Source organism: Macadamia integrifolia, unplaced genomic scaffold, assembly GCF_013358625.1.
Source record: "Macadamia integrifolia cultivar HAES 741 unplaced genomic scaffold, SCU_Mint_v3 scaffold2118, whole genome shotgun sequence".
Lineage (NCBI taxonomy): Eukaryota > Viridiplantae > Streptophyta > Magnoliopsida > Proteales > Proteaceae > Macadamia > Macadamia integrifolia.
The window spans coordinates 37,843-174,753 of record NW_024868522.1 but is presented as its reverse complement, the minus strand read 5'-3'; the positions used below and the strand labels follow the sequence as shown (position 1 = coordinate 174,753).

General features: G+C 38.1%; 6 protein-coding genes, 1 long non-coding RNA gene, 2 other non-coding genes and 3 pseudogenes across 10 annotated transcripts; 7 read left to right on the top strand and 5 right to left on the bottom strand.

Moving 5' to 3' along the window:
- Positions 1-6,200: 6,200 nt before the first annotated feature.
- LOC122065771 lies at positions 6,201-6,845 on the top strand (annotated as a pseudogene).
- Positions 6,846-8,860: 2,015 nt separating this feature from the next.
- On the top strand, positions 8,861-12,327 carry LOC122065777. The gene is made up of 3 exons (XR_006136102.1): positions 8,861-9,017; positions 10,396-11,715; positions 12,042-12,327. It is a non-coding gene; the product is annotated as an uncharacterized LOC122065777 (long non-coding RNA).
- Positions 12,328-15,479: 3,152 nt separating this feature from the next.
- LOC122065776 (transcription factor MYB1R1-like) lies at positions 15,480-16,438 on the bottom strand. Its single transcript, XM_042629629.1, has 3 exons — positions 15,957-16,438; positions 15,808-15,860; positions 15,480-15,722 (listed from the first exon to the last, which is right to left on the bottom strand). The coding sequence occupies exons 1-3, from the start codon at positions 16,087-16,089 to the stop codon at positions 15,684-15,686; spliced, it is 225 nt and encodes a 74-aa protein (XP_042485563.1). The 5' UTR covers positions 16,090-16,438; the 3' UTR covers positions 15,480-15,683.
- A 750-nt stretch (positions 16,439-17,188) lies between these two features.
- Positions 17,189-19,034, top strand: LOC122065770 (annotated as a pseudogene).
- Positions 19,035-31,875: 12,841 nt separating this feature from the next.
- Positions 31,876-31,982, top strand: LOC122065781. The gene has a single exon (XR_006136103.1). It is a non-coding gene; the product is annotated as a small nucleolar RNA R71 (small nucleolar RNA).
- A 6,095-nt stretch (positions 31,983-38,077) lies between these two features.
- Positions 38,078-39,244, top strand: LOC122065775 (annotated as a pseudogene).
- A 71-nt stretch (positions 39,245-39,315) lies between these two features.
- On the bottom strand, positions 39,316-41,003 carry LOC122065774 (glycine cleavage system H protein, mitochondrial-like). The gene is made up of 4 exons (XM_042629628.1): positions 40,804-41,003; positions 40,475-40,563; positions 39,804-39,974; positions 39,316-39,716 (listed from the first exon to the last, which is right to left on the bottom strand). The coding sequence occupies exons 1-4, from the start codon at positions 40,910-40,912 to the stop codon at positions 39,588-39,590; spliced, it is 498 nt and encodes a 165-aa protein (XP_042485562.1). The 5' UTR covers positions 40,913-41,003; the 3' UTR covers positions 39,316-39,587.
- Positions 41,004-42,858: 1,855 nt separating this feature from the next.
- On the bottom strand, positions 42,859-59,080 carry LOC122065772 (probable galacturonosyltransferase 10). 2 transcript variants are annotated; one of them, XM_042629627.1, is made up of 3 exons: positions 58,865-59,080; positions 58,412-58,611; positions 42,859-44,432 (listed from the first exon to the last, which is right to left on the bottom strand). In XM_042629627.1, the coding sequence occupies exons 2-3, from the start codon at positions 58,559-58,561 to the stop codon at positions 42,981-42,983; spliced, it is 1,602 nt and encodes a 533-aa protein (XP_042485561.1). In that variant the 5' UTR covers positions 58,562-58,611; positions 58,865-59,080; the 3' UTR covers positions 42,859-42,980. The 2 variants fall into 2 exon arrangements, with proteins under 2 accessions (XP_042485561.1, XP_042485560.1); XM_042629626.1 differs by having other exon boundaries at positions 58,412-59,080.
- A 3,240-nt stretch (positions 59,081-62,320) lies between these two features.
- On the top strand, positions 62,321-81,283 carry LOC122065778. Its single transcript, XM_042629630.1, has 7 exons — positions 62,321-62,602; positions 65,939-66,071; positions 79,088-79,173; positions 79,267-79,345; positions 79,436-79,545; positions 79,678-79,742; positions 81,148-81,283. Exons 1-7 carry the CDS (start codon positions 62,501-62,503, stop codon positions 81,239-81,241), a joined length of 669 nt encoding a protein of 222 aa, XP_042485564.1. The 5' UTR covers positions 62,321-62,500; the 3' UTR covers positions 81,242-81,283.
- Positions 81,284-102,671: 21,388 nt separating this feature from the next.
- LOC122065779 (protein phosphatase 2C 29-like) lies at positions 102,672-113,370 on the top strand. Its single transcript, XM_042629631.1, has 4 exons — positions 102,672-104,567; positions 110,627-110,740; positions 111,329-111,593; positions 112,906-113,370. The coding sequence occupies exons 1-4, from the start codon at positions 102,795-102,797 to the stop codon at positions 113,028-113,030; spliced, it is 2,277 nt and encodes a 758-aa protein (XP_042485565.1). The 5' UTR covers positions 102,672-102,794; the 3' UTR covers positions 113,031-113,370.
- Positions 113,371-116,678: 3,308 nt separating this feature from the next.
- Positions 116,679-118,983, bottom strand: LOC122065780 (pentatricopeptide repeat-containing protein At5g46580, chloroplastic). The gene has a single exon (XM_042629632.1). It carries the CDS (start codon positions 118,921-118,923, stop codon positions 116,773-116,775), a length of 2,151 nt encoding a protein of 716 aa, XP_042485566.1. The 5' UTR covers positions 118,924-118,983; the 3' UTR covers positions 116,679-116,772.
- A 57-nt stretch (positions 118,984-119,040) lies between these two features.
- TRNAE-UUC lies at positions 119,041-119,112 on the bottom strand. Its single transcript has one exon. It is a non-coding gene; the product is annotated as a tRNA-Glu (tRNA).
- Between the last annotated feature and the right edge of the window lie 17,799 nt (positions 119,113-136,911).

The following is a 136,911-nucleotide window of genomic DNA, read 5'->3' as shown; positions in this document are numbered from 1 at the left end:
CTACAATTATCACTTAGGCATTTTATCAAACATCTTGCCTACAATGATTTATAATAATGGAAATTTGGCAAAATTGAGGTTACCTTGGCAAGGAGTAACCGTCGGAGATGCAATAATGTCAATCTCCACTTGATGCGGACCACAACCACGTTGTCTCGGTGCCGCCAATGCTTCAACCCCGGTTGGCACTTGGGTTTCTTGAAGCAACTCACAAGAACCAAATTCTAGGTTCTTCTTCTTTCTTTTCTCCTTGTCTTTACTTTCATGGAGTAACAATGGCATTCACATTCACATTCACACACACACAAAGAGAGGAAACAACTTCTTCTCTATTTCCCTCTTCTTCTCTTCTCTTCTATTTTCTTTTCTTTTCTCTTGGCAACAACCAATAGAACTTGCTACCTTGGTTTCCAGCAGCTTCCTAAGCCTCTAATGGTGGCTATGAATGAAGTGCAAGAGGATGGAAGTCTTTCATTCAAACCTTTAGCCTTCCACGAGCTTCAACTCGTTTTTCCGACCACCTCAGCAAGCCCTCTGCCTGATTTCTTCCCTCTGATGTGTAGAGCTCGGAGAGATGAAGAATACCCAACTTGAATCACTCAAATCCGACTTAAAATGAGGAAGATATGACCTTTTGAAGTTGGAGCAATGAGATAGCCTGAAATGGAATCTTCGTACGGGTGGCGTAGGCTACACCGGCGGCGCGCGCAACAGGGGCGAAATCTGACCGTAGATCTCATATAAGAGATCTTATAATCCAAACCGTCCGATTAAACCAACGGACAACAGATCCAAACCGTTAGATTTGAATCTCGATGACGTCATCATGACGTAGGCGCTGACATCGTCAGAAGTGTTGTCGATCTATGATTGGTTGCTTTTCCAGATTTTAAGGGAGCTTGTCTCCCACTCACAAAAGTGAAAATGCATATTGACCGTTGGATCCGAATCTTCCATGATGGCTTTAATCAGATTTCATGAGATCATTAAGATCGGAATCCTTTTTATACCTTCTGTACACGCGCGAAACACAATAACATACCTTGATATAGTGTAGCGCCAGTGCATCAAGAATTATGCATCGTACCAATAAAATCCCACGCGCAAGCATCTATCTCGTACATATCACACCAAAAGCCCTTCGAATTTCAAAAATAAATTCCGAAAAACCCACCCAACACCGAGAGCAACTGATGGATTTTCGGTTTGGATTTTCGAACCGACTTTACGGAAACGCTTATAACTTTTTCATACGATATCCGATCGATATGAAACGAAGTGCGTTGGAATCGTAACTGGATGCTCTACGACTTTTCAGAAGACTCAATCATCTGAATCATCCATGTAAAAAGACCAAAATGCCCCTACACATTTCCAATGACGTATCTTTCTCATACGCAATCGGAATGCGATGAAATCAGAACCGTTGGAAAGATTGTATTTTTGTCGTATTGTTACATGTAGAACACTTCCTTTAAAAAAATCATCTTCAATGCCGAAACTGCCCTCGACTGCCATAAATGCCGTAACTTCTTCATAAGGTATCGGAATGTGACGAAATCAAATGCACTGGACTAGGAAAATTACAATCTATCTTTTTCATGAAGAACCGATCTTCCAAAAATGTCATTTTCATTTTCGAAAATGCCCTCGATCGTAAATAGGCCAATTTTACCAGTTTTGACCCAGAAACCCGCACCACCTATTAATGATGTATTAAACCACTCCATGCATACCAAGCTGCTCTGTTATCTCATCGGTGACACTGGATACTGCCATGTCATCATTTTCATCCACGTCACCCAAACTGGCCACGTCATCACCGCCACGTGGCCGAGTTGTCAACAAGGACAACCATAAAACAACATACTCAGGGTACAATCAGATCAAGATATCTGAGGGTGATGTCCCGAAGACATCCTTCATGATCGAGGGGGGCTTGTACTGCTATGAAGTCATGCCCTTCAGGCTAAAAAACTCACGGGCCACCTATCAAAGGTTGATGAATAAAATCTTCAAGGGGATGATCGGAAAAACCATGGAGGTATACGTGGACGATATGTCTGTAAAAAGCCTGAAGGTGGAACAACACATTCAAGACTTAGAAAAGGCGTTCCAGGTGCTGAGGCAGTACAACATGAAGCTGAACCCGACAAAGTGCACATTCGGAGTAGTCTCGGGAAAGTTCCTCGGCTTTCTTGTCTCAGAGAGGGGAATTAAAGCTAATCCGGTGAAAATACAAGCCATTCGAGATATGAGGTCACCCCAGAATGTGAAGTAAGTCCAGGAGCTAACAGGCAGAGTTGCCGCCCTAGGGTGATTCTTGTCTCGGTTGGCTGACAGATGCCTCCCCTTCTTCAAAGCCTTGAAGGGATCCAAAAAGTTCGAATGGACGGAGGAATGTGAAAAGTCCTTTGAACAACTGAAGGAGTACTGGCCGCACCCCCACTGCTGACAAAGCCAAACGTCGGGGATACCTTGCAGTTGTACCTTGCTTTATCAACAGTAGCGGTGAGCGCAGTACTGACAAAGGAAGAAGGAAGGCAACAACGGCCAATATACTACGTCAACCGAACACTGCTAGATGCCGAAACAAGATACAGAAAGACGGAGAAAGTGGCATACACCCTGGTAACAGCGGCAAGAAATCTGAGGCCCTATTTTCAATCACATACAGTATGCATATTCACAGACCAGCCCCTAAAGAAGATACTGCAGTGGCCAGATATGTCCGGTCACCTGGTAATCTAGATCATAGAGTTGGGAGAATTCGACATCCAATACAAACAGAGAACCGCAATAAAAGCACAGGCCCTCGCAGACTTTATAGCTGAGATGACGCTCCCTGATGATCCCTAGGAGCTTTCCGAGGATTGAGGAGAAAAGGCTTGGGCATTGTACGTGGATGGTGCTTCCAACAGCGTAGGAAACGGCGCAAGGATCATATTGGTCAGCCCCGGAGGTTTCAAGATTGAGTACGCCCTACGGTTCGACTTCGATGCCTCCAACAATGAAGCAGAGTACGAAGCATTAATGGCCAGAATTAATCTGGCACGGGCTTTGATGGTATAGGAGCTGGTGGTGTATAGTGATTCATAGCTCGTAGTACGACAGGTGAATGGAGACTACGAAGCCAAAGAACAAAGGATGGCTGGGTACTTGAAGACAGTGCGAGAAAGAATAACAGCCTTCAAGGAATTCGAGGTGAGACAGGTGCCACAAGAAGAGAATGCTAATGCAAACGCACTGTCGCAGTTGGTCACCTCCGACTTCATAGACCTTAGACGATCGGTGTATTTTGAAGTGCTACCACAGCCAAGTACCGAAAGAGCCCAAGAGGTATTACCCGTAGGCGAACATGGCTATAGCTGGATGGATGCCATAACCGAATACCTAAAGGAAGGAACACTCCCTGAGAATAGGGACGAGGCAAGGAAAGTACGAATGAGGTCAGCACGCTTCCTTTTGAAGGATGAGACACTTTACAAAATAGGGTTCACCGTGCTGTACCTCAAGTGCCTGAACCCCACCGATGGAGAATACGCGTTCCGAGAAGTGCATGAAGGAATATGCGGCCAACACCTGGGAGCCCGGGCCTTGGCACATAAAGTGCTGAGGCAGGGCCTGTTCTGGCTGACAATGAGGAAGGATGCAGAATCATTAGTCAGGAAGTGCGTCAAGTGCCCAATGTTCGCCCCCGTCCCCAGGCAGCACTCTACCGAGCACTCATCCCTATCAAGCCCAATACCATTCTCCATGTGGGGAACAGACATCCTGGGCCCATTCCCCTTGGCCACGATGCAAAGGAAGTTTGTGGTGGTGGCGGTAGACTACTTCACGAAATGGGCAGAGGCCGAAGCACTGGAGACGATATCCGAAAAGAATGTAAGGAACTTCTTCCAGAGGGCGGTAGTCTATCGATTTGGAATCCCTCGGGTGGTGGTAACGGACAATGAAACTCAGTTCACCAATCTAACTTTTGGCTTGTTTTGTGATGCCCTCGGCATTGACCACAGGAAAACGTCTGTCGGTTATCCATCGACCAACGGGCTGACAGAGGTAACCAACCGTACCCTGCTCCAAGGAATAAAGAAGAGACTGGATGATGCCAAAGGGCTATGGGCAGATGAGTTATACAACATCCTCTGGGCATGCCGCACAACTGAGAGATCGACCACCGGAGAAACACCCTTCATTTTAACTTATGGCACCGAAGCTGTACTTTCGGTGGAGGTAGGGGCCGTAATCCACCGGATTCAGTACTACAATGAAGAAGAAAATGATAAAAGAGCCCTCGGTCGGAGCTGAAGGGAAACACCACTTGGTGAAAATCCTACTTGTTTAGGTGGGAACCCTGGCTAAGGCCGAGCTGACCTGACCGAAGGTCACCACCTCGGTTGGGAGCTCAGACCAAGGCCGAGCGGACCTGACCGAAGGTCACCACCTCGGCTGGGAACTCTGGCTAAGGCCGAGCTGACCTTACCGAAGGTCACTACCTCGGCTGGGACCTCAGGCAAAGGCCGAGCAGACCTGATCGAAGGTCCTTACCTTGGTCGGGAGTTCAGGCAGAGGGTAAGTGGACCTGACCGAAGGTCCTTACCTCGGTTGGGGGCTCTGGCTAAGGCGGAGCTGACCTGACCAAAGGTCACAACCTTGGCAGGGGGCTCCGGCAAAAGCCGAGTAGACCTAACCGAAGGTCCTTACCTCGATTGGGAGCTCAGGAAAAGGCCGAGCAGACCTGACCAAAGGTCCCACCTTGGTTGGGTGCTCTGGCTAAGGTCGATTTGACCTGACCAAATGTCACAACCTATATAGGGAGCTTCGGTAAAAGCCGAGCGAAACTAACTGAAGGTCCTTACCTAGGTTAGGAGCTCAGGCAAAGGCCAAGCAGACCTGACCAAAGGTCACCACTTCGGTTGGGTGCTCTGGCTAAGGCCGAGCTGACCTGACCGAAGGTCACAACCTCAGTAGGGAGCTCTGGTAAAATTTGAGCGGACCTAACCGGAGGTCCTTACCTCGGTTGGGAGCTCAGGCAAAGGCCTAGCGGACCTGATCGAAGGTCCTTACCTCGGTTGGGAGATCAGGCAGAGGTCAAGCGGACCTGATCGAAGGTCCTTACCTTGGTTGGGGGCTCTGGATAAGGCCGAGCGGACCTGATCGAAGGTCCTTACCTTGGTTGGGAGCTCGGGCAAAGGCCGAGCGGACCTGACCGAAGGTCCTTAGTCCCTACCTCGGTTGGGAGTTCAGGTAGAGGCCGAGCAGACCTAACCGAAGGTCCTTACCTCGGTTAGGAGCTCGAGCAAAGGCCGAGCGGACCTGATCGAAGGTCCTTAGTCCTTACCTCGGTTGGGAGTTCAGGCAGAGGCCGAGCGGATCTGACCGAAGGTCCTTACCTCAATTGGGGGCTTTGGCTAAGGCTGAGCTGACCAGACTGAACATCACAACCTCGATAGGGGCTCCGGTAAAAGCTGAGCTGACCTAACCGAAGGTCCTTACCTCGGTTGGGAGCTCAGGCAAAGGCCAAGTGGACCTTACCGAACGTCCTTACCTCGGTTGGGAGTTCAGGCAGAGGCCGAGCGGACCTGACTGAAGGTCCTTACCTTGGTTGGGGGCTCTGGCTAAGGCCGAGCTGTCCTGACCGAAGGTCACAACCTCGGTAGGGGGCTCCAGTAAAAGCCGAGCAGACCTAACCGAAGGTCCTTATCTTGGTTGGGAGCTTAGGCAAAGGCCGAGCGGACCTGACCGAAGGTCCTTACCTCGATTGGGAGCTCAAGCAAAGGCCGAGCAGACCTGAACGAAGGTCACAACCTCGGTAGGGAGCTCCGACAAAAGCCGAGCGGACCTAACTGAAGGTCCTTACCTCAGTTGGGAGCTCAGGCAAAGACCAAGCTGACCTGACCGAAGGTCACAATCTCGGTTGGGAGCTCAGGCAAAGGCTGAGCGGACCTGACCGAAGGTCCTTTCCTTGATTGGGGGGCTCAGGCCAAGGCCGAGCAGATCTGACCGAAGGTCACCACCTCTATTGTGGGCTCATGCAAAGGCCGAGCTGGCCTGATCGAGGGTCCCGATTGCAAGCAAAACTAAAGTCGGAGTCGAAGGAATAAGGCCTAAGGGATGCATGAATGAGAGAAAATGATGAAAAACTTGATTAGTCCCACAGGAAGAGCCTCCTGGTGAGAGTTCATCCAAGCCACCACTAGGTCGATAACGACCATGACCACGTAACCTCAGGGGATTGCTTTGGTTCTTTGTCCAAAATCATCGATTTTGTAAGAGAATCCGATGATAACCGCAAGTTCCTTGTCGAGACAGATGGTATCGTTTCGACCATAGTTGGCATTCTGGGTAATGACGCCGATACGAAGATCTTCGAACAGTCCATTTGGGTTTTGGACCTAATTCTCATGGATTACAAAGATGAGTAGCTCATGAGATTTATCCTAAAGGGCGACCGTGTTTTCATGTCTTCCATTCTTTTGGTCCTTCGGAAGGGAAGCTTGGATTTCAAAATCGCATCAATCTGGTTTTGGAAGCCATAGCCGTGGACCCAGAATCTAAACTTCTGATCGCCAAGAAGGAAGGCGTCTTACTCGAACTGATGCGTTTGTTGAGCCCTGTGACAGATGATTTGACGGCCACGACAATTGAAGTTGGATTATCTTGCTTGATTTCGGTATCTATGCAGTGGCAGATCAGATTATAGATCGTGAGACCTGGGGTAGTCCAAAGTGTTGGGGAAATTGCTCCAACGACCTGATTTTGGAGCCTCTATGGTTGAGAAGGTTTTGAAATTACTAAAGATGGTGTAAACCTGCACGGAAGGTCGCACTTTTGGGTTCACTTAGATGAAACATTGATTTGCTTTTATGTAAAGCAAGGGTGGTGATCCACATCCCCTGTAAAAGATTTAAAAAAATTGATTTTACACCTTTTCATGGATTTTTATTGTAATCTTTGCACATTTTTCATTGTACAGATGAAAGAACGAAGTTGGAATTGGTCCACCAAATTCAGGAACCTCCGGTCAGTATTGGAATACGTCGATGCTCCTCCCGAAGCCTTCCTCGGTTCTAAACGTCGGTGGGATTAATCAAAGTTTGCGACGCCGTGAGTGGTGGAGAGATGGAAACGCAGCGATGAAGAAAGGAAAAAGGCCAATCGCGATGAAGATCTTCAGTTTAGCCTTTTTAGAACTTAAGGCTTAATTCATATAGGAAGGGTAGTTTCAACAAAAAATTACATGTTTAAATGATGATGTCATTACTTAATAAGGCTATCTAACGGAAGGGGTGCGATTGAAAGCATCTTCAAACTACAGGGGAGGGTGTTGATATATGTGAAAATATGTGGGGGAACTTGATATTAAGCCATAGTTCAAGGAGAGGACTGCAATTTCCTTTATTAAAAAAAAAATCATTCATATTAATGCTCCTGCAGGTCCCATAAGCTGGTGTGAGACAACTTAGGATTTAGATCCTCTCCAGAAGGTGGCCCGAGAGTAGGGATGTTAATTCTGAGTCCACATCAATAGATCCAACTGAGCTTGGCATGTTTATGGCCCGATCTGGACTGGCCCGATTAATAAATGTGGCAGGCTTAAACGGGTATTCACGGTGCAGGTAGCTAGCCCGTCGGGTGCTCGATCGAACCGACCGACTGTAGGCCCAACCTGAACTGACTCATTGTATAGCCCAACCTTGACCCCCTTTATTAAAAAAACAACAATAATCTCATATCATTTCTCTTATTTATTAAAGATTTGGGTCACCTTCTACTATGATTATTTTTGCATAAAATTATAGTGATTTAATGTTCAAATTGAACAATTATGGTCTCCAATCCACTTAAGAAAAGAATTTTAAGGTAGACACATTTAGAGTCCATTTAGACTTAAATAGGTCTGTAGCCCGATTAAGGTCCGGTTATGACCCGTTTAAGACAGCCCGAATAATGCCCAACTCTGAGCGGCCCGATTATAAACCGTGCCATGTCCCCTAAAGGTAGGCCCTTTTACTTAAACGGACGTTCACAGTCTAAGGTTTTCAAATGGTCAAGCCCGGCTAGGCCTAACCGAGACCAACCCAACCCGAACGATTGACAGCCCTACCCGAGAGAGACCATGTTTCTCTCTCCTATTTGTATCTTGATGATCTCTCTCCAGCCAAAGGATCTAAATTGGTCATGTGACTAAATAGCGATCACTTGCCTATTTATTATGGAGAAAAGAATTCATTGGTTACGTCCTCTACACCCAAACACAGCTAGGTGTGAAAAGACAACATTGTCCCCTAACCCGTGTCCTACAATGTCTATACCTATCCTTCCATTGGCCTGCATGCTGGCATAATAGCCATGCGACTAGGGATTGTTCAATTGCCCATTCATTATGTGAGAGAAAAGACTTTTTTCAAGATTGTAGGGTTGCATTATATTGATGCTTTTACGTGCGTTTCCATTGAAAAAATATTCTCTAATTAATTTGGGGTCTATTAGTGATCTAAGAGCTGAAAGGACCTAAACACATATCCCTAGGTCCTCCCAACTCCATCTCACTAATAAGATACCCATTTAATTAGAGAAGGGCCAAATCCGCTTCCATTGGCCCTACACTACTGGAAGGCCACACTTCTGTGCTGAAAAGACCTGAACACATATCGCTAGGTCCTCCTAGATATCACTAATAAGATACCCAATTAATTAGAGATGAGCCAAATCCACTTCCGCTGGCCCTACGCTACTGCAATACCACACTTCTGTACTGAAATGACCTGATCACATATCACTAGGTCCCCATCCCGATATCACTAATAAGATACCCAATTACTTACAGAAGAGCCAAATCCGCTTCCGTTGGCCCTACGCTATTGCAAGGCCACACTTCCCGACAGAGAAATTCGACAAAACGTGTACGCCATCGGTTTATACAGCGAATCTGCTGCGACGCTTTAAAAGCGGGAGGGCAAGATTTTCGGAGGCTCTCAGTTAAAGCCAATTTTCTCGCTCGCAAGTCACACAAGGTTCGATCCATTCAACTATTCTCTCTCTCTCTCTCTCTCTCTCTCTCCCTCTCTCCCTTTTTTTCTTCTCTTCTTCTCTTCTTCTCTTCTTACTTCTCTTGAAGCAGATTTCTTCCATGTTTTGATTTGTCGGAAGTGATCGGTTCTTGTTTTCGATCTGTTATTAGTATTACTATTTCAGATTTTTTTCCAATATTTTTTGTTTAGGGTTTTTGTGGTTTAGTTCTTGTGTTTTTACTTGATTCCGATCTTAAAATCTCCTTTCTCTGTTTCTACTTCTTTCTGTGTTCATCTATTTATTTGCGTATTTAGTTTATATATGTATTGAATATGTGTATATGTTGGTGAAACCGGTAGAAATTTTAGCTAAATTGGACATATTTGGATCAAACAAAGATGGAAAAAAAAAGTTTTATAAGAATCAACCGATTTGGTTCCTGTTTCTGTGACGTCTGAAATTTAAACTAAAGAACATTATCTCTATCATGTATCGAGTTTTTAGTATACGCTTGATGTGAAAGAAGAGAAATATGTTTTTTGGGAAATCTCCTAGAAGAATAATGCAATGGGAATTAAGTAGTTATTTACGATTTCAAGTTGTAGTTATTGTTGTTAATGGAATTTGGGCATACTCGAATCACTGTTGTTATGTTAATAACATTTGATGTAGATGGCAATAACATGGTTGGGCTTTGACTTCCCCCTGTCAAGACAAACAGCTCGATTGTTATCTCAAGAACATGTTTAATAGGCCCAGTGCATATTCATTTAGGGTCTGTGTTACTTAATGCTTATATTCCAAATATGATCATGTAGAAAAAGAACCCTAAAACAATGCAGAAAACGAATGAAAATGGAAAACAACAATCACACAGTGAACACAACATTTAAAGCTTGGAAATGGGAAACGAATGAAAGGATCTTGTTTGGAAACCTGAAATTCGAAACTGAAACGTGACTTCAAAGAGGTAGTCACAATGAGGAAACCAAAGTTTTCAAGATTCCATTTCCCTGTTCTTTTGAAGTCTCAATATTGCAAATTGAATGTTCCACAGTGTGTTGGTACTTTTTTGAATGTCAATTGTTGTTCTTGAGATGAGTTGAATGACCTAAATGATATTTCCATTGCCTCCACTATTAAATAACGGAAATTCTGCATTTGTCCGTTATCAAATTAACTTTGTTATGATTCCAGATATGCATTTGCATGGCACATCACATTCGCATTCACCGGATTGTTTTCATGACTGGTTCTGCTGCCATCTCACTATCTCAGACGTGTGTATGTCATGCGTGTGTTTTTAACATAAATGCGTGGTGCCATGTCTCTATGTTTTAACTAATTATCAAAGGGAATAATGGGGTTTGAAATTTGAAGGAGGAAAACGTCAAAATTTTATGGACACCAAAGTACCTGACAAGGGGGTTTCTCAGGAGCTGACTCGTGAGTCGCTTATTGCTATCTCACAGTGCATGCCGGATACAGTTCTTGCTTCGAAGCACCCATCTGAATCAAACGGCACAAATGCAGTTGAGTTGAAAGAGAGTGACGCAGCTGAGAAGTATAGGTCTAAGCTGATCTCTATTTCCTACACAGATACCGAAAACTCTCCAGCTGCATTGGGAAACCTTGAGGTTTAGTTGGGATTATGGTTCTCTTTTGATGGGAACTACTTGTAATATTAAACTTGTATGGTTTGTTGTTTTCTAGAACTACTTGTGTCAAGTGGATGGTGCTACCATCAATGTCTGGTTGATGCTCTGTATACTTCTTCTGATGTCAGCATAAACAGAGAAATAAAAGTTTGTTAATCTAATATAGTGATGGATGTTGTGTTTACACTGATAAAGCTTTCTTGTGGCCAATGAATGAATTAGATCTCAATTTTTGTTTGCTATCTAATTCCTGTTTCCTTAATTTACGTGGTTGTTGTTGAATTTGATCTGGCTTATATATGCTAGACTCTGAAAGCAATACTTCAGTAGCGTTTCCTTACATGTTTAGTTTCATTTTCCCCCTTTCAACTACCAATATCTTTGTCTGTTATTTATTTGATATGCTGACTTTGTGTGTGCTGTCTTCTTGAAATGTTCATGTGAGCACAACACATTAATTGCAGTAATAAGGCTTTCCAAATATGAATTTTGGTGGGGGTAGGGAGAATCTAGGCTTATGACTACTGTTGTGTTTATGGTCAGCTCTATGATGCAAGAAAAATTCTTGGTGGTCTTTCCATGATAAAGTTTGGCTCTTTTGATTGAAAGGTATCCAACTAACTAGAGACAAATGTTTTCAAATATCAATCCCATTTTGGTCTGTTCCAATGGTAGAATTGAGGACACTTCCATACCCTTCTGGTTTGCAAAATAATTATAAATTCCTAAATAATTCCTGAAATGCTTGGTTTCATTCTGGCTTTGAACGTGATGAAGAACACAGCTCAAAACTAGTAATTTTATAAATTGTCAGTGACAGAAAACTGGACCTTTTGGTTGTGTCTAGTCTATACTACTGTCATTCCAAATCTTTTGTTAACCAGAAGCACTGATTATTTGTTGGATTAATGCATCTGTGAAGTGCAATAGTATCATCAGCTCTATGATTAGTTTCCTTTCTTTTGGACTTCTCATATTTTGCAGGGGCAATTTGAAACAATTACACTTCTCTGTGTTCAGAATCCTGTGTCGAACACTCAGTGTATGTTTGAATGCCAACTATTGAAGCTTATAAGCCTGTGTAATTTTAATATCAGATGCTATGCTGGATGCTGGCATCCATATCCATCTCTTTGTTACTAGTGTGAGATGTAGATGGAGTCTTGTGTCTGTCATTCTCAGCCATCATATGTGATATCGTTCCTTGTTGATCTGGATTAGTGTCTATGCTAGAGAATTTGTCCAAGTCGCTCACTTGATCTGCAACACGTTGCCAGATACATGAAGCCACAATACAAGGATTGAAAATTATTTCCATATTTTGTCTGTCCATAGAGAATTCTAATGATCCTGAAAAAATCCTTTCAGATTTTGGTGTAGGAGCTGAAGTGAAGGAGGGACCTTTTGCATTGAGCGGGATGAAATGATTTGCTATCAATGATATTAATGCCCCACCTTTATTTTAGTTGTTGAGGTATAATCAAAGTTAGAACTAAAAAGAGACAGTTGGGTACTGTGAGTTGGTCTTGAAGAGCATATGAAATAGACTCAAATTTTTTTTCCTTTATACTGCTACATAAACTCAAATAATAGTTGTTTTCTAAGTTGTATTTGCAGAAGAATTATGAATTTTAAATACCAAATCTTGTAGGCATATAGCATTACTATTAAAATGCTAATAAAAAATTTCTAATCCAAATTTTTTACTTGTATAAGTTACCTCTCAAACAGTATGGGACAGACAATTGGGGGGGAGGGGGGGGGGAACTGCCAAGGCATTTTTGCAAACGGAGTAGTGCAGGATAGAAAACATGGAGAGGGGGTCGTTACTGGGGTGGGTTTGTTACATTTTTTGAGCTGCTAAAGAATGTAAATATGTGGTTATATGAATCCAAATTGGGTGAGGAAAGGTTTAACCTCCCTCCAGGCGATCTGGGTTGGCCTTTGATTGGAAATATGTGGACTTCCCTCAGAGCTTTCAAGTCCAATGATCCTAATTCCTTCTTCTCCACCTATTTCCAGAGGTCAGTAATTTATCTCTATTTTCTTCTTCTTCTTCTTGATTTGGGTTCTGTTAATGGTTATGGAATTCTAGGAAGACGTCAGGGAGAAGCAGAGTCAGTTCTGTCATTTTCAGTTGCCGGCCATTTCTCTCTCTCTCTCTCTCTCCTTCCCTTTTTTTTTTTTTGTTTTTTGAAAACAAAAAACTAAGAGAAACTAAAAGTTCATACAAACCATATCTGACATATTGGTTTTGGTTTTTTTCCATAGCCTCTTTGGCTATGTTAAAGCACCCCTAAAAATCTATTGTTAGATTTAATTACAAAAGTGGGGTAGAAAGAGTAATTGTCCATCTCTAAACGTAGAGATATTAAAGTACTATGGTTATATATTATAGGTTACTGATTTTCTTTTGGTCACTCCATACCATGCTCACCTTCATGTTCATCTTCCTTGCTCTTTTGAATCCGTTGAGAACTCCTATAGCTGCCACCTCACCATTTTCTCCTGCCAACAAATAATTTGTGTGATATAAGATACATTTTCCTTCGAGCGTAAAACATATTGCCGAAGCACTAATATTATGATTCTTGTCTGTGATGCGTGTGACCATTAGGACATTGACATTAAGTAGGAGGGGTGAGGGTACTGCTTGGATCAATATTGGTTGGATATCACCTGCATAGTTTTTTTATTATTGTGTATCCCATTCGAAATCTAGAAATCAGCCTGTTTTAAAATGATAGAAGGATCTGGTTTTTTGTCACAAAACAGAATCTGGTTTCTGTGTTTCCATATGAAATAATAGAAAATCATCAAAACTGAGAAAAATCGTCGTAAATCACATATTGCCATTTCTCTTTTGATAGTCACAAATTATGATTGTATCTCTCTTATAGAATATGAACGGAAATAATGGAATCATATGAAGGGTAAAAAGAAGATTTTGGTGTAGAAGTATTTGAGATGAAGATGAAGGGTAAAAAAGAAGATTTTGGGGTAGAAATATTTGACTGATCTATGTGGTACGTCAGGTAAACAGTTGATATCTTATTATAATCTATCGTTATAAGCATGTGGTTGATCTGTATTTGTGCATCAAGTTGACAGTCAACACTCATTATAATTAGCCATAACCCATCAATCTTTTTGTATGGATCTTTGCACTCGTCTCCTTACTTGGAATCTCCATGTAGCCGACCCCATTAAGTTGGGATAAGGTTTTGAATATTGTTGTTGTTGTATATTGGGTGCATTGTGCAATGGTCTATAGCTGATCAATTCCCATTGAACCATGGTTTAAGAGCACGGTATCGATCATTCTGAAACTGATAAGGATCGGTACGAGTTGGCCTTGATCGGACGATTTTGCACCTGATTTTCCTTAAAAGTTGATTTTTGAACAATTTTACCCTTGATTCGTCTGTTCACTGATATGTGATTGGATTGACCAGATATCGAAATTGGCCTATGCCATTACCAATATCGGCCAATCCAAAACCAATACCTCTTTCTTTTTTCTTTTTTTTTTAAATGAAAATAGGAACTTATCTGGGTTCCCTGGCCGGACCCAAAAATTTTATTGATAGAAGATAAATGAAGAAATACAATGGGGGGACATAACCTACCTTACCCCGAACCCAACATCCTAAGACTTAATTAAACAAAATTAGGAATTAAAAAAAATAAAACCAAAACCCAACTTAGATACAGAGGAAGGATGGCTTTATAATCAGCCATACAAAACAAACTATTTTGATCTAATAAAAAGAATTCGAGAATTATCATCCCTGATAGCAATCTTGATCAAGTCCGGAAAAGAATTATACTTTGTGAAACATGAATTTGAACGACTACTAACAGAAAAATTAGCACAAGCATCAACCACCTTATTAGTTTCCCTCACCGAGTGCCAAATAGAAATAGAGGCCGATTGCAAAAGCTTAGATAGAGAGTTCCATTAATACCAAGAATTCCAATGAGTATTTTTACCATCAGAAATAGATTGCACAATATCTTTTGAGTATGAGATAATAGCAAATCTTGTGATACCTAAAGAAATACAGTAACGAACACCATTCATTACCGCTCTCATCTCAGCCACATAATTGGAGCATACTCCATAAAAATGAGTATGCTAATGTAACAATCTTTGGACTACTAATGTAACAATCTTTATCAGATTGTTGAAATCCAACCACCATTACCTCTCTCTCTCTCTCTCTCTCTCTCTCTCTCTCTCAAAGTAGATGTCTCATTCTATTGCATGTATGCTACGAGTTCTAATATTAAAAAGTTATTCTGTGGGGGGTGGGGGGAGTGTGGCCCCTACACCTAGATACATAGGGTGAAATGATTGGTTCATCCCCCGAGAAATGAAAAATAATGGATTTGTAGATGCTTCTTAGTGCAATTTTATTGGTCCTTACGCATGCACCAGAATTGCACTCTGCCATGGGAAACACTTCCTCTATTTTACTTGATAGAGTAAGATGATATTGTGGGCTATTTAGAATGTTTTAGTGGTGTCCTATGACAAGGATTCCCACTATCTTTAGGGTGAAGGCACAACCAGTAATGAAGGGGGAGAAAAACAAAACATTTCAGCATTTTTGTAGTTAACTTATTGAGTACAACTTACTTATCATTGAGAACGACTTGTTATCACAGAAGTGGTTAATATACTTACTTTTAATTGCCCTTATCTTTAAAAGTTGTTTAATGTAGAGAACAAAAAATATGGAAAAAAGAAAAGAATGCTAGCGAGATGTGATAGAATTAGGTATACTAGTGGTTCAGCGACCGTTAGATGATGAATAAAAAAGATCTCAACTATTTATAATCATTGTCCTACAAACCCACTATCAAATACGGTCATTCCCAGGGTCTGTTTTTCCTCTGCTTCTTCTTTTACCTTTCCCCTTCCGTCATTGGATATGCCAGTACCGGAAATCCCAGGTTGCAGTTTATCACCGGCGGCAGTGGGAAGTCTGCTTGAGTTGTGTTCTCCTAGATGATTTGTTCTTCTTCACCACCCGATCCAATGAACTATAAACCAGAAATTTGAGAAGAAGAAGAAATAAGATTTAGGGTTTGAAAATTAAAAGAGGGAAAAGAATTCTAAGAATCCGACCTTCTCTAGACCTAATAGGAAAAGCCTGTGTTCTTCCTCCATCCATGGAACACCTAATAATATAATTAAATGAATTTAATTAACTTCAATTTTGATAAAAAAAATAAAAATAAAAATAAACAAGGCTCGATTTGGAAGTGAAAGAAAACCTCTCTTGCGCTCGCGGTGGTCGACGGTGGAGTGGACGACAACGTCGGAGGCATAGCCAGAGGCCAGATCTGCATTAGGGTCGTGAGGCTGATCGTATTGGGAGAGGTTATTCATACTGACAACCTTACGCATGTCGCTCTCGCTGCCACTGCCGTCGCCGCCGCCGCAGGAGCAAGGGAGGTGTTTTTGACCGGCGCAGATTGTGGCGAAATGGGTCGCTGAGCAAAACAACTACAATAGGACAGGCAACATGTGCGCTGCTAACAAAATTTGTGGACGCTAAGCAGGTTGTGTGGAGGGACAGTTTGAGGGCTGGTTGCTCCATGGTTCAGTGCCTTAATGGAGGTGCCTATGCTATCAATTCTTATAATCCTCTAGGAAATTATAGGGGTGATGACCCCTTCATAAGGCATATATGATGGATCAAGGATGATTGTTGTTATGGTAGGCTCTATCTTGAGCAGCAATGGCACAGTATAGTTGCAGCAGCAGGGAGAGAGAAAGAGGGGGAGAGAAAATGTGTAGCAGCGATGGAGTGAGTTTGGATTTATTACGTCCATCCAACGGTTATATTTAGGATAAATAAATCCTACGGCTAATATCCCGCTAACATTCCTAATTCCATTGTAATCTGCTAGCATAACTATACCTCTCCCAATAAATATTTTCAAAACTTAAAAATTATTTAACAAATTTTATCTTTAAGGCGAGAGTTGGGCATACCACTCGCTTTCCGCAAGCTAACGGCATCAACCAATCAGGAGTGTGGGATGGCATGGGCAAGGGCGTTGACAGACACATGAGGGGGCAAAAACTATGCAGTCTTATCCCAAGAATGTCGAGAGGCTGTTTCGACCACTTGACCACCAAATTACAACATTAGTACCTTACCGTTAGACCAAGCATGCCCCTTTTCCTTGTAGAATGTGTATTCAATCCAATTTGATTGGTACTTATGAATTGATTTAATTATATTTGACCCAACCCATCACTCTTTGCTTTTAAATGGCGTGTGTTTCTGCCTTGTAAATGTAGGAATCATAAATAGGAAATGACGTACACTCCCAAGCCTAGGCCCATATCCGGAGCAGAATGGATGGCTGCTATACAAAAGCCCAATAAAGCCCAACACTAAATCCAATTCAATATTTCAAATTTCAATTCCAACAAGAGAGAGAGAGAGAGAGAGAGAGCTCAGCACCAACCCATCATAATGGCAAAGTAGGTCTTGATGGATGATTAACATTTCAGAGCCGGTTGGCTTAAAGCGACTCTTGAACAAAAAGGGAAGAAATCCTTCATTGGCATCTCCGACAAAGAGCATAAGTGTCTCCAGAAGCTAACCACAACTCTTGTCAATGGTCATGAATCTGTTTACATTAAGAATATTGAAGAAATTGCAATGTCTTCCCAAGAGAAATGGTATGGTATAGGTGAAATTGAGTTCTTGACAAACTCATAAGGTTCCTTGGTTTGCGATTCAAAGCTGGAATGCATAGTTCTATACCTGAATTCAATTTCTTAGAAAATAGCTCACTCTTTTAGGGAGGCAAATCCAGTTGCGGACTAACTTGCAAAAGAGGCTGCTAAGATGGGTACTTATGCTACGTCCATTAATTTCCCCAAACACAATAGGGAGTAGTTAGTGTCTAATATACTAACTAGAGCTAGATACAGGTTCTATTGAAAGCGACTAAGGTCCTTGCTAATGGCAATGCCGAAGGTAGGAATATTCTAGTTGTCTTATTTATTGAGTTTTACTTGATGTCTCTTCAATGAAGTTCTTGATCTTCTAGCGGGAAAAAAAAAAAGAGCGGAGTATCCACTTTCAGGATAATTATATACATTTTCTTTGGCACTGAGAGTGAACAAATAATAACCAGATCTAGAGAAGGAATATACAGCTGTTAACTATAGTGTCAGAGCCATGACCATTGATATCCCCAGATTAGCATATCATAAAGCACTCAAGGTGAGGCCTTACAAAGCTTCTTTACTACTAGTTGATGACATTCTTATTTCACACAAATCAAATTTTATTGTTTCTTTTATTGGAATTGAGAAGGATTCCCTTGTTCTCAAGCTCGGAGACACTTGGTAGTTGTTTTTCAGTCTGCTATAAATGAAAGAAGGCAGAGGAAAGTTGCTGGTTATTCTAATCCTAGCAAGAGGTAAGACATAATGGATGCTCTGCTAGATGTCAAAGGTGAAAAGGGTAGAGAATTGAGTGACAAGGAGATTTGACATTTTTTTTTTTGATAGGTAAGTATGATTAATTAAAAGAAAAGAAAAAGATAAAATACAATTAGAGGCAATCCCAGAGAACCCCCTTTAAACATGCCTAAAGAGGGGAAGGGATTTCAAGAACAAGTAGGACAGGCCCTGCAATCAAGTAAAAAACACTAGAACATAAATAACATAGAAAAAATTATATCCGAAAGTAGGTAATTCGATCAACATCTCCTTTTATAAGGTCTTGAAGATCATCTGGGATATCGGGAGGGTATAAGATAACTTCAACAGTAGATGAAGCAAATGAAGCTAAGAAATCTACTACCTAATTTTTTTTTTCTCCAAACATGTATAATCTCCTTACACCCAAGCATAGAACAAAGATGCAAAATTCTGCTTTTAAATACTTGCATACTCTAAGGGCCGCATATCTTACCATTAAGAATATCAATTGCTAACATGAAATCAGATAGGATGGACACCTCCAGGAAGCCTTTGTCAATACAAATACAAATCCATTTTTAGATTGCAAGCAATTCCATGGCAAGGATGGACAACTCTTCACCCAAACCTGCATAAGTAAGTATAGGAGTGCCTCTTTCATCTCGAATCATCCCACCATACGAAGACTTGTTATCAGAAAGCGCACCATCACAATGTAGAGCAATCATGTGGGGGGAGGGGACTGAGCCAAGTGCAAGCCTTTGGAACTTTAACAGTCCAATTAATTTGTAACCCCCAACTATCTACCAACATTTGATTTCTTACACTATGAAATCATCTGATTTCTTCTCATGTACTTGAATGCTAGCCATTAATCTTCCGACCACATCATGATGTGGTGACTCTCTTCCTACTACAGCACCCAAAGAAAAGCTAAGATGAGATCACAAAATCTAGCTCACTCATGAGTACTTCTAGTTCTTGGTTTATTAGTGATGCAACTATGAGGACATATGAAAGAAGAAGGAAGAGGGGTGTCGGCTAGGGCCCTTAAGGGCAGCCCACGATTTTAGTTGATGGGGTTTTCTTTTAAGGCTTAATCTAGTAGCTGGTCTAGTTCAGTTGATTGGTCCAATTTGATTGTCTTAGTTGTTAAAGTAGTTTAGTTTCCTTTTCAACTAGCTTCCAATTTTAGTAATTACTAATTTTCAGTTTTAGTAAGTATTGTAATAGGTCTAATTTTGGTAAGTATTAGACCTTCTAATTTGTAGTCCCACCCCATAAACGTTATAAATAAAGCATAGAAGGCCTCCAAGTCTTCCACGATTTTACCCTCAAACAACAATGGTTGTTGCTATGGTTTTCTCTACTGAGAATTAGTCGTGTGTCTGATCAAAGTTGTAGAGTTGGTGTTCGATATGATTGACTCTTTGCGGGGTGAAACCCAAGAGGTCTTCTACTTCAAGTTACCTTCTTATTCTTTTTTCCACTACTCTAAGATCTACTGCTTCTGCAACTGTTGATAGGTAACTGGAATCCATCTCTTTCTCAATTTTGCTTAGAATTAGAAGGTTTTTTTTTAGCCTACTGCAATTGTACCTGTACAGCCCCTTTAAACTACTGGTCAGGCTACCCTTTGGATCGAAGGAGCCTCCCACATAGAGAGAGACTCGACCAGGGTTTCAGCTCTATAGGATAACCTAGTCTAGAGTTATACAAAATCACTCAGATTTTGTCCTATAGTGATTTCTGCAGCCAAGACTTGAGATCGATAGGAATTTTATTGGCTTAAATTGGTTTCTATGTTTTCAGCTGATAAAATCCCTATTGTTTGGATGGTTGAGACTCATAACAGTCCCTACTAGACCCCAGTCATCTAGTTACTGATCTGGACAACAATCCCTTCTCTATTGGGATCGATAGTTATGTTGGTTTCCTACTTGGATATTTTTTAGTTTGATTTTATACCATATTACTATTGGTTGGATTGTGAATGTTCTCTGAATAAAGCATCCTGCAGATTGAGAACATGACAGAAAACAATCTCCTGCTAATATGATGGTTGCAGAGTACAACACGATAAAAGGCTTTTGAAGAAAGGTTCTTGGTCGTGGAAACTCAACACCAACAGCCTGCTCATAGTACTCATGTGCCCTCTGAGCATGATCCTCCGATGCACTCTGCTACCCCTGTTATTTTTAGGAGATGTAACCCTAATCTAAGCGTGCCACAATGGATCTCTATAGTACCACCAACTATTGAAATCATATGAGGAGTTATTTTGACAATGATCGTCCCACATACCAAAGGCACTTGGGAGACTCACAGAAGGTCAAACTTAATCTCAAGGAATATGATGGTAGGCATGACCTTTAAGTGTTTTATGACTCGTTAGTAGCATTGGACGTCATTTTGATTACTATGAACTATCTGAGGAATGGAATATCAAATTAGTCCATGCTAAGCTAATTGAGGCTGCTCATGATTGGTGAAAAATCCATGAGCGAGAACTTGACGAACATGGTAGAGAACCTACTATATGGGAAAAGATGAAGCAAGAATTTTATGACAAATACTTACCACTTAATTTCAAAGCATATATATAGGATCAGCTAAATTCTCTTCGTCAGGAAAATATGACTATTGCATTATACATGAACAAATTTGATGCAATTTATTCTTGCACCAACATTAGGGAGAATGAAAGGTAATTACTTTCTCGGTTTTGATTGGGATTACAGATTAAAATTAATAGAATTGGTGTTGTTGATGTGTATACAATGAAAGATTGCTTTGACAAGGCTCTTCGTGCAGAGGAACTCATGGCACCAGTAGGTAGAAGGTTTGTTTATCAAGCTAGGGTGGCCAAGAAAATTTTTTCATAAACCAAACACTTCAGCACCCCCACGAGCCACAGTTCCTCCACGAGTTGAATACAAAGGGAAGGCAACTATGGCAGGCAACAACAAAGTTCAATGTTTCCATTTCCAAGAGATTAGACACTTTGCTAAAGCTTGTTCACATCACCAAAGGGTTAATGTTGCTGCTGGAATTGAAGAACCTACTAGTGATGCTGATCTTGCCCTCTTTCCTTACCCTTTGGATGAGGATACTGATTGTGGGGATGACTATGACCCAGATGATGCTAGTGACGACAACACTTATGGTATTCACATTGTTTCTCACATTTTTGGTGGATGAAACCAAAGGAAAGGACTGGCGAAGTAACTGTATTTTCTACAGTCGTATGAAATCTGACCACACTTACCTAATAATAATTAACAGTGATACTTGTGTCAATGTCACTTCGGAGGCATTTTCAAAAAAATCCAACTTGACATCTGAACCATGTCTTCAATCTTATAAGGTATCCTTACTAAACGAAAAACCTTAGAGATAAACAAACGGTGTTCAATTCCTTTGAAGCTCCATCAGTATAAAGAGAACGTATGGTATGACATAAGTCCAATGAGACTCACAAATATATTGTTTGGATGATCGTGGATGTATGATAATGATGTTGTGGTTAGAGGAAAGAAGAATATGTGCTCATTTGAATTGAAGGATGTCCTACAGTTTTCCATCCAATGAATATACCCGTTGAAATGCAGCGACGAAAGGCCTTGAGGGTAAACCAAAATGGAGTTGAGATTGAGAAGAAAGTGGTTGCTATGTCTATAAAGCAGTTGTTAGCTTTTCTCGACAAGCAATTCATATACACAAGTCGGGAATCATGAATGGTTATAATTACTCGGGAAGTCACTCCCCCACCTGAGGTAACCTATAGTAAGCCTATTAAAGAGCTCTTATCTAATTTTTCTGATTTGGTCCCTGAAGAGCTTCTAGATGAGCTACCTCCCATGCGTGATATACAACATGTCATTGACTTGGCACCCGGTGTGATTTTACTGAACCTTCCCACCTACAGACTTAGTCCTACAGAACATACCGAGCTGAAATGGTAAGTGGATGGGCTTTTCTAAAATGTATCATTAAGGAGAGTTTAAGTCGTTGCGTGGTATCAGCTTTACTTATAGCGGATAAAGATGGTTCTTGGCATATATGTGTGGACAACTAGGCTATGAACAAGACAATCATCAAGTACATGTTTCCTATTCCACGACTTGATAATATGTTGGATACATTGCCCAGATCTAAAGACTTCTCCAAATTCGATCTTAGGAATGGCTACCATCAAATTCATAACAATCCTAGACACGAATGGAAGATCGCCTTCAAGACCAAGGATGGCTTGTAGAAGTGGAAAGTAATGCCTTTTGGCCTAACGAATGCACCTAGCACCTTCATGCATGTTATAACACAGGTATTTCGTCCTTTTATTAATTGTTTTTTGTTATTTATTTTGATGTTCTTTTGATTTACAGTAAAAAATAATAATAATAATAATAATAAGAGTGCATTAACTATTTGAAACAAGTTTTGAGAGTACTTTGCACAGGGAAGCTTTACATAAATATTAAGAAGTGTTCATTCAAGCTGCCTGTTAAGATTTAAAATGTAACCGCAAGCGTACGGATCAGTATAGCTATGGGTCGAACACAGGAAGAGTAGGCACTTTATTTTTTTTGCTTCTTTTAATAATGCGAAAGTGAATCGATTAATAATGATTGTGATCTAATTCTAACTACCGTTTTGTATCTAAAATAACGTCCTAAGCATTCGTCATCTAAGAATTTAAATACATGAGTCACACAATTAAATTAAATAAATAAATAACTGAAAATAAACATCCCACGCAATTAAAAAATGATGAAGGAAAAAAATGATGAAATAAAAAAAAAAGTAAAAGAAAGGGGATAAAGCTAGAGAGAGGCTCACAAGTAGGTTTCTCTATTTAGCCCGAGGTATGCATCACAATATGAGCTTCCCTACTTGACCAGAGAGTCACTCTTATAAGGGTTAGTCTACTTAGCTTTAGGGAAAGGGAGGAAATTAAAATAAAAATAATAAAATGATGATTTTATGGCTAGGAGGGGCAAAGCCAATATATACACTAGCCATGAACCTTAGGAAAAGAAAAAGCAATAATGTAATGACTGAAATTAAAATCCTAAATTAAGAAAGAAATGGTAGTCAGAAGAGAGAATGAGAGGGGGGAGAGAAGACTATTGAAGAAGCCTACCTACCTGAATCAATGCTTGAACTTGAAAGCTTGGGTGATTTGAGATACTGCCAACCCTAAAAACCAGATCTAGAATGAACCAAATCTGAAATTTCTAGGCCTTAAAAAAATAATCTGAACTTGAAAAAAAGAGATGCTTCATAGCTCGTGATCTTGTCACCTAGATCTAAGCTTAGAACTATAACTTTAAAAATTACAACTCAATTGTATAAATCATAAACATAAAAGGATGAATAAAAATAAAAAAGTGCTTGCATTTAATTGAAATAAAAAAATATTACAAAAGTGATTAAAGAAAAAATAAAGAAGAACTAAAACTAAAAAGAGAGAGAGGAAGAGAGAGAAGAGAACTAAGCATAAATTAGAAAATAAATTAAGGAGAATAATCCTTCTAGGAGGGGGAGAAAGGGGCTTTTAAAGGGCTTTGGTCTTGCCTCCTTTCTACAAGTCTTCTTTAAGAAAAAAAATGAAAATAAAATTAAGAGAAAACTACACTCCCCTCCCCTGTATGTTTCAAGTATTACACAACCCTCTCCTGAGAAGTTTGAAATTACACTCCCTTCCCTTTTATGTTCTAGATTCTATCAACCGTACCCTGACCGTGAGTGAGAAACCGTTAAGTGAGAAATCATGTTGTACAAAATTGCTTTAAACCCCAAAGTACCCTTAATCCAATTGAGATGACCTATTTGCCCTCAACACATTTTGTCATCTTCTTCCATGAGGAAACCATTAACCGATTGGGATTTAGGGTTTCTGAACTTAAGATTTAGGATTTTAGGGTTCTATAAATTGGTGTGCCTCTCTAATACTCCCTCAGGCGATTTTTGTAGGGTCTTTTTCTTGGGACCGTTGGGTGCTTGATCGATTCATGTCTTTCCTGCGACAATTACGCCCAGGACTTGGAGAATTACTACCCCAAACCTATCCTTACATACAATTCTCTCTTCTATGACTGCTCAACAATCTTTGGTGGGTTCTTTGATAAGGTCGTCGTCGACCATCACTATGTGCTTCATTTCCCCAACAACTTGCCTTTTGATGCAGTTTCACCATTGCTTTGTGCTAGGATTACTGTTTACAATCCCATGAAGTATTTTGGCTTCAGTGAACCAGGAAAGCACCTGGGTGTGGTTGGCCTTGGTGGGCTTGGTCATATGGCGTCAAGTTTGGTAAGCTTTTAGACTTAAGGTTTCGGTGATCAGCACGTCGGCTAGTAAGGAGAAGGAAGTGCTTGAGCGACTAGGTGCTAACTCCTTCTTGGTTAGCCGTGACCCTGATCAAATGTAGGTAAAATGAACGAAAGTTATTGAATATCTCAGTTGCTTTTAGTCTAGTGAAGTGGATTCGATCATGTGTTGTCATGCCTTATTGGTGTTTGATTTTAGGCCGCAATGGGTACCCTGGATGGTATCCTCGACACAGTCCTTTTCCAGTGACGGAGTTCGGGAAAGAAAGAGTAGTGTTTATTCCGGTGATTGGGGTAATGGTCAATCATATTTCCCTTATTAAGTTAATGGTCACGTTAACAACGAAGCATACCTGGGAAGAAATCTGAAACAGAGAGCTTCTCTCTCTCTCTCTCTCTCTCTCTCTCTCTCTCTCTCTCTCTCTCTCTCTCTCTCTCTCTCTCTCTCTCTCTCTTCTCTGCTTCACTTCTCGTTTCAATCAACACAACCTTCAGTTGAAGGCTTAGAGTTTCAAACCTTTTTCTTCTTCTTCCTTTATTGATCCGTAGGCAGATCGAAAATGGCATCCGCGCAAGCATGAGGCGTAGAAGCTTATGATGCTCTCATCTGAGTGACAATCACAGGAGGTAAAGCGCTAAGCTTGGGGCTCCATATTCATAACAAAATGGCGTACAATGCACATCCTACCCATGGTGCATTGAAAGACTCGTCGACCACCGCTGAAAATGAAGACAGAGTTTTACAGCGGTCCTTTTCTCAGGACCTTTGAAAGACTTGAGTTTTAGATAAAGGGGATGTGGGTAAAAAGGACATTTAATACTTGATTCTAACAAAGTTAACGGAATAGGGTGCGGTTGTAATTTCAAACTGCGCAGGGGGTCTAAGTATAATACTTGAAACATACAGGGGAGGGGAGTGTAATTTCTTCTAAAATTAAATTAAATCTTGGTAAAAATCCTCATTCTCTGAGATATTGTGTGAGGAAATAGAGAATCTGTTTTCAAAATTAACAAATTATATTCCTTCCCTGCAATATTAACCAAAATGTTATAATCTTGACTAAATCATAAAGGAATCTCTGCATAACATCTTCAAGATCTTGTGAGGTGGCAAGGAGAGAGAATAATCTTTAGAATTTTGTAGGAAAGAGGATGTGGTACCAATGAGTGGGTTCCACCTTTGGATAAGTTAGTTCAAGCTTGGACCGGTTCTTGATTCACTTTAAGCACTTTCTCTTATAGACTTGGAAACTAAAAAAAAAACAAAAGTAATACTATCCAAAGTGGGGTAAAATATACACTTATATTCCTAAGATTTTATACATTATTGTGCTCATCAAATTCCCCCATACTTAACTTTTACTCTTCCTCGAGCAATACAAATAAATAAAAAAACTAAAGAAAAAACCTAACTCACTTTTGTAGGAATCATGGTTGCATTTAGTATGTGCAACAAGCCTTTAAACCCCTAGGTCACCCCTAGTGGACGAGTTGTCTCGTGGGTATTTACAGTGAATATACACCCAAAATTCAGAATAAACAAATCCCAACCTTGGCTAAAGGTAAGGGCCATACCGATCCGGAGCAAAGATAATTCCTCTTACAAGAGACCCCCACACTTGAACTTTTATTACCCCATATCAATTCCAGGCACTAGCATATTTTTTAATTTAGAACTCACATCGTCTCTTCCAAAACATCCTTATCTTAAGGCAAAATCACTTGTGAAGAAACATGAAACCAATGACTAAGGCGTTGGAGTGTTTTTGACCAAACATGTTACCTGGCATTAATGACATTTGCACATTTTTTTCTCTTTTTTTCGCTCAATAAACTCTACTCTACTCCATTACTTTTGGCCTGAATGACATGGTGGAGCAAACACCAGACTCCCAAGTTACTATGTAGCTTCACTTTTTGTATATGCCCTCAAAGACAATGATGCTAGAGTTCTTTCAGAAGTTTCCTTCCTAGGAATTTTGATCAAGACACCACGCTTCTTGAGGCACAATGCCCTATCTAATTCCAAGGGAATCAACTCTTATTCTTCTTTATACCACATTTCACACTTCATTTAAAATTTTGCATTTATCAACTCAAGCCAAATTAAAAAAAAGGTCTCAACTCCAAATCAAAAGTACAAGGAACCCACAGACTTATGTATGGTCCAACACCATAAAACATGGGTCTCTTATTTTTCAAAAGAAAGTCTCATCTCAAGACACAGGCTTGTTTCTTTCTTCTCAATAGGGTTTTTACATATTCAAAATGGATCCCTTAATCAAAACTTTTATTTTCATACATCAAGCAACTGAATGGTACGATCATTAACCAAAAGCCAAAGTAGGACTTCATCTTTAGCAACCTCAAAAACAAAAAGAAAAACACACAAAACAAAGTGGAAAAAGCAAAAATTGGCTTCCCTCCCCCATAGTTAAGTCATGCAATGTCCTCAATGCATAGAAAGAATTAAAAGCAAACATAATGCAAGGGGGTCATACCTAGGTAAAGTCAGTCATTTGTGTATAAAGGTTCATGGAGACCCATGACCTCTTCACTACCAGTAGTAAGAAACTTGAGTAACAGTTTCAAACGCTGACCATTAACCTTCGAAATTATCCCTGTTCCTGGATTCAGAATCTCCAGTCTCATGGGGATATACATTATGGACAGTAAACAAGCCATCCCATCAAGATCTAAGCTTATTAGGAAAAAGATGCAATTTAGAGTTATACAATAAGACCTTATCACCAATTATAAAAGATTTATGCAGAATGTCCTTATCATGGAAGGCTTTTGTCTTTTCCTTGTAAATCTTGTAACTTTCATAGGCATCATTCCTAAATTCCTCCAACTCAGATAGTTGGAGCTGACGATGAATTCCGACATCAGATAAATCAAAGTTGAGCTTCTTGATGGCCCAAAAGGCCTTATGCTCCAACTTAACTGGAAAGTGATAGGCATTTTCATACACCAAACGGTAAGGAGACTAACCAAGGTCAGTCTTGAATGCAGTCCGATGGGCCCACAAGACATTAATGAGCCTAAGGGACCAATCCTTATGATTAGGATTAATAGTTTCTCAAAGATTTTTTTGATCTACCTATTAGACATCTCCACTGGGCCACTAGTTTGGGGGTGATAAGGGGTAGATAACTTATGTGTGATCCCATACTTTTTCATTAAGGCCTCAAAAGGCCGATTACAAACATAAGTACCCCTATCACTAATTATTGCACATGGTGCACCAAAGTAGGAAAAAATGTTCTCTTTGATAAACTGGACCACCAATTTGTGGTCATTAGATTTACAAGGTATGGCCTCTATCTATTTAGAAACACAATCAACGACTAAAAGTATATACAAATTCCCAAAGGAATTAGGGAATGGTCCTATAAAATCAATGCTCCATTCATTAAAGATCTCAACTACCAAAATAGAGTTGAGGGGCATTATATTCCTATTATTGATATGGCCAAAAGACTAGCAAGAGGGACAAGCCTTGTAAAATTCAAAAACATCTTTAAAAAGAGTGGGACAATAAAATATGCATTGGAGAACCGTTGCAACTGTCTTCTTAGTCCAAAGTATCCACCACATGCATGATCATGGCAAAATAAGAGAATAGAATGTTACTCATGATTAGGAACACATTGTCGGATAATCTGATCTGGATATATCTTAAACAAATAAGGATCATCCCAGAAAAAGTACTTAACTTGGCAATGAAACTTATACTTATCTTGGGTAGACCAGTGATCTAGAGTCACACCTGAAACTAAGAAGTTGGCAATGTCAGCAAACCATGGTTTACAGAACACTATAAATAACTGGTCATTTGAAAAGTTCTCGTTGACTAGAGAATTGACAGTCAAAGAATTGAAAAGTTGGGATAAATGGTCTGCAACTAGGTTTACAACTCTTTTCTTATCCCTAATTTTTAAACCAAACTCTTGTAAAAGTAAAACCCACCAAATGAGACGGACTTTGGCATTCTTCTTCTGAACTAGGTATCTAAGCAGAATGATCAGTATACACCACCATATGTGAACAAACTAAGTAAGACCGAAACTTTTCTAATGTAAGCACAACAGCTAAAAATTCTTTTTCGTGGTTGTATAATTGAGTTGTGCATCATTTAAGGTCCTACTAGCATAGTAAATGACAGTGGGCAACTTATTAATCTTTTGACCCAAAACTGCTCCTATGGTAAAATCTGAAGCATCACACATCAATTCAAAATGTTCAATCCAAACAGATGGTTGAACAATGGGTGCATTGGTCAACTCCTTAAGTTGCTTGAAGGATTCTAGACACTCTTTAGAAAACTCAAAAGTTTGATCTTTGGCAAGTAATGAAGTGAGAGGTCGGGCTAACTGACTAAAGTTCTTAATAAACCTTTTGTAGAAGCCTGCATGCCCTAAAAAAGATTGATCATCCTTAACAGATTAAGGAGGTGGTAAATTATCAATTAAATCCACTTTTGCTCTATCTACTTTAATTCTCTTCTTGGATATTACATGGCCTAAAACAATACCAAATTTAACCATAAAATGACATTTCTTCCAATTCAAAACTAAATTCTTAGATATGCACCTTTTCAAAACTAGAGAAAGATGATAAAAATGTTCAAAATAGGAATTCTCATGAATTGAAAAGTCATCCATAAATACTTCTAAGAATTTTTCGATCATGTCAGAAAAGATGCTCATCATGCATCATTAGAACGTAGCAAGGGTATTGCAAAGCCCAAAGGGCATACGCATATAAGCAAATGTTTTATATAGGTATGTAAAAGTGATCTTATGTTGGTTCTTTAAAGCAATTGAGATCTAGTTATAGTCAAAATATCCATCAAGAAAACAATAGTATTTATGTTCAGCTAACCTCTCTAACATCTAGTCAATGAATGGCAATGGGAAGTGGTCCTTCCAAGTTGCCACATTAAGTTTTCTGTAATCTATGCATACTCTCCACCCTAATTGGACACGGGTTGCAATTAGTTCATTATTGGCATTGAAAACCACAGTCACACCAGACTTCTTAGGCACTACGTGAACTGGGCTTACCCATTAGCTATCAGAAATAGGATAAATTATTTTATGATCCAAGCACTTTAGGATCTATTTCTTAATGGCTTCCATCATCACTAGGTTAGCTCTTCTTTGGGGTTCTGTGGATGGTTTGGAATCCTCCATAAGATGTATATGATGTTGCACAATAGAAGGGCTTATACCCTTAATATCAACCATGGTCCAACCTAGGGCTTCCTTATTATCTTTTAACACTTTAAGTAACTCCTCTTCCTGGCTATAAGTTAAATTTAAAGAAATTATTATAGGAAGAGTCTGGTAAGGCCCTAGGAAAGCATTCTTCAAATTAGATGGCAACTCCTTAAGATCTAGCTTAGGGGGCTCAACTATGGAAGGTTTGGGAATGGAATTGAAAAGCGGTCCTAAGGGCTCCACAGGAGTGTGAAGACTTAGGACTTCAGAAAATAAAGTTTCACTATCATCATCCAACTAATCCATACACTCTTGGAATTCTGAATCAAAATTAATATCAAAGTTGGTAATTAAATCATCAGAAAAATCTAAAAAATCCTCAAGCATATTGATCTTTTCTTCCATATGTGGTTGCTTGCCTATCCTAAACATGTTAAACTTAACAGTTTAGTTTCCAAAAGATAACCTTAGGAAACCATTCCAGTAATTGATTAATGCATTACTGATAGCCAAGAATTGTCTTCCTAGAATTATTAGGATCTTATTCTTGGCTGAGAAGGGCTTGGTATCTAACACAATGAAATAAACGGGAAAAATAAATTCCCCCACCTTTAGTAAGACATCCTCAACCATCCCTTTAGGAATCTTAACAGACCTATCTGCCAACTAAAGAATAGTTCCAGTGGCTTTCAATTCTCCCAATCTTAGTTGCTAGTACACATGGTAAGGTAAAAGATTCACACTTGCGCTAAGGTCAATTAAGGCATGTTCAATGTGGGTGTTGCCTATGACACAAGCTATGGTAGGGCTCCTTGGATCCTTATACTTGGCTGCTATAGGCTGAGTAATTATGAAACTAATGTTACCTGCCAAGAGCACCTTTTTGGGCATACTAGTGATACATTTATGAGTACACAAATATTTCAGTACCTTTACATAGGCAGGGATCTAGGATATGTCATCCAAAAGAGGAATGTTCACTTCTACCTTTTTGAAGACTTCTAAAATTTTATCCATGGAAGCAGTCTTCTTTTTGTTTACCAAGCGATTAAGAAATGGGACAGGAAGAACAAAAGGGCTGTTAGGGATTTACCCTTTTTCAGAAGAATCATTTTTTATTTCTTCAACCAAATCATTTTTAGTTTCAGAAGAATCTTTAGGTTCATCAGACGAACCTGGAATAAGAGGCACACTTGTATCCTCAACTGAAGGAGAGTTAACAGGAGTAAAGGTTGGGAAAGAGTTAGGAACACTTTGTTGGTACTCTCTACCACTCCTAAGGGCATAAACAATATTATATTGGTTGGAGAGCCCTTGTTGGGTCTGACCTTGTACTACATTTAGTTGTGCATTAGTTAGTGCTTGTGAGCTAACAGACTGATGATGCCTAAGGTTAGGCTCTGGTTGACTGGGTAAAGTTCCATTCTCCCTCTCACGCATAATTGAGACAAGTTGGGTGAGTTCTCTCCTAAGATTTTGATGGCTTGTCATGAGGAGGGCCATATTTTTTTTTCAAATCACTTATTCTACTTACCTTTCAGTGTTGGTAAACCCAAGGGGTTGTTGATAAAATTATAGGAGGGGGCCCTAGGAAAACTAGCCTGAGGTCATACATTTGACCTAAGAAAAGTATTTTGAAAAAAAGATTATTGTGCAAAGGGAGGCCTTTGAGATCCAGGTTGACCTTGATTATGGAAATTGAAAGGCCCTGCTTGGTTGCCCTGATTCTAGGAGAAATTTGGTGATTTCTCCATCCTGGATTGTAGGTGTTACTATATGGATTATTCTGGTATAAGGCATTAACACTATCATTAGAAGTGCCCCCAGAGGTGTTGGGGCATTCTTCAATGACATGTCCAGGGGACTAACACAAAGCACAAATCTTAACAAAATTAACTGATGATGGCTCTCTAAGAACAATAGCCTTCATCCTTTTGATTAGGCTATTCAAATGGGCTTTCTTAGCTACTATCACATCCACAAAATATCATTTTCCTCCTATGGTTCTTTCACTCTCTTGGGTTGATTCCCACTCATGGGTTTTGTCAGCTAAGTCAAGTAAGAATTCTCATGCATTTCCTTCATCTGTAAAGGATGTGAATCCCTCAGGGCACATAGACTCTATCATTTGTTTAGTTGGATAATCAATACCCACATAAATTATTTGACATAAATGTTATAAGTCTAGGCCATGGTGAGGGCATTCTTGGAGTAGATCCTTGAATCTCTCCATAAGTTTGGAAAAAGACTCACTAGGCTTTTGCCTAAACTGAAGGATATCACTTTTAATCTTATTGGTCTTGTGAGTTGGGAAAAAATTCTTAAGGAAGACAACTGTGAACTGTTCCTATGAGGTTATGAAATTTGTGGGTAACCCATACAACCACTTCTTAGTTTGGTCTTTCAATGCAAAAGTGATAAACCTAAGCTTAACAGCATCATCAGAAAGCTGTTGGATTTTGATTAGAACACATACCTCTTCAAATTCCCTTAGAAATAAGTATGCATCCTCAGAGGTCAGCCCATGAAAGTGGGGCAACATAGTGATGTACTGATATTTGAGCTCAAAATTATTGCCCTAGGTTTGTGGTAAAATTATGCAGGAAGGTTGGGCTACTCTAGCAGGGTAGAACCTATCTTTCAGAGATTTAGGTGGAGGGTTTTACTATTGGTCTCTCATATTGAAAGGTTTTAAAGAGAGCAAACGTATAGGGTCACTACTTGTTGGATCTCTTCTTTCTAATCGATTCTTAGTATTATGCACCCACTTAACACTCATGCAATAGAAAACTACCCACAACTAGAGTAAGACAAGCACAAAAGAGTGAAAAAAAAAACCTTTTTTTTAATTATATTTTTATTTTTATTTATTTTATTTATTTTTTATATTTTTTGGATTTTTGAGAGCTTACCGGTCGAGATCCGGGGTTACTCAGGTCAATTCCTGAGGTACTGCTATAGAGCGAAACATGTCTTTATCATACTGTGAGGCTTGGCAACCTCCATTGATACAACTATTATTGCAAGTTGTTCTTCTCATGAATTCAATAAAAGAAAAGGAAAAACAAAATAAAACATTCCGATTTACTAAAAGAAAGCGAAAAATAACATGGAACTATCTCCCCGACAACGGCGTCAAAAACTTGTTAGAATTTAAAATATAACCGCAAGTGTATAGATCAGTGTAGCTACGGGTCGAACACAGGGAGAGCAACCACTTTATTTTTTTTTTTTGCTTCTTTTAATAATGCGAAAGTGAACCGATTAATGATGGTTGTGATCTAATTCTAACTACCGTCATAAATATATGTATCTAAAATAACGTCCTAACCATTTGTCATCTAAGAATTTAAATACATAAGCCACGTTATTAAAATTAAATAAATAAATAACTGAAAATAAACACCCCACACAATTAAAAAACAATGAAAGAAAAAAATGCTGAAATAAAAATAAAGTAAAAGAAAGGGGATAAAGCTAGAGAGGGGCTCACAAGTAACTTTCTCTACTTAGCCCAATGAATGCATCATAATATAAGCTTTCCTACTTGACCAGAGAGTCACTCTTATAAGGGTTACTCTACTTGGCTTTAGGAAAAGGGAGGCAATTAAAATAAAAATAATAAAATGATGGTTCTATGGCTAAGAGGGGTAAAGCCAACACATATACTAGCCATGAATCTTAGGGGAAAGGGAAAGCAATAATGTAATGACTAAAATTAAAATCCTAAATTAAGAAAGAAAGGGTAGTCAGAAGAGAGAATGAGAGGGGGGAGAGAAGACTATTGAAGAAGTCTACCTACCTGAATCAATGCTTGAACTTGAAAGCATGGGTGACTTGAGATACTGCCAACCCTAAAAACTAAATCTGGAATGAAGCAAATCTAAAATTTTAGGCCTAGAGAAAACAAATCTTGAAAAAAAAGAAAAAAAAAAAAAAAAAAAAAAAAAACTGAACTTGAAAAAAAGAGATGCTCCACGGCTCGTGATCTTGTCACCTAAATCTAAGCTTAGAACTATAACTTTAAAAATTACAACTCAATTGCATAAATCATAAACATAAAAGGATGAATAAAAATAAAAGAGTGCTTGCATTAATTGAAATAAAAAGCTATTACAAAAGTGATTAAAGAAAAAATAAAGAAGAACTAAAACTAAAAAGAGTGAAAGAGGGAGATAGAGAGAGACAAGAGAACTAAGCACAAACTAGAAAATAAACTAAGGAGAATAATCCTTCTAGGAGAGGGAGGAAGGGGCTTTATAGGGCTTTGGTCTTACCTCCTTCCTTTTACAAGTCTTCTTTAAGAAAAGAAAGAAAATAAAATGAAGTTAAATCTTGGTAAAAATCCTCATTCTCTGAGATATTATGTGAGGAAATAGAGAATCTGTTTCCAAAATTAACAAATTTTATTCCTCCCCTGCAATATTAACCAAAATCTTGCAATCTTGACTAAATCATAAAGGAATCTCTGCAGAGCATCTTCAAGATCTTGTGAGGTGGTAAGGAAAGAGAATAATCTTCAAGATTTTGTAGGAGAGAGGATGTGGTACCAATGAGTGGGTCCCACCTTTGGACAAGTTAGTTCAAGCTTGGACCGGTTCTTGATTCACTTTAAGCACTTTCTTTTATAGACTTGGAAACTAAAAAAAAAAAATAGAAGTAATGCTATCCAAAGTGGAGTAAAATGTACACTTATATCCCTAAGATTTCACACATTATTGTGCTCATCACTGCCCAAAGTTGTATTCCTTGGATTTATTGTCTCATCTAAAAGTGTTGAAGTTGATCCAGAAAAGATCAAGAGCATCACTGATTGGCCTATACCAAAGATATTGACAGAAGTTCGTCGCTTCTATGGTTTGGCTTCCTTTTACAGAAGATTTTTTAGAACTTCAGTGCAGTTATAGTACTCATTACTAAATGCATGAAGGAACCTGCAGTAACCAAGGCTTCCTTCTTATCAAGAAGAAGATGACAGAGGCACCGATTCTACGCTTCCAGACTTTGACCGAGTGTTCGAAGTAGCTATAGATGCTTCACATGTGGGTCTGGGAGTACTGTTGATGCAAGGAAGGCATCATGTCGCTTTCTATATCATAAACTTAATGAAGCCAAGAAGCGTTATTCGACTTATAATCTTGAACCGTATGCAGTCATCCAAGTGCTACACCATTGGAAAAATTACCTCATTAGTAAGGAGTTCATTTTTTATACTGATCTCGAGCGTTGAAGTACCTTCTTCCCAAAATTTGATTAGCAGCCGGCACACCAAGTGGATAGCTTACTTCCAAGAGTTCATATTCGTCATGAAGTACAAAGCTGGGAAGTAGACCACAATGGATGATGCACTTAGTTTATAGTAAAAAAAAAAAAAAAGCAACAAGAGGTTTTTCAAACCAGAAATTGTCTTTTGTCTTTTTTAAGTATTTCTAACTTTGAATACTCACTACTCATTTATTATATCTTCATTCAAATAGGGGGGCAGGAAGGCTCTATGGAAAAATGGTGGTTCAATTCGATATTGTCTAACAAGGAGTTAGTGCTCACTCTGAACATATTTTCAGCACATGTTGTTAGCATAGATCAGACTCAAGGAGAGTACGCATCTGATCTCGATTTCAGCACTATTTTTTTGGATTTACAACAAGGTGTATAGTACCTAAAATACTCGATTCATAACGGGTATTTGTTTTTTAGCATACAGTTATGCAATTCAAATTCTTCCCTATTCCACCACATTATACGAGAGTTACACGAAAGAGGTTTGTGAGGACATTTTAGGAAGGATAAGACTCTTGTATAGGTGACGGATCGATACTATTGGCCATCCATTGCTATGGATGTGGATCATGTGCTCAAGAGGTGTCATGTATGTCAATTAGAAAAAGCTGAAAAATAAAATGCAAGTGTATACTCCCCACTACCTATTCCTCATGCACCATGGCTCGAAGTTAGTATGAATTTCATGCTTGGACTGCCCCTTACAGAAGAGCAGTATGAATCCATTACGTTGGTTGTGGATCGCTTCTCTAAGATGGCCCATTTTATACCATGTCGTAAGACTTTTGATGCATATTCGGTTGCAAAGATCTTGGTCAAAGAAGTATTGCAACTACATGGGCTACCTACTAGTATTGTCTTCGATTGTAACATCAAATTTATGGGCTACTTTTGAAAGACATTATGGCTTAAAAAATACAAAGCTGATGTTTTCAACCGCATTTCACCCACAAACTAACGAATGTAGTGAATAAAAGCTTGGGAAATTTGTTGAGATGTTTGGTTCGAGAATATGAGAAAACCTTGCCTTCTATCCTCGACATTGCTGAGTTTCTTATAACAGTTCAGCAAACTGGAAAACAGGTTGGACTCCTTTGAGATCTTGCTTGGAGTTCAGCCAAAACAACCTATTGATCTTGTTTCACTCCCACCCCAAGCTCGAGCTAGTCTTGAGGCTGATGAGTTCTTACGCCATATTACTGAGGTGCATGCCAACATCCGAAGATGTATTACCTTGAACAATGAGGTGTATAAGGCTTCAGTTGATTGTCATCAGCATTTTTCGGAGTTCAAATTGGGAGATATGGTGATGATATATGTGAATCCCAAACAGCTTCAAATGGGTGTCAGTACTAAACTCCACCCAAGGAAGATGGGTCCCTATAAGGTGCTGAAATGAATAGGGTCTAATGCTTATTTGCTCAAGTTGCCTGATGATATGACTATAAGCAATGTGTTCAATGTGGCTGATCTACATCTTTATGTTGGGCATCATTCAAACGACGGAGACACAGAGCAAATGTTGTGGCTACCCCAACTTAAGCCACTCACCATTGATATTATTGAAGAATTCTTAAATGATAATTACAAGACTAACCGTTGTGGTACTGGCTATCACATATTCCTTGTCAAATGGAAAGGTTGTCCATGTAGTGACAGTACATGGATTCATGATGATGACTTCAAACAATTTGATTCAAATTTGCATGTGTTATATCTCCATAACCCATTCTTCAAAGATTAATGTTTTCAATCCGGGGAGAGTTGAAGCAATAATAAGTACATATGAAAGGAGAAGGAAGAGGGGTGTCAGCGAAGGAAGAGTGGTGTCAGCCAGAGCAATTAGGGGCTGCCCAAGCAGCCCATGATTTTAGTTGATGGGGTTTTCTTTTAGAGCTTAGTTTAGAAGCTGGTGTTGTTTAGCTGACTGGTCCAATTTAATTGTCTTAGTTGTTAAAATAGTTTAGTTTTCTTCTTTAGCTAGCTTCTATTTTTTAGTTTTAGTAAGTATTAGACCTTCTAATTTATAGTCCCTCCCCAATCAACATTATAAATAAAGCATAGGAGGCCTCCAAGGCTCCCACTATTTTACACACAAACAACAATGGCTACTGCTATGGTTTTCTCTACTAAGTATTAGTCTTGTGTTTGATCAAGGTTGGGGAGCTAGTGTTCGATCTGGCTGACTCTTTGCGGTGTGAAACCCAAGAGGTCCTCTACTTTAAGTTATCTTCTTTTTCTTTCCACTACTCTAAGATCGATTGTTGCTGCAATCGTTGACAGGTACCTGGAATCCATCTCTTTCTCAATTCTACCCAGAATTATAAGGTTTTCTCAGCCTACTGCAACTGTACCTGTACAAGCCCTTTGAACCACTGGATTGGGCTGCCCTTTGGATCGAAGGAGCCTCCCACATAGAGAGAGACTTGACCAGGGTTTCAGCCCTATTGGACTACCTGGTTTCGAGTTATACAAAATAAATCAGATTTTGTCTTGTAGTGATTTCTGCAGCCAAGACCTGAGATCTGTAAGAATTTTATTACCTTATTCTGGTTTCTATGTTTTCAGCTGATATAATCCCTATTGTTTGATGGTTTGATACTCGTAACAGTCCCTGCTAGACCCCAGTCATCTAGTTACTGATCTAGCCAGAGAACCCTTCTCTATTGAGACCAATATCAGTGTCGGCTTCCTACTTAGATATTCTCTTGTCTGATTTTATACTACTGTTGGTTGGACTGTAAATGTTCTCTGAATAAAGCATCCTGCAGATTGAGAGCTTGATTGACTTGTCTATTGATCTCTACATTAATATGTGGAGTTGAATATTATTTGATACGCGGTGTTTCTTTTTGTATCTCCAATGAGTTGATCTGGTTAATGTGTTAAAAGAGTAGTTTCAAACATTTCAATAATCAATTTATAAAATTTTTGAATTGGGTTTTGACATGAATGAAGTGCAAATCCTCAGAAAAGTAATTTAGAAGTTCGATATGATGCTCACTGATATGAGTTTCATTACAGATTCTTCTGCATTGTAGTCACTGAGCTATTTAACTTAGGCTGGCAAATTTACAACTTTGGAGAGTCAATCAAATGTTGCTGGATTAGTTCACTTAATGTTTTGAGTGATTACATTTTGCTTGATAACTGAACTTTGCTGTAATGTTTCAGGCAGAGCAAGAGGAGATCTAAAGAATCGACCACCTGGGCAAAAGTGTTGACACAAAATGAAGTTAGACAAAATGGATTATCTTTCCAAGGTATGAACTCTGTATAAGCAATTCTCACAGGTTGATTCAGTACTTCAAATTTAAACAATAACAATCAGGCTTGGTTTTGAAGGTGATAGATGAACTTTGCGTATCATTACTATCTCACTAGTGGATTCCGCGAGGCCAGAAAAGATCTCAGTTTGAGTGGTCAGTTTTCAACTATATTTCCTTTCTATTGACAGTGATTTTTCATGATAGTTGGTAGTGCAATAAAAAGAATTGCCTTCTTTTCAGGTTACCTTGTACCCAAGGAATGGCAAGTTTTGGTCTGGTTCAGGACTGTTAATCTGGATCCTGAAATTTATCCTAATCCAAAAGGAATTCAATCCATCCAGATGGGATGCAAGTGATATTATGCATTTTTTTTTCCTGTTAATTTGAACATTTATCCATGATGTATGCATGTGGCCATGCCTAGTATTCTGTTTGTCCTGATATGTAATATCCTTGTGCCCAGGATTACATACCAAAACCAGGAACTTTCCTTCCCTATGGAGCAGGAAGCAGACTGTGCCCTGGAACTGATCTTGCCAAGCTATAAGTAACTATTTTTCTCCACCATTTTCTCCTCAATTATCAGTGAGTTCAATTTTTCTTTCTGTTTCTTTTTAAACTTATCTGAAACTAGTTTATTTTTATTTTCTTTAAATGAACATAGAAATGTTCTTGAAGATAGTTTTAAAGTAAAAAATTTGAGATGCTTTTGATCAAGAGTAAAAAAAGGGAAAATTTTTCACTATCCACATTCTAGAGGCTATATATAAATCCATCTGTCCTATTTTTAACCTAAATTGTCCATGTGCAGGCTCGAACGACTTGATCCAGGATTTCACTGATGTACTTACCTCATACAGAATTGGGAAGGTCTCATCACCAGCTATGTAAACAGTGGGATATTATAGCTCCATATCAATATATAGTTACTCTGATTCCTGGAATAAATGAAGTAAAAATGTTTTATCATCATCATCGGCAAGGTCCTGTTCTTAAGAGCCTCTAGTTCAAATGTTTCAAGTTACCATATTAAATTTTCCATCTTTCCTTTACTGTCAATGCTTAATAGAGATGACATAAAAGAAAGCAAAATCAGACCCACTCCAAGATGGAAAGGGATGTACTTTTAGGAAGAAGGAAATGGGCTTTAATTACATGAAGATGCACAATAACAAAAAAGGAAGAAAGAAAATAAAAAGCTAATTGGATTTAATCTCTGGTTCTCCAATATCCAAGAGGAGGATTGTAAGCAATAGTAACCTTAACAGTATCAAGAGGCTGACATTTTCTTCATGAAAAGAAGAGAACCAGAAAGAGTGTCAATAACCCGAAAAAAAAAAAGTTGACTTCTAGTGGGAGGCATCTTCTTCCTCACAGAATTTTGTGTATTCCTTTGGACCCATTAAGGAGTCCAGTTCTGATGGACTACTTGGTTTCACTTTGATCATCCATCCTTCTTCATAAGGGCTTGAGTTGATCTACAATACAGAATGCAATGAGTCTAAACTAGAAAAAAAAGAACAATGGAAATAAACTAACATATAAAGTGGGAGTAGTGGAATTACCAAACCAGGTGCTTCGGTAAGCTTCGAGTTCACCTCAACAATTTCGCCTGAAATTGGACAGTTGACATCACTGGTTGCTTTCACACTTTCAACAGCTCCAAAGCTTCCACCTTTAGAAACTGAACCCCCTGGTTCTGGCAACTCAACAAACACAACCTCTCCAAGATGACCCTGTAACAATTTTGCATAAATCTTTAAAGTGACTTGGGCAAACCAAATCATCAACATGTAGAACCAATAACTTATTTCTTTTCCATGAAAGAAAATGACTATTTCATTTGATTCAATAAATAATAGTTACCGTCTAGCTCTGCACCTCAATGGCTCCCATCCCCATTCCTTACTTGTGCCCACAGCATCTTGAATTGAGGAATTTCAATAATCCTCCACCCCTTCCATGGGCAAAGCATAAAATCTCAACCATTTTATGATCTTTAACCAAAATTGGTCCAACTTAAATCTCTTAGAATGAAGTTTTCTATTCAATCCTTCCCATACAACCCTTCAATAAATGGAATTCAGGTCCTTATCTATTCCATCTCTATAAACTAATCATGTGTCCTTGCTAGAATATGCTATGAACAGAATGAATTTAATGCATCGATATAGGCACTGCTACAATTATAATTCAAGAAAAACAAAAGATTTGAGGTTATACTGGGTACAATAACCTGAGCATGATCAGTGATGCCAACAGTAGCCACTGGACCTTCATGCTTCACCCATTCATGTGAGCTAGCGTATTTCAATCCATCCAAAACTGCAAAGTTACCATACTTCAAAAAAAAATTCAGGAGTATCTTCCTTACTAAGGTCAAAAATTGAAAAAAAAGAGCCCAAAAATAAGGAAAAATAACTAAATGAAGCAACTCAAAAATATTAGAAGACCCATTTAATGAAATAGAGCAGGAAGCAGAGGTCCTTATTGTAGATTGCTCTGCAAAGAGAGAGAGAAGCCAAGAAGCAGTTAAGTAGGAGTTGAAAGAAAGAAATACAGTACCAGAAGAGAAGCATCTAGAGAGAGAGAAGGCCGGAGAGAGAGGGGCCTTGGCGCCGCAAGAGATTCGAAGTGCATTGGCCGTTGAAGAAGCCCACATTCTGAGAGCCATGTTATCTTCTTTCTCTGGTCTGTGAGCTTGGTTGGCTCAAACTGATATAGCTGACGAGAGAGAGTGTGTGTGAGTGGATCGTTATATATTCCTGATTTATCATGAATGACAGGATGGGTTGGATCCACTGGTGGACATTTGAGAGCCCTTATCCTTAAACGGTAACAACTAATTATCCACCTGCCAGTGGCTTCTGTGCTTCACCATTTTTTTCTTAAAAAAAAAAATCATAATTCATTAGTATAGGAGAATAGTTTTCCGTCTAGGATCACATCCCTGTACGCCAATATATGGGCCAATGGTAATATACATAAAGCATCAAGTGGTTAGGAATTATTGCCTTTCATATGTGGTGGGGCAGTCATTTCACCCCTCCTCCCCTATATGTCTGGGCACAGCTCTCTCATGGAAACCATTTTCCCATAAGCATATTACATAATTTTAAGTTCCGACCTTATAAGCCAAGCCAGATAGATTAAAGTGCAATATTGTTTCTTCATTTTGAAAGATTTAAAATCCCAAGCTAATTATTATTATTTTTAATCCGCAGAAAGAAAAAAAGAATCCATGGCCAGCTTCCCTGATACTGATCAAACATTGCAATCACCTCTTCACGAATAGACCAAACAATGATGGTAGTGATCCCTAATTGCCTTGCTTAGTGAACTGCTTCAAGAATGCTTTTGATTTTTTTATGAAAAGCTTGGGTTTAGGAATGCATAAACACAAGAACCATTTAAGAACAAAACTCCTGTCCATCTTGTCTTTTTCTTTTTTCTAACAAAGGGTATCGAAGCCTTCGGCTTGATTAGTCCCACGGGTCTATACTGACTCTACAACTACATGAACCAAGTCATACCGGGGTTGAATGAAAATCATTCAATTTTCACCAAAAACAATGAAGAGCACTAAACACCACGTGTGAGTGGTCCCAAAGATATAAGAGAAGTCAAACTCAGAATCACACGCTTCTTGAGGTGAAGGCCCCTTATCAACTCCACCATTCCCCTTGGGGTTAACTACTGACTATGTATCTTCCTTAAAAGTCCCATCAGTCACAATAATGCAGGATGTCATTTGGGATAAGAGCTTAAATCTCTGACCAAGTGATAATTGGGCTTGGGTTATCACACAAATTTGATTTGGGATTCACTTCAAGTAATTGTAGGTCATTTAACCATCTGTTAATATTTTTAACAATCCTTAAAGGATCAAACAACTTCCCATTCTTAACTTTATCGTTTTGCCCCCAACAAAAATGAAATAACAATAAACAGCAAAGATAGAGAGGAAAAAGATGAAGTCATTTTTCGAACATCCATAATCAGATAGTTGAGGATGGAGGGGCCATGTAAATATTCTGATCAGAGACCCAACACCCTAGCTACCCAAATTCTTTTAGTGACGGGGCAAGAGAGAAAAATGTGCCAGTTAGAAGGAAAACCCTTGAATAGAAGTCATACGTTTGTGAGGCAATTCTAAACAATTGAATTGACAGATTGCCACGTGGATTGGTTAGTGCAGCTTACTTCTTATGTTTGCAATGGCACCCAAGCCATTTATGCAAATTAGCTAGATTGACATATTTTAGTAACCATACTATTATTATAGAAAATATTACCAAAATCTGTTGAATGAAGGTAGCTTTGCTTACTCTCAGCCACTATTTAGAAGGAAAAACCCTTAGACTTCGCTTATGCTCAGTCAAGTGAGGCTGGCTTAGATTCCATTCCAAAAAACTATTATTATGGAAAAGAGAATAAGCGAAAAAAAAAAAAAAAAAAAAAAAAAAAAAAAAATAGAATAAGCTAATTTATGATAGAAGCGCCAGTACACTAGTTTTGCTATGACAAATGAAAGAAGAATATAGCACACAACCCTCCTCCCTCCCCCTCCCCACAAAAAACCCAACCACCACACACCACAAGCAGCCTCTACCCCCGCCCCCGCCCCCGCCCCCGCCATACCCAGGGCTTAATCTTGGGATTTTACATGCATTCCAATGGCAAAATTTTGGTCGCATTCAAAGCAACCTAGAAGCAGGAAATACCACACTTCCATACCAAAATTAATGGAAGTTACACTGCTCTAACATGGGATGCAAATAATCGACATACTTCTCCCACAGAGGCTTGTATTTTTCCATTCCAATCTTCAACCAGGGCTTGGAGTTCCCATTGAAGTGCAACACAGCCCCCTTTTCTATCAACTCGGCATCAACAACTTTGTATCCCAACCCCAAGACATGCCACCTGGGATCCAATGGCTCAGTTATCCCATAGAAAGTCAGTAGTCCAGGCGGCAGAGTCCCAAGCTTCCACAATGTTCTGTCTACGTTCCGCTCCTGCCAATAGTGGTAGATGCCAGTCACATTCCTTTTCCTCCACTCGACCAAATCAAATATGTTCATCCCAAATGCCCACCCACAGGCATCTGGATCAAAATTTGCACGAATTAGAGGGTGAGAACAGTTCAAGTATTTGTGGTATCTGTGGAATGTCTCCATGCATGTTTCAACAGCTCCATTCACATTGCCTTTCAGATCAATGGAGAATAGCCCCGACAAATCTTTCTGAACCACAACATCATCATCCAGAAATACCACTTTCTCTAATGTGGGGAAAACCTCAGGAATGTAGAACCGGAGGTGGTTAAGCATGGATAGATATTTTGGATTCCGATACTTGATTGGAGTCCGGCCATTATCAGTGTTGCCAGAGAAGTAATAATTCTTAGTGTCCGAGTCTTGGAGCTGCTTTAGGACAGGAACATAAGAAGCATTGAGCCAGCTAAAGTCCTCAAACTTCTGAACCTCTATCGTTACTCCTCGGAAACTGTTCATGGAGAACCAGGCCTTCATAGGAGCGTAGTTGACTTCATCAGTCACAAGGTGAAAAACAACCGTATCTGGATGAATGGAGTTCATAGCAGTTGAGTTGACAACAACTGAAGTTGCAAGAATGTTGTCAGAGAAGACACAGAAATGATAGAGATTGTTGTCCTTGAGTTTCTCAGAAATTCTCCTTCTGTCTGTAAGTCCCCTTTGGAAATTAGGGTTCTTGAACCATTCAACTGTTAACCTGACACCCAGGCAGTATAAACTTTTTGGGACTTCCTCAGCAGCTATTTGCCCATACTTTAAGCTCTTCTCATTCACAGAGTTTGCCTGCTCTTCGAGAGACTGGATTTTGGCTTTCAACTTCATGATCATGGTTGCACTGTCATAATGGAGTTGCTGTGCTTGGTAGAGCAAAAGTGCCATATCACGGATTGCAGTTTCAGATTCTCTTGCTGTCAATGTAGTTCTCCTTGTTGCAGCATCAGACAAAAGTATCTGGGACTGCCGGATCTGAGCGCTTAGCTCCCATGCAAATTGGAGATTGTTGCTTTCTTTCGCAATCACAACAATAGCTTTCGCAAGAGAAATCTGATCACCCAATTGCCTTGAGATTGAGACAGGGCTCAACATTTCTTCAGTAATATTAAGACCTTCTGTGATACTGTGGTGCCTGGAATATCTCTGCAGAACATAATATAGAATTTAGGTTTTCTTGCATGCAGCAAATGGTTTTGTTAGAAAGAAAGCAAAACATAGCAGGATGCCAGGTTGTACTCAATCTCAAAAGCAAATAGCCAAAAGAAACAGATAATTATATCTAGCCCTGGTCCTTTTAAGTCTTCTCTTTAGGCAACAATACAGCTCTATACAGAAGAGAGTTCAGTATCACTAACCTCTCACTTTATCAATGAAATACAGTTCAAAGCCCACTACAATTTGCTTCTTTGGATGATCCTAGACATGGATAAATGGGAAGCATTTCTCCCTAATGAGTAGTCAAAGAAAAATGTTAAATTGCACGCAAGATGATTTAGATTCCCAAACAGTTCTCAGACATTCCTTGGCAGCTGATACTCAACCAAGTCATGCAAGAGCAAGCTGGCTTATACTGCAGTGCGCAATAAGAACCATAAATTGTTACGTATTAGGCTGCTGTGCTATCAAACTGACTCGCATTTACCCTGTGCACCGCCCTGTAATGGATGCAATGTATCCACAGCCCACCATTGTCGAGGAGTCAGATCCATCTCATAGTCAAATTGTAGGATACATGATCTTGAATAATATGGATCCACCGATCGCATTAGGTACAAATAAACATAATAAATAATATTACATAAAACTAATAACCCAGCACTATAATTTCAATGTATTCAGTATTATATCCAAATATCACCCCCCCCCAAAAAAACATTAATATGTAACTATTAACTGGCTAAAATATTTAAGGTGCAAGTTTAAAGGGACAGTGTCATAACAACAGCAGTCCATAATTTATGTTGGGATGTCTCCAAATAATGGGCACAAACCAATCAAGAAAACTCAAATTCAGAAATAAATAAATAAAAGTATGGACTTAGAGATCGAGACATTTCCCTTATCTAAACCATGTCATCTCATGTCATTTGCGGAATGGGTGCTTTGGGTAAAATGAAGAATCCAGGATCACAGTCATAGTTGTCGTGGCAGCAAAGGCGAGCCTAGGCAGTGGCCAAGCACCTTGGTGCCTAGGCGGTATATTCGTGTTATATCAAGAAGGGTGTTTTGTGTAGAACACTAAACGTATAGGCATGGTTTAAAGTATCGGTATGTATCGTACCGCATCGGCCGATACATCGGTATTGGTCAGCATCGATACGATACATATATTTTTTAAATGTTTATGTATTGAGGAGTATCGAAGCATATCTTAGTATCTTACTCTACCGTACAATACTCTCTGATACGTACCAATACTATCGATACATACAATTGAGCCCCAAACAATTGGATTGCATGCATATCGGTTCGTATCGAACCGCATCAAACCGATACACATTAATACTCCAATACTTAAGATACGTATCTACAAAACCCAAATCACTTTTGAAACAGAGCTTGTTCTTCTTGTTGGCAATACTTAAGTTTTCAAAATTTTGTAGCACAAGTGCACTTGCCCAACAGATTTCCTCCTTGTCATTAATTATTGCATCCTCATGTTGATCATCTCCTCCAGTTTACATTTGCAGTGTCCTTACAATCATATAAGTGTCTTCCACTTGATTTCTCCATCCACTTAATTCTTAATTTCCATAAGAATCATCATGATAACTAGTGTCATCATTTCCATTTAATGTTGTTTGTCTTTGCAACAAGCTAAGAGTGTTGATCCTTCCACAAAACTGAACATTGTATCTCATGTCATGATTGCTCAAGTTACTGCCATCCATTTTGCAATGTTCTAGAAGTAATTTTTATTAGAAGCTGGATGGCAAGATCAAACAACTAAGTTTATTGTACTTCTTTTTTTGGCTATGTTTGAGTAGATTTAGGTAAAACAAACTAAAACATTGCATCAATGAATTATTGCATCAAATTATTCATAGATTTAAAAAGTTCTTAGAAAGTCGACAATAGGCTATTACTACATGTAAGAAACCTCATCCTTTTGAATCAAGGTTCATGGTATCAGGTTTCGACCCCTGGGGAGACCGAAATTTCGATCAAAACCTAGGAAATTTCGAAGATACCGGGGAATTTTTCCTAGTATGGTGGAAATTTAGGTTTCAACCCCCAAACAGTGTTTTTATTTTTTATTTTTATTTTTTATTTTTTTTTGTACATCCTATTTTAAACATTTCTAATACATTCACATCATTAGTTTCATAAAAAAAAATACATAAAGTCTTACTTGTGTAGTGAACCAAAGGTTCGATAATCATTACACTGATTTGTTAACTGAAATATGTTATAGCTAAATGCATTGTCAAAAACAGGAAAAAAAAAAACATTAACATGCAAAAAAGAATTCGGCCACCGTGAATGCGTAGATCGGGTCCTCCCAAGTAACATAAAAAATTTATATAATTCTACTCTATTTATAAATATATTCTATAAAAAAAATGATTTTTAGGGAAATTGGGACTTACTTTTTTGGTCCAATGTGTCTTTCTTATGTAGATGAAGCAAGAACCACCCTTAGATTCAACTTTGTTAGGAAAAAAATGGAAATCTCCACTGTTTCCCCAAGTTTCCCACTCCTAGGAGAAAAAACTAAGAGAGGGTCGAATTCTGCCAAAGAAGGCTTGGGTTTCTTTTCAAACTAACTTATATAGGACCTGGTTCAAGTCGAACCAGTTGGTTTGGTTGAAATTTCCCATGTTTCGGTTGAAACATGGAAAATTTCGTCAAAACATGGTCGAAACCTGTGACTTTTAAAAGTCACACGACATATTGTTTCAACCCTTGGGGATACGATTGAAACCTGCGAAATCGAGTTCTTGAACCATGTTTTGTGTTGATTTTAGTGCTATTCCCAAACAGGGAATAGCGCTAATATTAGCGCCTACTACAGGGACCATTTGGTCCTTGTTATGTTTGTTTGGGTCTTTTTGGGATTTTCCTTATGTAAGTGGGGGGCTTTGTTGTCTTTCCTCTTGACCTAATGTTATATATTCATAAGAGAACCTGAGATTAGATTCATATTGAATTAATCTCAGGTTGCTCTCCATTCTTGAGACTTCCTTTGGTTACTTCATCTTCTTCCTCTCTTCTCTTTTCTCTCTCTTTTCATTCTTGTTTCTGGTTTTCTGGTTTAGCTACAGCTTCTGAGATTGTAATATATATATAGCTTTTTTTTACTGTTGTATGCAAAAGTATACAAAAATATGTTCCATGTCGGTATCTTTAGTGTATCTTTGATACAATACGATGCCCTCCGATACATATCTTAAATATACCCGACCAATACGGCGACTGATACTGATAATTTAATCCTTGCGTATAGGGGACTTATAAGTAAAATAACGAGTTCTTTCCATTTTACTAATAAACATGAGAGGGCTGATGTGTAAAATAAAAATATTAACCTTTTCACTTAAATAAAAAATAAAAAAAGCCATTCGGAAGCAGTGGTTGCCGCATCTGTTCCTCTCCTCTATGCCGAATAATGACCAAGACCATCTCAATGGTTTGGAAGACTAAGAGCAAGAAATTGAGAACAGATTAAGGGCCCGTTTGATTTTGTTTCCAAAAACGTGTTTTTTAATTTTTTCTGTGCTCAGAAACGGAAAAACACCCCAAAAACCGTTTGATTTTTCTGTTTCGTTTCACTTGTATTTTGAAATAGAAATAGAAATTTATGCCTATTTCTATGTCTAGAAACACGAATGGAGAAATAAATCAGCCTTATTTTTCTGTTTCTAGAAACAAGTGGGAAGGACAAAAATTGTGAAAAATCCAATACTTTACACGACTTCCCCCAACGCCAACCCATTGTCGAAACTTATCGCTATCCAGAAGCGGCGACTCTAACTTGATTGTGCGAAGCTCACAGTTCCAAACTGTCTTCATCTTTCTTAAGCTCATCTCCACAAAGCATACCTACAACTCCAACGTCGTGCCTTCACTCGTGAGCTGCATACCTGAAACGTTGTGCCTTCACTCGTGTTTTGAACCCGACTACACTGTTGAAAACGTTTCGAGAAACAGAAAAATCAAACACCTTTTTGCAATTCCAAAAATCATTTCTTACCACATAAACGAAAAAAAAAAATCGTTTCTGCTGTTTCCAGACACAGAAACAGCAGAAACAAAATCAAACAGGCCCTAAGTACCTTCTCCAACTTCTTCTTCCTCCTTTTTCTTCTTTTTCTTACACCTCTTCTGCTGCTGCTGGGGTTGTTGCGATGGTGGTAGAAACCCAGGGGGGGCAGCTCACGGCTGCCCTTCTTCTGGTTCCCGATTTTCCTTCATTTTCTTCACTTTTATCCCCATTTCCCCTCTTTTCCTTCCTTTTCTCATTTTTTCCCTTCTTTTCCCCTTATATCTCTCTAGAAGCCTTGAAAAATATGGAGACCAGTCGCCTAGGGGTTCAAGAACCACCTTGATGCTGAAACTAGGTTCCTGGAACAGTATCAGAGAAGAAGGAAGTCCAGCAGCCATGACAGCTAATTTGACAGAAGCTTAGTGGTCCTCACACCAATTCTAAAAACTCATCTGACAGTCTTCTTCTCTCATGCCTCATGAGAGCAGAGCCTCTAGTCCTGTCTAATTTCTGATTCTAGAATACATCAGAAATCTTATCCTATCAGTCCAAATCATGGAAGGTCAGTTCAGCAGTTTATTTTCTTTATTTCTTTATTGTAATACTGATCGTTAGTTAGGCTGGATTACACATTTTATTGCAGACCTGTTGGTTATCTTTTTCCTTATTGGTTGTAAAGTTTTTGAGTCAGTCTAGGCCTTATCCAAGCTAGTAAACTGGAAAAGGACAAGACAAGTTTTTTTTCCCCTCCTTATCTGATCAAGTTGTTATTCCTTGGCCAAACCTGACTGGGTAAAGACGTCTAGTTGAGAAGCTACTAAAAATACATGTTAGGCCTTCAGGTCCTCCCCATGATTTTTGAAGAATAGAATATTCAGTTTTCTGAATTTGGTTTTGTGGATTCAGACCTAGATCTATGGATTCAATGGTGTCACTACTGGATTATGGGTGAGGCTTTGGTGGATTCCTAGCCTAGGGTTTTCATGCAGATAAAATACAATTGGGCTTATTTTAGTGGAAATAAGCTTTGGGTTGGGTTATACATGTGTTGGGCCTTTGATCCAATGTGTTTTCATTGTAATGGGTCAATTTAATGTGTGTATGATGGCCTAAGAAAATAGTTATGTCTTTATTTCTTTATTTTTATTGTTATTAAGTGTTTTAGTTAGGAGGGATTAGGATTCTATAAGACCAGTCCTGTTTTGAGTTATATTCCTTGAATTGTTTTAGTTTCCTAGTCAGTTTATGTTACCTTATTAGTTAAGGATTGGTTTAGGCCTTTTAAATTTTAGCGTTTAGAGTCTGTTTGTCTTCTATAAGTTTGTAAGGGGGTAACAGCTTTGCACATGAATTTGATTAACAAAATTTTGGCTCGAGCCTTGAATTATTCTGTGAGATTCAGATTCGCTGTGAGATGCATTGTTGTGTTGGTGGGATTCCAGTTGAGGCTAGGTGGGATGCTTAGTAATATCTTCTTCTTCATTCTTCCTTCTGCATCAATATTCAAGTAACATAAATTCACAACTCCTATCTAACCATCAGATCTGCTTTATATTTTGATATCTTGATTGCTAATCTAAGAACTGTTGTTGACCAGAATCTTATCTCTATCAGTTCATTATTTGCTGAGTTATCTGAGTACCTTGTTTTCAGGATCTTAAGTTACTAATTTTTTAACATTGCTGGCTTTTGAGATCCAACCATTGGACCGAGCCCATATTTTGAAGAGTTGTTCCTTGCTATATTATCAACTTCATATCAGAATATCACATTCATCCAAGTTGTTGATCTATTACTAGTAATTGTTCTTGAATTCTGGTTATTTGTCACATCATTGTGATCTTGGTTAATCCGAGTTTCTAGAAGCCTAACTTAGAAACCTAATCTTTTAGGCTTCTAGAAACCGATCAGGTTTAGGTGGATTTCTAACCTGTTAATATTTCTATCTTATCTACCTCTCTCTGTCAGAAACTATAGGTCGGATCTTTTCAACTTGATTCCCTGTGGCAATACTGTCTTGACAATGTTTCAGATCTGTTTGCTTCTTTGTTTCTGATATATTCTGCTAGACTGGATTTCTGTTTGCTTCATTATTCTCAGTTTTAGTTCTCGGAAATTCTATTTTAATTCTGAACCTGCAATTCGATTTTCATATTTGTTCATCTATTCTGTTGTTTGTGATATCACTGCTTGCTAATAGGATTATGTATCTTAGTTAATGTCTCATCTCCCTATTTGTTGATCTGTTTTCCTTCCAAACTGATATCTCAGTTTTTACTTATTTAATCTCCGAATTTCTGAACTCAGACCTTGAAATCCCTCAACGATTGGTACAGTTCTGGGTTTGCTATTTGCTTTCATAACAGAACAAGGCCTCTACTCTTATTCCATATCCTGCCATTAAAATTTCTTCAAAATCTGTAGGACTGTTGAACCATCAGAATAGACCACTTGACCTGATTTTTTAACCAATCTGAGTTTTCTTCAGAGTTATAGGATTTCTTTTGTAACTGTTCTAATTTGATGCTGTTCAAGGTAATTTCCTGCTGGAGGTTCAAGCAACGGTAAGGTTGTTCCATTGTGACCTAGAGGTCACAGGTTTGAGTCGGGAAACAACCTCTCTGAGAAGTGGGGGTTATCCCCAAAACCCCAGCAGTGGGAGCCATGTGCACTGCGTACACCCTTTTTAGGGTTGTCACCCTGACAATTATGATCACAGAGCATGGGTAAAACACAAAATGGGCAGGGCCCTGAATAGTATGGTCCAAGTCCAATTCTCAGTACACGGTCAACCTGCCATGAACTGGCTATGTGTTGACTACTAGGTGAAACAAGGTTTTAATCATATATTACTTAACTATGAGAGGTTCAGTCCTTGACCCCTAAAATCTAGCTCCTAAAAGTTTTTAGCCAATAAACTTCCAATAAATCGGCTTCAAGACTTTCAGTTTTCTACCAAATGAAAACTATTGAACTCAGGCTGTCACTGAGAGGAGGACGAATCAATGACCCAAAATAACTCAGCCCAACTCACTGGTTGGTGTCACAAGTACTCAGGTATACATACCCACAGCAAACTCACATTCACATGCACATCCCTGAACAACCACATGCACTCACAACCATCCTGCTAGGTCTACCAAATATTCACGGACATTCCATCCTGCTCAGCATTCCACAAAATACACACAGCCACAGAGCAAAGCAACCACAATAGCACACACCACGAGAGACAAGGCCTACGTGGTTGGGCAGTGTTCCTACATCCACGGTGCAAATGGTAGTTTGGGCTAAAAACCAAATCCTGCCTTCGGTATAATACACTATACACTTCAATTAGACACCATCCATTGTCAGGAGCACCAACCCCCAATTTAGGAAGCACCCGCTACCAAGGAGCACCAACCCCTAATTTATGTAGCTACAACTACAAAGGAGCACCCACCCTCGATTTTATATGGCATCCACTACAAAGGAGCTATAAACCCTCTACCAAACCCCCACTGGGTAGCAACAACGATTACAATCAAATGGACAATGTAAATGTCCTAATTAAAAGCTCAAACTAGCAAATTTTGTCATACATCTTGCCTATGCAGTAGTATACATATATGTGGGAATACAAACAATAATGATTATGGCCAACCAATGTTGATTCCCTCTTATGTGGCTCACACTCTTCGATGCTTCTTCACCATCGGAGCTTCGACCTAGTTGTCTACTGGAGATTCTTGAAGCTTCTCACAAGGTCACAAACCTAGTTTTGTTCTTCGTCTTCTACTCCTTTTCCTTGCTTCTCAACAGCTCTTGAATGCCTTTTTGAATGATCTAGCCAAGACTCATAAGTTGTCTTCAATCGTCGGGGGCTTGTAGGAGTTCTCAGGTAGATGTTCTTCTTCCTTCATGCTCAAAGACCATCTACATACACTTTCTTCATCAAGCCAAGGGGGAACGCTAACCCAGAGATCTACCTTTCTCATGTCTTGAGCTTCCACAAATCTAAATTACTGATAGCTGATGCAGTTGGGCGTTGGGCTTGAGATATTCTCTTCTCTTCTTCTTCTTCTTCTTCTTCTTCTTCTTCCTAATCCTTTCTTATTTCCTACTGTAATTTTTCCTTCCCTGGAACTACTCTGTTCTTGTCGGCACTTCACAACCTACATAAACTAAGGAATCCTTCCCGACACAAGCCCCTTTACTTTCACACTTGGGGAACAGCTTCACTTCAGTAAGGCGGCCCATCTGAAGGATCTTCTTGGCCAGAAACAGCCCCTGCTGTGAGCTATTACTCCAAAACCAGACCTGGAACAGTGTTCATCGTTAGATCTGAGTTGCAAGCACAGTTGCCCCTCGTGGCTTGCTGTTTGTGGTACTTGCTTGTCAGAATCAAGAGGCCAAAGGATTTCCAGCCTTCGCCTGGAATTTCTGGCTTTTCCGAGAAGAACTGAAGCAGCTTCCTCTTCCACACGGTTCTGAGATTTCCGCCATCTGGTCAGTAGCGTGAGAAGGAAGAAGATGACCTTCTCTTTTATTCTTAAGTTCCCTAATTAATTATATTTACAGTGAACCCCTTCTTTTCTAAACCTGTGTTCTAATATTCCCCTCATCTTTGGTAATTTCAGAATACTCCTCTTCCAATTGTTATTTCAGTTTAACCACACTACTTTCTTTATTTCCAGAATTGATCCTTCTCTTTAGGTTTAATTCCTGTTAAGTCCCTAATCACTTATTTCACTCTAAAAAGCTCTTAAATTTTTTCTGAAATTACAAGAATACCCCTCAACCATTAAATTGAGTTTTTTTTTAGTCATTCTTGTGGGCCCTAAGTGTTCCAATTTCAGTCTTTGGAACTCGGATCCGCATCAATAGCTCAAAACACCCCTAAAGTCATTGCCCTGACACAAAACTTGCAACCTTCAGCTCTTCCCGTGTCCCTGCAACTTGTGCTCTTCTTCACACTGACCTCTCTTTCATTGAGCATCAATATAGGCGAGTGTGTTGGCCAAATAACTGTGTTGACAACAATGAAAACACCGATGTGACTGTTGGCCAACTGAATGTGTTGACAACAGTGACAACACCGAGAGCCCTTCACTTGACAGAAACCAGCAAACTAAAAGACAAAAAGTGATCAAACTCATCCCTGATGTCGGACCACTCTCACAGTATGCCAGAAACGTTAGACATGCTGCACATTATGGCTGCCATGAAAGGATCTTTCCAATCCCCCAAAAGAAAAGAAATCTTAAAGAGTAATCAAACTCATGTACCGGATGGATATTGGGCAGGCAGAGCCAGGGGGACTGGAGGGGCCATGGCCCCCCTAAGATTTCAAAAAATCCTCTACATCATATGGATATTTCAGATATTATACAGCCAGTTCTACGATAATCTTATAATTTGCCCCGCACCCCTAAAACTTTGCACAACCATATGGCATTGTAAACTCACTGATTCGGTGATTCCCAAACCACTCCCTTTTTATGTTGTTGTTGGAGAATAAACAGTCTAATATCTATGGTCAAGTCCGTAGGATTATCAAGAACTGCAAGCTTGGACCAGTTCATTCTCATTTTCGGTCAAGATGAAATAGAACCAATGATGTAGATTCCCATGCTGATGACATGTATGGGCTTCACTATCGAAGAAGAACAAAGGGCTGCAGCAGTGCTGATCGAGCCAGGTTCATACTGGCCCAGTTTTGTGTCTTTTTCTGGTTCAATTTTGCAGCAGAAGAACCAGCCCAGTTGGGCCATGAAACTAGCTATATTTCCCCTTTATTATGTTCTCTTTATCGTCTTCTAGAAGGCCATCTACAGCAGCAATCGATGGAGAAGTCCAGCAGCTTCCACTAACTTGTGTTAAGATACTGTTCACGTGACCAGTATTTTCTGCCTTCTTGTCTTCTTATGGTTTGACTGGGTCAACCATGGTTTTGAGTGAAGATCAAGTCTTCTAAAGGAGTCCTTATTGTTCTATGTTAGTTGCCTAGTAGACAAGTTAGTAATTAGTTACCTAAGCTAGATAATTTCTATTCTTATGTTAGTTTTGTTTTTTTATTTACCTTCGATTTTGTAAGCTGAACTTACTCCTATATCAGAGGAGCTGTTGTAATTAATTAAAAAAAGTTTATGAAGTTTATTTGAGAAGGCTTATACTGTTTTGCTATGGGATACAGTTGGGTGAGATGCCCAAAACCTAACCTTCTTCTTCTTCCCTTCTCAATCTCCAATCGATTCTCTTTTCTTATTCTTATTTTCTTCTTTATTCCACTGCAGTGAGAGAGTGTTTGAGGGACTATTGAAGATGATTTGAAGTCCAAAAGACCAGCCTATAGATCAGCTAGAAATACACCCACAAGTGAAGGATCGATTTCTCCATTGTCAGGGTTTTGGAAACTTGGATTGAAGTCCATATCTGCCAAACCAGCCAGCAGTTCAAGCTCATCTTTTGAAGGATACCTAGACATTTTACAAGGGATTTCCATCCCAATTTTGAGGATCATCCAATGCCAATTGCCAAGAACCCTAGTTTCTGAAGAGTGGCAAAAAATTTCCTGATTCGTGTCAACAGCATCTCTCTCAATTCAACCATCGGAATTGTCACATCTTTTGAGGTTTGTTGACCCATATAGGACCTTCATACTCCAAGTTTCAGCTCCATCTGAGCTACAGTTTGTGAGTAATCGAAATCTTCTCTATTCAGTCAAAATTTCTGATCATGCCTGGGATTAGGATCGCTTCTGATTCTAGTCTTACATCAACCAAGACCTATATGTAAGCCCACAAACCTTAGCGAAGATAATTATTTTGGATTCACCTTTGGTCTTGGTATTGATTGCTTGAAGAACCTAGGGCATTTTTCTCAACTTCTAAAGATCAAGGTACGTTATTTGACGAATTCACGGCATCCAAATTGCCCCATCTTGATATGTAGGTATCTACCCTATTTACATTGTAAATCACAGTTGCCAAGGCATCGCTTAAGATATTATACATAAATAAGTAAAAACCCCACTATTTGAATCCAATAAAAATAGTTTAAAATTTAAATTTTAAAAGGACAAAAAAAGACCCCCAGTTCAAGAACAAAAACCGAATTTTTTGTTGTATGGGTGATTTTCAACTTTCAAATTTTGGGTTTTTCTCAATTCTAAAAATTTCATAAATCTTATCATTGTAAGACATTGCTAAAAACCAAAATCCCGGTAAAATAATCTTTTGTTTTGATATCCATAAAATTACTTTCATTTAGGTGATTTTAATAGCATTCGCACACTTTAAAATAAGTTTGACCAGAACATAACTTTGTCATTAAAACTCAGATTTAAGTAATCTTAGACTTATTGGAAAACTGTTTTTGTGCTCTACCTAATGCAAAATGTCTCATTTAAAAATAGAATCATTTGACCAATCAAACTTATCATAAAACGAGGAAATTTCTCTAAATGTTGATTTCTTATAATTTAATGTGAGTTAATGTTGATTTTTTATCATTTGATGTGACTTAATGCTAATTTTTTATGGTACATATATATGTAGTATACTAAATAATGTTATAAAAGAGGGAAAATAAATATAACACTTGTTCACCTTAAGCCGAGCGACTTGATTCCTAAGCGCTTAGACAGCCCCCCAACACCTTGGTTCGCCTTGGCGCCATGACAACCATGTTGTAAATTGGGTGACTATGCATTTTTTAGTGGGTTGGGTAGGGTGAAGCTACAAAGGTAAGGGTTGGAGCAATATTTTAAGACGATTGGACATGGAAGTATGGTACTGCTGAAGCCCCTTGACCATCTGACCCATTTTGTTGCCATCCCCCCCTCCCCCAAAAAAAAAACCCAGACCTTAACTTTGACATTAGGTTTTTTATTTGGAAAAGGAACTGAATTGCACAACTGCATTAATTTGGCCGTGCCTGACCCATACCAAGGTAGTAATATTTCTTAGTCAATCCCAACGAACTATACAGTGGGAAATCGATGACACACCTTTTGCTCAACACAGATGTTCCCGCCCGCATTCTAGTATTGTTCCTGCTGGCATTAATGGACATGTAGTTTGTTTCTCTAGATTTTCTATTTATAGAAAATGAGACGTGGACTAATATCCTGCCTGCATATTGGTGTCTTTTATAGTTTTATCTATCAAAAAACAAAAAAAAAATTGACAGGTGTTTGTAGAAAGCAATTAGAGTTTTTTAAGATAACTTAGAGTTCATTAGCCTAGCTCAGCTGTTTTGAGAGTACGGTGAGTACCCATCTAGAGAAGCCTCAAACAATGTTATAATTTCCCACCAACTCCTAAACCTGCTGGTGTCAGTGTGAGTATGGTTTCTGATCTTATATTTTGTCTGAAAACAAGAATTGTGGAATGTTTAACAGAAATACCGCAGAACAATTCTAGGCATTAAACTTTCATGAGGATTTGAAAAAGATACTCTAATGTGTAAATTTAATAAACCTGATGGATTCACTGAAAAAAAAAATACAACCACATTGTGTCTAACCATGACACCAAACAGTCAACAGTCATGTTCTTAAGGGGTTTTTTCCTGGACCACATATACAGAACATTCCACTACCTTCAAGAGTGGTTTTTTTTCCTCTGGAAATGCATTCGTTATATGTTGCCAACAAGAAAGAGTAGAGTTGAGTCAACGGTTTGAGAAGGATTAAAAAGTACAATATTGTGTCTTCAATGTATGGTCGAAGAAGTGCAAGCACATGTGCTGTTCAATTGTGACAAAGTGCAGTATACCAGGAAGGGAAGAAATATTGGTGCTTTCATAAGAGACATCAAAAAGCTAGTCTTTTATGGTACCTCAATGAACTGGGGAGAGGAACAAAAAAGAGTGAATGCCAAGGCTGGCGTTGTAATAAAAGAAATCTGCAAACTAAGTTATAAGGCTGCTTTTGAAAATCAGAAAATAAACTTGATAACTACAGTAAATGACAGAAAAAGGCAATTGCAAGAATGAATTCAAATAAGCACTTTGGCTGGAGCCTAGAGGTTTTGAATGGGAACAGCTACATATGAATGATACATAAGCAAGTGATCTCCTCCGGAAATGGAGTGGTTCAAATTGAACTGTGATGCATCATATTATCAGTGCAAATATACTAGTGGTAAGGATCTTGGATTATTATGTCCTTCACCCTTCTTCTAATCCTCCATCACACACTACTCATTTGAAAAGAAAAAAAAAACGATACTTGTGGTGCAGGTTCCATTATCAAAGACTTGACAATAATTTTATTGCACCTAGGAATGAGATCATCGAAGCCCCAGGTCCCTAAGAAGAGGAAGCTGTGACCATACAGAGAGAAACTTGCACAGTTTTAGTATCAACAATTTGGTGGTTTAATCTGACACAAAGCTGCCCATCTCCTATATATATAACTTGATGGTCTACCGTTGCCTTGGTATATTTTACCTTATGCTGCAGATGCTAGTATGCTAGGGTGGTCAAAAGGATAGGACTGAACTCCACAACCATTTTGGGTAGTGTCTAGTTGGTGAGTGAAGTGAATGTAGTTTATAATGATTCTGCTGGAAGGTCTTCTGGTCATGTGTACTAGCGATTTAAGATTAAATCTTATTTTTGTTTATTCAAAAGAAAAATAAAAATATCTCACCAATCGAGGAGTATTTTTCCAGAGAAAGAATCTGTTATAAACACTTGTGACTATTCAAAAATTAACTACTGCTCACCTAATGTCACTAAAGGGACTAATATTTCACTATGATATTTCACTATACTTCTCCCCACATATATTCCGGATCTTCCAGCTAAAATACCAAAGGAAGACACAGTCGTTTCATAATTAAACTAAAAACCGACATGAATCAAAGTTTCATACAGCAATGAAAGCAACTCTAGAACACTAACTGAGCAATGAAATTAATTTTACCTGAGGCAATACGGAGCTGGATCCTGGCTGCTTGTCCTGGCTAAAAATCACAATGAAAAGCAGAATAACCAAACCAAATAATGTCAACCAGAATGCCTTCGAAAATCTCCTCCTCACAGGCCGTCGGAAATCCATCGGTCTTCGCCTCATTTTTTCGTGATTCAGAATCACAGACAATCTAGTGCCAATACATCTCACTCCTACGAAAAATGAAAAATAGAATAACAGAAACTCAGAACCCTAATCGGAATAAGGAAAAGGGGGGAAAATATAACCAAACAAAAACGGATCGAAGGAACGCTAATTTGAGAGTAACAGTTACAGCAGCAACAACAATGGAGAAGACAAGAAAGTGGAAGGAAAAGAATGAATTCAGAAACAGAACCAATTCGAAGTTTGTCAAACACAGATCGAGGGAAGAAGATATTGTCTGACTAAGAAGAACTAACTCACAATTGTTGGGTTTGAAGAAACGAAGAATATTTGAGAATTCAAATGGAGAAGAGGATCTGTACGAGTGGAGCTTCGGCTTCGAATTCCTTCTTGAATATGAAGGGTTAGAGAATCTTCAAATCGATTTGACTTCTTCCTACTTATTCTACGAAGAGCAGCTACTGCTGCTCATAAGTAGTGTTGAGATCCACCGACTGTTTCTCGACTTTGTTATATTTCGTTTTCTTATTTTTCTTTTCCTTTCTCAAAAAGAAAAAAGAAAAAAAAGAAAGCAATGGTTCCAATACTTGTCAACGCGAAAATGACATATCTTACAAGTGTCCCACACGCAGACACTGTTACAAGTCATGATGAAATAATCATTTTTTATTGATCTCATTAAGAAAAAGATTACCCAATCAAATTACTATGTCTTCCCTTTCTGTATGGCTTTTTTGATATTTTCACACTTCCCTTATCTCCCCTCCACCACCTCTACATCTCTATCGCATAGTGACTCTGATTGACATCATTATACCCTCTTATCCTCTTTGTCTCAATGTAACTCCCGCCCATAACTGTTATGACCAGATAGATGTTGATAACTTTGGGAGAGGTCAATATGTTATCACTAGTGGATTTACAATTTTCTCGCCTTTTTAAACCTAACTTGCATAATTGTAGATAAATGCGGGATGTAAATATTAAATACAATAACACAAATATACAATGATTTATAGTGGTTCAATTCAAACCGAGTCTAATCCATTCCCCTCAATATCATATTGAGAGGTATTTCACTAGTTCTTCATTTTCAATACAGTAGATGGGAGAAAACACATTTACAATATCTTTTTAGAGGAAAAGATGATCCTTTGTAAAATCTCCTTTACATATTGAGAGTGGCATTTTAATCTTTTTACAGGTAAAGAAGAATCTTACACAATCTTTTAAAGATATGAAAATCCTACACACTTGTCTAAGCACAGTCTAGAACAATGTGTAAAAGAAAACGTCCAATACTAGAATTACACCAACTCTTGGACAAATAACCTATGTATAAAAGGAATTTCATCTCTATGGATTGTCAACCTATGTAATGATGACTTCATATGTAACCCACATTCTCATCGAATTATTTCTTACCAAAAAAAAAAAACTCATAATTGCTAGGACTGTTTACACAAAAAAGAACTGCTAAGAGCAATTAATGTTATATTGCAACATCAGCTTACATCCAAAAGTTAAAAGGGTCATGGAGTTGGAGAATAACTAAAATTCTTTCAACAATATGTAGTAGTAGTCAACAGTACTCTTACGAATTTATTCCCTAATCCCTTATTGTGCCTTCTCATATAATTTTTATAGAAGGAGATGTTTTATTTATATCCATGAATCATGATAAGACGAGATTCTTATTTTACTATAATGATTACTGTTTATGTGATAGGAGACTATTGGGCTCGTTGTGGAATATGATTGCTAATTTTGATGTAGTGTTATATTGAAGGCTTTGATGTATTGGTATTCGAAGTGGAGTATTTGTCAATGGTGCGTGATACCATTTTAAGGAAACCTGGAACAATATTGATTCGTAGTTGCTTCATGCTTGGTCATGTTGGAGCTAGAATTGTTTGAGTTACTGGGTTTGTGATGCGAAATGTATGGCTTTAATCTTTAGTTGTGATGAGCTAATAGCTATTGGAGGTTTAGGCAGGAGGGAAGTAGGTGAGGGTAGAGGGCATAGGGTGTAGGTGGCGGGGTGGGGAAGGAAGAACTTAGGGCAAGGGAGGGAGCGGAGAGATGTTGGGTGGAGTGGGATGGGAGTGGAAGTGGAGGTGTGTCCTAGATATCCAGCAATGCATTCTCAAATCGTTGGTGCTTTCTCATCAATGGTGGTGGTAGTGACTGAGAGAGGAGGTAAGAGGAAGTCAGAGGCAAAAATGTCAAAATGTGGAGAATATTATTTTGGATGATTTTGTAAAATTAAACCCATAACTAGGTAATTTTGTAGTTCTCCCCTCCTCCTCCCCCTCCCCCTCCCCCTCCCCCTTCCCCTTTTTCATATGGCATGTTGAAACTTTAGGTAGGACAATCTGAATCTCTCTCCGATCTTCATTGCTTATGCTTTCAATTTCTCTCTCTCTCTCTCTCTCTCTCTCTCTCTCTCTCTCTCTCTCTCTCTCATTGTTTATGGTTTTGATTACATTATGCTATTTCACATCCTCTCCCCACACTTTTTCGTATGCATCATCTTCATCAAAGTGCTATTGCAATCCAAAACTTTTCAGAATTCTTCCCTACATTTAAATGTGTGAGAGTGATGTTTAACCGCAAAATTAAGTTTGACATGAAAGAAAAAAGAAAGGCTTACAAATATGTCATTAATATGAAATGACATTCATATAACTTAATGAAACTTTATGATGAAAGGTCTCATAAAATATTGTGTATGGATATAATCAACATTTGAACTTATCTACTATCACCCCCCCCCCAAAAAAAATCATGAACTTGGCCCAAATGTTATATCTTTTATGGTGAAAGGTTTCCTACACAATCAACACTTTAGCCGTTGGATAGGAATACTCGATACATCTAGCCAACTGTCGAATTGTTAGAATGTATTTCATATAAAATTATGGGTAAGTGCTTTCTGTTTGATAGTGACCCTTACACCCAAACACAAGGGTATGGACTCCCAATAGGGGCATAATGGTCATTGTGTCCCTTGTGTCTGTGGTGCAAGGGCCTCTCTTGGATAGAAAACTTTGTCCCTAAAATCATAGATAAAAATAGTTCCTTCTATTTTTTCAATAAGGAAAAGAAAAAAGAAAAAAACTTTAGAGGAATACATTTTATTATGTTTTCATATAGTGTTACCAATTGTAAGATGATCGATGTGGATATTCTAGCCATTGGATAGATATGCCAACATTTAAATTTTAAACATCAAATTTCAGACTTACAAACCCAAATTCAATATACCTTCCATAAATAAGGCATGTTATGAATCTTCTAATACTTTATATATTTTATGCATCTCATAATATTATTGTTATTATTATTATTTTATTTTTTTGGTACAAGCATCTCATAATATTCTCATGCACCTTGTTGGTAATCCCACATTTTTTAATGTTTAGATTTTTCCACCCAGTCTATTGGGTTAGCTTTACATGGCAACACTCAACACTTAAATGCTAGGGCCAACTAGATAAACTTCCCTTCCTTGAGTTAGAATTTGACATATAATATGAAAGTGCAATCCATTATTACATGGACCACCAATATACAATGGTATATCACTAAGCCAATAATCTTTTTGGTGCAAATCATGTACTAGTGGTGAGCCGAAGGACACTATATTGTCTTGCTTTGGTTTAGACCGTGCGATTAAAAATACTTCCTTCGATAAATTATGATCCGACGGTTTCGATAGCAGAAAGACAAAGCCTAATGGAGATGCTTCGTTACGCGCTTTTGAAGGCAAAGCCAGGCCTCTTAGGGAGAAGATGCCGCGAAGACCATCGCAGAGGTGGAAATCGGAAATCCCAGTTGTACTTGTATCACAATCCCAATTCAATCAACTTTCTGTCAAATTGATGATAGCAGAGATTAAATTAAGCTTCTGTGGTGACGTTGGGAGCAGATGCTATGGCGGAGAATTGTAGCAGTTGCAGAAAGGAGGTGGAGATCAACCTCAAAACCATAGGGCCTGCACGTCCCTCTCGTCTTCGAGTTCCTTCTCCTATCAAAGTAAGCCCATCTCTCCATATCTCTCCATCTCTTTCTCTCTCTCTAAAGTCTGAAAACAGTAGAGAAGCAGGAATCAAATTCACATATTCAGTTTGCCTTTTGTGAGGGATTCATTATTTTGTGCCCGGTTTAGGTCGAAAGGAGGATTTTTTTTTCTCGAAAAATCAACATCTGTAGTTGCCGTTTCTTTGTGTGACAATCAGTAAAGCTATATGAATTGTTATTTTCTTTGGTTTAATCGTAAAGGAACTTTCTGGGTCTCAGCAATGTGCTTGGTACTCTTGAATCTAATGGTTAACTGGTTATTTTCTTCAGCAACCTCTACTCGACTCGCCCCTGCTTTATCCCTACTAAAGTGGAGGAGGGGTTGGGGGTGGAGATTGATCTGAAAATATTTTTTGGAGATATCCATTTTCCTGGAGAAACAGATAAGATATCCCGGGACAGTGATATCTTGGTACATCTTGTCTCTAATAAATGGGTAGGCTACAATGGTATCCTTTTTCACAAATGGACTCTATTCAAAGCCACACTTATACCAGTTCTAAGCTATGGATGTTTTTCCTCACCACTTCTTAGTCATTCTAGGCCTGCCCCTGGCTCTTGTAGCTCCTCCCTTCCGAATGCTACCACTCCTTCTAGTGCATTCAAAGGTATTCGTTGCACATGTCCATGCCATCTTAAATGATTTTCTATCAACTTATTATGTATTGGAGCTACTTCTAAATTAGCTCTAATTTGTTTATTCCTTATTTTATATTTTTTTAATTTTACCACTCGTCCATCTCAACATCTTCAATTCAGCTACATTGAGTTTTTTTTCCCCTTCATTGTTCAACTTTCAACTCCATACATCTTGCTAGTCTTATAACTGTTCAACAAAATTTTGCCTTTAAATATTTGATATTTAACATATTGGGTTTATGTTTTTAACTATTCAGACCTATCCATATGTTTGGGAGAAAAAAAGAAAGTTGTTTTTGGTTCCCTTGATAAATACATAAAAAGCTATGCAGAATGGTCATTTCTTCAGACTCGTAATTCCAGGTGCTGGATGCATTGCCTACCAAATCACGGGTTTTGTCAACTATCGAGTCTGAGGAAAAATCACATGATTTTCTAAGATTCCTGTGGATTTGAAACTGGTTTAGTGGATCATGTACCCAAGTGGCCCAGTGTACGAGGCAGTTCTCATATACTCACAAGGCATTTGGTGAATTGCTAATAATAGAATCCAAACCAATCTGTGAACTGGCTATCCTGTTGCCTTTTCTTTTAGCAGATAAATGGTTGGTAGGTGGTGAAGACTGTTATTTGAACTTTGAGTCCTTAGTACCAGCACTTAACTAGTTGCTGTTAGTAAAGCCTTGTCAAATATCAGACCTGAAGTCCAAGAGAATATATTGTATTCAGTGTTTCTCTTGATAATGTGTAAGTGGAAGTATGTCAAATTCTAGCATCGATGGTGTTTACCTTTTTATTCATGTCTAGAATCCAAATGTTTCTTTGTTTTCTTTTGAATTGGTGCTCTAATTGTATTCATAAACTGTTGATGTTGCATTTCCATTTTCAATTGGTTCAAGTGAGTCTTCTTGAAGTTAATTGATGTGATCCCACATCCTAATTGGTGAGTCTTCTTTAGTATCTCATGTGTCAATGGTTCACATCCTATAGAAGTAGTCAATAATGGATGTTAGGCATCAATCAAGATAAAATCTTTAAATTGACTGGCTGGTAGGGCCCTGTTATGGTGTTAGAAGTCATGTTCTTTTATCTCAATCTTGTAGGGAAAGAAACCTTTCTCAATTATTGTCAAGCTCTATTGCAGGTTTCTATGCTCCTATTTGATGTATTCTATTGGTTTTTCTGACTTGCCAAGTTTACTTTGATCTTCTTCCCTATTGTGACTTAAACCTCTTAAGTTTCACATTCTGTCTCATTGCTTCTTTATTTTACATACTACTTGACTTCCAACAACAACAAATTGTCTTATCGCAATTTAATGGGGTCAGCTACACAAATCCGTGCAAAACAAAATAGGGAAATCTGAGGTCAAAACAATATAGGAGAAATGAAAGTAAAAGGAAAGAGGTATAATCCAGCAAGTCAGGAAAATCTCAGCTAAAGAGGGTCGGCTACATGGATCTTTGCCCTCAAATCGGCTCTATCTAAGGTCATACTTGGGACAAGACCAAGACTATGCATGTCATTCCTCACTACTTCTCCTATGGTAATTTAGGCCTGCCCCTAGCTCTTTTAGCTCATTTAATCAGAATTAGATCACTCCTCCTTATTGGGGCTTTCCCAAGCCCTTGTTGAACATGGCCATACCACCTCAAACAACTTTCTTGGAGCTTGTCATTGATTGGGGCAACTCTCAAATCAGCTCTAATACGTTTATTCCTTACTTTATTCTTCCTAGTTTTGCCACACATTCATCTTAAAATCCTCATCTCTGGTACGCATAGCTTCTTAATATGACACTTCTTAACTGCTCAACATTCCACCACATACATCATAGCGGTTGTACAACAGTCTTAGAATTTTCCTTTTAAGCTTTAAAGGAATACATCGGTCACACAACACTCCGGTTGCACCTCTCCACTTCATCTATCCCACTTTAATTCTTTGTGAAACATCATTCTCTATATCACCTTCTTTATTTATGGTTAACTCTTGATATCCAAAATAGCCACTTTGTAGTATTCTCTCTCCTCAATTTTCACCATACCATTATTCATCATATTGTGATTAAAGTTACACATCATATACTCCGTCTCCGATATACTAATCTTAAAAGCCTCTTGTTTCCAAAGTTGATCTCCATAGCTCTAACTTAGCGTTACCTGCTTTTGTCTCATCCACTAGAACAAAATCATTGGCAAATAGCATACACCACAAGACCTCGTTTTGAATGCTCTTGGTTAAATCATCTATGATAAGCACAAACAAACATGGACTTAAGGCTGATCCCTGATGTAATCCAATCGTAATTGGGAATAAAAACAACTACTTGACTTCCAAATAAAAAAGAGGAGTTTGTGGAGGTGATTCTTTTTTCTATGTTACAATCATATTTTCCATAGGAATTCCGTGGTCTAACACTTTATACCAAGTCACAAGGTAGTCAAGGATTCTAATGACAATGCTAGTGTTCTTTGTTTTTCTTTTTGGGTGAGTTGCATGTCATTGTTGAGTGAAAATAGCGATGGCAATGGGCTTCTGTGTACTTAGCCTTGCATGTAAGCTTAAGTTTACAAGAATTTTTTTTTCCCTTTCAAATGATAAGGCGGTGATCTCATGTTGCAAAAATCCATTTGGTTGTACCGTATTCAGGTGCTTGATTTGAGAAACTTGATTGCCAAGAATGGCCAATTACCAATTGATCATTTGAAGCTTATCTTGCGAGGGGAGATACTTTGTGACAGAAAAAATGAGGATGATGTGTACCTCTGGCTCGGTGATGGAGGTATCTCTCAGTTTCAAACTATTAGTAGGTTTGTTTATGATCTTTGTTTATGCATATGACATTGTTAATGTTTCTCACACAGAAGCTTCAATTTTAGTCAAGTATATTTGCAACCCCCCTCAGGTTACTGTTATTATAGAATTTACTGATTGGAAAAATATTATTTCTTGTTTAATTAAATATAACGCTTAATCACATCCCTACAAGTTCCAATAAGTTGGGCATTTGAAGGTGAAGTTATCAAAGTAGCATGTAGGAAGAGGGAGTTTCCTTCCTTTTACAAAAAAAAATTGATATTATGTACCATAGTCAGAGGTGCATAGGCAATACCAAGGTTATCACACTGCTGCTTTGGGACTTGCAAATTGCAATACCATGAAAAGTGTACTGGCCCTACTGGCATTTTAATGTAACCAGCATCTTTTGGCCGCTGGAACCACATCCTAGTATAGCTTTTGGGATCAGCATTCACTACAACCACAGAAGTGAAGAAATTTAAAATTTTTTGGTCATCAGTGGAAAAGTATGTTGGGGACATTAAATTTGCTTTGATCTTATTTTGTAGATCAAGGAAGTTAATTTTTAGTGGGTTTTTTGGCGGACCTGAGTTGGGGTGGACGAAGTGAGAATTGATTATTTTGTTCCTCCATTGCATAACATTGAACCGAAGGAAAGTACTCAAGGGGACATTTGTAAGACCAACCCTGCTTTATTCAACATAATGTTGAACTATAAGGAAACATGTTACTAGAATAAAAAATAATCTAGACTAGGATTGAGATGAATGAATGGATATTCCAAACAGAATGAAATTAGAAATGAACGCATTAGTGATGTCACAAAGCATGTAGAAAGACACAATGGAAAGAGAAATGATAGAGAAAAATAAGGGGGAAGAGAGCTGTGTTTTCTCTCCACTATCCCAAGGTTCCTTTTTATAGATTTAATTAATAGGAAGAACTTACAAATATACCCCTGTAACAGAATAGAGATAAGGCTGAAGAGATAAGTCAATTATTATCTAATCAGCCTAACAGCCTAACAGCCTAACAGTCTAACAGTCTAAGTGAACCAAGTCTCTTTCTTATAGTTATTCTCAACTCTCCTCCTCAAGCTGGAGTATGCATGTCCAGCTTGTTACAAATTATAATTTAAGCTTGTTACAAATATCATATAATTGTAATTTACTCAAGGTTTTAGTGAAGAAATTTCTAGCTGATTCTCAAACTTGACATATGGGGTCACCCACCTTCTTGTTCATAACCATGTTCCTAATGAAATGATAATCCACCTCGATCTGCTTTGTTCTTTCATAGAATACTGGATTACTTGCATTGTAGATTGCTACTTGATTGTCACAAAAAATAGTCATAGGCTCAATAAGTTGTAAATCAAAGATTGTAAGGGAACAAGGAAGAAGGAAGAAGATGAGAAAGGGAAGATGAAGAGGAGAAGAGGTTAGTGGTAGAACTATGTAGGAGAGTATTGGACAAGTTTACTCTATATAGCCAAATAGTAATAGGGAAATTACATACGTACCCCCAATGCTTATGTAAGGAGCTATGGGAGATAGAAAGGTAAAAAGATAAAAGGACAATACAACATAATATATCCAAGTACCCAAAGTACCCTTGTTATATATTATTACATGAACTTTAATACTTCCCCTCAAATAAATGTCGTACATTTCCAGCTTGCACAGAAGGGTACTGAACTGATGGGGAATGAGCCCCTTGGTGAAGATGTTAGCTAACTGATCATCTGTCCTCAGGGTGCATATGTAGCCAGAGCCAATCGTTGTTTGATGAAATGGCAGTCCACCTTAGTATGCTTTGTCTTGTCATGTTGCACAGGGTTGTGGGCTATACTTATAGCAGCCTTGTTATCATTGTAAAGTCTCATAGGTGTTTCAATATCAAACGTCAACTCTTGGATCGGCCTTCTCAACCATAAGAGTTCACAAACTCTATGAGCTATAGCCTAGAACTCTGCCTTTACACTGGACCAGTGATGCGGATCCGGGTTCCAAGAGATTGAAATCGGATCGCTTAGGGCCCACTTAGACACTCAATAAAACAAAGACAATAACCAATGACAGGTTGTATTAAAATAAAGCTTCATTAAATGGCAGAATTGTAAATAAATGGAACTTTAGAATGGAGTGGTAGGCTTGTAATTAAAAAGGGATCTTAAAGGGTAAATGGAAGTTCAAGTAAATGATGGGATATGGAGGGAATTAGGAATTATTGTGAAGAGGTAAATTAGGAAGCAAAACTAAGGCAAAGGTTGGAGGTAAAAAGGGGATAAAGTAGGGGTATTTTGGAAACACAAAGGACAATGTCACAAAGAGAATAATAGTCAAAAGAAAAAAATACCTTTTAGAAACAGGCAAGCCACGATTCTAGTTTAGGTTGTCTTCAACCTTCAGCTAAGAAGAACAGGGCGGAAGCTAGCAGAAGAATGACAAGAACTCTCTCAGCTTTGGCTTGCTGGACCTGACCTTTCAGGCAGGGGTTCGTAGCACAAAGGACTCCTAGAAGCATGCATCGGTAGCTCCGAGATTTGGGTATTATGCTACCAATCAGTGTTTGCAACCAATCTGGCGGTATCCTAAACCAGCCTGAGTTGCAGGTTTGATTCCTCACAGCAAGGATGGTTTACGGCACATGAAGAAGCTCTAAGGGTCTGGTAGCCCAGGGAGGGGATATCGTCTTTTAAAGCCTTACATCAAAAGACCAATCACAAAAGAGAACAACCCATCTATTTTTGTGATCTTCAACTTTTGGCCAGAACATAGTATAAAAAGAAAACCCAGAAAATGTAAAAAAAGGATGAGGAAGAAGAAATAAAGTGAGAGATCAGAAAAGTGAGAAGAAGAAGATAAGAGAAAACCAGAAGAGAGAGAGATAGAGAGAAATAAGGTTAGAAAAATTCAGAGAGGGGGAAAAGAGGGTCGGCAGCCATGGCAGCCATCATTCAAACCAAAAACATAAATTTTCCACTTCATTCAATTCTAAAAATCCATCCTCAGCTGGGTACAGAAACACTATTTAAAGACTCAAAAATAAACCTACTTTCCTAATTGAAACTGGAACAAATATTACATCTAAACTAAGATAGAAATAAAATCTCATCAAATAATAATCTGCCATACTAATTCTAACTCTAAAAAAGAAAGAAAAAAAGGAATCAAATTAAAGGCTATCTCAAGCCCAATGCCTAACTGCATCAGCTCTCCCGATCTTAAAAGAACTCGATTCTGTTGAGTTAGGTTGTGCTCTCAAGATACCTTTGAAATTTGCTCGTCGATGAGGTGGCACGTATCTCGAAGTAGATGACGGAAGCATAACTCCAAGAGGAGGGAGAGTAGACTGATGTTTCACTGGAGTAGGAGTCAATCAACAATGTGGCATGTTTGATAATGCGTGTAGCCTCATCAAATACGTACGACATCCTTACTTCACCTTGATGGTGTTCCGTGCACCATCATAGAGAATGCCTGCGTGTCGATGCTAAGGTCACCCTAGAAGAATGTCACAGTGTGCCAATGGGATGACCGAGCAAGTCACATGGTACTATAGTGGCCCAAACTGTAGATGTACTTGAACAACTGCAGTGGCCTCTTCTCGAGCTGTGGGTCGAAAACCTTGCATGTGAATTTTCTTGAAAAGCTGCTTCTGTGGAAGGTTGTGTGCTCGAACAAACCCAGCAGATATAAAATTTGCTTCTGCCTCAGTATCAACAACTGTATGAACATCAGTAGGGTCGGAGCTGTGCAGGAGAGTACCCTTCTATCTAAAGAGAGGAGCCTTGTCAACTAGTCTGTTTGAAAAGGGTGAAAGACTAGCTGAATGAGCTTTTATATTCTCATCACCATAGTTGAACATATCATCTTCCTCGAGGGGATAAGGATATAAAGCAGACTCATCTTCAATCTTCTCTGTCGGTTGCTTCTCTACTACATTCATAGAACGAATCCTATTGGGACATTTGTTGGAGTAGTGACCCTTCTCGCCACAACTATGGCATCTGATGTTCTTCACCCCATCACTGTCCTTAACGAACTTTGACCTTTTTTCTTCAACTCTGCGAGCTTCAGGCTTCTTTTCCTCCATACGTGGTGGAGGTGTATAAACTGAAAAAGTCTTGAGCATACCCTTCCAATTGATGGACTTCTCTTCAGCTATCTTGGCATGAGCCGCTGCCACATCAACAGACCTAAAATCAGTGTTAGCCAACTCAAGTCGAATCTCAGTACTTAGCCCATTGATATATCACATCACCTGTTGCTGGTCTGTTTCCTGAAGTCGACACCTTGAAGATAGTTTGTGGAATTCGAGGGTGTAGGAATCCACATCTTTGTTCCCTTGTTGTATGTTAAGTAATTTATGAAACATTACATTTTCATAATTAAGAAGAACAAATTTTTCAGTCAGGATCTGCTTCATAACCTCCCAATTGGTAACGGGTTCAAGTCTTCTGACAAATCTTGCATGCAGTACATCATCCCACCATGAACATGCGTACTCAATGAACTTGGTGAGGATGAGTTTACACTTCACGTCTGGAAGAGACTTATATGCAAAAATTCTCTCCACTTTAGTAAACCAGTCCAGGAATTTTTCAGGTCCCTTTTCACCACTGAACTTTGGAACCTCAACTTTGATGCCATAATCTCTATCAGAAAATTGCTAGAGTAACATCCTTGGGGGACAACTGGATCAAGTTGCTGCCTCTGAGGTGTATCTTTGATCTGTAAAGTGTTGAGCTGAGGAGGTAATGTAGAGGATCCTTCTTCAGCTCACTTGTCGGACCTCTTCATAAAGGTAGTCATCTCTTCTATAAACTTGTCAAACTTGGCCTTAGTCCTCTCAAGCCTAGCATCAGTATTCTGTTGGTTCTCAGCTAACTCACGATACAATTTGTGCAACTCAGCATTGGTGATGTGACCTGTCATGGTTAGAAAATTGCAGGAAAATTTGCTTTGATACCACTTGATGTGGAACCGGGTTCCAAGATATTGAAATCGGATCGCTTAGGGCCCACTTAGACACTCAATAAAACAAAGACAATAACCAATGACAGGTTGTATTGAAATAAAGCTTCATTAAATGGCAAAATTGTAAATAAATGGAACTTTAGAAGGGAGTGGTAGACTTGTAATTAAAAAGGGATCTTAAAGGGTAAATGGAGGTTCAAGTAAATGATGGGATATAGAGGGAATTAGGAATTATTGTGAGGGGGTAAATTAGGAAGCAAAACTAAGGCAAAGGTTGGAGGTAAAAAGGGGGCAAAGTAGGGGTATTTTGGAAACATGAAGGACAAAGTCACAAAGAGAATAATAGCCAAAAGAAAAAAATACCTTTTAGAAACAGGCAAGCCACGATTTGGTTTAGGTTGTCTTCAACCTTCAGCCAAAAAGAACAAGGCGGAAGCTAGCATAAGAACGATAAGAACTTTCTCATTTTTGGCCTGGTGGACCTGACCTTTCAGGCAGGGGTTCGTAGCACCAAGGACTCCTAGAAGCATGCATCGGCAGCTCCAAGATTTGGGTATTACGCTACCAATCAGTATCTGCAACCAATCTGGGCGGTATCCTAAACCAGCCTAAGTTGTAGGTTCGATTCCTCACAGCAAGGATGGTTTACGGCACATGAAGCTCTAAGGGTTTGGTCGCCCAGGGAGGCGATATCGTCGTTTAAAGCCTTAGGTCAAAAAACCAGTCACAAAAGAAAACAACCCATCTATTTTTGTGATCTACAACTTTCGGCCAGAACAGAGTATAACAAGAAAACCCAGAAAAAAAAAAAAGGATGAGGAAGAAGAAATAAGGTGATAGATTAGAAAAGTGAGAAGAAGAAGATAAGAGAAAACCAGAAGAGAGAGATGGAGAGAAATAAGGTTAGAAAAATTCAGAGAGGGGGAAAAGAGGGCCGGCAGCCATGGCAGCCATCATTCAAACCAAAAACATAAATTTTCCACTTCATTCAATTCTAAAAATCCATACTCAGCTGGGTACAGAAACACTATTTAAAGACTTGAAAATAAACCTACTTTCCTAATGGAAACTGGAACAAATATTGCATCTAAACTAAGATAGAAATAAAATCTCATCAAATAATAATCTGCCATACTAATTCTAACTCTAAAAAGGAAAGAAAAAAATGAATCAAATTAAAGGCTATCTCAAGCCCAAAGCCCAACACCCAACTAAATCAACCAGGCTATCATAAACTGTTTTTTACTCCTCCATGTGACTAGGTTAACACCCACTTGTATAATATCTGGATGTAGACCATCTGGAAAGAACTAAACTAGCCCAATCAGCATCAGTGCTTGGCATATAATAGTATTTCCCTTGGGTGGACTTTAAGTAAGTGAGGATGCGATATATGACATCCAAGTGCCCCACTTTGGGGGCATGCATAAATTGACTCACCACCCTAACTGCGTAGGTGATGTCTGAGTGAGTCAAAGAGAGGTAGATCAATTTCCCCACTGGTCTTGGTACTTCCCTGCATCAATAAGGGATTAGTCTTTTCGAAGCTAGTGATTTTCAACAGGAGATTTTGCTAGTTTGCAACCAACATTCTTGTTTCTTTCAACAAATTTAGTACAAACTTCCTTTTGATAGATATTTATTCCCTTCTTAGACCTTGACAGTTCAATCCCCAAGAAATACTTTAAGAGTCCAAGATCCTTAATCCCAAACTATTTGGCCAAGTAGGATTTCAGTCTAATTATCTCAACCCTGTCATTTCTAATCACCATAATGTCCTTCACATAGGCAATGAGAGCAGTGATAGTACCATTACCTCTCCGGGTAAATGAAGTGAGGTCAACTTGACTTTGGAAATACCCATTCTTTAAAATGGCTTGTCTAAACCTCGTAAACCAAACCTTTAGGGATGGTTTGAGGCCATATAGTGCTTTTTTGAGGAGACACGCTTTCTCTTTAGCTGAAGGAAACTTGAAGCGGGTTGGAGTTTGCATGTACACTTCCTCTTCTAAGTCACCATGGAGGAAGGCACTTTTCACATCCAACTGATACAATGGCTAGTCTCTATTGGCCGGTAATGATAAGAGAATTCTTATTGAGTTGTGTTTAGCCACAAGAGAAAATGCCTTCTGATAATCAATTCCATACACCCGACTGTACCCTTTGGCCACCAACCGGACTATATATCTTTCAACAACACCATATGATCGGTACTTGACTGTGTAGACCCATCTACATCCAGCTGGAACTCTTCCCTTGGGAAGATCAACCTACTTCCAAGTTTAGTTCTTCTCAAGAGTGCCATTATTTCCTCAAACATAACTTCCTTACACTTTAGGTCAGACATGGCTTCTGTGACATTCTTGGTAATGAAAGTGGAGGAAAGAGCAATAGAAAAAGCAACCCTTGTATGAGAGATAGCATCATATGAAACAAACTTGGCTATAGGATTAGTGCAAGCTCTCTTTCCATTTTGAATAACAATGGAAAGATCTAAATCAGAAGGAGAAGTGTTAGTTAATTGAGGAAGGTGGTACACAAGTAACTCATTGGTATTACTAGAGCTCCCTAAATGATCAACAACATCCACTCCCTTATGTTTCCCAACAGCAAACAGAAATGGAGGAATGGGTAAAGGTGAAAGAAGGGGTGACATCAACAGCCTTTTCGCTCCCATTATTTTCCCTCTGAAGTGAATGCTGATGAAGAGTAAAGAATGTATAGATTCAAAGAAAGTGACATCTTTGAAGAGAAGTCACCTTCGGGAAGGGGGATGGTAGCACTTACAGCCTTTTGTAGAGGGGGGAATACCCAATAAAAAGACATTTGAGGGCTTTGGGGTTAAGATTAGTTCGAGCAGACTTATTAACATGGACAAAATAGAGGAGACAATGTTTCAACGGTGGTTTGGAACCAAGGAGTTAGTGGGCATGCGATTGATTAAGAAGGTAGTAGTAAAGAAGGGCATCAGACCAAAAAGTCTTAGGGACATGCATGCCAAATAGTAGATTCCTAGTGACTTCCAACAAATGACGATTTTTCTTTTTAGTTACCCCATTTTGTTGGGGTGTGCAACACAAGCAAGCTGATGGATAATGCCATTAAAAAAAAGAACAACCCAGTGCACGAAAGGCTCCTGCTACTGCAGAGTGAGTCTGGGAGGGGCTATTGATGGGCAATGTCATTATTGCTGAAAAAGTTTTGAAGTCCACCATACATGTATTCCCCCTTTTATCAAAACGAAGAATTTGAATTCTAGTATCAAATTGAGTAAAAATCATCTGATAAAAATTATTGAAGGCATCATAGAGATCACTCTTACGTTTCATAAAAAAAGTCCAAGTGGACCAGGAATAATCATCAACAAAGGAAACAAAATAATGATAACCAAATAGAAAAGGAAGAAAACAAATGTGGCAACTATTTTTTTTTCCATAAGAACAGAAGGATGGCCTAAACGTTGATTCCAAAGCATTATAGAATCCATAGTATTATTGTCACTACGTCCACACTCATAAGACTGAGCTATGGGCAAAATAGATATCCGGGGTTCAAGAAGGTGGAGTCCTGTCTCCTCACATCCATTGCCAATCTTTTCGTCACCAAATCCTAAAAAAGACAATGAGAAGGAAAAAAAAGTGACTAGACAATTTAAGGATTTGGTTAAGTGGAAACAAATAAGAGAATACTAGCAAAGTTAGGGACATGAAGAACATAGTAAAAGGAATGGAAGTAGCATAAACAATGTCCGTACCACCTTAACGTAAATTGAGGAAAGTGAGCCATTAGTGACCCTAACCTTATCCCTACCAGAACAAACAGACTATGAGTCATAACATTGGGACATGCCACTTATATGATCAATGGCGCTAGATTCAATAACCCAAGGAGTAGTGGAAGGAGCAAATGTGGACACCTGCAAGGCTGAAGTTAAGGAGTTCGGATTGCGGACGTTGAAGAAGAGCTTGCTAACTGTGACAACTCTGTGACATGCTGTAATATCCTCCTTAGTAAGGGAACTATGATTTGTCTGCAGGCTAGATGGATAACCCATCGGGTCAGTCTTAGCCATCACAATATGTGCTCTAGCTCCCCCTCTCCTACCACTATGCATACTGGGGGGATTGCCATGAAGTACCCAGGTTCTCTCCCTAGTGTGCCCAGCTTTCCCACAATGATCACATCATAGCCTCTCTCTGTCATCCGGGTGTTATGGCCTCTGCCTTTTCCACAACAATCTTTATGGGAGCTAGAAGAAAGAGCAAACCTCTCACGAGACGATACAGATTCCATGGCTACTCTTCGGGTCTCCTATTCGGATTGGTTCATACTCCGGGTTCAAGCCACCAAGAAGAATGAGGACACACTCCTTCTCAAGTGTTCAATATACCTAGCTTCATCCTCTGATCATACTCCTTCCTGAGACTAATGACAATATTGTAATACTAAAAAATGGTCCTATCTCCCTCCTTCATTGAGATGATCTTCTAGAGGAGTTGTTAAACCGTAGGTGAGTCACTCACTCGGTCAAAAGTTTTTGAAACACTATCCAAATGTCCGTGGCAATCTCCATCTCATAAACCTCCTGCCAATCTCAGGCTTCGTAGAGGAGATAAGCTAAGTCATAACAATGGAATTCTCGGTCTTCCATTTCTGATACATACGTGAGTTATGGGCTTGAATGGTGCTTGTAGTATACCTCCCTTTCTTTGTAGAGAAAGCTTCACAGAATGAGCTAGTCCAAGTAGTTGGTGTTGTCTAACTTCACAATGGAAATCTGGGTGATGGGATTCTCAAAGGCCACCCGAGGGGGATGAGAACTACTCAAAGTGCTGGCCGTAGCTTCCGTAGGTCCACCGACCTCAAACATAATGTAGAAACACATTCACAAAGGGGGGAGTACACACTCTACCCAAATACTCCTTCCTAATACTCATAAAAAAATTCCAACAGGGAGAACAAACCCACAACTCAAAGAAATCCGATGCAAATACACTTTTCAAGGTGTAAGATCATCTTATAACAACTGAAGGGGCCCAAACAATATAGCTCACCAACCCAAGGCAGCCGGAAGCCACACATAATTATTTAAAGAGCAAAAAAGGAAGAAAAGCAGGGTTGGCGGTACCTTTTAAGCCAAAAAGAATTGAGTTGTGTGCCATCAACTCTCTTCTTAACAAACTGAGACCATGGGGGTGTTGTAGATGACCCTTGGGCGAATCCAAATGCACCCAATTTCAGTTCCAACAACAGCCGGATGTGAGAGAGAGAGCAAAAACCTGGCGGTAACTTGTATGGAATTGGTTTTTGTTGATTTGAGCTCCAAATCTCTACTTTTTTTTTCCCTGATAGGTAGGGAGGAGAAGTAGATAACAGCCAATTCAAGCCTCCTGGTGAGTATGGGCTTTTTGTGCACCACTGCTCACCAACTGCGCTAGGCGGTGGTACTTCTATGGTCTTCCTTGGAACCCCTTTATAACCTAATTAGGCAGTAGTACTTCTATGGTCTTCCTTGGAACCCATTTATAACCTAAGGTTCCAAAGACAAGAAACGGAAGCGGAGAACTTGTAGCACAATTCCGATACCAAGTTGTGAATCAAAGATTTTAAGGGAAGGAGGAAGCAGGAAGAAGATGAGAGACGGAAAAAGGGAGAAGATGAAGATGAGAAGAGGTTGGCAGCAGATGTATGTAGGAGAGTATTGGACAAGTCTCCCTTATATTGATTCAGTTAGCCAAATGATAATAGGAAAATTGCATGCCTACCCTCATGCTTATGTAAGGAGTTATGGAAAGTAGAAAGGTAAAAGGTAAAAGGAGAATACAACATAATGTATCCCAGTATCCAAAGTACCCTTATTACATATTATTACCTGAACTATTAACACAATGATCTTTATTTTCATTTCCTGAAGGAGAGATTTAACCCACAACATTTCACAACCTGTATGGGCCATAACCCCATATTCTAGTTCTGCCCTTGACTTGGCTATAAAGCTTTCTTACTTTTCCAAATAACCAGATGTGCACCACTGTAGAGGAGCAATAGCCTGAAATTGAACATCTATCATCTTGGTTTCCTGTCCAATCTGCATCTGAATATCTGCAATTTAAATAGATTTAGTAAGAGTAACCTAAGAATATGTTATTCCTTTCCTTGGAGCACCTTTCATGTATCTAAGAATTCCACAAACGGCTTCCCAATGGATCTGTTTTCATGTTTGCATGAATAGGTTCACAACCCCAATTGAGAAAGCAATGTCTGGCTGTGTAACAGTTAAACATTTTTACTTCCAAACCAATCTTCTGTAGAGACCAAAATCACAAAAATTCTCACCTTGATCCAACCGCTGCTCAGCCTTATCCCAACTAAATGGGGTCGGCCAATTATGGGAGGAACGGCTAGCATAACTTTAATAATTTAAGGTTCTAGAATCTATGTTAAAAGGGTTTGGCCTAGGGTTATTTCCGGTGTTGGCTGCTGACCCGATGCACAAAAGCTGGGGTTTTCCAGTGCCGGCTGCTGACCTGACGCACCAATCCTCCTCCTTTATCCGGGCTAGGGACCGGCAGCAAACGCTGGCAGAGTTAAAAATTCTCACCTTGATCTGTAACACATTTCATATTAACATCCATAGGAGTTTCAGCCGGTTTAGAACCAAGCATACCTATTTTATCAATCAAATCTAGAACATATTTCCTTTGGCACAAATTCACACTTTATTGAGAGCTTTCTACTTCTATCCTGAGAAAATAACTAAGCTGTCCAAGAACCTTGGTCTGGAAGCGATTTAGATGAAGTTTTCAGGTCTACAATTGTGATCACTTCCATTGATGATAATATCATCAACATATACTATTATAATGATTATGCCCTCTTGGCGTTGTTGAATGGACACAAAATGATCAAAACACGCATGTATAAACCCATAGAAGTCCATTACTTCACTAAGTTTGTCTAATCATGCTCTAGGGGATTGTTTTAAACCATATTTTGCATTTTTAAGTTTATTTTAAGTTTACACACTTTATCAGACTCCCCTTGAGCAACATATCTAGGAGGTGGCTCTATATAAACTACTTCCTATAAGTCACCATGCAAAAATGCAGTCTTGACATCCAATTGGTACATGGTCAGTCAAAATGAACAGGAAGAGAAACACAACCTCACAAAAGTTAACCGAACCACTGGTGAAAAAGTTTCAAAATAGTCCACACCAAAATTTGAGTATGGCCCTTGACAAATAAACATGCTTTTAATCTTTCAACCATACAATCAGTATGATATTTAATAGCATTGACCCAACGGCATCCAACAACTTATTTTCCTAGAGGTAAATCAGTTAATTCCCAAGTATCATTATGTTGTAAAAGCAACCAATTCGGCATCCATAACCTGCTTCCAACCAGGATACTATATTGCCTGCTGAATTACTACAACGATGGTTTTGATTGTGTAAATGGTAGTAAATAGACTGAAGTTGGTAAAATTAGATGATGAATTCATCATAGTTAACAAATAGGAATTCAATCTATCATCTTGATTGAAATTCTGAAGATTATACCTGACCACTCTTACGGTGAGAAGAGATTCCTGACAGAGAGGCCATGAATAATGCATTTATATTCTCTACCCTGGATAACTACCTGGACATTGTTAATGCCAAACTCTTTCCCAAAGAAATCCAGAAATTCAGCCGTTGCCCCATATCTGCGTTAGTGGGTTCTAATATCAACTAGATATCTCACTTATTTTTTCCTATGGAGGACCAATGAGGAATTGCAATATATATTTTCTAGCCTAGACATTGAGCCTTATGTAAATGAGAGGGGTTGTAGTTTTTGTAGATTATTTGTGATATGATTTTGTACTGAAGAATTAATCATTAATTTGGGGATTTTCATCTCTGTAAAATTTGATGCAGTTTCCAAAAGAAAAAAGGTTAGGTTATAAGAAAGACAGTAGCCATTGTTTTGTTTTAGATTTGAGTTAAATACTTTTTTACTGTATGCTTCAGATTCCTTGATAGTAGCTGTTAAACCAAAGCCTCCTGCTAAACATGTTCGAAACGGATTTGATGACGATGATGACGAAGATGATCTGGTTAGAATAAACTCATTTAATCCATCTGATTCAACTTTCTGTTTGTGCTGTAATAACGAAGAGTTTTCTCCCTTATCTTCAATAAATATTCAGAAGTTTCAGATTCCAGAATCAGCAAGTTTGTGGAAGAAGAGGCTTTTCTCTTTTCTTCATGACAAGTTGAAGCTGCCTCGTAAGCATCTGCTTGAACTGTATTTTTTTTTTTTGGCTTAAAAGTTCAATTCCAGATTAAATAACAAGTTCGTATCTCCAATATTGATAGATGTCCTGTTAATGGCAATTTTCTCCATCAGTCTGAAGGCATGGGTTCTTATCATTTTATGGTTTGCACTGGCACCTGTTGCACACAGATGGGATGTTGGACCTTTATATGTGAGTAGACTTATCTCTTTGACGAGGAAAATGACCATAGGTCCATTATTTCAACACCCCCCCTCCAAAAAGAAATTTCCTTGGTGGTAGAACCTGGGTTCCATGACTTGTTTCTTGTGATGTTTCTTACAGATACTAGGGACGGGGTTTTGTATTATTCTCCTTAATCTTGGGCAGCGGCAACATGGTGACCTCAGGTGATTGCATAATTTGGACCAGTTTTCCCAATAATTGTTGATGCATTAGTTTTTAGATTGGATATGATTTGAGAAACAAACTCTTCTGCCTAGTGGTCAAAATAAGTAATAATTTATAAATACCAAAGGGAAAATGCAATTCTATTGTCTTATTGATTATGGAGCTAATATTTCTGTAACTTACAACTTCTTTTTCTTATCTAATCAGTCTAATTATTTGCATTATATCAGAAAAAATAATCTAGTAGAGCACTAGAGCATGAAATAGATCAGGTTAGATGAGATTTCATTTAAACACAATGCAGATGGCCAATGATGCTGGAAACATATTTAATTTTCCCCAAAATCCCGGACTTAGATATATCTTAGTGTCCTATCCAATATTCTAGTTCCATGCTTTGGCTTTAATCCTTCTAGATTAGTATATCACAACTTTTTTTTTTTTTTTAATCATTGTATGCCAAATTAAATGGAACCTCTAATTATTAGTTTTCTTTGTGTCGGATTTGTTATATATATATATATATATATATTGACAAAATAAATGAAGATATTGTCTGGAGTAATACCAAATATGTAGTCTATATATATATATATATATATATATTGACAAAATAAATGAAGATATTGTCTTGAGGAATACCAAATATGTAGTCTTAACTATTCATGCACCACCCAGTGCCACTAGCGGCATCAAACAAGCATATTGAAGTGATAAGTTATGGGTCTAGATTGGGTATACATATAACAGGACGGTCTAGAATTGTTGAGTCTGGTGGTCAAATTTGGATTCAAGCGGATGCTTTCTACATTTGATAGGAGGTGAGTAGGGATGCCAACAGGGCAGGTTTGGGACGGATATCAGCAATACCATACCCAACCTTAAAAGATTGCAAAACCAGAACCAATCTGACACAGTGGACATGCATGGGGCCTCTGACTATACTTTGTAACTGGGGCAGGTACTCACGGACTGGGACAGATCAGTTCAGGTACCATGGGTTTTTCAAGCACTATACCTGACGCTTTCCTATAGCTTTAACTGGTGCCATTGCCATCCCTAGGTTGAGTGTGCAATAATTTACAAGTGAGATTCAGTTATGAGTTACACGTAATATTGGGTCCAGATTTGGACCACTATAATACATTCATCATCCAACCCATTTCACAGCTCGTATATCCTATGTTTACTGTACACACATACAGCCGGTGATTTTGTTCCTTATATTTTCTCATTGTCATTTTAATTCTTTCTGGCAGTGAATACCTGATTTTCCTTTTATATATTTTGAGCAGTAGATTCTTAAACCGAGCAAAAGAAATTAACTTCTTTGTATCTCGTATTCTTTTGTATGTATAAATATTCTCAAGGACCGATGGTCACTGGTTATATTTTTATCTGCAGTGCATATTCGATCTTCAATGAAGATTTCAGAGAGCTTCCTGGTACATATAATGCAGATCGTATTGACAGAGATGTACGGGCTGGTCAGTTTTGAAACTCTTGGAAGCTCTTCAAGCTCTATTGCCTACATCGTCGGCATGAGGGAGATAATTAACTTCTGAAGGCAGTTTTCACTAATATGCTGTAGTTCTCCAAAATGATTCTCCATCCCCTCCCCCCACCCCTTTTTTTTTTTTGGGAATTTAGCTTGTTTTCTTGTTTTGTAAATACATAANTGTTAATATTGTTGGGTCTATTTCTGGTGGTTTTAATAATTTACTTCCTTTTAATCCTATTCCTTCAATAACTTCTTCTATAGATACTTTATAATTAGTTGTAGAGTTATTTGTTATTTTTCCTATTAATCCTATACACATCATGATATTATCTCCTTTGAATGACTCATATCCTTTTGTCATAACTTTTATTTTTATATATTTAGGTAATTCTTTTATTTTTAATTGAAAATCTGGGGCTACATAATATAATGATTTATTATTAGACAAATCTACTTCTGTCATAGCTATTAAGGCTTGTTTTAATTGGGTTTTAGTATCCCATCTCTCATCTATTAAACATATTAGTACTTTTGTTCCTACTTTCTTTCTTGCAAATCCTTTGATTCCTATTATAAATAATCCTAAATGAAAATATCTTTTATTTGTTATTAAAAGTTGCCTAATTGATTCTTGGCTTATTACATTTATGGTTTCTACTTCATCATCTGCAACAGATAGAGTAACCTCCTGATATCTTGAAAACAAACTAGTATCTCTTAAAAATCTATTGTGTGCATATAACTGTCTTGGGTCTATCATACGAGCTTGTTGTGTACTGAATCTAGTTATATCATATTCTATATCTACCACCTCTTCTAGTCTTATATCTTCATTATTACTATTACTTCCACTTCCTCTTAATATTCTTCTTATCATACTATCGTCGGTTGTATTCTGGGGTCTTGTATTATTTTCTTGTAATGTTCTACTTCTTCTTGAAAATGATCTGAACCTATTCATTTTAATTTATATGGTTTTATTGAAGTTCATTCTTCTAGTATTTTTTCTGCTGGTATAAAACTTCCACTAAAAGGTTTTTTTGTGACTTTGGTACTATCTCCTGATGTAGATATCTTTAATCCACTAAGTTTTTGTCCTATATCGTCTAATTCTTTAGAAATTTCACTATTTTTATTTATTACTTCTAGTTTCTTTAATATTTTTATTAATCCTATTATAATTAAATTATTTTGGACTATTAATATTTGATCGTGGGATGCTGTTGGTTTATATTTTGATAATCCTAGATTTTCTATAGATAATCCTAATGAATAATCTTCTAGTAGGCTTCGTAATTCTGTTATCTTTGGTTCTAAACTCATCAATAGTTTTAAATTTCTTATTCTCCTTTGCTCTTTTTGTATAATCTCAATATTTATTTATTATAAAATTTCAATAAATCTTCAAGATTTTTAATTCTACTTTCAAACTTATTAGTTATCTCTAGGAATTTCTGTTCTATCCTTTTTGACAATCCTAATATTTCTTGTGTTAAAATCTTATTTAATTCAGGATCTGTTTTATTCTTTTTTAATATTAGTGTAATACTTTGGTTAAAATAAATGAAGATATTGTCTTGAGTAATACCAAATATGTAGTCTTAACTATTCATGCACCACCCAATGCCACTAGCGGCATCAAACAAGCATATTGAAGTGATAAGTTATGGGTCTAGATTGGGTATACATATAACAGGACGATCTAGAATTGTTGAGTCTGGTGGTCAAATTTGGATTCAAGCGGATGCTTTCTACATTTGATAGGAGGTGAGTAGGGATGCCAACAGGGCAGGTTTGGGACGGGTATCAGCAATACCATACCCAACCTTGAAAGATTGCAAAACCAGAACCAATCTGACACAGTGGACATGCATGGGGCCTCTGATTTTACTTTGTAACTGGGGGAGGTACTCACGGACTGGGACAGATCAGTTCCGGTACCATGGGTTTTTCAAGCACTATACCTGATGCTTTCCTATAGCTTTAACTGGCGCCATTGCCATCCCTAGAGGTGAGTGTGCAATAATTTACAAGTGAGATTCAGTTATGAGTTGCACGTAATATTGGGTCCAGATTTGGACCACTATAATACATTCATCATCCAACCCATTTCACAGCTCATATATCCTATGTTGACTGTACACACATACAGCCGGTGATTTTTTTCCTTATATTTTCTCATTGTCATTTTAATTCTTTCTGGCAGTGAATACCTGATTTTGCTTTTATATATTTTGAGCAGTAGATTCTTAAACCGAGCAAAAGAAATTAACTTCTTTGTATCTCGTATTCTTTTGTATGTATAAATATTCTCAAGGACCGATGGTCACTGGTTATATTTTTATCTGCAGTGCATATTCGATCTTCAATGAAGATTTCAGAGAGCTTCCTGGTACATATAATGCAGATCGTATTGACAGAGATGTACGGGCTGGTCAGTTTTGAAACTCTTGGAAGCTCTTCAAGCTCTATTGCCTACATCGTCGGCATGAGGGAGATAATTAACTTCTGAAGGCAGTTTTCACTAATATGCTGTAGTTCTCCAAAATGATTCTCCATCCCCTCCCCCCACACCCCCCCCTCCACCCCTTTTTTTTTTAGGGAATTTAGCTTGTTTTCTTGTTTTGTAAATACATAATTCTCCATATGGAGCATACCAACACTGCAAACATTTGTATTCAAAGTGGAAGGATATAAAAAAAGGTTTGTCCTGAAAAATATTGTCCATTACCAATTAGTACCAACTTTCAAAATATTTTCAAGCATTTGAACTTTCCAATTTTTGGGCTTTGGGATGTTTTTGAAAAAGCAAAACATGTGGATTTTGCATTTATGGACGGTGCCAACTTTATGACATCAATTTGGTTAGATGAGGGATAGTTGACTCTCATAATTTTATCATTTGCAATGAAGAAAGGTGAATGCACCAGTAAGTATTTATGTTTTATGATCCAATTTAAAGGTGTTGCAGTCTACAGTACAGACACAAGGGGGAGGTAGAAAATGACTTTGGTCAAAGTGGTAGGAGAAGCCATGAATGATTGTGAACTAACAGGATATTTCTCATAACAATACACACCCATACACGGCAAAGTAAGGCCTGCTGTAGAATGAATTGTGAGGAAGAAAATTCATGTCGGCAACTAAAGTTGTTGGGTGTTGGGTGAGAGTGATGGACAAGGCTCTAAGTTCAGATGCCAACCTGATCACCATTTATCGAGTACCGGGGGCAATTGTTTTATGGTGATAAGGAAACCTTTGAGAGTGAATGGATTATTGATGTATGATAATTGAGTTATTACTGAAAGGTTAAGACTCCCCTTCTGCCAATCATATGGCAGGAAGAGGCATCTCGACGGTATTTGGAATAATTACAGAATGAGAAAAAGAACTCCGACACAAGAGTCTTGTGTTGCCTATGCCCAAACACTGGCAGATGCAAAAAGACCATGTTGCCCCTTGCCTTGTGCTTTGAAGATGCTCTCACATGCTCTCCCATTGGACTTGTACATTGGTGTTGCCTACATTAGTCAACTGTTGACCAAGCCTCAGTTGTCCTCTCATTGGGAGTTCTCATTTGTTTGATTAAGTTTTTTTTTTTTTTGCCAACAATGGTGTCTAGACCTTCGGCTTGACTAGTCCCGGAGGTTTATATTGGTCTTACAATCGTGTGGATTGGATCATACCAGGATTAAATGAGAACGATTCAACTCACTGAAAATAGTGAAGAGCAATAAACAACCATGTGTGAGTGGCTTCGAAGAGATAAGAAGAGTTATAACTTAGAACCAGGATTGACTAGTCCCGTAGGTTTATATTGGTCCCACAACCGCGTGGATTGGATCATACCAGGATTGAATGAGAACGATTCAACTCACTGAAAATAGTGAAGAGCACTAAACAATCATGTGTGAGTGGCTTTGAAGAGATTAAAAGAGTTATAACTTAGAACCACGCGCTTCTGAGGCGAACGTCCCTTGTCGACTCGTGTACCTCTTAAACACAAACTAAGACACTAATGGTGGTGAAGACAGAATAGGTATAGTTGACATTAGATATTTCTTTTGGAGAAGAAAGATATTTTAGCCAATCTTGGGAAATTTTTATGCAACAACCTGAGATTCTCTATGAAGTGAGGACCGTACTATCACTCATTTGGACCGGTATAGTGGTCTAATTGGTGCGCATCTTTTGGATTTATTAGTGATAGCTGCCTAACATGGTTGACCTTGTCAGGTTTCACGAGCATTGACGTAATATTTTCAAATCATTCCTGTTGCAGACGTTGATAGTGGTCCGGCTACTGAATCGGATTTGGAGAAGCCCAACCCCGGTTCCATTGGCTTCGACCAGGCCATTATCAATTTATCCAAATTAGGATTTTCAACTTTGGACGCAGCAGTCCTTTTGAAGGTTAGAGTTAAATAAAACAGTCAGGTTCGGGTTGGATGCTCACTGCCATTGGTTAACCTAGTCAATGGTCGACCCAAAACCGGACCGGTTGGAACACCATCCGTTTCAGAGGGTCTTCAATGGGCCACAATGGAAGGACAAGATGGTCCCATAAAGGAACTAGCCAGCAACGTGTTTGATTTATGTTCTTTTATTTTATTTTATTTTTAAGGGAAATTTTCTTTATTTTTGCATGGGTTCGAAGCAATTTCTAACATGTGGCAATTTGGATAGATTTAGAGTATAGTGTTTTTTATTTTTAATATACATGTGGTTATAGTGGCTTATTTTTTTAACAGAAAAAGACGTATGTCACGACATTCATGTGCCACGTGGCATTCGTATAAAAATATCTATGTTACCACGTGCATAGAGCCAATTAACACTTGCACGAGAGAGGAAAGAGATAAAACAAGAGAGAGGAAAAATAAGGTAGGAGAGAAAATAGGAGAAAAAATAATAATAAATAAAAATAAAGGATAACTTGATTTTACGAACCTATAACAATGCATGGAAGATAATTTAGGTTCAAATATGGCACTTGCAGTTACCTAATTATTTTAGATGTCATTGCAAATATGGCAACATATTCTTTTGGACTCTATGTACCATTGTTGCATCTTTACCAAAAAAAAAAAAAATAAGTACCATATTGTATAATAACCTTGTATTAAATTTATGTCTATTCAATTCCAACCGTTGAATAGAGAGAATTTAGTCTAGATTAGTCACGTGTTAAATTTTAGATTATAATTTATCAAATACCCATTTTTATCTATGTTTGTCTATACATGTCTACTAATACTCTGGACAATCTCCCAACTTTGAGTTGGAATCGACGCTTTAAATTAAAAATATATAAAAATAGATGGCTCAAAGTTATCTTATGATCTTTAGAATATTAGCTTCTATTATTATACGAATAATTAGCCTTTAATTTAAACCATTGAATATATATATTTTTTAGATCATTGAATATTTTCAAGTAGGACAAAAATATAAAAGTGGAATACTGCAATATGTCTCGCAACAATTTAATTCAAATCAATATTTTTCGAGTAGCTAGCATAAACATAATCACCTTATATTAGTTCATTGAGAGATTTTTCTAATTAAATGAATGGTGTTGTGTCTATGTTATTTAACTAGTTGACATACTTCGTCTAATTCATCTCGATAAAATATTTTTAGGGAAAAATGATTTTTATGGGAGAGTGTGGTCTTTGTGCCTTGACATATGAGGGCAAAATGACCAACTTGCCCCCATGAAATGGAAAATTTTGCCCCCATGAAATGGAAAATGATGCCATTTTGAATGCTTTCTTGTAGGGGTGAAACTGGACTAAGATCGGGCTAACCTTAATTGACTATGTTTAAAAAAAAAAAATGATGAATACGTAATTAAAATTATGAAATACAACACAATAATAAATGTTTAGGATGGCTAACTATAACAATCAATGACTTGGATTTCATTATTCTGAATAAAAGGATAGGATGATAATCCTATATTATATTATATAAATCAAGGTTAAAATTAGGGTCGGGCTGAGCTGGGCCTGCCTATGCTATTATTTTTCAAACCTAACTCGCCCTAGGGTAAAAATTCTTAGCCCTAGGTCCTGCTCTAGTTTGAGGTGAGTTCAGACCATGAGGTCCAAACTTACATCCTTAGTTTCTCATATACTCCCATTGACTCTCGCACATATACTTCCCCATAGGAAATAGTTCCCCTATATCTTTGATAAGACATAAATTTAGTGCATTGATGCTCATGAATGCTAGGCCAATGTGGCAACTATTTGATCACAACCTCTTCACTCTTCCTCTAAAAAAATTATTCATGATTCTCTTCAGATCCATCACTCTACACTTCTTATTTTATATATATATATATATATATATATTTTCAAAATTTTCTCAACCTCATAGTACTGAATTTACATATTTTACAATTAATTTATGAAAACAAAATTTCAATGGTATTTGATTTTCCCACAACCAATTCATTATCTTTATTAAGACAATGAATGACCCAGATTAACGCGAGCCATGCAGAACAATAAAATCAATGGTTCTTATTAGGAGGCTGGTGCAACGGTATTACCTACCACAGCACCACACCTTTATATATACATTGATGATAAAAGAATGGGCTATCTAGTAATTTCAGATGGCTAACGTGGCAGTTCGAAATCACTACTGGACTTTGAATTGTTAAGAAAATCCACGTATGCCGACAAGATCAGAATTCGATTGAGGGATGATTGGACGGTAGAGATCAGATCGGAATGTAAAGGACGACTGCATCTGAAGAGTCAAATTTGTTAAAGGGCACGAGATCCCTTGTCGCTTTTCTCCTCTGTCCTCTAGCAACTCCTCTCGCCTCTCTCAAATCTCAACCATTATAAATAGATATTTTTTTTTATTGAGAAAAAATATATAATAAAAAAAGAGAGATAAATTTTTTGATTTGTTTTTGAACACTTTTCCACACTAGTCAAACCCTAATCCATCTTTTATTATTATTTAAAATAGAAAAAATGAGAAAAAAAAAAAAAAGGAATTTTAGAGAGAGAGAGAGAGTAGGGGAAGTCAAAGAGTGGGTAGCGCCAATCCTCAGAGAAAAACGACAAAAGCATGTATGGTGAAGGTGAAAGTCTGAGTTGTCACATGCAATACTTGTGGTGATGTGCCTCACTCCCTTAGAAACCCTAAATTTTAATTTTGCTTGCGAGAGAGTTTCCGAGTGGCTGTGTGATCTTTGCATCAATGTGTGGACTGAATGTGAGGACTGAGGATCAATGGGAATATAGGTGTCGGTTGAATTGGTCATATTGTATTGATATTGGTTGAGAATGATTCTTAATCTTCGATTGATTCAAATCAATTATTTGTATCGTTTCAGGGGTAAATAGTTAAAAAATTATACTTTTTAAAAAAGTGAGGCAAAATCGAATCGATGCATTTAAAAAAGCGAGGCAGAACCAATTGATATGTATTGATTTGATCCAATTTGAATTGGTATCAGATCGGATTGGAAAATACCAATACCGATACCGTCCCCTAAATCCATATGTGGAACAGTGGAAGTACTAATAAAGAAGGAATTTTTATTTTTCATGGCAGGTAGAGTGGTCGGTTCATCCTCCCCTCTTATGTTTAGACAAATGGGCCACATTGCCTTTCAGACTTCTTTTTTCTATTTTATTTAAAGAAAAAAACGTTACTTGGTCGTGCGACCCTTATATCATCGTGAGGGACAATAAGAGGATACACATGGGTATCAATTGGGAGTGAAGCTTTTTGTATTATATTGGTCCATGTTACTCCCCCTGCCCTTTGTATCTAGGCTTAGAGATCGCATGATGAAGAAGTGCTATTTTTGAATTTTTTTTGATTAATCAAAGCCCCTCTTTTTCAAACTAATCATCATTCATAAATCTACACCCACCACTATTGCCACTTGATTTGATTTTTGATTTAAACCTCATAGCTTAGTTCTTAATTCATTCTAATCAACTCATGTAGTTTATTTTTTTTCTTCTTTTGGTTTAATGGAGTTAAGTTGGGGTGGGGTGGATGGTGATGAGTGGGGCCCATGCTCTATCAGCAGTCAACGGACGGATGACAGGTTTGGATATGTGGACCCCATGTCAAGTATGTGAATAAGACTCTTTTAGGGGTATATAATGTCACCATCATTGTTGGACTTGTCCTTTTTAACTATTGAAGGGGTAAATAATGTTGTGCTACCAAGCACTATGGCTTTAGATAAGCTTCTCAATGTCTGATCAATGGCTTAACGTTAAAAAATAAAAATAAAAAAATAAAAAAAAATAAAAAAAATAAAAAAAATTGCGCGCTTTAAATGTCAAAAGAACTTAACCCGAAAGGTGTAGCTTAGTTGACAAGGAAGCGTGAATTCGGGGTCTGTCGCCTTGGGTTATTTGCATGGAGTTGGATCTCCTCTCGCCTAGTGCATCGCTCAATTGCCGTAGAGGTTGTCAGCCAATGAACTGCTTTCCATGAAGTTGATCTTGTAGGTTATCAATTATAAGTTCTCGTTGACCATGATCTATAGGAACCAGGCTATCTACTGCTTTTAACCCTATTTGCATAGGCTTGTGCACAAATTTAGTTTCAATAATCCTTGAGGTTTTCACTTTGACACATCTTTATTCGTGATTGTTTAGAACCCTCTTCCATCAATAAGTACTCCCAACGCATCAACCATACACTCTAGCATTTTTTTTCTAGCAAGAACATTCACAATAGATCCAATGCGTTTGACAAGATCTTCTTTTTTAATAACGGTATTACCTACAGTTTCATTCTTAAGATTCAACGTTATTCCTTTCACAGTATCGGTAAATTCAACCATTTCCCCAACTTGATATGTATCCAAGCTCAAATTCCCTTATTTTTTAGGGTTACTCCCACAATTTCTTTGATTCTGGTACGAGCTAACGGTGACCCGAGTGTGTGAAAAGATTAGTCAGGCCACACAAGGAAAAAAAGAAATATCAAAAGAATGGGTCCCACAGATATAAATGAGCAATCCCAAGTCCCAAGTTCCTACCCTTATTGCATCTTTGATGGTAGCTTTGTAGTCTGGGTGGGCCCAAATCCTAATTGATGATATTGTGCCACAAAATGACTACACGGACCTTAGATAAATCAACCAATGGGTCCCACATCAACCCTTGAATCTCACTGCTTTGGCATATTAGAGAGGGAGGATCAAAGATAGTGTATTGTAGCACCATGTGTCTCTCTCTGTATGGAAGCAAACGATTAGGAAATAACGCTTGGGGGACCCACCAAATCCTTATCCTTCCTCAATAAACAAACAAGGAAATAAATGTAGGAAATAAAATGGCAAAGTTTGACAAAGTGACAACCATTTGGAATTGTTGTAGGCATAGGGCCGTTGAGACTCAGAGATAGAGAGAGAGAGAGAGAGAATTAGGACAACAAATACAAATACAAATTCTGGCTCACATCTTTAGTCAACTTACCTTGTCACTTTTAGCAGGTTTGGTTTGTTTGCTTTTATTTTCTTCCTTCCCATGTGTCCTTAAAAAGTAGAAATCAAGCCGCGTTTGTTTTGGGTCTTTCCGTGTTTATGCTCAAATAATGATCTTTTTTTTGACTAAATATATTTTTGGCTTCGCATCTGTTTATTTGAATTGGTGATCTTAGAGATGCACGAGAATGGATCTTAATGGTAAAGTTGCTTCATTTTGATTTATTGATTGTAAATTCTATTAATATATGATGTCCTGTATTCTATCACAGTTTAATCCAATGAATACTGATGCAACGTCTTGACAGAATAAAATGACGGTTCCATTTGTTGGTAAGTGAGCCGTAGGGGTTGCAAGGGGGGCAGGAGGCCCCCCCTATATAGCGGGGGTGTAGGGGGCGTAGCTCCACTCGAATTTTTTTATTTGAGTGTAGTTTTATACTTTTTAGATTAGGGATTCTTACTGTATATTTGCAGCGAGGTTTCTTTCTCTGTAATGCAAGCAATACTGAGAGGTGTGGGGATGAACGTTGTAACCCTATTCTCCATTGATAGTGAAATAGAATCTCATTTTACTGAGGACATATGCAATCTTGTCAAACCTTGTAAATTTTATGCATTATTTTGTTTTGTTTTTCTTTTATTTTCTACATTGTTTTAGGATTATGTTTCTACAAACTCAAATAAAAAGATAACCTTTTTGCAAAGTACTAGTAAGGTTGCGGTCATTATGACCCTCCCAAGAGTCCATAGTGGAGGGGGCCTCATGCGTTGCAAGATCCCAAATCTGGTCAATTTATAATCCTTTGTTGATTTCTATTATTAGTTATTAATATTTAAAAATCAATAATTTTAATGTAAACTTCAATTAACATCTAAAATAGAGTTTTTGTCAGTCTATATACATCATAGATCTTGATTTTCAGCGGTTAATTATTACTAATGGTTTAAGTATACATATATCGGGCTCTTTGGTTTCGGTCTATTTTATAAGTTTCAGTTGGTTTTATAATAGAAGAAAAAAATCGATATATATTTTTTTTATATAAAATATTGAATCTATAATAATAAATAAATAAAAAGATCAGGACTAGTCAATCAAAGCTGAATTAAAACCAAAGATTTCCTAAAAAGTAAAAAAGAGAGAAGCAGACTTTTTTTTTTTTGCATGTTCCTTGTTGGGGTATTATCTTACACAATTAGAATTCTTGTTTGATGTCCCAATCTTGTCCTAGATGTGACATTGTCATTAATAAATACATCTTAAGAGTGAAGGAAGAGAAGATACTTGGAAGGATTGAGAGATTTTGAAATAAATAATAAGAAAGATCAATGATAGAAGGATGATTTGAATGATTAAGACAGAGATCAAGGAGATGAATTGAGTTTAAAAAGGTAGAGAGAGAGAGAGAGAGACTAGTAAGAACATAGAAAGATATTGTATTGACTCCATAGTCTCATTCATTTCTTAATGAATTGATTTTAAATTTTAAAAAATAAAATCCTTCATTGAAGCCTCATGAAGAAGTCTTTGAATTACTCTGTCTAATTAAATATTTATTAATTATGGTTCATATATATTATAACATAAAAAATTATCCTTGTTTTAATATTAAATTTATTTCATATTAATTTTATTTTGGAGAAATATTTCTTTCTTTTACTTTTTTGGTAAAGTTGGAGAAACATTTCTTATGCCATGGGTGCAGGAATATTGAATCCATCAATGGTTGTCAATGTCTACTTCCTATAGCACGTGACCGATAATATTCTTGTATTGTTCCCGCTACCCTTCTAATGCCATTTGAAGCCCTTGGTCAAGGATTCTCCCTTGACAATAAATGAAGGAAAGTTGTTCCCCCTTTTCTTTTATGACAGGCTAACATAAGTAGTTTTTCTCCCACTATCATCTCTCATCCTTTCTTTTCTAGTACTCTCCCATTACCATATTGATATATTGACTTAGTCAATAAATACAACCATACACATAGAAATATTGAAAATATTCATTGTAAATTGGAAAAGTCTACTAGATGATAGACCATAAGATTGAAATGGGCTACACAATTTCATGTTTACAATACAAATGGATCTTCTTTCTATCCAATGGCCAGTTAACAAACCTCAGAAACAACTGTTTGCTTAGTTGATTGGTGTTTTGCCAGTAAAGTGCAAGCTCCCAATAGGTAATAGTTTCAAGGTTTCCTACATGGTCCACAATTTTGAGGCGTAAAGTCAAATGATGTGGCAATTCCAATCGTTTGATAGAAAGAATAATAATGTCTGTATCAACTACATATCAAACTCCGGAGCATAATCCCTTCATATATTGGCACATATTCCCATGTACACATGCCTATGGTACTCCAACCATTATTAGGCATTGTTTCATAATTTTGGATTTTCAAAGCTCTAATACGATTAATTTAAAACTTAACATGTGAACCGAAAACCTATAAATTTATCTATCCTTAAAATTTGAGCCCCATTTCATCTATCATGTAGAGAAAAAATTATCATCCACATATCTTCTAATCATATATTACTTTTCCTAACCACCATTCCATTTTTTACCAATAAAAAAAAACCCACCATTCCAGAACCTTTCATCAATTATCTCTCAAAATTCAAAAATAAAGAAATGATAATAGAGAGAAGCCATCTATAATGATAATGATAGAACACATGGTAACAAGACAAGGTTACATAAATAATGGCTTGGGAAGGAGGACATGTATAGTTCCAGCCAAACATCAGCAGATATGAAGTCAATTGAATTTCTTCAAAATTAAATAAAATGGAAATGCAAAAATGAATATGGAAACAGACCTTTCATTACCCTTTCCATAGGTTTGACCTGTGAGATAGGGCACAGGGAACTAAGGGGGGGGGGGCTAAGAGGTGGTCCTCTTAAGTAGCTCTTTGTTAAGACAGTCTCTATTCAATTCCTAATAGATGCCTTTGAGAGAAAATGAATAAAACATTTACCACTACAAGCTATATTTCTAAATACACACACATATGATGGCTTAAATTGCAATTCATAGTTCCATAGATGCTTCTTTCATGCATTTGATTGCACTAGCAAGCATTGACAAGGAGTTACTCTCTTCTTTTTTTTCTGTGAATTCATAGCTCCATAGATGCTTCTTTCATACTTTTGGTTGCACTAGCAAGCATTAATAAGGACTTACTCCTTTTCTTTTTAATGAGAAAGAAAATATAAATAAAAAAAAAAAAAATCCATATTCTCAGTTACAATCATTCTAAGTTTTTCAATCCTAACTCTATTGGCCAAACTGGGAAGCTAAGCATAATATAGTCCCTATCTTTTTTTTTTTTCAAAATATTTCATTCAAAGAATAGCTTTTGACGAAAATTTGATATTCAAAAGTATGTGAAATAACTCCCAGCCAATGATCTAATGATTGGTATAGGCATTGACCGATATCAATATGATATCAATTCAATTTTGTCTTTACTTTTTCAAAAGGGCAAAAAAAAAAAAAAAAGATTTTTTTTTCACTATTTCCTCCGGATCAATCAAGTATTAGTACTGGTTATGGCAATCAATATTGATACGATACGATCAATACAGTTGATCCAATACCAATACCTAAAACCATGTTCCTCCAACTCTAAGCAATTAGTTTAAATTTCTAATTTTATTTCTTTTAGGTAGGCCCCAATGAAAATTAGACTCATAACCACTTAATTGTGAGGTATTAGTCCTTCCAAATGCACTACCCCTTTAGGGTTCATAATTCTAATTTCAACTTAATAACAAAGAGCGTCCTTTTAAGAGAGGGATGAACATGACGCGTTGCTCATGCATATGCACTAGGAGTTAGGTGGTTAAACATTGAATAGTTACGTCCGGGATACATGGTGGATTCTGTCCCCATTAAGCCAATAGAAGGATGTTGAATAATATAAGTATGTCAATAATCTGAAAGTCAATAGTGAACTTAGTGGATCTGATATACAATCCATTAAAGAATTGAGAAGGGCTGAAAAATAAGTAATCAAATGGTTGGTAACTGAAATGATTAAATAAAAATAATACATATATACTAAACTCTATGGTTGAGATACACCACGCACATAGATAACGTATTAATTTCATTGATTATATAATATAAGATAGTTAAATCAATTATCCACATGGCACAAAAAGCATGCATTGTAGCAAAAGGCTAACTCCACAAGCAATGGGTAGGATTTTTTTCCTATATATTATATGCATAAGGATCGAGTTTTTTAAGTTTTCCCACACTCATGGTCAAGGGATCATCGGTATCATTATATGACCAAGGGAAAATATAAATTCAAATTCATCAATAGAGGGTTAGAGTTTATAAAATGGGACAAAAATTCTATCTTTCAGTCACATCAACTGTGGACAAACGCCCACCCAACCGGTGAAAGAAAACATTTTCCTATGCATAATGGTTGCTCGCACATGTAATTACTGATGAACTCATCACGAGATCACAAGAGTGAATGATAACATGCATACTATATATATACACACACTTTTTTTTTTTATAGTAAATATATTGTATAAAGAAAGATGAACAAATAAAATACAAAAAATAGAAACTACACTCCTTATTTAAACAAACATAAAAGAATAGAAATAGACCCCATAAGCCAAGCGGAACAAACTCCACTAAACAATTTAGAAAAAATAAAAAACATAGTACATTCGGTAATAAATCTTAAAATTAGCATCATCTGTAATTAAACCTTTCAGTTCATTCGGAAACTCTTTCGAAAGTAAACTAATATCCATATTCGTTCTGAACAAAGTCATATAATCACCAGGTTGATTCATCTCTCTCCAAACATGTTTAAACTCTATCTGAAAAAAATAGGTCAAAAAGTCAAAGATCTTATTTTTCAGAACTTAAGCATCCCACGAACCTTTGATGACTACATTGATTATGTCAATACCCAATTTTGAATCTGATTAAACAGATACATACATCAAACCCCTTATCAATATAAATACACCCCCCTAATAATAGCTTGCATCTCTATAGTTAAGACTGATCATGTAATACTTCAACCCCATTAACTTTGCATAATATTGTCCTCTTTGGCCCATAGGTATCAAGGTTTTAAAATGCATTTTGCCATGTTAAGGAGGCTAGAGGTTATTAGCTAGTCCAGTAATCTCTCCCTAAGCGATATGGGACTAAAGTTTGCACATCCTCACCGATCTCCAAAATCCCCTAGCACTTGTCATATTCTTGGTGGAGACACCTCATCGATCTATTAGACGGGTTTGGTATTTTTCATATTCTTGGGCTTACAACTTCTCCCTTTTCGGCACAATGTCTTCGCTATGGCCCCACACGTTGTCAGGGTATGCTCTGATACTATTTGTAACGCCCCGACCCTGTTAACCTAGCCCAATATTTTCCTCGTTGGCCCATGAGTCTCAAGGCTTTAAAACGTGTTGTACCATGTTAAGGAGGCTAGAAGTTATTAACTAGTCCAGTAATCTTTCCCTAAGCGATGTGAAACTAAAGTTTGCATACCCTCATCGATCTCCCAAATCCCCTGTACTTGTCGTATTCTTAGTGGGAACACCTCACCAATCTCCCAGGCGGGTTTGGTACTTGTTATATTCTTTGGCGTCACAGATCAAGCATCTCAAGTCCAACAAAAGAAAAAATGGAACTCTTCTACATCACGAATGACCCCATCAGAATAAGTTTTATTTTAATTTAAGGCACTATCATAATGAAGAGCTTCCATACCTTGAGGAGGATTCACCCATGAGCAAGTCTTGGGCCTTTTAACAAAGAGAGACCTGCAATTCTCAATTGTCAAGAATAAGTTGGCTTTTAATAGAATGAACACTTGACAAATTCAAGAGTTGCACATCAGCAACAGATTATTTTTAATATTCTCTACCAATTGGAATCTGGTTTTGGTTATACTCTAGAAAATTCTGAAGTTTTGCTCACACCAAATGTGCACAATAGTAAAACAAAAGGCAAGCTTTCGTAACTAGATCTGATCGCAACTACGATACACTCAAATTGGCTGCTTTCTTCCGTTAAAATATAAGAAAATATGTACCTCAAACTACCATTGCAAATGACATTCAAAGAACAAGTGATCACAATTCATAAGGTTTGGATGTATATAAGTAACGGGATTTCAAGTTTTACCCTAACAAAGTTTCTACACAATTTTACCCAAAATTATTTTCAAAACTCAGTAAAAGAAAAATAGCCATCATGATTTCAAATGGATATGGTGTGTACCAACCAGCCAAAGGGACACAAAAATATTGTTTTACTCATAGTGTAATTATAATTGTGCCATTTAGTTGAAAAATATAGAATTGTTTTAATGGATAATAGACAACACCAAGTCGGTACATTTAAAATTTTCCTTATTTAGGACATTTTTAATCAATAATGTGACAATATTTATGACATGTTGCTAAAAAATACTATATCAAATTAAATGGTTGTGTTACTTTCGGACCTGGACCTCTCCAATGAGCAATATGACCTGCGTGCATCCAATGGCTAACACGCAACCCTCGACAAGGGAACATGAGAAAATTGTTGTACACAAAGTATGATTATAATTTTCTCAGTTAGGTGAAAAATATTGAGTTAATGATGTTCAACACGAAGCCATAAACTTACAAATTTTCCTTATTTAGGACGGCTTTAAAGAATTGAATAATGTGAGAATATTTGTGACAAGTGGTTAAAAAAATACTATATCAATCTTATTTAGTGCGCAACATGTTTAACATGCATTTCGATAGCTAGCACGCACCCTCGGTCGAAGGGACACGAGAAAACCATTGAACTCATAGTGTGATTATATTTGTGCTATCTATTTCAAAAATATTGAGTGGATTTAAATGGACGTGATTTCAAGTATTCAGCAAGAAGCCATTACACTTTCAAAATTTTATTGTTTAGGATGATTTCAAAGAATTAAATAATATGAGAATATTTGTGACATGTGGTTAAAAAAAACTTTATCGATCTTATCCATTATGCAACATGTCTAGCATGCATTTTCGAAAGCTGTCACGCACCCCAGGTGAGGGTACACGAGAAAATCGTCAAACTCACAATGTGAATATATTTGTACCATTTAGATGAAAAATATTGAGTTGATTTAAATGGATGTGGTTCTACGCATTCAACATGAAGTCGTTACATTTAAAAAATTTCCTTATTTAGGACGGTTTTAATGAATTAATCAATGTGAGAATATTTGTGACACATTGTTACAAATTACTATATCACATAGCATGTCTAGCATGCATTCGATAGCTGGCATGCACCCCCAGTTGAGAGGACACGAGAAAATCATCGCAATCAATGTGTGATTCTATTTGTGCCATGTATTTGAAAAATATTGAGTTGATTTACATGGACGTGATTCAATTTATTCAACACAAAGCTGTTACACTTACAAATTTTTCTTATTTAGGACCGTTTCAAAGAATTAAACAATATGAGAATATTTGTGACGTGGCTAAAAAAATACTATATCGATCTTATCTAGTGCACAGCATGTCTAGCATGCATTTTCGATAGCTGGCACGTACCCCCAGGTGAGGGTACATGAGAAAATTGTCATACTCACAATGTGATTATATTTTTGCAGTTTAATTGAAAAATACTAAGTTGATTTAAATGGACGTGGTTCTAGCCATTCAACACGAAGTTGTTACATTTAAAAAAATTCCTTATTTAGGACGGTTTTAATGAATTAATCAATGTGAGAATATTTGTGACACATGGTTAAAAATTACTATATCTCATAGCATACATTCGATAGCTGATACGCACCCTAGGCTGAGGGGACACAAGAAAATCATTGTATTCATTGTGTGATTATATTTGTGCCATCTATTTGAAAAATATCAAGTTGATTTACATGGACGTGATTCTAGGTATTCAATAAGAAGGCATTACACTTATAAAATTTTCCTTATTTAGGACGGTTTTAAAGGATTAAATAATGTGACAATATATTTGTGACGTGGCTAAAAAAATATTATATCAATCTTATCCATTGCGCAACATGTCTAGCATGCATTTCTGAAAGCTTGCACCCACCCAAGATGAGGGTACACGAGAAAATCATCATACTCACAATGTGATTATATTTGTGCCATTTAGTTGAAAAATATTGAGTTGATTTAAATGGATGTGGTTCTATGCATTCAACACGAAGTTGTTACATTTAAAAAATTCCTTATTTAGGACAGTTTTAATGAATTTATCAATATGAGAATATTTTTGACACAAGGTTAAAAATTACAATATTGCGTAGCATGTCTAGCTTGCATTCGATAGCTGGCGTGCACCCCCAGACGAGGGGACACGAGAAAATCATCATACTCATTGTATGATTATATTTGTGTCATTTATTTGAAAAATATTGAGTTGATTTACATGGACGTGATTCTATTTATTCAATACGAAGCCGTTACACTTACAAATTTTTTTTTATTTGGATGGTTTCAAAGAGTTAAATAATACGAGAATATTTGTGATGTGGCTAAAAAAAATACTATATCGATCTTATCCAGTGCGCAACATGTCTAGCATGCATTTTCAATAGCTGGTATATACCCCTATGTGAGGGTACATGGGAAAATCGTCATACTCACAATGTGATTATATTTGTGTAATTTAATTGAAAAATACTGAGTTGATTTAAAAGGATGTGGTTCTAGGCATTAAATATGATGTCATTGCACTTAAAAAATTTCTCTATTCAGGATGGTTTTAATGAATTACTCAACGTGAGAATGTCTGTGACACATAATTGAAAATTACTGTATCGCGTAGCATGTCTAGCATGCATTCGATAGCTGGCACGCACCCCTAGCCGAAGGGGCACGAGAAAATCTTCGTACTCATTGTGTGATTATATTTGTTCTATTTATTTGAAAAATATTGAGTTGATTTGCATGGTCGTGATTTTTGGTATTCAACATGAAGTCGTTACACTTATAAAATTTTCCTTATTTAGGATGATTTTTAAAGAATTAAATAATGTGAGAATATATTTGTGACGTGGCTAAAAAAATACTATATCGATCTTATCCATTATGCAACATGTCTAGCATGCATTTCCAAAAGCTGGCACACACCCCAGGTGAGGGTACACAAGAAAATCGTCATATTCACAATGTGATTATATTTGCGCCATTTAGTTGAAAAATACTGAGTTGATTTAAATGGACGTGGTTCTACGCATTCAACACGAAGTCGCTACATTCAAAAATTTTTCTTCTTTAGGACGATTTTAATTAATTAATCAATGTGAGAATATTTGTGATACATGGTTAAAAATTACTATATCACGTAGCATGTCTAGCATGCATTCGATAGCTGGCACGCACCCCCAATCGAGGAGACACAAGAAAATCATTGTACTCATTGTGTGATTATATTTGTGCCATTTATTTGAAAAATATTGAGTTGATTTACATGGATGTACGTGATTCTATTTATTCAACACAAAGCCGTTACATTTAAAATTTTTCCTTACTTAGGGTGATTTTAATGAATTAAATGCTGTAAGAATATTTTTATACACGTGGTTAAAAGTTACTATGTCGCAAAACATTATCTAGTATGCGTTCAATAGCTGGCATGCACTCCAACAGAGGGGACACGAGAAAATTGTTGTACTCACTGTGTGATTACATTTGTGCTATTTAGTTGAAAAATATGAGTTGATTTAAATGGACGTGATTCTAGGTATTGAACATGAAGCCGTTACACTTAAAAATTTTACTTATTTAGGACGTTTTCAATGAATGAAATAATATGAGAATATTTGTAACATGTGGTTAAAAAATACTATATTAAATTAAATGGTTGTTGTACTTTCGGACTCGGACCCTCTTCGGTGCACAACATATCTAGTGTGCATCCGATAGCTGGCATGCATCCCTAGTTGAGGGGACACAGAAAATTGTTGGTACACTACTAGACATAGTCGGTGTGAAAAGACCGTGGTGTCCCACGTTGAAGATACTCCAGTGCATTAGTATGTAACTGTGCTAGCAATGTAGTGTTCTCTTTCCCATAAAAATTACATCTAGGAAATATAATTACTAAATATGATAAGAAATCTAAAATTTATACAATCATGTTATGTAAAATACACAATTTTTTTTTTTTCAGTTATAAATTTTCACTTTCCTTTCCTTTAATTTTCCTTGCAACCCAAACAGGATCTTAAGTTAAGTTTAGTTTCTACGAGTTAGGACATTGCACTAACTCTTGCACAAAGCCTAATATTATTGGAGCTTTTGATATGTATATATATTTTTGAAATATATTTACAAAATAAGATAACAATGTTTTTGTCATTAGATTAAACATCTTAAATTGTAAGCTTTCTTTGTCTTAGTTGCAATGTTAATCTGAATTAGACGCTTCATTTCTATCAAAAAAAAAAAAAAAAAAGAATTAGAAGTTTTATTTTAAATTAATTAAATTTATTGACCCCCGTATTGTGTCAATGACAGATGAACCTAGATGACCAAATTAGGTTGGAATTGGTGGGTAAGACTTTGCAATATTGAACAACCTTTCTCTTATTCTTGCTTGGAGGTCAATTTCCTTCATTTAATTAGAAAGAATATGTTTGACTCTGGTTAGTTTATTTCTATCAAATGAAATTCTAGTTAGTTTTTATTTTTTTTGACATATTACTACTTATGTGGCTTACTTTTTTTTTTTTTTTTTTGTAGAAGTGGCCTACTCAAATGTCTAAAACGAAGTGGCTTGTTAGTTCTACCAAAATTTTAAAATCATCAAATGGGCAAAAATGTCTTATTATATTTTGTAGAAAGGGGTATAAATGTCAAGCCAACAGTTTGTGATATAAGAAAGCCATAAAAAAAAAAAAAATATTGCAAATGCATTACATATAAAAAAAATTCTTAGATATTTGGAAGCCATGAAAAGAAACAAATAGGACAGTCACCCTAAAAAAAGAACTTGGGATAAAAGAGGAAAATGGTTCCTCCCATGGTATGAACCTTTTTTATTTGTCCATTTAAAAAATTGTCATCTTAAAATATGATGTAGTAAATTTGACTGTTGAATAGAAAATTCTTAATATTGATTAATCATATATCAAATTTTAGAACATAAATTAATCAAATATGTTTATGTATAGTGACATGCATCCTGATGTATGTTTACGCAAGCCAAAAGAACTCTAATCCATTTCAATAGTTTGTTTTTCTTCCACTTGGAACTCATATAAAACAAAAATCAAGGGATATGGAATCATTTTCCTACAAAATTTAGGTCATTATCTTATCTCCTATGTAACAGTCATTGACATGTAAAATGAGGGTGTAGGAAAGATTCCTAACCAAGCGTCTAAGAATTAGACTCCTAAAAAGAAAGAAAAAAAAAGGCGTTTACTCCCTCATCCATATTCGTCAATTCGAGAATCCTAAGAGGTCAGAGAAAGGGTTTATTCAGGACATATTCGTCAATTCGGGAATCCTAAGGGGTCAGAGAAAAAGTGGAAGACAGAAAAGCAACATTTAACCCTTTCTGACCTGGACATCTGACGTGGCATTACCAGTCAAACTTGGCCCGACCCGATTCCCATTTGAAACGAAACAAAACCCACTTTAACCCCTTTTCTGACCTCGGCAACTGAAACTCCTCCTTTCCACTCCATTCAGAATCTCCATTTTAAATTTACTATTTTAACCCTTAACCTCATTTTTTGGCGCCATTTCTCAATTCACTCCAAATGACAACTCTCTCCCTCGTTTTCAAATCAACGACATGGGTATGTAATGTCACGTGACATGTAAACTTGTGACATTCCACAGTGACATTTAACAAGATCCGCCATTAAATTAAAAATTCGAAGAAATATATAAACGGCCCAAAACAAACCACTCTCACACACTCTCTTTCTCTCTCTCTCTCTCAGAGTTAGTAGAAAGAGTTGCCGGGAAAAAAGTTTTTCCGATCTCCGGCGTTCAAATCCTCGGAGGGAAAACCAGGAATTGAATCAAATGTGATGGGAGGCGGTTTATCGCGTTTCTTCCCGTGCCTTAAACCCGGTGACCAAACCCACCAAGGGGATTTGATATTTACAGGTTCTGAACCTCTCGATGAAACCCTAGGCCATAGCTTCTGCTATGTTCGTTCCTCTGCTCGCTTCCTTTCACCTTCACACTCAGACCGTCTCTCACCTTCTCATTCTCTTCGTCTATCCCCTTCTCATGACCCTAAAACCACTTTGTTTAAGTCCATCTCCGGCGCTTCCGTCAGCGCTAACACCTCCGCTCCCAGAACTGTCCTTCAACATGACCATATTTACGACGATGCCATTGAATGTACCGCCGGTGCCGTTCCAAAGTCTAGTACGGTCTTCAATGGCTTCGAGAGTACTTCGTCTTTTACTGCTCTCCCGCTTCAACCAGTACCTCGCGGTGGTGGTGAAGCTTCCGGTCCGATCGAGCGGGGGTACTTCATGTCTGGTCCTATCGAGCGAGGCGCGCTCTCTGGTCCGCTCGAAGTAAACGCCGCCTCCGACGGCGACCGAGTTCACTTCTCAGCTCCGCTCGGTGGCCTTTACGTAAAAAAGAGGAGAAAGAAGGGTATTTCGGGTATTCGAAAGGCCTTCTACCGGAACTTTGACAAGAAGAGACCCTGGGTCGTCCCCGTTCTGAATTTCGTCGGCCGGAAAGAGGGTCATGCGACGTCACAGTCGACGGCGACGGCGGCGGCTTATGGTGGTGAGTCGGAGGTGAGGAATGATAGTGTACAGTGGGCCCATGGGAAGGCCGGGGAGGATCGGGTTCACGTGGTGGTGTCTGAAGAACACGGGTGGATCTTCGTCGGGATCTATGATGGCTTCAATGGTCCAGATGCGCCGGAATTCTTAATGGGTAATCTCTACCGTGCTGTCTTTAATGAGCTCCAAGGATTGTTTTGGAAGAATGATGACCAGGACGGCTCGATAGCTACAGCTTCACAAGAAGGAGGAGGAGGGGGCAAATATGGTATTTCACTTCCTGAATCGAAACCAGAACCGTCTTCTTCTTCGTCGTCTCAGGTGGCGAACGATCCGCAAGTGTCTGTAAAGCGAGTGACGTTTCAGCAGGAGCATCCCAGTGGATCTGTGAGGAAGCCTCTTTGGGAGTTTCTTGCAGAAGAAAGCGCAGATGATGGGATTGATCTTTCTGGGTCGGACCGGTATGCTTTCTCGGTCGACGATGCCATCCGTGTTAGTAATGCTGGTTCAAGCAGAAAAAGAGCGTCATTGTTATTGTCGAAGCTGAGACATGGGTTCTCTAAGAACAAGGAAGGTGGGCAGAATAGAGAGTTCCCATGGAGATACGATGATTGGGAAGAGAAAGAGAAACCTGAGGTTGAGAACAGAGTCGAGGAGAGAAGATGCAGGAATTTCAGGAAACGGACGGTGGGCCCCATTGATCATGAATCTGTTTTGAGGGCTTTATCGAGGGCTCTTGATGTCACTGAGTCTGCATACTTGGACATGACTAATAAGGTTCTTGATCGGTACCCGGAGCTAGCTCTGATGGGTTCGTGTTTGTTGGTTGTGTTAATGAGAGATGAGGATGTGTATGTGATGAATGTGGGTGATAGTCGTGCGATTGTTGCCCAGTATCTGCCGAAAGGGATTGGTTCTAGTAGTAATCAAAAAGGTGGGAATGATAGAGCAGAAATGGAGGGCATTGTAGAAGAGTCAAGGGCGGCTCCTGCTGAAACAATGAGGTTGGCTGCATTGCAGTTGTCCACTGATCACAGCACCAGCATCGAAGAAGTAAGATTTAATTTTAAAGAACTGAAGTTTATTAAATTTCTTTTGATCTATCTTTGTTATTGGAAATTCTTTAGGGGCATTTTAAGAATGCAGTGAATTAACTGGTTACTTTCCCAGTCTTTCGTTAGGACAAACTGCATATAAAATTGTTCATTTTGTTCTTATAGTCTATATTCTTTGAACCACAAATTGGCATGACATTTTGGGATATTATGCAGGAAATCACACGAGGAAGAAGTAAACAATTAAGTAGTTGAAAGTGAATGCTTTTGCACTTCTGATGACTTTACATAAGTTGGTCTTGTGCCCAAGTAGGGCAGTTGGGCTGAGTCTCAAGTTGTTGATTGCATCAATTTTGGTTGGTGTAAACCCAACTCTTTATGCTTTGAAACTAGCAGTAAAAACAGAAAGTGTAGTGTTGATGCAGTCTGTGAGTTGCAGGAAGCTTTTAGAATAAGAAATGTGACAGACAAGGAGCACATTGCATATATAACATAGTGGTTAAGGCGGCGTCTTGGCGCCTTGTTGGTGTCACCTTAATTTTCCCCCTCCTCTAATGCCTGGGATCACCTAGACATCCTGAAACTATATTATATAAGACTTGTATTACAAGAGGAAATTGCTTTCATTCATGGTCTATTGGTCTTGTCCTTCAATGCTAATTTCGGGATGGAAAGGAAAAAATATCAACTACAGAATTCCATTGGAATTCTCAATCTGGGAAAATATCATGTTTTTGATCTACCAAGTTGGCTATTATATGCTGGCTTGATTCCTTAGTCTCCCATCTGTTCTCATTGCCTTGTGGCTTTGACTTCGATAATTCAAGTAATGGAGATCAAGAAACAGGAATACTTGAGAGGACGTGGGAACCATGTAGGTATTCCCAGGGGACTATGATTTCAGAATGTTTATCTGGAGAAAGAGAAGCATATTAGGCCTGCATCACCTTGTATGGTCATGGGTGCAAATGAATAGTAGTCAAACTTTTCTGCATCCTAGATGGATGCTGTACTCATGCCTACTTAGTGTGAATATTAGTTCACTTAGTTTTCCTTGCAGTTCATGTTATTTGAAAGACGGTTGACCGAAGCTTATCTTCATTCATTTGGCAGTGTCATAAATTTCAGAAACCACCAATTATATGTGGTTAGGTTTCATTCTCTATTTGTACTATATTTTCTGTCCTTCCTTAGCCATTATTAGGGTTTCAAGGATTGGGATGGGTGGTCACCAAATCTGCCAATCCTTGCCGATACCTGTGGTAATCGGTCAAAAGATTGGGCTGGAGTTGCTGGATCGGATTGGGATTGAGGTCACCTATCCAGCCTCTGATACTGGCCTTGAAATCATTGCTCATTGTTTTGTTTAATTGTTTGTTTTTTTCTAGTCGTCCTTACTTGTATTGACCCTTTGGGATATTCCAGGACACTAAGGCTCCTACTTGCTTTTGAAAATTTTGAAGTTCAAAAAACTTACTAGGTATCAGTATTAGCTTTCAACTGATTTCTTGTCACAACCCCAACCTGCAAGGGGTAAGATCAGTGATTCCAAAACTTTAAACCAATATCTCACAGTACATAAATTCCTCATATAATCCAAGCACAACGGAAGACCTTCATAAATGGGAAATCAGGATTAAAGCCCATAGTCTTTCATATGTCCAATGAAGTCTTTCATGTGTCCAATGTATAATGTATATCTGGTGGCTCAAATAGGAACTAAATAAAGTCTATAACAACTGATTCCAAACAACTAACAAAATGAAATGGAAATGAAATGAACTCCATACGGCAATAAAGCATGTCCTCTCCTCAAATCCACCTCAGCTCTACGAATTTTTGCTTACCACTGGCCATCTCAAACCTCTCATCAAACCATATTCTTTTAGGATAGAAACACAATTTTGTTCAACTAGATCAAATAATCCTATTAGTGTTTATGCCGTTAAATGCTTTTATTTTGTTAACCCTAAGCCACTAGACTGTCTTCATAATCATATTACCTTTGCACTAATACCAACACTGTCACACCGCAAAGTTGAGAAGGCTAGGGCATGTGACCCATTCATACAATCATATCTCATCAGAATTCTGTGGTAATAAATTCCACTAAAGTCCATAAATAGCCCTCATTAAAACACAGCAAAAATCTCCATAAACATAAGGGTAAATAAATAAAATCCGAACAATGAAATTGAAACCTCAAACTCACTATCTAGTACTGTTTGGTGACGGCTAAAACTTAAATTATCTGAACTCATTACATTGAATCCTGCTAAAACCATAGTCTGCTGGATCAAATTAACTATAGAAAAGCACTCAAGTAAATAGATAATGCATCCATCCAAGCTAGCTCCCCCTCCGAGCTGGGCCCTCCGAGCTGGGCTAGCATCTCTACTGATCTGTAAGATAAATGGTGGAGTGAGCTACAAAGCCAGTGAGATAGAAACAAGGCACGACCATGCTAGATAGGTAAAACATAAAATATCATCCTTTAAAACATCAGTGAAACTTTTGGCATCAACCGAACCGCATGCAAAACCTTATAACATAAAACATCGCCTGAAACGCCAAGTAGACTGGCTGCTACTGTGTAAATAAGTGAGTGAGGTACCGAGGTACCCGTTCAATTGTAGCCTACCAATGACTCCGCGTTCTCATCATCAAATGGAGCCCTCCGTCATTGAGTGAAGTTCCCGTTGGCTAGGTAGGTAAAACATAGGTCGTCATCAAACGACTCATTCCATTATCAAATGGGTAAAACATGTACCTCATCCAATACCTTACCCCCTGTTGTAAAGGGTTACAGTCGAGTCAAAACATTAAACCATCTTATAAGCTTATGCATAGCAAAAACCATAGGTGTAAACTCACCAAAGTCTATGATCAAACTGCATAAATCCTCATCATAAATCATGTATCGAAGTATGTAGAATCACACTGATGATGAACTTGATCTGATTTGCATCTGAACTAGATTCAGTGAAATTGATTCTCAAAATGAAAGCTTTAATCCATCCTTTTATGATCTTTGATCTTATCTGCTCTGGTTTTGACAATAGATCTTCCTTTTGCATCTCTATCTCCCTTTTCTTGTTCACAATCTCTTCAGGAACATCATCAACTTTAAGATACTGTACTTGAGGTCAGGCAGCCACTTGCATCTCAAGGTCATCAACTAACTCCTCGAATAAGTCACCTGGTGACACAAAGTCTGTCTCACAATTCACCTCAGTCAGGACTCCAATCCTGCTATCACGAATGTATGAGCCAGTCATACCCTCAGTCGTAATTGTGCTGGCCTTTTTAACCACTTAGTAGATTTTTGAACCAATATCCATGGACCTAGCCAAGGCCATCATATAATTCTGTCCGAATCCTATTTGACTTATACCTCAAATTAGCAATTGATCATTTGTAACTTGATAGCGGGTATTAGGGTTTCCATAATTTTGGGGTGTTAAAGTTCTCTTTGTGCCTTCCATGATCACTCAGATATTTCTTGAGTTGTCAGTACAATATTTCTTTGGCTTCTCTTCAACCTGTAGGGGGAATGTGATGTGGTTCTTCTGAATCTCTGCCTTAGCAATCTCATATTGTTTTGGGTATGTTGTTTTAGATTTGTATTTTAGTGTGTGTTGAGGATTTCATTAGATGATGATTCCCTTGTGTGTTTCCATTTTTTGAATCTTGTATATTCATTTGTAAATCAGTTCTGACTATGTTTTAGCTGTCTTGCTGGACAAAGTGGCAGATGCAAATCACATATTGTATTCTTGCGCCAATTTCACTCATAGGATAAATAGGATAATCTGAGAATTCCTACATTTTTTTTACTGCTAATGGAGAGATGGGGCCTTTTCTGCATGTTCAAACTGTACCTTACAGCTGTACTTGGGGAACTAGGGTCCACACAAATTAGGGTTGGCTACATGGATCTGTACAAAACAAAGTAGGGAAAACTGAGGTCCACAAAAAAATAGAGAAACAAAAGTAAGAGGAATGAAGAAATGAAGAAATAGAGATGAGAAGTGAGAAATGAGAAATGAAAGTGGGATACTATTTCTTTTTACAAAAATCCAGATGAGAGATGTATTTGGTACAAGTGTTCCCCAATCATTTGTGTACTGAAGATTTGCCTACTGTTTGGGTTACTTATTAGGAGTTCCTACTGGTGAGGGGGAGATTAAGAGTTGTATCATGAGAATTTATGAAGCTCTCCAAGTTCCTTTTACATGTAAATATCCTATTGGTTGTTAGGAATCCAACAAGAAGACAGGACCCTGAAGGATCCCATGCCCTCTCCCGTTGTTGTAGGAGTCCAGAATCAAGGATCAGATTCAGCCAGAATTCTGGTCGAAGGCTTTACTTGGATGGGAGGATTATGTCAAAAATCAGGCTTGATCCAATGTCACGTTCTTAGGATCTGAAAATTCTTTCTTGAAGAAAGAATTCCCAAATCTGAGAATCGATAGAAGTTTCAGGAAAACCAGATTAGAGATTGATTTCAGTACCAAATAACAAGCCTAATGATAGGTGGAACACATGAAAAAGAGAACTTGAAAATTGATTAAACCAAAATCAAACGTATATTAGGAAAACAGGAAAGCAGTTTTAAGTTTAAATTTTGAAACCATGAAGAAGGCTCGGAACAGAAATCAGTTAAAAGTATGGAAGCAGAATTGAAATCTAATGGTTAGATTAGTTGGAGTTTAAATTCAATAAACCAGAAAAAAGATAGGATTTTTATGCATAGAACAGAATCAAAACTAGTAAGAGAATTGTAAATAGAAGTTCAGCAACCTGTCAACCAATCAAGCATCTGATTTAATTCAATAAGAAGGTGCACCAGAAAAAAGATAGGATGTTTATGCATAGAACAGAATCAAAACTTGTAAGAGAATTGTAAATAGAAGTCCAGCAACCTGTCAACCAATTAAGCATCAGATTTAATTCGATAAGAAGGTGTGTACAAAAAGAAGTATGGGTATTAACTTGGAACCGATGAAGAAGAGAGAGAGAGAAAGGAGAGACTGCTCACTATTTACCCACACATGCACAATATCATAACACAAACTCAGAATTTCATTTAAAAAACCCACAAATTCGTGGAGGATTATAATCCTATTTATAAAGACCAAATAATTGACTTTAGGACTCTTAAACCATATCAATAATTATCCCTTCTAGTTATCTGAACAGAAATGAACTTAAATTGATCAATTACTTGCTATAAAAGAATCCAAACAAACATAAAGTACTTATGGATGGGTTCTATGGGCCTTGGGCTATTTATTTTTGGGTTTATTAATGTAATGGGCCTCATATATAAACCCATATTTGGGGTCCTAATTCTATACATCAGATTAACTATATGGATAAGATTGTGTAGGTCCCATGTGCTGTTCTATTTTCTCCTCTCTACCTTGCTTTCTCTCCAAGAGTGAATTATTAACACAGTTAAGATTGTCTCGTAGTTTATCATGTATCGGAGCTACTCCCAATTTAGCTCTAATATGATCATTCCTTACTTTATCCTAACAGTAAGACATAAAATACTTGACAAAAAAGGACTCTTTCTAGAGCCTTCTCAGCCTTTTGAATAACCTAGTTAGACATGTGGAAATTAGCATAATTAAGAGTAGACCTCGGATCATATTCATTGTTGAAGCACCTGTTCTAGGGCTTCAGTCTTCAGATATCAAGGAACATAAATTGACATATTCACAGAAAAGAAGTGCATGGATAGACGTATGACGTAAAATATTAAGATGTAGGGTTAGTTTGGTCTCCAGAAATCAAGTGTCAAGACCTATGCTTCGGTGGAGAAATGGCATGTTTACTGATCTAGGATTTATTCAACTGAATGGGCACAGAATGCAAAACAAATGAAGTATAATACAGATATTATTAGTGGTTCTACGATTGGATTCTATACAACTAGTTGTTATCCGATGATAGGTGTTGTTATTCATCAGTTTTCCTGAGTAACTGTTAATGCATATTAACCCAAAAAGTTTTTTCTACTAACCCTTCAATGTGCATAAAACTTCACAGGAAGTCATAAGAATCAGAGAGGAACACCCAGATGACTGCCAATGTATTGTCAATGATAGGGTTAAAGGTCGTCTAAAGGTGACTCGTGCATTTGGTGCTGGATTTCTCAAACAGGTTTGTTCTTTACTTATACTTTTCCTCAGTTATTTATAGCAAGGGGGCGTGACATTTAAAACAAATGCCATGTCAGTGGTATGAGTTTTCATTAGAATGGTTTGATCCATGAAATTTAGAGGCTTGAAGGCATGAATTCTCTGCCGATATCTTACTGGTGGTTACAGATCACCAGTTTTTGGAGGAGTGCTATGCATCCTGTAGATAAGACTGTTAGCATGCCTGCACTCAGTGATGCGAAACTTGATATCCACCATTTCAAAGATCCTAGTTTGGTGATCCAAGCTGATTTAGTCAACCATTATAATTATCCTAAGTATTTGGTTTGCTGTTTTCTTTCGCATATCATTGACCATCCAAGAGACTGGTGAAGTGTTAAAATGGGATATAATGTAGATGGTACAGTTCTGATGATAAGTCCACATCATTGGCAATACAGATTTTGTGCCATCTATACCAGAGTAAATATTTTGTGGTCCATCCTGGTGGTCTACTGGATGTGTATCCAAGTTAAGTTCTTCATATGTTTTAGTTGCAAAAGCTTCTTTCTTGACTATTATGATATGTTGTGTCTTTGTTCTGGTGCAGCCTAAGTTGAATAATGCATTACTGGAGATGTTCCGCAATGATTATATTGGTACTGCACCATACATATCCTGCTCTCCTTCTCTTTGTCACCATAAAATTGGTCCCAATGATCAGTTCCTAGTTCTTTCATCCGATGGCCTATATCAGTATTTGAGTAATGAGGAGGTTGTTTCTCATGTTGAGAGTTTCATGGAAAAGTTTCCTGATGGAGATCCAGCTCAACACTTGATTGAGGAGCTTCTATCCCGTGCAGCCAAGAAAGCTGGTGAGAGAACTTTAAACCTCACATCTATTATATTATATACTATCTTCTAGCATTTCTGCTCCATATGTTACATTTCATGCATAGCTATAAACTTGATCATTAGTACTATTGACTATTATACCAGATTTGGCTTTTTAACGGTTGAAACTTCACTCCTGAAACTCAACTCTTTCCTATTAAGTTTATTCTGTAAAATACTGTTTGGTTGTTACCAGTTCAAGTAGCATGTCTGTTTGTGATTTGCTCCAGCATTTATCACCATCTATGTGTCTTTCATCATTTTTGGGATGGTTGAAAAGTGATTTGCTCCGCGAGCCTGTGGCGGAGCAAACAGATGGTTGGTTGTATGTGATCATTGAGGGCTTTGTTGATGATTAAATGGCTCCAGGCCTAGTCATTGGAGCCTTGCAGATACTTGCACATGATAAGGAAAGCTAGGTCCATCTGTGGTTGAGGGAATATTTCATTATCTTGGAAGGTGTGCTAGCTAACACTTTAGCTGATGAGTTAGCGAAGAGACGGGTCAGTAGAAACTTCATGTTTGGGCTCTTATCCCATTGAGTAGGCCTTGTTTGAGGTTTTCTGGTATTGGCTACCTGTTGGTGGTGTTGTGCTTAGTGTATTTCATGTTCTCTTTTGATGATAAACTATTTCTGGTAACATATTCAGAAAAGGTTTAGGAGGTAGGGGTATGGAAAAGTAACTACTGGTAGAAGAATATATATAGATAGATCTAACTGTCTAGTCATTGACACACTTGGGGTTCTGTGGATTGGCACATCCATAATTTGCAGCAAAAACAGATCCCTAGCACATACCAATCATGCTTCATATAAACAATTAATGAAGCCTATCTAACGTGAACATTATATTATTTATACCTCTATAACTTGTGACACTTCAAAATGGGAGCATACCTGTGTTCGACACATGGACAGTGGAAACTGAATCCAACACTGACATTGCACCAACTTGTGGTAGAAAATAAAGAGCTATCATGTTTCATATATTTTGTGTAGACTCTGTGATTGGGGAGTCTTCCATCGACTTAATTCACAAGTTTTTATTTAGATTGGGAAATGGCACCTGCATGATTTTATTCTGCGAAGCTTGTCTGGGATCCAACCCATTCATGGTTTCACTGTACCGTGGGATCCTACCAGAGGGTTGCAGGACATTTGTGTCCAACAAGCATTCCTTATTCAGATTGTTGAAGGAACCTGCTCTATTCTTTGCCTTGGTTGGCTTGCTGATTAGGAAACCATATGGATGTTGCGTACTGTTTTACATACTAACTTTACCTTCCCTACAGGAATGGATTTTCATGAGTTATTGGACATCCCACAAGGAGACCGCAGGAAGTACCATGATGATGTTACTGTTATGGTGGTATCACTTGAAGGAAGAATATGGAAGTCATCAGGAAAATACTTATGAGATGTCGAAGTTGAGTCCACCTTAGCAATCTCTTTGGGATATTGAGCCAATTCAGCATATGATGGATCTGTCACCCTTTGGCAAGTTCCATTACCATACCCATTTTTTTTCATGGGTAACATAAAGTAAAAAATAAAAGTTCTTTAGTCTTGCACTGGCTGGGACAAGCACCAGTTACAGTGGAGAAAGCCAGTGTAATCTGTTGGAGCTGAAGCTAAATTATGCAGGATGGCTGCTGCTTTTCACAAACAGTTGCCATGGTTGGGTTCAAGTGGTATAGTATGGGAAGAGTTTGGGTATAGGGTCTGTTTTCCCGTCTTGGGATTTTTGCAGAGAGAGAGAGAGAGAGAGAGAGAGGAGGGGTGGGGGGGGGAGGCTCTTTGGCATTCATTTGAGCCTTTGTTTTTTTCTTTTATCATTTTCGTTCTTTTTTTCGGGAGGTTATATGTTTTCCAAAAAGGAAGGAAGGAGGAGCGAAGGAGGAGGGGGGCGGAGGGAGGGAAAAGAGAGGGGGGGGGGAGGTCCAAGGGGGTGTTGTATTTTCTCACCGATTGTTAACATTCCCTTGTCAAAAAATGAGCATTTGTAATCTTGTGGGTGGCATTCAGCCGCAGATATAAAAAAAATTGAAAATTTCAAGTGGGTCTCTATATATCTTCTTCATCATCTTCTTCTATGCTGTTGTAACCATGCCGAACATTTACCCAAAAAAAAAAAAAAAACCATGCCAAACAGTGTGAAGAAAACTAACTCAAAAATCTTACTGACATGGGAAATGTATGGATGAGACTGAAGCAGGTTCTCGTACAATCTCTTACATCTATGGTCAGTGGATTTAGATTCTATTAAATGTAGAGAGAGAGTGGATTTCAAGTCTATGGATCAGGGATGTACGAAAACTTCTTGAACCTGATCCAGATCATAGTTAGCAAAAAAAGGGAATGGCAAAAGAATGGAAATGAACTGTATGGATTTTGGATTTTAAACAGTAAAAAATAGAGAATAATAAAAAATGAAAAACGGACGGTACGAGTTTTAAACATGTAAATGTCAAACGAACGGGATTAAAAAAAAGGTAGTATAATCATATAAATTATGGAATTATTACATGAATATCTACATCTAATGTTCAAAACAATTATATATCTACAATATCTAACATTAATGAATATACATCCCCATGTCTTATTATAACTTTTAAGACATATCATTGAATACCATCCAACACCAATTCTAAATTCATACACCCCACATGTCCAAAGTATTATTGAGCAATGTGACTGGGCTATGATGTTGTTCATTATTGTCAACATAGTCAATACACTCTCATAGTCATTGGAGTTGAAAGTTATCACTTTATAAATACTTTTCAGCAAATACATCAGTTTGTAGCTCAATTTCGGGGTCTGTGCACTGACTTTGAGTTAAAGGTGATAGGATGAGAAATATAGTCCATTGAGTTAGCTTCAAGTTGGTGAAAGAATCAGGTCGATTGGAGTTTGAGAGAGAAATATATGACCAATTAAGTAGACATTATGTTAAAAAAATCAAGTCTTAAAAAAAGCCATAAAATTGGGAATGTGTTTTAAACGTATTTAGAACGGGAGTGCTTGAAGTTTGCTGTTTTTTCCCATATCTTTGGGAGGCATACGGTGAAACGTTTTTAAACGGTAAAAAGTAAAAACGCATTTAAAACAGAGTTTTAAACACATTTTTGCTAATAGTGATCCAGATTCGCACTAGGGTATGTCGAACTCAAACCCAAACTGGTTAGACCATTAGAAACCAACTGAAACATTAGACCATACCGAAATCAAATCCTTATTGGCTGGTTTTGGATTTTTTGGAAACTGACATAAAATTGAAGCACTCTGTCAAAAGACTCAACACCGATCAGTACTTGTTTCATTAAATGATTTTTAATATTTTTGAAAGATTTTTTTTTATTTTTTTAATAAATATTGTATTAAATAACTTTTGAGAATAAGACAAGAAGCATAAAATGTTAGATATAGATGGAATGAATTCTAGTTCAGTTTTCTAGGTGAAAGTCTTGATGATTGACTCATTCCATACACAATCACTTGAAATCCTTGATTTATTCTCAATGGATATGACATGATTATCTTGGAGTGATCTTTTTGTTGACGAATATTTCCTATTACAATTATATATGATATATAGTCTCTAATGAGAAACGGTAGATAAAGAGAACACAATGTGTTTTTTCAAATCTTTTAAAATGGAATTTATTTCAAATATATATGCAATGATTCCTTACTTCAACATCGATTGAACGATGAAACTTGTGATTGTAAATCCAAGGATTCATTGGGTAAGATCTCACCGTGGAGCTAAAACCTACTTTGAATGGCAGCATCATCTTTGCCTACATATTTTTTTTGGGTTTCCAAATCAATATTTTTTTTTTCCTTTTTAATTCGAGCTGCTGACATCCGCCATATGGTAAACCAACAACTCTCAGGCCTCCCGATTGATTCTTTCTAGACCAAGACCCCTTATCATGACTTTTGCTCATAGCTGGGCTTTATTGTTTTTACCATTGTAGGTTCCAATTGAGTTCATCATTGATCTGAACAATTCCAGTTCATGCTTAGGATGAGCCAAATCCGATTATGGATGGGAGGCAGGCAAGCACAAACAAGCGTTTCCAGCACAAACAAATATGAGTAGAAGCCTGGACCCCATCCATTAGAAGTCTTTTAGAAATTTCTGTGATCGAAGAAATAGCTATACAATTGAATGAATTGGATTGAATTCAACAACCTTTTCCTTCACCCAAAGGCGAGATGAGCAGACGTTGGGAATTGGACCAATTAGCAAGATGACCAAAAAAAAAAAAAAAAAAATCATCGCAATAACTAAATGATGATGTGCAATATCAATTAGCCATAAACCTTGTGTTTGTCGCTGCTTATGGCATGATGTTTGGGCCTATCATACCCTCAACCTCACTCCAATTGGTGTTTCAGACTATGCCATCGATGGAGTTCTTATGCAAGAGGGGCACCAATTGCCTATGAAAGCCGTAAGCTCAAATCTGATGATTGAGTCGATTCCATGATTATAAGTTCATTCCGTACCGGATAATATCGGAATAAGGTTAAGTACATTCTTATTATGAGAAGAGGTCCTTCAAACATAAGTAAATAGAGACTCATTTACATATAGATCCCTACATCCTTACATGACACCAAGCGAAAATACCACTTGAATAATTAGACATCCAATCGATAATCGTAACAGCTCAATTGCAAGAGCTGCATTTTAGGTGAATTGATCGTACCCCAAACCGACATAGGTGAACAAGTAGAGCTGCACTTGGACTGTTTAAATGACACCTTTATAGCTGAATTTAGAACATTTAGCCTTCTTTTAATTGCTCCTTGTATTATTTCTAAAAAATTTTCAAGTCATTTAAAAAAGATTTTAAAAATATATTTATCAGAATGTCATTGTCATGAGTTATAACCGTCTTGCATGTTTTTGGAATACTTGTGAAATAACAAGATTTTACCCCTCCTATGTTATACTAAAAGGGCAAAAAATAAGATTACAATTATCTGGAATAATATCCAGAAGGATCTAAGGTTCAAGAAACCTAAGACATTTGATCAGATCAAAGACTTTCCACTTGAAGAACTCACTGGGCTTCATTCCATAGATCTTAGTTTTATAGCAGTAGCAGTACAAGAACTCAAGCAAAATGGTGGTACAGGCACTAACAAGCTACAGATGGAACACTGGAACGAAACCAGGATATCAAGTCCTCCCTAGTTGCCACAAAACAACCAGCTTTCTCCTCGCTTTGCTTGAATGGTGCGGCGAGTTTCTTCAAATGAGAAGCAAATTCAATTGCCAATCCCTGAGCAAACTTATGAGTTCCAGCACCAGTGTGGGCAGAAAATAGTTCTGGCAACGTCTCCTTCTGACCCTCTACCACTTTCGATACAGCCCCCATCCACTCTTCGAAGGCAGTGTGAGCTGCACCCACTGATAAGGATCTAAGGTTCAAAGACCACTCTCTTGAAGTTTTGTTATGTAGACCAGGGTATAACCCATAAAGGGTTCCTAAGTATAGCAGCTCATGAGCTCTTTCATGGAGATCCCAGTTTCGACAGATGTCGATCAAGCAATTAACAAAAGGTCTCCTGACTTCAATAACTGCTTCATTGAGTATACCCCTAAGCTCCTCTTTGATCTCATCAAAGCTAGTTTGCTCTTGTCCCAGCAGTTTAACAAAGGAAACCAGCTTAGGATTAGCCTTCTCCAAGCAAGCAAGGACCTTGTTCACCTCCTCATCTTTCTCACAGAAGGACAAAACAGACAGCAAACAACCACAAAGCCTATCGTCAGGCTTAATCCCCCTCCCAATAGATACCAAGAACACCCTCTCCAGATCATCAATCTTCTTGGCCCTTCCTAAGCATTGGATCAAGCAAGTGCAACCCATCACATTGAGCTCAACACCTGACTCAGACATTTCTTCAAACAACTTCAGTGCCCTCTCGGCCTTTCCCCCACTAGCATATATGTTCATCATTCCAGTGTAGCTCCAACTATCTGGCCGACAGTGTTCCGACTGCTTCATATCTTCAAAGAGCTTCTCAGCTTCCTCTTCTAACCCAAGATCAGCACACATGCTCAACAATGTGTTATAGAGGAAGAAATCCATAGGCCAATTGTTTGATTTCATCGACTCCCAGAGTTGCAAAGCATCACGACTCCATCTAGCCTTCCCATAAATCTTGACCAGGGCTGTTAGTGTTTTCTCATTAGGGGTAAGACCAGATGCAACCATCTCCTCAAAGAGGCTTCTAGCTAGACCAGGCTTTCCAGCCTTACCCATTGCTTCAAGCAAAGTGTTGTAAACAATCAAATTGGGTTCAACCCCAACAGATTTCATCTCTTGCAAGACATATCTGATACCATCATAGTCCCCAGCCTCACCAAACATCTTCCCCAAAACAGAGAAAGCAACTGAGTCAGGCTTCCATCCACTAGCTCTCCCTCTCTCATACAATGTCAACACCTCCTCCACCTTCCCCAGCTTGGCATAAACATCTAAAACAGCAGAATAAGTAACCTCATCAGGCATTAAACCGGTCTTGTACATCCTCTCAAACCACTCGACGGCCTTATCCAATTGATTGCATCTCTTGGCACAAGTGATGATAGTGGAGTAAGTGATGTTATCTAGCTCAACTCCAGTGTCGATCATTTCATGGGCAAGGTCTTCAATGAGCTGATACTCCTTCCCGAACCTCAATGACTTCATAGTGACATTGTAGAAGATGGTTTCAAGGGGGAAAAGGTTCTGGGTCTTGAGCCAATTGAAGAAAAAGAGGGTTTTTTGCCATGGCTTCAAGTTGTTGAGGACTAAAAGCGCGTTATCTCTAGTGGGTGGGTGAGGGATCTCTTGGAGAGCAGCAGAAAGGGCGATTTCAGAGGGTTCACAGTCGTTAAGCTTGCGAGAGAAGAGCTTAAGGTCTCGGAGTTGAGGGCTATAAGAGCGAGAAGAGCGTTTATGGCGTTGAAGGGTTAGGACAGATCGTTTAGGTCTAGAGGGATTGACCCAGGTGGAATTGGGCTTGGATTGGAGTTGGGGTTGTTTGTTTCTCTTGGTCTCAGAGAGGAGATTGAGGGAGAGGGGCTTCAGCTGGTCGGATAGGGATGGGTTTTGTGGTGGGGGTTCTGCTTCGGCTTCTGTTGCTGCATCAGGAGAAGATTTGGTGGTGGAGGAGACGCAGAGAATGGTGAATCTCTTGGTGGGTTGTTGTCTGGAAGACGAGAACAGAAAGGGTCTCTTTGCGTCAGATGAATGTGTCAAAGTGAAATGGAAATCCAAAGCCGTAGAGACACTAGCAGCCATAGCTGTGTTCCGGAAGTCTGAGAGCTCTCTGATTCACTAAATCATATCCATAACGAGAGAGAGAGAAATGAAAACGTTAAAGAGAGAGAAGAATGAAAAAAAAATTGTCAAAAATATTTCCGTTGCCGGGAATCGAACCCGGGTCTCCTGGGTGAAAGCCAGATATCCTAACCGCTGGACGACAACGGAATGAATAATAATTATTTGCATATTTTATTATAAATACAATTATGCTAAATACAAACTAATACATGCACTGTATGACATGTGTCCAAGAGAAATAGAGATAATGCAACTTTATCTCCCTTCTTCATGTATTTTATTATTTTTTTTGAAAATTTACATCACCTTCCCTCGCGTTTTTCCTTATTACATTCACCCCTTGTTATTACAAATAAACTCACGAAACTAACATCGAGAGAGGCTTTTGAGGGACAATTCATTAAGTGGAGCCATTTTTAGTTAATACCCATAATACCCTTCTCTATTGTGTTTAACCTTACAACGAATTAAAGACCCCCCCAAGTCTTTAGTAATATCTCTATTCGCACCATCATTGAAATCAGAGTGTTCAATAACAACCCTTTGCCAGGCCCATTAAGTCCAACATTCTTTTGCGAGGCCCATTTTGACTGGGCCTCCTCTTCTTCCTGCTCCTGCCTTACCATCTTCATCACTTCTCAAATACCAGCTGTTATTGTTGGACTGTAACAATAATATAGAGCTAATCCCTATAAATATCAAAGTGTAATCTTGACACAAGGTAATAAAGAAATATCTCGTTGCTTCTTTCCTTTTCTCTTCTCTGAAATTTTTGGAGTTCTGGTTCTTGAACTCGAATCAAGAACAGAGTCAACTTGAGGCGTATCAATTTGTCCTTATACAAAGACTTATAATTCTTAATATTAAGTTCACTGCATCTTAATTACTTCATAACTCAAACTACATCTTCATTCCATGCATCTAGTAATGATACATTGTTGTGGAAGACCTTTGAAAACTTTGAATTTACCCCAAATGTAAATAATTCCTTCAGAAATTGATTAATGGAAAACTACCAACGAGGGTTAGACTGTCTAAGCGGCTAAATGAAGATACTAATTGTTATATGTTCATATCTTGTGATTTTCTAAGAGGATATGGGCCGCAAGGTTGTTGAGACCAAGAACAAAATTTTTGGAGGGAAAGAATATGTTTCATCTATTTCATTCCTTTCCTCTTCCCAACTACTTTTCCAAACCATAGGTACCTTTAGCTTCATGGACATCACTAGCTACCTACTTCCTTTGGTTAGCTAGGAATCTAAGTAAAGGAAGTAGGTACATAATATAGAGTTAATTCCTATAAATAGCATAGTGTAATCTTGACACAAGGTAATAAAGATTTGGGTTGCCAAACGCTTGGAGCTGGCTGTAGTTTCGTTGCCCAAGATTTCAGTTTTTGTGGGTAATTGATTCAACTTTTAAGTGAAGGTGCTATACAACCATTACCGGTAAGGCAACCACTACTCCTTTGGTTAGATTCTACATTACCTACAAGTGGTCATCCCCTTGTGATTTCTGATGGAAGTTTTGATATCAAATCAAAAGAAGCTGGTGGGTTAAATTTAGTGCACAAAGGCTTCCCACACTTAAGCAGGTTCCGAATGGGTAAAAGTTATTATCTTCAATAATATTTTTGGTTTCAGCCATTCTTGACTAAGGGTATGCAGGATCTTCAGAAGAAGCAAAGGCCATAGGGCTTTACCTAGGTGTTCATGAAGCAAAGTTTCTACCAAAAAAAAAAGTGGAGCAAAGTTGTTGGGTAGCAATGCCATAGAATAGAAGCATGGATAGACTCAAAATTTGGTGGATTGACTTCCAAAGAATATGGTGTTTCTGGGCTAGGAAAGTTTTTTTGCTTTGTTAGTTATAAAAACTCTTTTGTGCTCTTTCAATTTTGTAACTAAATTGAAAAAAAATGTTGGGTTGTTGTTGAGTGGTTCATAAGTTAACTATATGGGTTAGGAAAATAAAAAATCACAAGGTTATTTTTTAGATAACATTTTGGATAGGAGAAAGTTTTCTTTCATTGGTGGTTGAATGATGGGATGGCCCAGATGTGACCCCCCATCACTCTCCACCTGTCTTCCACTCCCTCCTATTGTACACTGTCGATAGGCCATGGTGGCCTAAGAGAAGCTATTGGTCTTTTTGGATATATTTTCTTGTTTTTAATTTAAGGCCTTCTCTTTTTCAAAAAGGAAAAAAAAAACTACTAACTATTTATGTTATATTCATAGGATCTTTCAAATTTGTTCGATCGAGGATCTCTTTTTATTATAGTATTAAGTAAAAGAATTGGCATATGGATGAAGAAAATGTTGGTGTACGATGTCTTGTATTCCATCACAGTTTAATCCAGGGAGTATTAGTGCAGCGCCTTGATAGGTAGGACGGCGGTCCTACTAGCCAATTAACGGGTCGTGGGGGTTACAAGGGGGGCAGGAGGCCCCCTGTTCGAATTTTTTATTTTAGGGCAGTTGTATACTTTTCGGATTAGGATTTTTCGCTATATATTTGTAGCGAGAGTTTCTTTCTCTGTAATGCAAGCAATACTGAGAGGTGTGAGGGACGAGCATTATAACCCTATTATTCATTGATAGTGAAACATGATCTCATCTCACGGGAGACGTAGACAATCTTGCCGAATCTTGTAAATCTGTGTGCATTGCTTGTTCTTATTTTTCATTATCTTTTGCATCGTTTTAAGGTTGCATTTTTATAGAAACTAATGTCTTACTAATTTATATCACCATCATGAGGAAATGATCTAATGGTCCAATGGGAACATGCTAATATTGCAATATTCTAATAAAAAGTTGAGTCATGATTCATGTCACTATTGTTCTTGAGACAACTCATGTCACTATTGTTCTTGAGACAACTCATGTCACAAAACATTTGTTTGACAAAACAAGTAGGTCAATGTAATAGAGGAAACCCCAACCATCTCACTACTTAAATTTCATCTAAAAATAAATAGAGGAAGCACGTCAAAAGTACATTCGAAGTTTACAAAAGTACGAAATTACTATTAGATGCTATTATTATGAAATGACATTCTTATATTCATATGAAACCATAAATCCACTTGTTAACCATTTCGTATGCTTATTTCAAGCTAAAATTTGAGTAAAGTGATGGGTATGAGGTCATTTTATTACATTGAATCAACTTGAATCCATCATATCCCCAATGCAACCTTAGGTGTTTAGGTTGCTTATGCGTACCTCGACTAATTCTTGGAGAGACTAGTGCAGTAACCTATTACTATGATCTCCACTTAAATTGCAGACGCACATATGGAAAATCGAACTTGGAACCATGCGCTTATCTACACAATTCCCAATTTGCTCCCTAGTTATTAAATTCTCTGAATTAAACGCGAATAATTTGGCCAAATCGAATTTTACGAATAATTCGGTCCGAATCCGAATCAAATAAAATTTTTTGAAAAATTCTCGAATTTTATAGATTTTTTTAAAATTCATGAATAATTCGGCCGAACCGAATTTTATCCGAATTATAACCCAATTTTATCCCATCTTAAAAAAAAAAAAATTTATCCTAAATAAGTCAATAGACCTTTAGAAAATAGTATGATTATTATGCATTTATTATCCTAATGTTATTTTTCTTCTTTTTTTAACAAAAAATGATAAAGCATATCTTTTTTGAGGTAATCTCTCACACTTCTATAATAATAATAATAATAAAATATTTTAACCCATTTTGGTTTGACTAAGTTTTACAATCGTTATTCTCTCTGGTCTTTAAGGTGAACATGCATGGTGAGTGATGTGGGTCTAGCTGAACTTATGCTCAGTCTCTCTTTCTCTGATTCAATTATTTGAGTAATAGGAAATGAGTTTAGAAAAAAAAAAGATGATTAAATATAATATTTTTATCTTAAATTTAAAATTTTAATTTTTATAACATTTGTATGTTACATACATATGATAATTGATAGTTAATATAAAACAAGTATTGCAAATATTAAAAATAACATTCAAATTTTTTGTCCGCTTTTTATTTTTGTAAACGAATAATTCCTGAATCTGAATCCGAACTTGAATTTTATTATCTCTATTTTTTTGATCGATATTTTGACTGAATTGCTAAATTAATGAAACGAATTAATCCGAATAGTTTTTCATCCGAATAATTCCAGAATCTGAATTTAATAACTATGATTCACCCTAACCATCTAGGCAATCCATGAATGAGTATTTTATTGTATTTGAAATTTAAAATGCGATTAAGTTATATAATGTTTTTTCTATAAAAAAAATAAGATTTTTTATATCATCTCTCCATAGGGCGCAACATGGTTGACCATCTAGGAAGCCCTTTCAAAATAAGGCCGCAAATGCAGAATTTTCCATAAAATATAGGGGATTGTCATGCCTTAGTGAAGGAGAATGTCATTCACCAATGGTTTGATTGTGGTGGGATGGTTGGTAGGGAATGATTAGGGATATTTCAAACCTCCAACAAATCCGGGGAATATACTAATGACCCTAGTTTGTTAGGCGATTCCTTCACCATTGGTGAAGAAAAACTTTCTTTTATAAAATATACTTATATGTATATGTATAGATATTTTATAGAGAATGTGGATCTTACAAGGCCTAATTGCGTGCCATGTGATAGCTTAGTTGGGGCCCAAATTTTATAACCAAGTAGATCCCAAGATCTCCCATCAATATATCAAATTTCATCTAAATTTTGTTTGCTAAGTGGTAAAATAAAATTTTAAAGAAAAGTTGAGTGATTCTCATTCAACCCCAGTATGACCTGGTTCATGCAATTGTGGGGTCAGTATAGGCCCACGAGATTAGTTAGGCTGAAGGCTTGGATACCCGTCATTAGTCAAAAAAAAAAAATTATTGTTGGTAAATTAGATTTTGACTAGTAAAACTAGGGCGAGTTTGGTCAAAAGAATAGAAACCTGGTCAAGAGTCATAAAGACTCATTCTGTATTAAAAAATAACAAGACTATGACAAAATCATACCGAGTTATTCAAGACTCGTTTTGTAAAGCCCCGACCCCATTAACCTTGCATAATATTGTCATCTTTGTCCCATGGGTCTCAAGACTTTAAAATGCATTGTGTGATACCCTACTTTTTAAACCCGGTCTAATTATAAGGTTGATCCGGTTTAACCATGCAAGACCCGAACCAGAGAGGGTTAAGGCGGGTTCCTTATGGACCAAGATGGCAAGAGTGACTCTGAACACAGGTTGGCCAGACAAGTCTGAGTCAGTGCCAGAGGAGATGGGTGTACCCAAGCCGTGCACGTGCACGTATCATAAGGCTATGTACGGGTAATGCTGGTAAGTAGCCGTATCGTAAAGCATATACGTATAATATACCTTATGCTGAGAGTCGAATTCTATCAAAAAACCCACTTGTTGGCCCATTTCGGCCCTCAGGTGGGCGGTCACAGGTGGGCGCATCCGCCCACCTGAGTGACCCACCCATGTAGTTACTAGTTGTTTTAGAAAGTATAAATAGCATTATTGTGTTTTTCATTTTCTCATTTATTACATTAAGGAGTTTGGTGACAAGAGTAAAGAGGAGAGAGAAAAGAAGGGAAAAAGAGAATGGAGAAGAGGAAAAGGGAAGGAAGAGGAAGAAGAAAGGGATTTAAGCGGTGCCAAGGTTCGATCTTCCCATTCCGACGTCGAAAGAGTGATCCTCAACACGAGATCTACGATCGGAGATGAGCAAAGACTATGTTTCTTAAACTTTCACCAAACTCAAGTAAAACCCTTGTTTTGGGTAGAGTTCCTTGAGATCTTGTAAATCCCACTTGAGATGATGAATCTAAGGTTTAATAGATGGTCTACGTGTTTATTTTGAAGGATTTGAAGAAGTGTTTACAAGGTAGGAGAAGCATTGGTGATTCTTGAGCAAAGAAGTGATTTTTAGGGTTTTGATAGAGTTCTTGAGCAAAGAAGATTAGATGGCTTCCCAATCCTTAAATCTAACTTAGATCTATGCTAGAATCATCTTATAAGACCTTGAATGTGTGAAAAATGTGATTGAAAAAACCCTATTTGATTCCCCAAAGGTTGGGAGAAAGTTTCAGTGAAAAAAGTATTTTTTCGCCCTCTCAGGTGGGCTGAGACCGGTGGGCCGCACAGCCCACCTGAGGGCACCCGCCTGAGAGGGCAGGCCCTCGGGGACGACCGGTGGGCCGACCAACGGGCCGAGCTACCCGTAGGTCATGACCGGTGGGCCAATCGACGGGTCGATTGGTGGGCTGACCTACCCACCGGTCATAACCCGCCCTCGGCCCCTACCGATGGACCGACCGATGGGCTGACCTGATCGCCGGTCATGATCGGTGGGTCGATCGGTGGGCCGTGACAGGTGGGCTGTCCGACCCATCCGAGAGGCCCCCAACATGATTTTTGTGTCCGAATGGACCCAAAACGGACGTGCAACCTTCTTTTATGATTCTAAACCTGATTTTATCATCAAATCTTGTTAGTTTTGAGCCCAAAGTGATGAAATGCTAACCCCTTTCACTTATGATAGGTTCACCAAAATTTACGTTTCTCGCGCCGGATTTCACCCGTACCGGCGTGAGTCTTTGTATACGACAAGTAAGCGGAGAGAGGAAGTTTGGCCTTATTTTAAGGCTTGTTTGGCATTCATTCAATTGCATCTAGACTAGCCATGTCATCATGCAAACTATGTGTAGCTTAGCCATCCTCATATGAATATGACATGTGTGTTGTGTTTTACTTTCTAAATGCTAAATGATGATGTGCTTATGTGATGGATGATGGGATCATTATGCATAGTGCATTATTAGACTAGATGCCGTAGTCAGCTTGGAAACAAGTGCATTGGTGGCCCGTGGAATGGGATGTGGTGGCACTATGCAATCGTACTATGTCATATAGGAGCATGCGGTTTAGGATTGTCATCTTCCCGAGCTACGATCCTTCCCAACAGGGGTTGAGGTGTTGGGTTACCATTTAGGGGGAAGTAGTGGTCGCGGTTGTCGGGTCACTGTGACGGTTAGACATACGCCCGACTGGTCATTAGGACAGTCGACAACCTCGGTGGTATATTCAAGAGGGCCAATCGTACTGCTTTTAAATTGCTGGAGTCAGCACCTTTACTTTCTGTCATTTAATTTTACATTGAGAGCTGGTAGTCGACATACTTTACGTTTTCGAGTACTCACGGTGGGCCTTCTCCGACAGCCCTATGGGCATATCCCGGGATGGAGTTCACGGCTCGTACCCAGAGTATACACGCACTGTGGTTGTAGTAGCACTAAACCAAAGACTTAGTAATGTTTAGGTGGATGAGGTTTAAAATGAATTGCATAGCATGTAGTGCATATGGATGTGATTGTTGTGTGGTCCTTCTTTTCACTTACTGAGCTAATGAACTCATCCCACGTGTACACCTCTTTTAGATGATTTTGTAGGTAACCCGCCTGAAGATCAGGGGTTTGGGCCCCACAGTTGAGTTCCCCGATGAGGATTGATGGGTCCCTGAGGAGTATGAGCACAGTGCGGATTGTGCGTGCGAGGGCTGTGCTACGGGACCGCAGTATTTATGCTGTACAGAGTTTTACTTTTTGATTATTTTGATGACCCCTTTTTGTGTACTTGATACGTGAATTGTTATTCTTTTTGTGTAAAAATCATGCCTACGGGCCCACATGTATTTATCTATATACTACAATTTGGGTATCAAGTATATTAGGGGTATTTACAGGTAAATTAAGTCTTCCACTGAACTTTTGAACGTTTATTTTAGATGTGTGTATGCTGTGGTTGGGTACTGTATCAGATGATCCTGACAGGTTTGGGTTGACCGGAGTTAACCCGATCACCGATCCGATTCTGTGAGAACGGGGTGTGACAACGGTGGTATCAGAGCGTGATACTCTATTCACTCACAACATACCATTTAGACCCCGTAGAATCTATAATAGGAAATGGGATTGGGTAAATGTAAAAACTTTAAAGAGTTAAAAGCCAAAGAAGGAAAAAAAATTGGTTGCATTTAATTATTACATTTCATGGCATGCATTAGAGAAGGTTTACATGGAATAAATGAAAGATTTGTTATTTGATTTCATAACCCATCGAGTACAAATTTAACGAAATTTCGGCAGCATAACGATGCTAAAACAAGGTTTTCAAAATTTTTCACACGCAAGCACCTGATAGACAACATATATATATATATATATATACCAATAAGCATAATTAATAAAGGCTAACTAATGATGTTACAACTAAACTACAATAAGTTATCAAGTATACAAAACATAACACCCCACAAGCAAGTCCAATTACAGAGAAAAGTATAACAAAAAAATAAATAAATAAATAAAATACAATAATATAAACAACATGGAGACAAGTGAAGAGATGATGTAGACGGGCGAGCTAAGTTCTCAAAGACCCTCGTCATCGTCTAACTCTACTACTCCATCTCTCCTAGGCCTTGATCTAACATTGAGCCGACGGTCGTAGTAATCAAACCTTGAGTTCACCAGCTGTACATCCCTCCAGAGTAGAAAAAAATCCGTTGAAATGGCATTGGCCGTTGTGTCCAAGTCCTCGCCTAATCTTAGGAATGAACTCTCTAAGGTAGCCTGCCTTTCTAAGATGTTTTCTTCTCTAGAAGCACTCTCATCTAGTCTTCTCAGTAGATGATCTTGCCTATCTTTCAAGGCCCTCATAGCAGTCATCATACTTTCAAAGTCGAATGCACCGCTCTCAGGTGGTGGGGCTCTATGCTGTGGGCCTGCAGCCCTCGCGAAGTCAGGATCAGCACCTATCGAATCAAGAGGCTCCTCCTCGAGGATATCCTCATCTAGAAAATCCTCCTCCTCGAACTGAGGAACATAATCCTCATCCTCCTCACTAGTTTCCTCCTCCATGGGAACATCCTCCCTATGGGCACTCCTCCTGTCCCTGCCTCTTTGAGCTCCTGCTCTCTGAGGTACATCCATAAGAGCTTGGAGGCCCATCCTCAGTAGGTTTCCCCTGTCAAACTTGTCTGCTGGAGTCTTTCCCTCCTCACCACTCAGATCCACCCCAAAGAACTCAAAGATCCTGGTGAGTATCCTACCATAAGGGAAGCCTCCGTCCTCGGGGTGTGAGGTATGATGCTCCATAGTCTTAAGGATGATGTAAGGCAAGCATAAGTGCTCGGCACCTCCCTCCAAGGCCTTGTAGATGCAGAAGGCTATGTAGGCCGCTATGAAGCCTACTTGGTTCCGGTGACCTCCTCTAGGGAGCATATTAAACTGGACCAAGCGAGCAAATACACGAACCTCTGGGTAAAATGTCATCTCAGAATCCAGATGCTCCTTGCTACCACAGATGGTCTCGTAAATGTGGTCCTGCGTCTCCGAACTTAAGGATGGGCCCACGGGCTTACTCCTCGGGGAACTGTAGAATTGATGCCCAACTGACAACATGTCTAGAATACTAGCAAGGGTGTCCACAGTCAAGTGAATGTTCACCCCCTTCACCATGCTAGTGATTGAATATTCCCCATACTGGTAAGAGACCTCCAAGTTACAGTAGAATCTTCAAACCAGTTGTTCATAGCATGGACAATCTATGTTGAGGATAGACTGCCAACCCAATGCAGTAAATCTCTCATGAAGTTGAATCTTGTGGAAATCACTGATTACCACGGTCTTCTCCATCATCGCAGACCTCTTTAGAAAGGCCTGCCAGTTGGTTGTCGCCTCCAAACTTCGGAAGAGTCCCTCATCATAGTTTGAAGGATCGGTAGGGGCATGTCCTTGTCGTCTTGTGCGAAGGGCTGGGGAACCAGTCCCTACACTTTTTCGCTTAGAAGTTGTGGCTCTACGCCGAGTGGAAGAGGATGCGGGTTCCTTGCCCTTGTGAAAAGACATCCTAGCAAGAAAAGAGAAGGGATAATGATAAGTAAGGGTGTTGCATAACAAAGGAAGCAAATAGGTGGGTGAGCAAACATATGTAAATGCACTTAAATACATAATGTGGATTATTATAGAAGGAGAAGTGGATAAACCATGGAGAAATGGATAGGAAGAAGCCCCCAAAACATGATATCCACTAGCACATTGCAAAATAGAAATGTAACAAAGGCGTATAAAACATGGCAAGTGAGAAATGATGGAAAAACCCCAAATCTCAATGTGCAAGTTCAATCTAAGAAAATGAAAAGTCTCAAAATAGTGTAAAGCTTGAAGCTTACATGTCTATGATGGAATGCCTATCATTATACAATCAAGATTATGAAAAGAAATCTTCTATGATGACATTGAGGTACAAGGAATGGAAGAGATTTAAGTTGTCCACAAGTATGAAATGATGTGAAGAGAATCATAGAAACCCAGAAATTTTTTCAAGAAACCCAACACAAAAGAGATGAATTTTCATGGAAAGAGATGAGATTTCAAGCATACACAAATTTCCATGATCTCTCCAACATTATAAGTGCAAATCAAGCATAAGGAATTTCATTTGAGTTGTTAGTTGGGGAGAAAAAGGGTAGAGATAGAAGAAAAACCCAAATTGGAGAAAATTAGGGCATGGTTTGGGAATTCTCTCATAAATTGAGAAGTAAAGCCTAAAACTATGAATGAATCACAAAGAAAACATCACATTCTCATGGAATGATTGTTCTATGGAAAGAAACATGGAAAAAATAAAGATTTGGGGACTACACATGGATTCAACCTCCAAAGTACATGTTCCAAGAAGAGAAATGGAGAAGAGACTTACTTGAGAGTGGAGGAGTTGGATCTTCCCAAAATCCACCGAATTGTTGAGTGAGATCGCGAGTGAAAGCGTCAAGAAACTCTCAAAAATCGCCTGAGTGGGAGAAGGGGGAAGAAATGGGAGAAAAAGAAGAAACAGGGGCTTAAAAGCCCTGTTCCTCTTTCGCCTCGGTTCGGACCGACGGGCCGAGCCGAGCTGCCCACCGGTGGACAGTCCGCCGGTTGGGAGAAAACACAAAAAAAAGGGGTTGGGGGTATTATATATATATATATATATGATATTGATGTATCATAATGAAAAAATGAAAAGAAAAAAGAGAGGTGTGTGGCTAGCACCATATAGTCGAGTGGGACCATCGTCCTACTTGTTGAAACACTAGCACCATATTTTTGGGATTAAGCTATGGCTAATTGCAAGAGGCCATACACTATAATACCCCGTGTGTTGGCATATGATTATGTGCCGATGTAAATTCTAAGGTACTTAACCAATGTTTGTGTATGGTCTGTTCCAGGTGTAAGGACACGATGGTACGTACTAGATCCGGTAACAATGCACGAGGTACCTCATGTGGCCCTCGTCCGATCGGTGGACCACCAAATCCTAGAAGGTCCCGCTCTGTGGGGCAAACCCCACTCCCACAACCTCCAAAAATCTTTGATCAGGGTGTGGCACAAAGGGACCCACCTGTGGCTACACTTCCGGATCCTCCACCGGTCATCACTCCGGGGGATGTTGCAACCATAATCTAGCAGTCACAACAAGCCTTCCAGCAACAAATGCTTCAGCAGCAGCAGGCATTTATGCCTGCTTTGCAGCAACAGTTAGACCTTTCTCAACCCGGTCAACATTCCCGGACACTTACTCCACAAGACCCACCTGTAGGGTCTGGTACGGGGCCACAAGTTGGAGGTACACCTCCAATTCTGCCATTCAGTATTCCTCCGTATATGGTGCCCCCTCCATACACTTACTATCCGGTATATGCACCCAATTACCTGTCGATGAATAATACGTCAAGGGTAGTGGAATCTTTCAAGAGGAATTTGCCACCTGTATTCTCTAAGGTGGGAAGTGATCCTCTGGAGCCGGACCAATGGATCCAAGAGCTGAAAAAGATATTTGAGGTGATTGAGTGCACTGAGGCACATAAACTTATTTGTGCAGGGTTGCAACTCAAGAATGAAGCCAACTCTTGGTGGCAAGCCTCTAAGCCTATATTGTTGGCCGCACATCCGGAACCCACTTGGGAACAGTTCAAGGAGTTGTTCTTGGCCAACCACTACCCTCGTAGTTTCAGAGACCATAAAGAGACGGAATTTATGGCCTTAACTCAAGGGAATAAGACTATCCTTGAGTATCAGCAGTAGTTTGAAAGCTTGTTCCATCTTGCCCTTAGGCATATGAGGTCAGCTGAAGAAAATGCTGCAAGATTTCTGAAGGGATTAAAGGCATCCATTAGGTCAGTGCTTGAGGTCTTAGATTTGACAGATTATGGCCAGATTGTGCAAAAGGCTAAGATCATGGAAGATAAGCAGAAGGGAGAACAGTCCCCCACACTTGGATTGTGGAAGAGGACAAATCCGTTTCCGGACATGGGCAACTCATCCAAGGTATACCGTGGGTCGTATAGTTCTGGGCCTGTTAGGAAACATGTCCACACTTCTTGCTATGTTTTGGTGTTAACAAACAAACATACATCTTTAACTTAGTTTGATAAAATGTGATTAGCTTGAAGAGAGTGTAATTAGCTTGAAGAAACACTTAGAAGATCGAATCAAGACATGAAGCTTTAAGACATGGAATAACAAACAAGAAGAAAAGAAGATGAAGTGCCAAAGAGTGGAAAGTTCAAGTGAAGAAGAAGACCACTAGGATAGATTGGTCACTTTTAATATAATTTGTAATTTTCACATATATATATATACACTCACCACATGCATGTGCATTGCATCATACTAGAATGACCATAGAGCATACCTTGACCAAGTATGGAAAGTCTCTAAGTGGTGTGGAACACACATTAACCTGACTCAAGGGTATTTTAGGGAATCTTAAAATTAGTATCAGGAGGTGAAACCTTCATAGAAGTTGTAGGAAATTGAGTTGTGATTCTAACGCAACTGATCTCAGATCAATCTGAGTCGGACCGAAAAGTTATGGTAAAAACACTGACGACTGGTCAGTATGACAACATTCTGTCAAAACAGAGTATGTCATGTTGGCGGTCTATCGGCTGGAAGCCCTGATCGATCAGAACTATCTGAGACCATAGGCGATCGACCGGTAGAAAGTCTCGGTCGATCGGTGACTGCCTAGAAGTGCCCCAACGGTTATATTTTGCCTCAACGACTCTTCGAGGTCGATCGGCTACCAATGGCGGTCGATCGGTGGTCCCAGAATACGTCCGTTAGAGCTTGATTTCCTGCCTAAAATGCTTCACTAAGTTCACCTATAAATACCCAAACCACTCTTAATTAAATATTCATTAAGAAAGAGATTTAAGAGCAGTATTGTAAGCATTCAAGAATTATATTCTACTTGAGTTGTTCTATTACACCAATCCTAACAAAAGGCTCAAGTCTCAATCAAAGTCCTCTACTCTCTCCTGTGCAAGTCAAAGCCATAAGAGAGGACTTTACAAAAGGTGCATCATTCATATCTCACTCTCATCATTTGCACCACACTTGATGTATTCCTCCCATTCCACTATTTCCTATTTATTTCTGTTTTTACAATTCTAGATTGTACTTAGGATTGTAAGGATTCTCTTATCCTAAAAAGAGAAATGTGTCTCTCTACCTCTAAAAGAAATTGTAAAGGCGTCTCTCTGCCTGGAAAGGGGATTTGTAAGGATACTCTTATCCGTGAAAAAGATTGTAAAGGGTTTCTTCCCTACCTACCATACTGAAAGGGAGAACTAGTGGAATACCTTACAAGATGATTCTTGTAGGGAGTGGACTAGACTCGAATTGAGTCGAACCACTATAAATCTTGTGTTTTGTGGTTGTACTTGTTTTATTCTCTCCGCATAATTTTAACTTGCAGTCACACTTGTGACCTATTTATCGAAAAGAGTTAAATTCCACTAGTATAACCTATTTACCCCCTCTAGATTATTTCAATTGGTATTAGAGCGGGAGCTCAATTTATTTAAGACTATATCATCTTAAAGGTGAGTCAAAGACCATGGCCACATTCCAAGGACCACCAGAAGGCATGAACGCCTCGAGACCCCCTTACTTTAATGGAGAGAAATTTTCCTTCTGGAAGTGCAGATTCAAGAATTTTGTGTGTGGTCACAATATTCTTGTCTGGAGAGCCATAGAGAATGGACCATACACCATCACCAAAATAGTTGATGGAAAGACAGTACCGAAGGATGAAGGGGAATGGACGGCTGAAGACATCACTCTCATCCAGTACAACTTCTATGCTATCACGTTCCTTCAATGTGCTCTCAATGAACAAGAGTTCAACCGAGTCATAGCATGTGACACAGCTAAAGAGATTTGGGATATGCTTCTTATCACACATGAAGGTATAGCAGAGGTAAAAGAAAGAAAGGTAGACCAACTCGTTTCTGATTACGAATCCTTCTCTATGAAAGAAAATGAGTCAATAACTTCTATGTTTACAAGATTTACTGATATTGTGAAAAATCTCAAAGGTTTAGGCAAGACTTACACTAATGCTGAAAAAGTCAGGAAAATCTTAAGAGCCTTACCTGCAGCTTGGAGACCCAAGAAAACAGCAATAGAAGAAGCCAACAACTTGATGAAAATCTCCTTGGACTACTTGCTTGGATCTCTACAAACTCATGAAGTAGAGCTGAACGCCGACAAACCAAATCTTGAGAACAAAAGGAGAACCATAGCTCTTAAATCAACTCAAACTATCGAAGAAGTAAGCGATGATGAAGAAGATGAAGAATTCGATATGGAAAAAGATATTTCACTCATCACGAGGAAATTCAACAAGTTCCTCAAAAATAAAGGAAGATTTCAACACAAGAACAAATCCTACGGTGACAAATCTTATGGGGAAAAAGGTAAATAAAAAATTAAACCCAAGGAAATCCCCTCTAAAGATATAGTATGTTTTGAGTGCAGAAAGCCTGGACACTTCAGAACCGAATGCCCAAATAAGTCAAAAAGAAAGGCTTATGCAGCCACATGGGACTTAAGTGATGAAGAGGAGAAAAGTGAATTTGGAGAAGAAGTCACCAACCTCGCCTTGATGGCCATCGAAGATGAAGAACAAGAGGTATGTCAAAATCAACCTGAACTTTTAGTAAGGGACTCTAATGAGGAGCTTCAAGAAGCCTTCAAGGCCTTATATGATGAAGAAAGTATAAAATTAGAGTATGATAAAAATAAACTTGAAAAAGAGGTTGACACACTAAATAAGAGAGTGAAGGCACTAACCTCAAAGGTAAGTGAACTGGAGGAAGAAAACTTCAAGTTGAACTCCACCCTCTGCACCTTTACCCAGGGGCAAAAGAACCTTGACAATCTTCTTGGTTCTCAAAGGAAGAGTCCAAATGAAAGAGAAGGACTGGGTTATAATGGACAAAATCCATCTAGAAATGAGAATCCAAGAAGGGGTGACCAAAGAAATCAACCATCCACCTCTTACATTAAATGTAGTTTTTGTAAAAAGATAGGACACTCCATAAACCAGTGTCACTCCAAGAAAAAGAAGAAACCCAATTCTCAAACTGAGAGATCAAGAGTTAGCCATGCCTACTACTATACACCCCTAAGAAGGCAATATAGGTCTCAAGAAAACTCTAGACCTATGCTTAGGTATAGAAAATCCCAACCTCAAAAAGAATACTCTATTGAGAGGCCCCAAAGACAATTCCAAGGGTACAAGAACTATCCTAGGGAGACTTATAGACCACAAGGGAAATACCAAAATCAAGGACTCTATAGAGTTTAAAGATACTATACTCCTCAAAGATCAAATGGATCTTATAAAAAGCAGAGGACTCAAAGAAACCTAAAGCCATTCCAAAGGCAAAACCAAAGACCCAAAAAGTACAAAACCGTTTGGGTTCTAGTCGAAAAGTTTGACACTAACAACGATGGACCCATGAGATTATGGGGACCAATGTACGATTAAATTTCTGTTATAGGTTTGCTTGAAGAATAAGGTGGAAGTTGAATGGGTCATCGACAGTGGATGCTCCAAACACATGACATCCAACAAGAACCTATTCTCAAGCTTACGGGACTACGATGGAAGATGGGTCTCCTTTGGAGATGACAGCAAAGGAAAAATTGCTGGTATTGAAAAAATAAGACTTAGAGGTATTTCAATCTCCAACGTTTACTTTGTGAAAAAATTGAATTATAATATCTTATGTGTAAGTCATATATGTAGCATTGGATACAAAGTAGAATTCAATGTCTCCCATTGTTGCATCAAAGATGAAAATGATAATCTAATACTAAAAGGGTCTAGGAAAAACAATATTTATGTTTGTATACTTGACGAAGCAAGTTCCTTGAATGCATGCTTGGTTTCTAACCATAGTGAGTCTTCATTATAGCATAGAAGACTTGGACATATAAATGTCAAGTTGATTCAAACCATAGCATCCAAGGATCTTGTGAGGAACCTCCCTAAAATCAAGTATGAAATAGATAATTTTTGTGATGCTTGTCAAAAAGGCAAACAAAACAAGGTCTCCCACAAGTCAAAGAATATTGTCTCTTCCTCTAGACCATTGGAACTACTTCCACTTAGACTTATTTGGACCTATCAATATATCTAGTATGAGTGGTAAAAATTATACCTTTGTAATCGTTGATGACTACTCTAGATACACTTGGACTATTTTTTCTGAAGAATAAAAATGATGCCTTCGATGAATTTGCAACTCTATGTAATAGATTACAAAATCAGAAAGGGTACACTGTAACCTCTGTGAAGAGTGACCATGGAGGAGAATTTGACAATATAAGTCAATTTGACTTATAATGCAACAAGCATGGTATTGACCATAACTTCTCCGTTCCTAGAACGCCTCAATCTAATGGGGTAGTTGAAAGGAAAAATAGGTCATTACAAGAGACAGCAAGGACTATGCTTAATGAGTATTCTTTATCTAAGCATTTTTGGGCTGAAGCTGTAAATACAACATGTTATGTACTAAATAGGATAATTCTTAGACCTTTACTTTCTAAAACACCTTATGAACTATACTTTGGTAAAATACCAAAAGTAGACTAGTTTAGAGTCTTTGGATGTAAATGTTTCATCTTAAACACCAAAAATTATCTTGGAAAATTTGATGCAAAATCTGATGAAGGAATATTCTTAGGATACTCACTCAACAGTAGGGCATATAGAGTTTTTAATAAAAAATCATTAATGGTTGAAGAATCTATGAATGTAAGATTTGATGAATCTTTACCTAATGACTTAAACAAATCTCTTGTTGATGATGATGATATCATAATTGATGAACTTAAGAACAAAGCTAATGATATTTCTCTTGATGATACAAATGATGTTACCATAGAAAAATTAGAAACACTACCTAAGGAAGTCATTCCGCATAGGAATCATCCCTTAGAAAACATCATAGGGGCTCTAGATGGAAAAATCCAGACTAGATCTAAAACCCGAGAGGTATGCAATCACACTGCATTTATCTCAAGGATTGAACCCAAGAACATAGAAGAAGCACTAAAAGACAGTGATTGGATTATAGCTATGCAAGAGGAGCTTCACCAGTTTGAAAGAAGCAAGGTATGGAAAATTGTCCCAAGACCTGACCACCACACCATCATTGGTGCTAAGTGGGTCTTTCACAATAAACTGGTTATACCATCATTGGTTTGCCAAATGTTATAACCAGCAAGAGGGAATAGACTATGATGAAACCTATGCACCAGTAGCAAGGTTAGAGTCGATTAGAATGTTACTAGTTTTTGCATGCCATAAGGACTTTAAACTATATCAAATGGATGTCAAAAGTGCCTTCTTGAATGTATACATTCAAGAAGAGGTATATGTAGCTCAACCTCCTGGCTTTGAAGACCCTAAGTTTCCAAACCATGTCTATAAACTTGAGAAAGCTCTGTATGGCTTCAAACAAGCCCCTAGAGCTTGGTATGAGAGATTAAGTACCTTTTTGATAGAAAGTGGCTTCTCAAGGGGGAGGATTGA

What these genes read in the sequence shown, in the direction of transcription:
- LOC122065776 (XM_042629629.1), bottom strand. Translation starts at nt 16,089, where the DNA reads ATGCGTAAGGTTGTCAGTATGAATAACCTCTCCCAATACGATCAGCCT. An exon ending in CCACCGCGAGCGCAAGAGAG is followed by an intron (nt 15,861 to 15,956) that starts GTTTTCTTTCAC and finishes TTATATTATTAG; the next exon opens with GTGTTCCATGGATGGAGGAA. An exon ending in TCCTATTAGGTCTAGAGAAG is followed by an intron (nt 15,723 to 15,807) that starts GTCGGATTCTTA and finishes TCTGGTTTATAG; the next exon opens with TTCATTGGATCGGGTGGTGA.
- LOC122065774 (XM_042629628.1), bottom strand. Translation starts at nt 40,912, where the DNA reads ATGGCTCTCAGAATGTGGGCTTCTTCAACGGCCAATGCACTTCGAATC. An exon ending in GCATCACTGATCATGCTCAG is followed by an intron (nt 39,975 to 40,474) that starts GTTATTGTACCC and finishes AAATTGTTACAG; the next exon opens with GGTCATCTTGGAGAGGTTGT. An exon ending in TTACCGAAGCACCTGGTTTG is followed by an intron (nt 39,717 to 39,803) that starts GTAATTCCACTA and finishes TCTGTATTGTAG; the next exon opens with ATCAACTCAAGCCCTTATGA.
- LOC122065772 (XM_042629626.1), bottom strand. Translation starts at nt 58,561, where the DNA reads ATGAGGCGAAGACCGATGGATTTCCGACGGCCTGTGAGGAGGAGATTT. An exon ending in CCAGCTCCGTATTGCCTCAG is followed by an intron (nt 44,433 to 58,411) that starts GTAAAATTAATT and finishes TATGTTCTGCAG; the next exon opens with AGATATTCCAGGCACCACAG.
- LOC122065778 (XM_042629630.1), top strand. Translation starts at nt 62,501, where the DNA reads ATGGCGGAGAATTGTAGCAGTTGCAGAAAGGAGGTGGAGATCAACCTC. An exon ending in CCTCTGGCTCGGTGATGGAG is followed by an intron (nt 66,072 to 79,087) that starts GTATCTCTCAGT and finishes TGTATGCTTCAG; the next exon opens with ATTCCTTGATAGTAGCTGTT. An exon ending in ATGATGACGAAGATGATCTG is followed by an intron (nt 79,174 to 79,266) that starts GTTAGAATAAAC and finishes ATAAATATTCAG; the next exon opens with AAGTTTCAGATTCCAGAATC.
- LOC122065779 (XM_042629631.1), top strand. Translation starts at nt 102,795, where the DNA reads ATGGGAGGCGGTTTATCGCGTTTCTTCCCGTGCCTTAAACCCGGTGAC. An exon ending in GTGCTGGATTTCTCAAACAG is followed by an intron (nt 110,741 to 111,328) that starts GTTTGTTCTTTA and finishes GTTCTGGTGCAG; the next exon opens with CCTAAGTTGAATAATGCATT. An exon ending in CCGTGCAGCCAAGAAAGCTG is followed by an intron (nt 111,594 to 112,905) that starts GTGAGAGAACTT and finishes CCTTCCCTACAG; the next exon opens with GAATGGATTTTCATGAGTTA.
- LOC122065780 (XM_042629632.1), bottom strand. Translation starts at nt 118,923, where the DNA reads ATGGCTGCTAGTGTCTCTACGGCTTTGGATTTCCATTTCACTTTGACA.